This window comes from Caretta caretta, chromosome 7 (assembly GCF_965140235.1).
Source record: "Caretta caretta isolate rCarCar2 chromosome 7, rCarCar1.hap1, whole genome shotgun sequence".
NCBI classification, from domain to species: domain Eukaryota; kingdom Metazoa; phylum Chordata; order Testudines; family Cheloniidae; genus Caretta; species Caretta caretta.
The window spans coordinates 72,071,641-72,183,567 of record NC_134212.1 but is presented as its reverse complement, the minus strand read 5'-3'; the positions used below and the strand labels follow the sequence as shown (position 1 = coordinate 72,183,567).

Genomic DNA, 111,927 nt, shown 5'->3' with positions numbered 1-111,927 from the left:
ACAGATGTGGGGACCTGCATGAAAAACCTCCTAAGCTTATCTTTACCAGCTTAGGTCAAAACTTCCCCAAGGTACAAAATATTACACCCGTTATCCTTGGAATGGCCGCTACCACCACCAAACTAATACTGGTTACTGGGGAAGAGCTGTTTGGACGCGTCTTTCCCCCCAAAATACTTCCCAAAACCTTGCACCCCACTTCCTGGACAAGGTTTGGTAAAAAAGCCTCACCAATTTGCCTAGGTGACTACAGACCCAGACCCTTGGATCTTAAGAACAATGAACAATCCTCCCAACACTTGCACCCCCCCCTCTCCTGGGAAATGTTGGATAAAAAGCCTCACCAATTTGCATAGGTGACCACAGACCCAAACCCTTGGATCTGAGAACAATGAAAAAGCATTCAGTTTTTACAAGAAGACTTTTAATAAAAAATAGAAGTAAATAGAAATAAAGAAATCCCCCCTGTAAAATCAGGATGGTAGATATCTTACAGGGTAATTAGATTCAAAAACATAGAGAACCCCTCTAGGCAAAACCTTAAGTTACAAAAAAGATACACAGACAGAAATAGTTATTCTATTCAGCACAATTCTTTTCTCAGCCATTTAAAGAAATCATAATCTAACACATACCTAGCTAGATTACTTACTAAAAGTTCTAAGACTCCATTCCTGTTCTGTCTCTGGCAAGAGCAGCACACAGACAGACCCAAACCCTTTGTTTGTCTCCCTCCTCCCAGCTTTTGAAAGTATCTTGTCTCCTCATTGGTCATTTTGGTCAGGTGCCAGCGAGGTTACCTTTAGCTTCTTAACCCTTTACAGGTGAGAGGAGCTTTCCCCTGGCCAGGAGGGATTTCAAAGGGGTTTACCCTTCCCTTTATATTTATGACAGTTCTTGAGTATGCTGCCTCCATGTTGTCTTCACAGCTTCATGTTGACTTGAAATGCAATTGTAGCGGCCATTGTGTTTTCAAGTAAGATGCTTAATCTTAATGAACCTAAACATGTGAATATACATCCCATTCTCTGGCAAAACCAGCTCTTTACACCTTGATACAAACTATTAAGGATGCATTTTCAGGAGATATACATGCCTTTTTAAATGTACTCAGTACATACGATATAGTCACAATAATGTTAATGGCCAGCATGATCCTGGCTTTCATTTAAGATCTCATGCAACATCCTTTATAGATAAATACTATGACAGCACTGTGTTAGGTAGCGTGAATTTGTCAGGCCTGATAGGAGCTGCTGTTATAAAGTGAACCGTTTGCCAGTTAGTTTTGAGGGGTTCTTACTTCATTCCCCTTGTACAATGATGCAGTAGAGTTAGCCACTGGCTGTTGGTTCATAACCCTCTTGTCTGGCGAAGGCATCTGCTACTACATTCTCTTCCCTTAACGTACAGAATTTCCATGTCCTATTCATGGAGAGTGATGCTCCAGTGTAACAGTGTGAAATTGGTACCACTGATTCCATGGAGAATGGTCTGTCCGGACCCTAAATTTTCTCTTAACTACATAGGCCCTTAATTGATTGACTGCCCACACCATAGCATAACAGTCTTTTTCTATGACTGTCTAATTCTGTTCAGTGGATGTCTGTTTCTTACTCAAGAGAGCAATGGGCTGCTCTTTGTTATTGCCCGCTGACTGCATTAGTACAGCCCCCAACCAATGTCTGAGGCATCAGTACACAGTTCAAACATTTTGTCAAAATTTGGCCTCGCTAGAACAGGTTTTCTGACAGGCTTTTTTTTACCTTATCAAAACCCTCCTGACACACCTTTGTCCATACTATTTAATTTGGCTTCATTTCTTTGCACAAGTCTGTGTTAGCAATGTCACTAAAACCAGGTACAAATTGGTGGTAATATTCACCAAACCTATGAAAGACTGTTTAACAATAGGTTCCATCTTCAAGGGAGCAGGAGAAATTTGACCACCCCCCGTACCAATGTCCTAAGTAAGGAACTTTGGCAGCTCCTATTTTACATTTTGATACCCTTACAGTAAGACCTGCATCTTTGAGTATTGGTAGCACAATTCCCAAGTGTTTTTTATGATCTGACCAATCATTGCAAAATATTGCAATATATATATATATACTATATAAGCCTGTGCAATTTTCATTGTTATGCATTTAACACTTGATCGAGAGGTGGCCCCTGCATTAATTAACCCAAAAGGTAAGAACTCAAAGTCCCTATCAGTAATGAACAAGGATTTTCTCGGTGCTTCTCTGTCTGAAGGTATTTGCCAATAGTCTTTAATCAAGGTCACAGTACTTGAGGTATTTTTGCATTGCCTAAAGCATCTAACATGTCAACAATTCTGGGCCTGGGATAGGTGTCAAGTACTGTGACAGCGTAAAGTTTTATATACTCAACACAAAACCTTATAGTCCTGTCTCTCTTCAGAACCATAAGAAGTGGTGAGATCCATGAACTGACAGACCCTTTAATTATCCCAATTTCCAGTATGTTACATATTTCTTTACAAATTCGCTGCTGTACTTGGTCAGCTGTTCGCTAAACCCTGCTAAGGGCAGGCTCTGGTCCCACAGTGTCAATCTTATGAGTGAAACCTGGCATGCTAGAGAAAAGCTGCTTGTGGCAATGCAGCACTGCCAAAATTTCTGCCCTTTTCATCAGTTAACTCTTTGGATGGTAGCCTCTCAGTGCCAACAGACTCTCTGTTGTTATGCTACTGTGGGAAATGTAGGTGATATTAGTGCTATATTAGTGTAGGAAGTTACAGGAAATAATACAGGTACAGAGGGATATATATAGAAGATACATACGACAGACCACTTCTAAACCATTTATCATGTTCCACTTTGAGACAGGTGAAATAGTAATAAACACTGAGTAAAGTCCTGTAACTCATGCCTACGTCATTAAAAAAGAATAATTTAAAAAAATCCATCTTTTTAATAAATAAACCAGTTTTGTGAAACTGGACTTCCACACCCACCTATCATCACAAGTACATAGGCAGTGGGGTTGCAAATATAATTACATAATAGTAGTAATTTCATTTCTGTATCAAAATTTGCTCAGTTTCTGCATAAAGAGCTGTTTTTTTTTCTAGCTGCCAGGTCTGCCTTTTAGAATTCAGCTAGCTTTTCAAAGCCCTTTGCCCTCCTATTTATCACCCGCAGAAAAGGTTCTGCAACATGAAGCTTAACCTGCAAATTTGGCTGTTGTCAGGAAGCAGAAGAGAACCACTTTCCTATGAATGGTGCTGCAGAATTAACCCTTTCCTCCCCCAACTTCATTTTTGTCATCAAAGAAAACTGTCTGACTTGCAGATGCACAAAGGACAACCACCATGTTGCCTTTTTGTAGTTTCCTAAAACTTAAGCTAAAAGCAGCAAAAAATACGAAAGATGCCACTGCCAAGAGAAACAGAAAACACTGATGCCATAATCATTGGGTACCTTTTATGGATTTTATTGATAAAAACATCTGGAATACAGTGTAACTGGTAAGAAGACCTGTATTCATTGGAAAAAAAAGTCTTACAATATATAATAAAACATCTTTTTCTCCTTAAATGTTTCTTTAAGACTATTATCTTATAATTCCTGTTAAGTCTCATTTAATTAAATGGTCCTTACAGGGCTTCATCATATTAGAATGAACAATAAATACTGCCATAAATACATCTTCATGAAGATAGGGGTCCAGACAATAGTTATAAGTTTTTGGTACTTTATGAAATGTTGTATAAACAGATGCAGAAATATAACAAATGAAATGTACAGATCATTACTTCAAGTCATCACAGACATTTGTGCACCAATACAGAGTACTCCTCCCTGTGCGGTTATGAAGTTACCTCACTATTCCTGGGGGGTAGGGCCTGGACTCTACAGTAGACCCGTGCAAACGCTGTTCACTGTTGTTTAGTAAATGGTGCCCCAAAGAAGGTGAACATTTAGGCAAAAATTGAAGAAGTGTGTGGAGATGTTAGGGTTGCAATCGGCCAGAACATGGAGCCAGATCCTCAGCTAGTATAACTGTCCTTGCTCCTCTTAACCTAGGCTGTTTTACACCAGCTGATGAACTGGGCCTTCAAGTGTAGCCAGAACCCAAAGAACAAGAGCAAACAATACACTGTTGTGCGTTATGCCAGATAACAAAGATGAGGAAATGAAAGAACCAGGGGAAAAGTTGCCATCAGCAACAGCGGCAATAGTAACCAGGCCTGAATAGAAAAAAATATATATATATATCAAAAATAGGCTTGCCACCTGAGAGAGAATTTTGCCTGTAGTGTTTTGTGCTATGAGTCTCAGTCAGCACCACTATTTCTTTTAAAATATGCCTCATTTCTATAAATTTGCCTATTGGGGAATAGCAAAAGCCCAATTAAACTCTGTTTTAAGTAAGTGTTTCAAAGTTACATTTTTCCCTATTCAACCATTCTTTGCACAGTTCTACTGCACAGCAAATGCTTCTTAATTGTTTTGCATAATAAAACATCCACACTGGTGTTAGGATATAAATATTCAGGCCTGTCTGTAAAGGCCTAACTCTAAGAATTTAGGTGTATTCTTATCACTTAGCTAGTTCTAGAGGTATAAAAGAGAGAATCAAAATCACTGTCTGACTGTATAAGGCCTTTTCTCACTATGGCAGTCTGAGGCCCTGTTCTTAGGGTAAGGCCTTTGGCTAAGCAGCAGAGGCAGCCATGAGCTGGGAAGCGAACGGTCACAGTCTCACATTCCAAACTAGTCACATTGAAAGAAGGTGCTATTGGGCTGTTAGGAATACAATCCTGTCCTGATAATGCCTATCGCCTCCAGAGAAAGGGAAGTGCCTAGAAAATGTAAAAGGAAACTTAATTTGATAGCATCCTGCCTGGCAAGAACTCACTTATCAATAGACACAGCTGGGAAACCCTTATGTCTTTATAGATGTAGTTGTGAAATCCTCATTTCTGTGTTGTTCTATCATTGTAGTCCCCATTTCCCTATTGTTTGTCTGTATAATCTCTGTCTGGTTCTGTGATTGTTTCTGTCTGCTGTATAATTAATTTTGCTGGGTGTAAACTGATTAAGGTGGTGGGATATAACTGGTTAAATAATCATGTTACAATACGTTAGGATTGGTTAGTGAAATTTCAGTAAAATGATTGGTTAAGGTATAGCTAAGCAGAACTCAAGTTTTACTATATAGTCTGCAGTCAATCAGGAAGTAAGGGGGGAATGGGAACAGGAAATGGGGGTGGGGAATTGGAATCATGTTTTGCTAACGGGGGGAATGGGAACAGGGAATGGGGGTGGGGAAATTGGAATCATGTTTTGCTAAGGAGGGGAATGGGAACAGGGACACAGGTAAGGCTCTGTGGTGTCAAAGCTGGGAAGGAGGACACTAAGGAAGGAAACTGGACTAATGCTTGCTGGAAGTTCACCCCAATAAACATTGAATTGTTTGCACCTTTGGACTTCAGGTATTGTTGCTCTCTGTTCATGCGAGAAGGACCAGGTGAAGGAATAAGCCCCCTAACAACTGGTATCACTTCATACTCCATAATCCTCATTTCTAGACTTCAATGAAGCAATCTCCCCACACTCTTCAATGTAAGAATTCAAAAAGAAATAGCTCCAGTAATTAGTACACTGGTGGCTGTAAACAATTGCTTTTCAGGTAGATAGGCAGAAATCCTAGCTTTTGTTGCTATTTTAGGTATCCGAGTGGTAGCCATGTTAGTCTGTATCAGCAAAAACAACGAGGAGTCCTTGTGGCATGATTAGGGGACTGGAACACATGACTTATGAGGAGAGGCTGAGGGAACTGGGATTGTTTAGTCTGCAGAAGAGAAGAATGAGGGGGGATTTGATAGCTGCTTTCAACTACCTGAAAGGGGGCTCCAAAGAGGATAGATCTAGACTGTTCTCAGTAGTAGCAGATGACAGAATGAGGAGTAATGGTCTCAAGTTGCGGTGGGGGAGGTTTAGGTTGGATATTAGGAAAAACTTTTTCACTAGGAGGGTGGTGAAGCACTGGAATGCATTACCTAGGGAGGTGATGGAATCTCCTTCCTTAGAAGTTTTTAAGGTCAGGCTTGACAAAGCCCTGGCTGGTATGATTTAGTCGGGGTTTGGTCCTGCTTTGTGCAGAGGATTGGACTAGATGACCTCCTGAGGTCCCTTCCAACCCTGATATTCTATGATTCTATGATTAATTGAATTGGCCTCTTTAGGCCTCCCCCCCCCCACTTGGTAAGGCAACTCCCATCTTTTCACGTGATGTAATATTTATACTGCTCACTGTATTTTTCACTCCATGCATCTGATGAAGTGGATTTTAGCCCACAAAAGTTTATGCCCAAATACATTTGTTAGTCTCTACGGTGTCACAAGGACTCCTCATTGTTTTTATATAAGATATGACTCTCCAGCCTCTTACACCAGTTTTAGATCAGCATCGCTCTAGGGATATAATGGAATAGAGATTCAGGCCCATTGTCCTAAACTACTATGTACGTCATTGTGCAATTTCTCACAGTATATTGTATACCTATCTCTAGCCCTTTGGAAATACCACTTGCCTCAACTCAAAAAGTGAAATATAAAATATTCCCTCCTTTTATGAGAAATGTATCCAGAAATTAGTAGAAGTAGTAATAGTTTGGAGCCTTCATAATGTGGATGGAACTGCTTCTCTGCCTGCCAGTCTAAACCAGGCATTAGCCAATGGAATCACACTGGTGTAAATCGGTGGAAATCACAGCCAAGATTTATCATGTATTTGCAAGGGAATTGGTTAAACTGGCTCTAAGTGCATTTCAAAAGGGTTTTCTGTGCCACTGCTTTCTTTGGTTATCGTGCACATCTACGACCGTGAGCTTCAGCCAAAGCATCTGACATAGTATGTATCTTTTCTAGCATGGAGCCAGATCGACCCAAAGGGAATAGTTTGAAAGCGAAGCTAAGTCTCATTGTACTTGCTTGCACCAAACCGTCAAACCTACAACTCAGTGACTTCAAATGGCTATTTCACAAAGATCTGACGCTTAGTGCGACAGGCCTCATTGTGCTGCTGCAAAGAATACGTGGCTTTAAACAGGGCCTAAAAGCAGGCAGCAAAATGTGGTTATAGGAATAGCCTACTGAAGATTACACATTCACTTATAATTCTTGGTACTGCTGCCAAGAACCAATACATGATTGTGGGCCACGATTTTTTACAATTATTTGAGGCTCTAGTTTAGGAAACTCATTCCAATCCTTTTAGGGACTGTGGGAGTTCAGATGCAGGCTGCAAGCCATGCTGTTTTTGAGCTGATGCTGTGGGAGAGATGTGGGCAGACAGGAGGAAACATATAGCGAACCACAGTGCTCTATGACACCATCTGTTGAGTCATTTCAGGAGTGGCATAGACATTACCCTAGGGCAGATGGCTCAGCTCACCTTCCCTGATGGAGAAAATGTGATGCAATAGGCAGTCATACAGGGATGACAGATGTAGAGAAAAGAGACTATCTGATGGTTTAGGGATAAAGGAGTTAAGGAGGGATCCATGGATCCAGGAACTAGGTCAGACTAATAGATCCAGCAGGTCTATAGGTCAGTAGCAGATGCAATATAATCCAACAAAATAGTAGGCTAGAAGAGAGATGGTTATTCAGAATACTTCACCTTCTTCTGGCTTGGGGTTGCCACCCTCCTGATTTTCATTGCATAGCCCTGTATGCTTCAATGACACCAAGAGGAGCCTGAAATATCTCTGGGCCAATGTAACGTAGAATCATAGAATATCAGGGTTGGAAGGGACCTCAGGAGGTCATCTAGTCCAACCCCCTGCTCAAAGCAGGACCAATCCCCAACTAAATCATCCCAGCCAGGACTTTGTCAAGCCTGACCTTAGAGACCTTTAAGGAAGGAGATTCCACCACCTCACTGTGCTGTTTGTGTCATAGCATTAGCACACTGTGGTACAATCTCCCACATAATGACTGTGTCCGGGAGGGCAAAGTTTTAAAAGTGTCACCTTTGGCCTCATCCCTGGAGTGGGAAACAAGGTGCTACACTCAGTAGTACTGGCCAGCTGCTTTTGACAAACAGGTGAGGCAAAGGCACTGTTAACCTGCCTTAACCATCGAGTTAAACTGCAGTTACAGCTGCTTTGCTGGATTGATACAAAGCAGGCAGACTGTACTTCAATGTCAGTTCAGGAATACAGAAAAACAGCTTTACCTGCTCCCTTCTGTATTGTTAATTTCACCCATTCAGAAATGAGTAAAGAGCTTTCCTTTAACAATACTAATGAATGAGGGTAACCCTAGGTAGACCCTTTATTGCTACACTACAAACTGCAGGAAAAAACTAGGTGCTTCAGATGCAAATGAGAGTAGCCTTTTAACTGCAGCATAATTAGGACAGTAATGTTTTGGGCCAAAATGGAAACGGTCACCTGACACCCCCCTACATTAGTCCATGATATACGATGAAACATGTCACACCACGCCAACATTCTATGCTAGAAAGACTTTCCCAAGATCTAGGTAAAGGATTTTTTTTTTTTTAAAGACACGTTCCTGACTGATGGACCCAACTTCCAGGAGGCTGCTTTCACTTTTCCCGCCTATTTTCTTGCTCAGTTTTTACATTTCAGTCTTCCTGCTTTAATCACCTCTTTCTTCTCCCTTATTCTCCACCATTGTGGGGTGCCCTACCTGCAGGGAGCAGCACTGAATTAGCACTAACCCCACCTCTTGCAGGTGCTACAGTTTCCATATTTGGACCTATTACCAACTGTTTTTGGAAAGAATGAGTGGGACTTTCCTTTTCTTTTTGGCAGGGATGTTTGGCTGGGAAATGGAGGAAAGCATTATGTCAAAGCTGCTCTGGCAAAATCCAGTGTAAGCTGCATGAAAACGAAAAACTTCTCAAAGCCTGTCTGTTCATATCTAGGATCAAGGATACTTAAGTCCTAAGCGCATCACTTCACAAGCTGTTGCAAAATGTGGAGTATACCTAAGAGTGTTAGTATCCATTTATAATTTATTTACTCAGAGACTAACAGCTTGCCTAAATTAAAAAAAATGACCTCCTATACTGATATGCTGCTGTTTCTACAAGAAGGTCAACATTTTCAAGTGTGGTGTGATTTTAAATGCCCAGTTTTAGGCACCGTGGCGGCTATCTTCCAGCCCTGATAAGGATTGACATCAACGGGAGTTAGGGGTGCATAGCTCCTCTGACAAGCATGTCTCTTGAAAGAGTCTCAAGTTGGACACCCCTGCAATCACTGGCCCCTCCTGAAAATTATGGCCTACATCAGGACAATTAGCACCTTGGTCAAACAGTGCAGGGAGGAAACTAGTTTTTAGAAATGATCTGAATACAATTCTAGCAACTGACACCAATATTATATGTGAACTAATTCCATTGCAAAATATATTAGCATGTAATACTTGTGAAAAGTAACAGGTGACTGTAGCAGTGGGGAACTGCTTTTAGTTCCTTTTGTATTGAAAGAAATGGAAAAGATCAATCACACCATGCACCTCTCTCCATATACTGCATGGCTATGTGATCTCCATGAGTGGCTGCTACAGATGCACTAGATATGAGGGTTGTTACTGGCTATGTTCCTCTTTTCAAACTTCTGTTTGAGCTCTGAGACCAGGGCATTATGGGTGCTGCTGGGGCCCTTTTTCTTCCCCTGCTTGTTTATAAACTTGGGGTTTAGGGAGCCTGACACTGTGGTCACTCTCCACTCAGTGGTATTTATCTTGGGTGCTAAAACTGGGGAAGGGGGCAGGGCTGGGGCAGTAGGTGGCAGAGAGGGCACCTGGACATTATTGTTGCTGTTCTCATTCTGCAGACTCTTTGTGTCATCCTCAATGGCAAACTTCTCGGCAGGATTGCTGGACAACTTGAATTTCAGCCACTCCATCCTGACCGTCCTGGGTTGATGGATCTGTCTCTTTTTTATGATCCGTCTCACCGGCATGATTTTGTTGGATCTCTTATTGCGCCAGAACATGGCAGTAGAGATCATGATTGTGATCACCACCATTACGCCCATGACACCAGCTAGCACTCCTAAGGCTTTCATGGGGTTATCTTTAGTGTGCATCAAAAAGGCGGCCATTGGCCCTTTGTGAAGAGTCTGTAAAAGAGTACAAAGAGAACATGTGACTTACTCTATGGGACAGACAGAGATTCTATAATTTCATTTGTCCAAAATATGTAACAATGAGGGTGGACCAAGATAAGTTGTCTTTTTGTAAAAAAATAAATAAATAACCAATTTGATTATTTTACATTTGAATTTGGGTCATTTAGATTTGATACCAAACTGGAGAAAAAGAAATCCCTATAGTATTGTACTGTAACAGCCAAACACTGACGCTTACAGTGGTGTTACTGCAATGATTTGGATCAATCCTGTGTGATAGTGGAGTATTTAAGAGAAGAATTAGTTCTGCAACAGACAGCTGAACTGTTATGCTGTATTTTAGAATTAATTTCAAGGAAGGAACAATACTGTTGAATTCCAATAGAAATGTACAAGTGGGACATAATCTTTTGAGAAGAGCTGCACATGGTACAGTTTACGGGACTGTGACTGAATATGGCATTAAAGATATTTTGAGGCAACCACATTTTTTTTATTGCAATGCACACAATAAGTCTCTAGCAGATCTGTGTTGCATTTTGTTTTCTAGTACTCTTTTACAGACATAACAAAACGGTTTGAGGTAATGGACCTGAGTAGAACAAGATGTTTGTTTTAAAAAAACTAAATAAGAGCTAATGTGCACTATATATGGCATATTAAGGACAAATGAATGAACAGTTCATTTCACAGCTTAGCACACTGAGTGCTTTGGAGGTCCCCGTATAATTTTTCGGATTTTGCCCTGAGGATGAAGTCGGGATCTTTTCACACTTTTCCAGTATGTGATGGTGGAGATCACCATTGTTACAGAAATGGTGGAAAGGACGCCACTCATGCAAATTCCAAATATTGTCCATGGACGCTTCTTGAGGCCTAAAATATAGGATTTTACCCTTGACTTGATCTGGAAATGTCAAAAATAAGAGAACTTATCAACCTGTGCGCCATTATATTCCAAAGAAACTGGCAATTTGTAAATATGGGCATAGCACTCTGGAGACACATGATGCCTAATTTTAGGTAACCATGTTTGATGTAAATCTTTATCCTACATACAAGCTAAAATAAAAATTGCCAACTGTGTGAACTAATCCTACATTTTGCCCATCCCTCACCAGCTCCACAGCCATGAGAACTGTAGTAGATGATGAACACAAAAGATTCTTATTCACTGTCTTAGAGCAGTCAGATTATTTCCCACACCTCCATTGTTCATGTTTTCCCCTAGCATTGGCACATGTTCATGGGAGAGCGTCATGCAATTGGTGATTCATGTGATTTGAATGATCCCCAGCGCCTTGACAACACTTACATCTGCGTAGAGTGAGGGCTTACTGAGTGTCCTCACAGGCCTATCAAAGTAAGAGCACTGCTCCTTGGAATGAAGGTCTGAGTTGCCCATAGACATACAAGCATCTACATCATATACAAACTCATGGAACAAAAACAGACTAGGCTCTCCTTCATATCATTCTACACAAGCTAGAAAGCTTCACATCGGTGCACACACAAAATGAAATTCCCTTTAGATGACCAGGAGTGGTGGATGTGTGAGGCAAAGTATCACATATGGAAAAACATCAAGAAAATTAGCTTTAGCATGCAAGTGGCCATATTAATCTGATATGGCATGCTCATGTTCTTTTAATTAAAGCCTTACCCAGCTATGGGAAAGGACAGGAATAAAAAGCCTGGTACATCACAGTAATATATCTTCACCATACACACTGTTCAAATATGAAACTTAAGAGACTACTAATAACACCTTTTTGCAGTGTAGTTGTAACTGGGTTAGTCTCAAGACATTGGAGAGACGAAGTGGGTGAGGTAATATCTTTTACTGGATCAACTTCAGTGACCTGAAGAAGAGCTCTGTGTAAGCTCAGAAGCTTGTCTCTTTCCCCAACACAAGTTGGTCCCATGGAAGATATCACCTCACCCACTATGTCTCCCTGTTAATACTACTTACCATTTGAGACTTGTGAAGGTGACTCAAGCCGAAACTGTCATTGGCAGACATATAGGCAATGCCACTATTTCTAAAACACTAAGGCAGTGCAAGCATCATCAGCACAACAGGTAGTAGGCAAAGGTAGGTAATAATTAAAGAATAGAAGTGGGTCTTAACAGCTTATTTATTCTTTTCAACGTAAACCTTGTTCCAGGCTTGGGCTTTCCATTCTTCAAAATTATTATAAACCTCTTAGCAACCTCGAAACTTTTGCCATGTTTCATCAGCCCTATAATTATTCACAGCTCCTCACTGGCTAGTTTTCTCATTGTAACTGTGAAAATCACAGCAGTAGACATCAAAGAATCTTCTCCTGTTAAAATTGGTGTTTTAATTCCTTTGATGTGCTGTGAAATGATTGTTAAGGGCTAGCTTCCTTCCTACTTAAACTAGAGAAGACTGGGCTATTTAAACATGCAAAACAATTCACGTTTGTGAAAATACTACCGAAGCTTTTGGGACTAGCATTATTTAATTTCTGTGTATGAATATATTTAATGTGTATAAGCTGAATTGAAGATCTCAAACATACAGCACCATATTATTGCTTAATATTCATAACTGAAGAAATTACAGAGAAGTAATATTTTTCATATCCATTCCTATGTGCTGATCTACAAAGTATTAAAAAGCTGGCCAGTTTTCATTGGCCAATTCATTTCATTTCCAGTATAATAACTTGGGGATGTTTCATGTTTAATAATCCTATCTGAGCTGGATAGGTCTGAGGCCAAAATGTTCAAACTCCAGGGCTTAAATGCTTCCTGACCTTCCCCTTGGGGTTATGTATTTCCATACCACTCCCAAGGTTGGCCTGTATGTTAATCACACAAAGTGGGCCAGAGTGCTTATGCAAATCAGGCACCCGCAACTGATTATATAAGTGGTTAAACCCCCAACTATTACAGTCATGCCATTTTGATTTGGCTGAGAATTCCATGTCAGTATATTTTTACATGTTGTTTTATACACGTATCCTGTAAATGTCCTGATATTGGCAAAATGTGTATGTTCCATATGAGAGTGGCAAAATGCATAATATTTTCAATATGAAATTAGAAAAATCCATCTTCTCATATGTACTTTAAATCATGCAGATTATGAAGAATATAACAAATACATCGGAAAGAAACTCTTTTCAATATAGGCTGAATCTGATTAAACCAGTGATGTTTTAGTTTTGGCATAAAGCAAGCTATTATAAATATAAATGCTCTGAACAGGCCCCAAATTCAGTGAGATGGGAAGACAGTTCAAGGGAGCTGAATTCTGAATCTTCTAACATGAACGGTTGTGTATTTGAATTTAATAATGGTTTGAGATTGTCAAATAGGCTCAAATAGAATTATTTAATCAAAGATTATTAATCAAAGATTAATACTGCACTATACAGAATACAGAAAGAAGACATAGATGGTGAAGGGAGGGTAGTGTGGTCCCTTTTGCTGACAGGGTTCAGTCTCAACCTAACTCCCCAAACCTCTGTCCTTTCATAGGCTGTGAGACAAAGAAACTCCTTTTTGGAGGGAAAATACTTTCCCATTATTAATTTTTATCATGTGTTCTGTTTTCCTAATTAGTGATGGAATTTCTTTTATAAACCTCAGTTTATCTGACTGATGAGTAAAAAAGGAATCTCTAACCCACTCATTATTACCAACTGCTGTGAAATCAACAGTTCTTAATGAGTTAAAAGCAACTTTCTGTGGGTTACTGGTTCAACCATTTCAGAACTCTTCTGTAAAAAAAATATTCCATATTCATCACCCAGTCCCTTACAGAAAACATCTGCCGTAACAAATATCCCTTATCAATCACCCAGTTTTATTGATAACATACTTTTCTGTAGATACTTTTATTAGTTTGAGGGGGGTCTCTTCCCTGGACACCAATATTCCACAGACTTGGAGATGCTGAGGATAATTAGATACAGCCCAGCACTCAATCAGATAAAAATTCCTGAGTACAGGTCACTGACAAGTTAAGAGCTAATGCTCTGGGCCTGAAAATTTAAACACACTCTTAGCTAATATAAAGATTCTAGGATAATAGTTAATATGCAAATTAATTTAACATACAAGAAAAAGTGGTCTAAAAAGGTTAATATTTACTAACAGAACTCAAGGCTATATTGCCATGCAGACAGAATCTAATCAATTTCATCTTTAAGCTGTATCCCTCTGGAACAGCTCTGTTCTGCTAACATGGATAGTGCTGGCTGATCCCATTTATTCATGACTTTCAGATAATACAGAGATGAGCCCAAGCAGCAAAATTTACATCTGGATCCAAACTTCCCCATGGTAAAACACTATCAGAAAGGTGGAAGTGCATCAGGGATCAACATTGAGTGCTTTCTTGTTTAGCCTCATGCTGGGTACACACACAAGGTGCATACCTTAGTGCATGCTGTTCACAGATGATAGAATTCAATGCAGTGAGGAGAAAGATAGTCTAGCAGAGGATTCTTAATAAATGTAGATATGTGTTGGACAAACACGGGCTCAAACTAAGCAGAGGAAGAACAGAGTATATGGTATGTTATTTTAATATTGTGAACACTGAAGAATTATCCATGAAACTAGCTGGGCAGACAATATCAAAACCACAAAGTTTTCAAGTATCTAGAAGTATGGGTTCCAGAATCTGGGGAAAATAGAGGACCAACTTAGAGCTAGGATAATAAATGCCTGGCTCAAATGGAGACAGATAAGTGGTGTAGTATGGAACAGTAGGATACGGGTAAGATTCAAAGGGAAAGTCTTTAAAATGGTGGTTCATACTTTTTTAATGCATGGCACTGAATGTTGGGAAACCAAGAAGAAACAAGAGCAAATGATCTATTCCATAGAAATGCAATATTGAGATGGATGTGTGGTTTAAGAAAGATCATGTAAGGAATGTGTACGTTTGAGACATGCTCAAAAGAACATCCAGAAAGGAAAAAATGAGGGAATGTGTCATTTCAGATGGTTTGGTCAAGTCAAGTGGAGTCCTGACAACTATGTGGGCAAGAGAGTCCAACCGATCAAGACTGAGGGGAAAAGATAGAGGCCAAGCCCAGAAGAAGTGGTGGGATGTCATAAACAAAAATATATTAGCATTAGGAATGACAGAAGACATGGCATTGAACGAGCACTTCAGCGGGAGTGGACTTATGGAGTGGACCCCATTTGATGGGATTAACGTGCGAAGGAAGAATAAATAGCAACCTCTTCAGTATATATAATTTTTCTCCCTTTGTTGTTCCTATACTATGCAACCTTCAGTGTCATGCTACAGAATAGATTTTGACAAACACTCACAATTAATGGAACTCATTTCAGGTCATGTACTTCTCAGCAGGGTTTATCTGACACTTAATTCATCAGGCTTTCATATACAGTTAAGTAACTCAGGGGTAGAATTTTTTCATGTGTGTGGAATTAAATGCACAGTGATACAGCGATGAATCTGAACAACAAAATTTACATCTGGATCCGAACTTCCCCAAAATTGTGGGGAGATCATATCTTGGGTTCTAGTTCAGACCCATCTCTATTTTAATAATGGGAACATTGCATCTACTGTCTTGCTCATCATGATGAAAACTCATAGGTGGATGAGGCATCACTGAGCTTCAATACTATTCCTTTGCCAATTTCCCCAGGCAATAGGATACATTCAAGATGTGGTAACTAGTCTTGTATAAAGGTGCCTAGCGTGTGTTATAAAGCACAAAGTAATAAAAGATAATGTGCCTTATGACAAATGAGTTGTTCAAGAGCAATCTCTCTACATGCCACTTTATAATAACCACTCGTCATTAAGCTATTTCCAAAGGACAATCTTATATAAGTGGCCTTTCCCAAAGGTAAGGGATCAATCCAGGTGAGAGAAATTCTGTCATATCACTGGGCACTCATTGATTGCTAGCCTCACCTTACATTTGTGGAAACTGATTTTAAGAACTTCTATATGAATACTAATGCTATAAATACATACCTCTTGTGGTAGGTTCTCTCTTTCCCTGATCATCCTGGTGTTAAAAAAAAACTTTCTTAATTCCTATATAAAAATGTTTCTATTTTAAATTTCTACCTTATTACACCCTGTCTTGTCTCTCATGCCTAATGTGTATGCTTATCTCCTGTACTTTTTCATATTATCCATTATATATTTGTTCTGTCATCATCATCTATATTTCAGAAGTCTAAATAAATGCCCAAGCTGCTGAATGCCCAAATATACCACTGGTTTTAGGAGTCTAAATATGGACTTATGCCCAGTCCTGCAAAGAGCTGTGTCCAAATAGCCCCATAAACCTGCAGAGTCCCAGTGAAGTCAATGGGGTTCTGTGTGTATGCAGGGATCTATCCATGTGGAACACCCTAGAGAACTGGAGCGTTAGGTGCTTAGCTTTAGTCACTCACATTTGAAAATATTGGCCCTAGAGAATAAATTTTAAGCAGGACATAATGGAAAAAAAAGGAAAACAGTTGCTTCTTCAGCATATGTTTCTTATTCTGTCGAGCAAGGATAGGAGATAAAGAAAAGCATTGGGCACCAATCAACACCAATTTCCACCAAACCAGACTCAGTTAAATTAAACAGCTTCTGGATTTTTTTTATTGTTGTATTATTCCAAGAGCAAAAGGCCTTTTTGATGTGCTCTACTGATGCACTTAGCCTCAAGGCATCTATCACAAAGGGCACAGCCCTGCACTAATTGCAATGGTAAATGTTAATCAGAAAAATATGCCTGTTTAATTACTCAGTGTGATTAACACTGTGAGAAACCTCTAGTTATGCTGTTAGAAAAGCTCTGCATCCAGAAGGGAGTAGTTAAAAAAAAATCACTCAACATACAGCACTGTAACCCACAGAGATGGTGCATGCACAGAGAAGAGAGAAAAGACACATTCACCTATAGCCAGTGTGTGGTTGGTGCATGATCCTAACAAAAGACTGTTTCTTCCACACGGTTAAGATTGTGTTGTCCAGACTAGATTTTGGATGCTATACGGACTCTTTTCCAGCACTTATGACCTCAGACAAAAGAGAGACAACCCAGATGAACTCTTCAGTATGCTAACAGGACAGAAACTTAGCAGAGGTGGTCATAAAAAAAAGAAGGAGAACCCATTCACAGCAGATTTTTGTATTTGGAAATTGAATCTCCCCCACAGGCTGAATCTGAGAGTATTTTTTGCAAGTAACTCTGGTCACCACTGAAAAACTACAAGTGATATAAGAAGTGATCAAGCACTGTGCAAAGATTTTGTAGCTTCTGCCTACGTGGGCTAATTATGAAGGTTGTTATAAAAGGTTGTCACAAGGAGGAGGGAGAAAAAGTGTTCTTCTTAACCTCTGAGGATAGGACAAGAAGCAATGGGCTTAAATTGCAGCAAGGGCAGTTTAGTTTGGACATTAGGAAAAACTTCTTAACTGTCAGAGTGGTTAAGCACTGGAATAAATTGCCTAGGGAGGTTCTGGAATCTCCATCACTGGGGATTTTTAAGAGCAGGTTGGACAAACATCTGTCGGGGATGGTCTAGGTAATACTTAGGGTATGTCTATACTGCCTGCCGGTTCAGCGGGCAGCGATAGATCCAGCAAGGATTGATTTATCATGTCTAGTCTAGACATGATGAATCAACCCCCGAGCTCTCTCCTGTTGATTTCTGTACTACAGTTCCGTGAGAGGCGCAGGCGGAGTCGACAGGGGAGGGGCAGCAGTTGACTCACCGTGGTGAAGACACCACGGTAAGTCTATCTAAGTACGTTGACTTCAGCTTCGTTATTCATGTAGTTGAAGTTGCGTAACTTAGATCGATTTCCACCCCCCCTCCCCCGAGTGTAGACCAGGGCTAAGTCCTGCCATGAGTGGAGGGGATTGGACTAAATGACCTCTCGAGGCGCCTTCCAGTTCCATGATACCTTATTGGAATATAGGGGACTGAAGTCCATAAATGCAATGCTAGGGGGATGGAACACTGAAAATCATTCTATCTGAAGTTGGACTGAATGGAGGATACACAGTATCAGCAGGTTGCTAGTAAGAAGACATTAATGTAGAAAAAATAGGAGGAAGGATTGCTCCTCATTTCTGGTGATTGTGTAATCATGGTTGGGGAAGTGGAGGTGTATTAACTTTTTGATGAGCTGGTGCATGGGAAAGAGAATGGGGAGAAAGGAATAAATGTATCTGAAAAGCTTGCACGTCCCAGAGCAGGCCCAAAGTGCTTGAGCACATTCAGGATGTAGAACATCCCTTGGTTTCCCAGCTACTTTCCCCACCTCTGTTCACCAACACTCCCCACTAGGGAATTCCAGGAGGGGAGAGGACACTCCCAGGACTGTTCTGTTGCCTCTGCATTTTGCCCAGGGAAGAAAAAGCTGGTGGCAGGTCTGCCTTTTCTCCGGGAGGGGCAGGGGAACTGGAAGTGGCAGGAGCTCTCTCTGTCCCTCTCTGCACCTTGAGAGGGGAGGTGAAACTTGCTGAGGGATGGATATTTTCTGCAGGAGGCAGGCAGGGGACTCCCAAATGGACACATTCTCTTATTAAGAGCCAAAGCTGCTTCACCCACTGGCAGGGATTCTTGGAACCTTTAGATAACCAGCCAATCAACAGCTTCTCCTGCCACTCCGTCCTCAGCTTCTCTCAGCTGAGGAGACCTCCTTTCGCCAGCCAGTGACCAGAGAGAAGAACTGGGAGGTCTGGGGAGCTGACCTCCCCAAGTTCAAGAGAGGGAGATGGAAAGAGAACATGGGGGAGCTCAGCTCCCCCATCCACAGAAGATAGAAGGAGGGAACTTTCCCACTGCTTTTAGCAGAGCAGGAGGAATTATTTTTTAAGATCAAGAGAATATTTTAGTCATAAGAAATCCACACAGATATTCCTTAGATTGATCTCTATGTATCTTAATATATATTATTTACAAAACTTAAATTTGGTATCTAGAAGTTCTTAGGAATAGTCCTTCAGCAGTGGCTAAGTGTGAAACTCCTTGGAGGAGCTGGGAGAACGTTCTAGGAGTTCTCTGCCTCCTCAAGTACCTTCTTTGCATTCACCTCTTTCTTTTACCCACACTGAGATTATGGAGGTTACTACACCCAGAGGGCCATGCTGCTGTCACAGGGTAGAGAAATGGATTACAGTTAGTCTTTGATTCGATTGCCCCCAGAGTCCTAGTTCTGATCACCTGCTTTCCAAGCTGTAGGGCAACTTCTGGTCCAGTTCCCTTTCATCTCTCTTGACCGACAGCTCAGAAATGTAGTAGTCCGACTGAAGTTTGGTCTCAGGAGCACATAGGTTCTTAACTGTCTGACATCAGATGAAAAGAACTAATCTCCCAGACAGATTCTAACCCCCCCGTCCCAGCCCTTTCCCCTCTCCTCCAGTCAGGATTTTCTTAGGCCTCTGATTCCACAGAACTTGGTTGGGTCTCAGGGCTCTGGAAAGGCATTAAACTGTGGAGCTACCAAAAATCTGTTGGGAAAACTCTGATGGCTGGCATTTTATTTTATTTTTTGGCTATTATTAACTCTTGAAATATTAAACAGTGCTCTTTAGAAATGGTGTGAGTGGAAACTCCTCTTTGGTTCCACCCAAACATCTCCCAAGGCTGGTCACTTCTTTTCAATATCTGCTTACCTCTTCTGTGATATCAATCTTCAGCACTGCCGTCGTGCTAAATGAAGGGGAGCCCCGGTCCTTGGCTTGAACTACCACAGACCATATGCAGTCTTTGTCCTTGGTGATATTGTGAATGATATCCAGGGACCTGATATAGGACTTCAGCTTTATTTCCCCAGTGCTTTGATCTATATCAAATACATTGGCTGGATCTGCTTGCATAATGGAATAGTCTACAATGTTGTTGGGTTCTTCTGCATCTTGATCTATAGCCTGTTCAGGAGAAATGTTGAAAAGAGACATGCATTGATGATGAATTTGGGTGAAGGGAGAATGTAAAAGTTCCTGGGCATGTATTTGCACACTTTAGGAATAGTCAAAAATCTGCTGTGAGATTACTGAGATATTAATGTGTGACCTTAGATGACAAAATTAGCAGTCCTTTCCATGTGAACAATTTTATTTTAGATTAAAGTAAACAAGAAAGTCAGTCCAAATATTATATATCCATGGATGTGATGGTTATAAATGATTCACTTTATAATAGCAGGCATCTTGTACTAAGTTAGTGGGTATTTCCCAGCAGCCAGACTAGAAGGAACACTTTACACTTACAGGTGAAGTTGATAGAAAACAATTTGACAGCGAGCTAGCTTCACACCACCAAACTATATTTGTTTTTGTTATTATACTTCAATATTTACTTTTGCAACCATATGCATATTCTTGTCATCAGACTTGATCATATATGTTTTCTAATATATATTTTAGGCAGATTATCATTTAACTGTAGATGACATCTGCATTTTTTTTCATATTCCACACCAGACCATTACATACACTACTTGGAAACTGAAGTCCTCTCATTACAGAACCAATGTAACTACACGGACAGATGCAAGTATCCCCACACAATGGACCTGATTTCTGTTTTGAATGGTAGCCTGGTTTCAAGCTCCATGCACATTTACCCACTCCTTGGCATCTGTGCCAATGGTGATGCTGATGGACTTATTTTAAATCTAGCACTATACAGCCCACTATGTGCAAACTGATAATTTAAATGATATAACTTGAGTTTATTATTTTTTTACAGAATGACATTTCTTTTGATGCACTTACCCTTTTGAACAGTATGTAAAATATTATCAGTCCATGTTTTAGATCTCTGTTCTACACTGCCACACCCAACAGGCAAACTAAAACATACTAGAGGGTAACAAATGTGTTTGTTCACATGTATGCACACTTAGGGGCAGGATATTCAAAGCACTTGGTGTTGTGCTAACTCTGTGTCTTCTGAAGTCTCAGACATCATTTCATTCCTCACCTCTATTTTCACTGGTGATCCAATGATCATAGTCTTTTCCTGGATGTTCTCACTGAACTCCGGAGAGTGGTCATTGACATCTAGCACAGTGATAAATACCTCAGCCAAGCTATACTTCCCCTCTGTGTCTTCTGCCTTCACATAGAAATTGTACTTTGCAGTGACTTCAGCATCTAATGTGGCCCATGGCTGAGTATAAATAATTCCTGTTGATGGATGGATTAGAAATCTGGAGGAGATGCATGAAAAACAAGCATTTTGAGTGGTCACATTGTGGATGCTCACATCCTAGTCTAGATTATTGAACTGCTGAGGTTAGATACTGGTACCCAAAACAGATGCAAGCTCAAGTTAATTTACATCTTGTCTTGTTGTCTCTGCATAGGCTCAGTGGTGTCACACGGCTTACACCAAAGGCTAAACAGTCAATTGACAAACACATAGGCCCCCTAAAGAAGCAGTTGCGGTTTTCCTCTGACATTGGGAAACCTTATGTGGCACAAAGATAGCATAGCTTGTTCTATGCCACCCATTTCACTGCCTCACAATGCAGGGTGGTGCATCTGGGATGGGCAGGGCTTTGTTGGGGGTGGGGGTTCACACCAGACACAGAAAAGATGCAGTACATGACACTTCACCAGATCTTTGGTCACTGCTCTAAGTTATATTGGATGCCTCTGCCCAGAACTGAGGTAGTGGAAACGTGGACTAGAGACAGCTTTCCTCCACCTTCTTCTCAGCTGCACTGAGTGTGAACTCTAGCTGACAACTGAGCCTATTGTACAGTACCGTTCAGTTATGGTCTAATGCAAATGAGTATTTAAAGATGTGAGCAGTGGTATAATGCTGGAATTTATGCAGCCAGGAGCCTTATACAAGGTCTCTCCTGTTCTGAAAACAGACCTAAAACCTGACAGATCCCAAATCACTGGCCCTACATATTTTTGCTTGTCCTTTTTGTTTTGAAAAACAGAGAATTATTATTATGTGGTGTTGTTTTATTCTTTATGTGTTAGCCCTTTCAGTTGCATTTCATAGAAGCTTTTGTACTTGTGCAATGCTCAGTGTGATGGCTTTTTCCCAAATGTGATCTCTTTGTGTAGAAACATTAGAGAACTGCATATTTATTCAGGTTATAAGTACAATGTATTAGATCATGTCCTGAATAAAATAAGATTGATTGATTAAAGAGCTGGCCTGGGCTCAGCCACCACCACCTGGCCACACCTACAAGAGAGGCACAGACTGGAGGAGGAGCTTTAAAATGGGGGCAGAACCAGGGAAAAGAACAGATCTTCAACCCTCAGCTCCCAAGGAAAGTGCTGAATGAAGGCAGGAGCTTCTCAGACAACCACTGCCTGATGATCCCTGCCTGAGGGAAGGGACGGCCAGATCTGGATACATGCTGAGATGGAGTCACTCCTCTCTATCCTTCACTAACTCTGTTTATTTGCATTAATTCCCCTGGTTTTGTGTTCACCAACTATCCTAGAAAGGGAGAGACTTTGAAGTGACCTGGCCAGAGGGCCAAGTCACAGGAAGAGGCAGGCCACCGCAGAGCAGCCATTGGCAGGAGACCCCAGTGGACAGAGTGCTGCTATGCCACACACCCCGCCATGAGGAGGTGCCAGTGGTGAGTCGACCCTTTCACATACGGACATTGCTATTCCTATTTGGGAGGGGGAATATTCCAATATAATGCACCTTTATACCAGTACAACTACATCCATGCTAGGAGTTGTACCAATTTAACTGTTTTGGCAGAAACATCACAGCCCTAACTGAAACAGTTAAATTGGTACAAGAATTGCATGTAGCACAAACCTAAGTGATGTGCCCAAGCTCACGCTGGAAGTCTGTGGCCGAGCTGGAAATTCAACCCAGATTTCCTGAGTCTCAATCCAGTGCCTTAACCAAAAAAGTTCCATGTTTAGGAAAACAAACAAAAAGCTCACGGCAACCTCATTTCCCTGGTTAAATTCTATTTTAGCTTTAGGAGTGTGAGAATCAGAATAAATTTGCACACACTTTTTTCCCCCCACAACATCTTTTTTTCCCCCCAAGCCTTCAGAAGTTTTTTGGCACCAGCTGTTACATTTTAAACTTAATAGGTCTGAGTGCATTGGCTGGCCTTTGCTTGCTTGCTTCTACCCAATTAACAGCTTGCTTGAGGATTTAGTGAGAAGCTCAAAATAAGCTGTGATTTAGAAGCTCCTGTATGTGCACCCTTGTTTGGATATTTCCCAATAAACCCCTGAAATTCCGGATTTTGACTTGATTTGACCATAATTAGCATCCTACTCAAAGTGGGGAACAAAGCTTTAAAACCAGGTGGGGAATTTATAGAAGAAATAAAATTTTGCAGGAAAGGGAGATGAGCGTCTGGACAACATACACATTTGCAAGTTCTTCTCTCCAACCACTTAAGTCATAAGGGTCAGGGGTTCAGCAAAACCATGAGAGATGGCCGGCCATATTTAGGATGGCTAGGAGCCCCAGCGAATTATTACATATGCAATAATGGGGTGGGGTTGGAGAGCTGATCAAATTGGTGCTCATTTTCATCTATCCTACAACAGGAAGCAGGAGCTAGGTATCTATTAGAGACCTGGTGAACATCCTGTTCCCTTCCTCCATGCCCTGCTGCGACTAGTGTTTCATGCAAGCAACAGTTCTAATACCCTGTGTTACCAGCCACCGATGCTAGAAGTGCTTACAATGTCGGACATCAGAGAACGTTGTGGGAATTTGTTGATATGGTTCCCATGAATTTTTGGTCTTTTCTGTACATTGGGTTGAGTGTTGAAATGGCACCGTTTTTGCAGCTAAATGGGGGTGTGTGTGTGTATGCAGGTGGGGTGTTGTCCACAGAACTTTAATAATAACCAGCACAAAAACCCCTTCCTCCTGTGAAAAGTATTTTTTAAAAATGATAGTTTGAACAGATTCTATGCATTGTCACTTAGCTGCTCTATGTTTTTTGGGGGGCATGTGGGTAAAACACCATAGACTCATACAACAAGTGTTTGACAGTTTTTTGCAGGAGAAAATATTTTAACAGAAACAACTCAGGAAAAAGACACAGGGTAAGTGCCTCCCGGCCCCCTAGATAATCTCAATATGCATTAGTCTGAGATGCCAGCCGCTGTCTTAACCCTCTTATTTTGTCAGTAGTGATCTCTCTTTTTGATGTATTCAAAGGTTAACTTTTTTACTTACAGATCAGCTCCTGTTCCATATATGGAGTATTTGACTTCTCCCCAGAGTCCTGAATCTGGGTCTGTGGCCTTAAGAAAAGAATTCAAAAGAGTCCTGATTTATTAACCTGTAGTAAAGTGTATTTTCCTATTGTACCTAATAATAGCACACTGAATGCCAAACAGATTTTTCCCCTTTTAAAATATTTTGTCAGTATATTTATGGAACTTTCATTAACAATTTGCATTTGGAAGTTTGCAAAATCTTATAAAATCAAATGGTAATGAGTGATACAGCAAAGCTTTTTCATACAACCACCTCCTAAGCATTCTACATGAACATAAGCAGTATAAACTATAATATATATATATGTATAATCTATAATACTTATCAGGTGACTCCATTCTTAGGCATTTGACATTATCTTATAACATCCTTTCTTTCATAGGAGTAAGGAGTGCATTAGTGCACTGACCAAACAAACAACTCCTTCTCAAACTTTACTAGAGATCAGGTAAATATGAGTGCAGTGTCCTTGGCCAAAACTGTCTTTTAAATAACACAGAGATTTTTTTAAAAGTGTCTCTGCTGTGGTATATTTAGTTGATATTTGTACATAACATTATTTCAATTTGGCTGGTGTTTTGATCATTCTTGTGCATGTGGGCCCAGGTTGCGTTGCAGGTATCTCTTCAGATGTTGCAACTTTGTTCTGCATTCTTATTAGTTTCTCCATGGGCTCAGGGTTGGGAGAAGCAGTTGACTTGATAGAGGGAGCTATTTATGTTTTCTTTGGTACCTATGAGGAATTTTTTGTTACATCAGTATGTCCGTCCATCTACCTCTAAATGCAGAGATACTTGATGTAGGAAGGTGTGCTGTTGAGTGTATAACTGGCTCCCTCAGTTGCTTGTTTAAACATTTCTTGCTTGTTTTGCAGTCTTTAGCAATGTCTTTGATTTCTAAACTCATGCAAGGCCGGTGTAACTCATCTGTGGCCTTGTGGGGAGTGGGGACATGCATCTGGTTCCTCATAACTACCATGGATTCTTGTCAACTTCTCAGGTCTCATAACTTTGGGTTCTTTTTACTGGAATCCATTTTGCATGCTATTTTTTCCTGGGAAGTCCAGTATTCTCTAATACATCTTTCATATCTACCCATCCTGCTAGAGCAGTACTTTCCAAGCCCGCAGTATCTCAGCTTGCTGGGTGTATCTCTGAATCTGACACTAATCTGGTGCCTACATGATGTTTAGTATTGAATATGAACTGTTAAGATTCATTGTCCTCTTTGCCTTTGACCAGAAGGACCTTATTTTGCTGCTTTTGCAAAATGTTTTTTTTTTTAAACATTTTCTGCAGACCACCTCAGTGTTGGACACTGTTCTTCTTCTTCTGACTACTACAATAAGGAACATCATAATCTCTATGCTGTGCTGCCTTGATGCCAGTGTGTCCTATGGTGAGCCTCTTCTTTCTTGTTTTGATGTTCTTCCCTACATAGAGTTTAGTGTTTTCACCTCCAGGATCTGCAGTTAGTACTTTCAGGAGCATTTGTGTCATTTCACTACTTCTGCAGCACATGGTAGGACTTAGTTTGGGCTCCCTTAGCATCCTGCCTCAGGCATCTATGTCTCTGGTGCCCAGCACTATGTGATCTTGTATCACTCTCAGATTAACACGTGGCTTTCGACTGCCTCAGCTTTGTGTGACATACTGAACTATGGGTTCTCGCTCTGACTCTAGTGGTTGTATTAAACAGATGTATAACATTCCTTTTGGGCTGGAAACGTTTCTTCAGTGCTCACAGGGTCTCTGTAACATTTTGCTTTCCTTCCTCTGGCAGTGTGAGATATTGGTAAATGTATAAGCAATCTCTTCCCATTTCTGAACACATGAAAGCAATTCTTACATTGGGGTCATTCTTTTCCAATTCTGGTGCATTTTTATAGTCTTGCTCGTGAGCACCATAATTATGCATGTAGCAATCATGTCACCTTTGCAATCTATGGACGATGGGTCTAGAAATTCACTAGCAGCCATTTTCCTTTTCTTTTTGTTCACCCTCAATCCAATCCAAGTCTTTCTTACAACAATGCCAGCCTCACTCAGCTATCACATCTTTCAGCTGAAGTGTGTGACATTTTTATGGCTTAAAAAAACAAATAACATAAAATAAAAATGGCACTTCAGACACATTGTTTGAAAATGCTTTGCTGAAACAACAGCTACCTTGCTGAGCATTGTGTGCTAACATAATGGCAGACACTGAGTGGCTCTACACATTAGAGCTTAATATACCTGCTACTCTGGGTATGGTGATAGTTGTGAGTCCATATTGCCATTATCCCAAATGCACTTAGTTATGAGACTGCAGGAGCAGGTATTCTTTTACTCATTGATTGAAAGATGTTTCAGCAGGTGAGCAGCCAGCAAACACAGGAATGACTCCCACCCATGTTGAGGTCAATGACAAAACTCCCATTGACTTCAACATGGGAGTAGAAGAGAGCACATAAAGAATAAGAAGTTATTAGGAGGACAGAGCCACTGACATGCTTTGGCAGTTTCCATAGACAGATAGTTAGATCAGATATATCTCTGGAAGACTGAATAAAGCTTACTGTTACAGCCACTACATTGGACCCTCCTGGGGAATTCTCTGGAATCCTGGAAATGTAATAATCAGATGAGAACTTTGGGACATTGTCATTGGTGTCCAAGAGACGTATCACTATATCCGCCGTTGAGCTAAACTTCTCAGGAGTGTTCACCTCTATGGCAAGAAGCTAAGAAGATAAAATAATGAATTCTACTATTATTATTGCAAGTATTTGGGAGGCATCTATCACTATGCCTAGGTGCATTTTATCCCAATTAGAATGGAAACCAACACCACAAGAAGGGAAGCACGGGTTGTGTAACTGGGCATATCATGCAAAAATCAAACTAATTTTTTAAATTGATAAATATTTTAAAATAAACTTCAGCCATGTCCATGCCCACTTTGTGTTTGCTTTCCTTGAAAGTCTGAGCAATCCATTTGAATTTTTGTGGGAGGGAAATTTCAAATTTGTCTCTGCAAGTATGTGCAGAAACCAAATTTTAAATCTGTATGTGTCATTATTTACAGAAGAAGTGCTTGCCTGACTGTCTGACTAATCACAGTTACCAGTATCACTCAGAGAGTGTGTATTGAAAATCAAATATCTGCAGAGAACTGTTCCAGATTTTAAAAAATGTCTCAAATACATTGATTAGCTTGAACAATGAATAAAATGATGGAATCACGATCTGCTGATGAACATTTTGCAGGCAGAAGCTAAATCATCAGATTATTTGCACCACTCCAGTGTTCTGCAGCTATTCACAGAAGGTGACTCAACTTGCTTGGATGGACTCAGGATGGGAGACAGCAGCTAGTAGACAAAATATTAGGGTCTGCAGAACCTGGTGTCACTGAAAAGCCTAGAACAAGAAATGTTTCAGAGTAACAGCCGTGTTAGTCTGTATTCACAAAAAGAAAAGGAGTACTTGTGGCACCTTAGAGACTAACCAATTTATTTGAGCATAAGCTTTCGTGAGCTACAGCTCATTTCATCGGATGCATACTGTGGAAAGTGTAGAAGATCTTTTTATACACACAAAGCATGAAAAAAATACCTCCCTGCACCCCACTCTCCTGCTGGTAATAGCTTATCTAAAGTGATCACTCTCCTTACAATGTGTATGATAATCAAGTTGGGCCATTTCCAGCACAAATTCAGGTTTTCTCCCACTCCCCCCCTGAATTTGTGCTGGAAATGGCCCAACTTGATTATCATACACATTGTAAGGAGAGTGAACACTTTAGATAAGCTATTACCAGCAGGAGAGTGGGGTGGGGGGAGGCATTTTTTCATGCTTTGTGTGTATAAAAAGATCTTCTACACTTTCCACAGTATGCATCCGATGAAGTGAGCTGTAGCTCACGAAAGCTTATGCTCAAATAAATTGGTTAGTCTCTAAGGTGCCACAAGTACTCCTTTTCTTAGAACAAGAAATGTATTTTACATCTCGCCATAAACACAGCCAGGCTGGGACTCATGTATTTAAAGTAGGATCAAATTCCAGAGGTTCCACTAATGAGAACTCCCAGCCCAAATTCCCTTGAGCTTCAACCTATCTGGAGTCATACCTTCTGAGTGTAGGTGTCCTGGTGAAGCTTAGCGGAAGAGACTGCCTTTGTGCTGGGCCTGAGCAATTAGGACTTTATTAGATAGTGACCAGCACCTTGAATTCCATGTTGAAATGAACTACTGCACCAGGGCAGCTAGACAGAGCACTAGTCAGTGCGGGTTTCAGAGTAGCAGCCATGTTAGTCTGTATTCGCAAAAAGAAAAGGAGTACTTGTGGCACCTTAGAGACTAACCAATTGTGCGATATGTTCTCATTCTGCCCCTCTGAAAAGGCAAGCAGATGCATGCTGCACCTGATCGAGCTGCTAAGTGGCCTTCTAGATTAGCCCACTGTAAATTTAGATTGTAACAATCCAGTTTGGAGGTGACCCCCAAGCATGCCCAAATAAATGTGTTAGTCTCTACGGTGCTACAAGGACTCCTTGTTGTTTTTGAGTTACAATAGGCTCCAGGCCTAGAGGAGTGGGCTCATTTGTGTCGTCAGTTGAAGACAAAAGATGTTTCTGGCCACTGTGCTGCTAACTGGGCGTCCAGGAGAACTGAGGAATCTAGCAAATGCCCACGAGGGTGAATCACTGTGCTAACTGGAGGGCAGAAGCTCTCCACTGAGCCATTGTCTGGTCAATTTCTCTAGATCACTCCCTGGGTGTCCTGCTTTCTACCTACATCCTGAAGAATGGACCTGGCATGCTGCTCTATACACTAAGGGCAGACTAATGTGTGATTGATTTCTATGGTATGCTAATAGGCAACTGTAAATTAGCAGGAAAGGAGTTAATCACTGATTAGGGAAGGTATAACAGTTTTGATGGACTGTTGGGGATAGGCATTAGAATAGAAACCAGCCCAAATCTTGTCCAAAATGTTAACTGAAAGAACTTACTCTGGCAGTGGGGGTAGCAAGTGGCTTGAACTTGTCAAGTATATAAGACAGCTAGTGGGTTGTTTGAAAAAAAATAATTGCCATATTTCAAACCTGGATATCTGATTTTCCCACCACCCTCCTTTCCCAGTAGGAATTTAGAAACAGGCGTTGCATTTTTAGCAAAATCTGTGCAGTTCAACTTTAAACTCTTGTGAAAATCATTTTATCCAAACAAAATGAGAGATCTCATAGGGGAAAAAAATCCTCTTCACTTGTAATTACTACTTTTGGTATTCATTGCAGTAGCATTCGCCTGAATTCTCTCAGTGTTCATGAGCTGGTTGGTTCAATATAGAATTCAAGGTATTCATGAGCTGTGTAATTTTTTTAGTGGTCTTTTAGTAACTTACCATGAATAAATCTGCACTACTTTTAACTGATTTGGGCAGTGCTTCATAATCGGCCAAGAAGCTTCCATCTGAATACAATAATAATATGTTGTATTTCTATAGCACTTTGAATATAAGGAGTACCAGGTGCTTTACAAACATGACAAATGGTGGAACTGAGACACAGCAGTGAAGTGATTTGCTGAGGTCACATGGCAAATCCTTGGCAAAGCTGGACACAGAACACAGGAAATCTGACTCCCACAACGCTCCCTCTAATCATTACAGAAACTGCCTCTTTGTATACAAAACATGCAGAGCCCATTAGCACCTAACTATAACTTGGATAAAATATTTTACGATTAACAAGGCGCTGAAGGCAATGAGCTACAAAAGAAAACTAATTACTCATTAGCTGGGGTCTTCCACCAGTTCCAGCAATAACATACTGTAAAGCAAGACCATGTGCCACATGGCCTAAGACTGAGTAGGTGAAATCCTGGATTCACTAAAATCAGTGGGGCCAGGATTGCATCTAATGAACTTATTGGCATAAGTGAAATAGTCACCCTGATGTGCATAGTCTACAGTGCTTCAGAAACATCACAAAATGAAATTTCTATACAAATGTAACAGATAGAACTCCTTGCATTTACTGGGCCAAAGATAGCCCACAGTCTTCAGTTACACTCATTAAACACTACAGCAGTCAATGACCTGAGGGAAGAATTTGGCTTGGTGAGCTTCATTTACAAGGCCATAACATCATTAGCATTCAGTCAGACAGCCCCAGTTGATACCAGAAGTCAAAACCCATCACGTATATGATTGGAGCGGGCAAGGAACGTACTATACCTTAAAGGTTAACAACTGGAACTTCTCATAATCTATGGCAGCAGAGTTCTCCACTATTATGGTAACCTGAGCCTCATTCAGGACGGTTTGGGGAACAACTCGGAAAATGCCACCGGGTCCAACTAGCCGGAGGTTGAATTTAGCATTGGCCCCCTGGGAACAAAGCATAGGTATGAAAGTAAAAGCAGTACAAAGTGATGTTGCTTGGCTTTCAACAGCAGAGCTACATTTACTGATGCATGGCATAGGCTCCATTTTTATTCAGTACGTGTATAATTAGAATGTGTGTCTGACTGCTTAGAACCTTCTGTTCCCCATCTCCTGGGTAAGAGAGTGCTAAGAGGCTTACTAAAGTAATCACTGCAGCTCTGGTCACAGGGCACACATGGCTTTTTTAAAAAAAATAGATTAATTATTCCTCCAATTACAATGGAAAAACACTGACTAGGGCTGGCTAAGTGGGCAATTCATGTGAGAAAGAGGCGTTGAGTAAGCTTCAAGGCTTGTGTCCCCTGAACTGGTTGTGTTCCAAGGAACCAGGAGCACATAGATTGGTGATTCTAATAATGTTTATTCCTTCCATCTTCCTGACCAGGATTTTATAACAACCAAAGAAGCAAGGGTCTCCAGAGAATCCATCCTGTGCTTTGTAGTGTGATCGATGCATTGCTGGACAGGACTTAGTGAGTTTAGTCAGTACTATAGGTATGTGTATATAGAGCAATTAAGCTTTTTATGTGCTGCACTGCTTTGTCTCTTTTTTTCTTTTTGATTTAGGAAGCTCCCTCTAACTTGCAGAGAACAGGTGACTGGAGGTAAAGGATGACCCAGTGGTGGAACAGTGGAAAACAAGTGAAATCACTGAACAATATATATAAAAGGCATCAACATAGGACATTCTGCCACGCACTGATAAAGGATCAAGCTATTGTACACCAGAACAATTCTGTCAAGTTTTATCTGAACATGGCAGGGGAATGGCAAAAAAAAGGAAGGTTCATACAGATAGCCGTTTTAGCCATTAATCTGGCAGACATTTATGCTTTCCTATGGAGGATGGGGCAAGATGAGCTGAATGTGATTTATCAACTAACAGCAGGTACCAATCTCTCAACAGCTGTGATTCCCAACTGTCGCCACCAGCCAGGATCACTGATTGGCTGATGCTATGATGTCCCTCCAGAATGCCGTACTTCTAGTAGTGGTGATGTAGAAACAGGACAGCCCCCACTTGCTGATGTACACATAGGTGGACTAAGCCTGGGTAGTCACTACTTCAATACTTGCCCATCTCAAAGGGAAAAAAGCCAATGTTAATCCCCAAAGCAAATCTGAGTATTTTCAGGTTCAAGCTCAGTGTCTTGTGTTGCGCTGGAATCCAAACTCCCACAATTAAAGGATAGCCCATTGGCTCCTTTTTGCCTGCAGTGGAGAGCGGAGCGACACATACAAATACCAGCTGGATGTGACTGATGTGCATGGAATGAGTAAGAGCAGTGGCAATGCAGAATGCTATCTTCCCACCCAGGCCAAGATCCCCTATGCATGGGACTCCACAGGTTTTGAGGGGGACTATGCTGTGTTGGAGGTGGCTGCTCTGCATAGTTTGCTTCCTTCCAAAACTGAGTGACTTTCTGTCAAGAAATTTTGCAGACCCCACCTCTGGTCAGAGCAACCCATGTTCCATGAGCCCAGCTGGACAATCTCAGAGCAGGGGAATGTCAGGAGAGCCTGTGGAAGCATGGCTGCTGTCTTTCCTTATAGTGAGAAGAGGTGTGGAGCGTAGAGCAGATGGGTTTCGCTCCATACTCCTCAGGCTTTGCAGAAATTAGAGGCTGTACCTCCTGCTCCATCCCACGCCACTGCTTACCCATTCCACCAGTAAGCAAAGTGAGCCAAAGACTCGGTATGTAAAGTATGAAACATTGCTTTCTTTACATTTTGCCTTGAATGAGTGTGTGTGCAGAAGGGGAATAATTTGGCTTTAGGCCTTTAAAAGAAAACAAAACATTGTGTGACACTGAGCAGCAGAAAACATGTTCAGAAATGTATTTGATATAGGTACAAATGCTTTCTGTATATTTTATAATCTGGTTGTAACCTACGTGACTTTTTTTTTTTTTTTTTTTAACTCTAAGTAGAGAAAAAGCCAGCATAGAAGTTTTTCAGTTTGCTTCCTTCTGCTGCTGCAGCAGCAGCAATAATGGCAGGGCTGAGTGGGCACTCATGCGTAAGTAGTTGTTTATCTGCTTGCTGCAGAGCAGCAGGGGGAAGCCATTGGGTTTGATAGCAGTACAATAGTAACAGCACAATACTGAGTACAGTGACATAAGAACATTGCTGTTAACAGAATATGGTTCTGGGATGTTGTCACTCCGTAACCTCAGGCTAACTCAAATGGAGGCCAGCGGTACAGTAGCTATCTTAGGGTTTCCTATAGCAATATTGCCATAGTATTTAGGTGCTTCTTAGGTCAGTTAGAACTACAAGGTGAGGTCCCAAGTGGGCCTCATGAAGTCTTTGTTCTTTTCCCTTGTCTGGCTATAGGACGCTCTTCTTGGGGTATAGGCTTTATCAAGGCATGCCCTGCAACTCATGTTAAAGGATAAAGGCCAGAAGAATGATAAGTTGTAGGTTTTACTAACAGAAGCAATGAAAGGGGCAAGGACTGTATTGTCTCCATAAGGCTGTGGGAGACAGCAGTAATAAAGCTACTATTTGTAAAGCATTTTGAAGTTGTAAAATGCTAAGTAGTCCTCCCATTACCTCTAGAAATTATGCAAGAATGTATTATCCTCATTTTACATATGGAGAAACTAAGTGAGAGAGGTGAAGGGTCAGATGCTGATTCCATGTCATTGTAAATCATGCGTAACTCCACCAAACTCAATGGAGTTATATTAGTGGTAAAACTAGTTTGAGATTGTAAATAGGGCCTAAAATGTCTAAGGGCTTGTCTACACTTACCGGGGGATTGACGAGTGGCGATTGATACATCTGTGGTCGATTTAGCAGGCCTAGTGAAGACCCGCTATATCGACCTCAGATCGCTCTCCCATCAACTCCTGTACTCCATCAGAATGAGAAGAGTAAGGGGAGTTGACAGGAGAGTGTCTCCCATCAACATAGCATAGTGTGGACCCCGCAGTAAGTAGGTCTAGCTGTGTTGACTTGAATTACACTACTAACGTAATTCAAATTGTGTGGCTTAGATTGGCTTTCCCACGTAGTGTAGACAAGACCTTAGGCCCCAGCAGGAGTCAGTGTCTGAGCTGGGGTTAGAACTCATAGGGTTCAAGCCAATAGACCGTACCTCTCTTTTAAGCATTCACAGCACTGTTAATGGGCAATCGTATTATAATACTAATAACCTAACCTTGCTCCTCTCCAAAATTTAGGTGCCCAGATATTACAGGGAAAAGTGCTGGAGAAAATCTTTAGACAGCCAGACTAGATAGATACTCTTCACAAACTCACCTGATCTGAATCGTTGACTGTAATTTTCAGGCCCCTCAGGATCTCACCCTCAGGTGGGTGCTCATACATTGTCAGTTCAAATCGATTCTGGGGCCCATTTTCTCCATAGAAAGTTGGTGGGTGGTTGTTGAGGTCGACGACCCTTATAGTCACGATGGCAAAAGCATATGCTGTCACATCACCATCTAGACTTATTTCTGATGCCTGTGATAGGTAAAAGAAACAAATTGTAGGGCTTTCGTTGTGGAGAACTATCAGTTCAATTAAAATGTTTCTTTTCTCAGGCCCTCAGAGGGCCTTAATCTGTGTGAACAAATCACATTGATATTAAGGGGAACTTTTTACATGAGTTGAGTATGTCTGATGCCTTTACATTTGTCTATATCTTTAAATTCATGTTAGAAGGGAGCATAACCTTGGTATGAAGCTTAGGGGTGGAATCTTGACTCTATTGAAGTCAAACCGCACTGACTTTCAGTGAGGTCAGGATTTAATTCTAGAGCTCTACAAACTTGCAGAAAGTCGTATTTGTCCTCAGCCATCCAAAAGCTTAAAAAAAACCAATGGTCCTGCATTGGCCACGAGGCCGTGTCTTCAGAAAAGAGCTCCACTCTTCACTCAGCTTCACTCTTCACTTCTTCTCCACTCTGTCCTAGAATGAAAACTGCTCTCTAGGGACGAATTATCCAATTGACATAAAATAAGATGATCTGAACTTCTGCCCAGAATGAAGATGCAAGGTGAATAGGAACCCAAAACTCTTTGAAGTTCCAAAAAGCTTGGACTTTTCCTCCAGGTTATTTTTCAGGTACCCATGCTCTTCTTGGTTCTGGCAGAGGGCATGAGTGCTGAAGCACGGAGAGAAGAACTGTGCTTTTGCAGTATTTGGGAGGCATATGGGAAGAAGAAAGTACTAGAAATTTCCTTCTAGAGAGACTGTTCTCAGATTTATAGCCCTGCTTTGCTGACCCCATGGATAGGCAACCAAACTGAACTGAACTGAACCACCAGAGGTGTTGAGGTTCACCCAGTCATTACTCTCTCATTGACTGTGCCTTTGATGTTTCTTCCACTACAAAGGAAACTCTGGCTGCTGCTTTGTGTAAGAAATTAGTTACCAGTAACTGAGGAATCAAACCCATTTCAGTCAAAGAGTGTTCAAACCAACGCCAATTATGGCCCAATATTTCAACCTTTGTTCCACTTGCATCAACTGACTTGATGGTACAGCATGATGCAACATGATTTTAACATGAATTTCTCTAGAGGATTTTATGTCTTAAATCTCTGAGCATGCAGAGCCAGATTCTCATCTTGAAGTCAATAGCATCCCACCAGTTTACACAAGCTAAGAATCTGACCCTTCACTATTGTTTTTAGTATAAAATAATACAGCATTCATTTATTTATCTTTGGGCTAAGTCACAAGGCTAAGGCCCTTCTAAAGACTTAATCCAGTTCTTATTCAGGAAAATTGCCATTGTTTTCAATGCATGTTTGTGTGAGGAAAAATTGACAAGGGCCTAATGATGTGGCCCTGTGCCATTAAAATATTGATCGTTAGAATCCTGTGTAAATTTAGGCAGCATGTCACATTCATATTCTGTCTCTTTCAAATTCTGTCTCTTTTCAATTCTAACCTTGGACATGTGTGTCAAACTTTTGTGTTAGAGACCCAGTCAAGTGGATATGGATTTAATAGCTAAGCTCCACTATTCAACAACATTTATCCTAACCCTCTCAATGATTATAGATTTAATAGTAATCCACTCCAGCAGATATGGATTTAATAATTCATTAATTTCCATACTCGGTAATAAAAATCGAAAACAGAGAGTTAGCAGACAGTCACCTAAGGGAAAGAAGACTGTAGAGCTGGGAATTAATTTGTGACTATTAGATTTTATTTCCAAGAAGAAACTGGGGGCACTTTGAATATCTGGGCAAACAACAGGAAATTATGCTGATTTACATGAGGTGATGATCTGACCCTTGAGCATACAAATACAACATGTAGCACTTAAGACTTGGTTCATGTTACCTGTTTTTAAACACAGATTGACATTCATGGCTAGTAGATCATGGGCACAGGGGAACTATGGAACATACCTGAATTTTTAGTTCATACACTTCTTTCTTTAATTTACTTGGGTTTTTTGTAACAGAAATAGCTCCAGTCGTATTATTTATTTCAAAAGATCCTTCACTTCCTGTCACAAGAGAGAGGGACATTTGATTATGCTGATCACATTTTCCAACTTCCTGAAAAAGAAGAGTTCTAAAAAAACACGAGCAGTAAAATGTACAGTGTTTTGTCCAAAAAATAAGTTGTAGTTCCGGTCTAGCCACTAGGTGACAAGGGACTGTGAGGTAGGGCACCTAACACAGCCTCTGCAAGGAGTAGTAATTTACTGGCCTGAACTCACTTTGGATACTAAGAGATAGAAATGTCATTGCTACCACATTTTAGGCATATAGCTGGTGGTCATCAACGGGGTGGATGTAGATGCTTGAAGTGGTGCAGTTTTTCTGTATCATGTAATGTTTAAATATTGTGGGGCAAAAAAATCACACAAAGGGCCATAACTCATAGAAACAATTTAATTTTTAACCAAAATTAGCAGAAAGCTTCTAAATACAATTGATAATGCAACTATAGACTCAAAATACGACTGCCTTAGAAAGTTTGGGAAATATTTTGCCCCAGGTGATATTTTATGCATTTTCCCATACTTTTTTTTTTGCCTTGGATTAAAGCACAACAGTATAAGCTCATCACACGACAGTCACATGACAGTCAGAGCTCATTTGTACCATGTAATACATCAAAATATTTGTCATTATTTGTGCAGTGGATTGAGTTGTGAAGTTTTGCAGATAATAAGATTTTCTACTCTCTAATTATAAAACATGTATTTCTGATGTCATCTTTATGCCCAGAGACATAAGTCTAAAGCACGCACGATACAACTGTAATCATCTTCTTATGATCACTGAACACAAGGATAAACTATTTATATAACAGTAATGACTCTTGGTAAGAGGGCCGTAGAATGTCTTGTATGAATATATCATGTGAATAATAAAGTATAATAATGTACTCTTATTATCCCTGCATAACACTATGAGCTCCTGAAAGTCTAATGAAACACCCCCTTGGGCTTTATCAAACTCTGGAGCACTCCATGTAGCTCGAAAGCTTTTCTCTTTCACCAAGAGAAGCTGGTCCAATACCAGAAATTACCTCACCCACCTTGTCCCTCTAATACCTTGGGAACAACATGGCTACAACAACACTGCAAAAAACTTAAATGTGCAGTCAGGTAATATTTGCTCAGAGCTTTTTCTTTTGTGCAGAGATGCTGATGCTTTCCACAGTGCTTGTTGAGTGATTGCTTGATGCCCACGTCATACCATACACCACTAAAGAGTCTGGCAGTCTGGTATACTGCTCCCCCACTATCAATTAGGGCATAATATATATCTGGCTTCTCCTCCTCCAGAAGTCTGGCTTCAGCTACATTTACGTAACCCTATCTAGCATAATTCACATGACCATACTGGAAGTCAAGTGGAATAATCTCTACCAATATCTCAAGCTACATGGACTTGTTATCTTCTCTCTCTTTGCTCTCTGCTATGTAATCTATCAGTAGTTGGGAGAAATCCATTAAATAGTTTTCCCAGAAGAGAAATGTATCTGAACAGTTTTTTCCTTGGGTAATGTAAGTATCCATGAGCTGGAGAAGTGATTGGATGCTGTTCATGATGTCTGCCTGCCAGAGCATTCTGTGTTTTTTCTGTGTGCCTTCTCTACATCCTCAAATGCTTCAATCCATGTTGGAGCTTTCTCCAAGAAACATCTCTTCTCATCTTCTGAGAGAACATCATTGTTCATGGAATCACTAGCTGTCATCCATTTCAAACCATTCATTGCCTTATTCATAAGTTTGTGAATTCTAATGCCACCATTATATACGTTCACTCTTAGAGCATGGCTGATGACTGAAACACGATAGATTTGCTTCCATAAGGATGTCACTTGCGTGCATCAGACTGCCTGTATCACCCTTTAAATTCATTGCACGATGCATGCCTCCTATCTCAAGGTGGTCATTATCAAATTCATGTTAATTCCTCCATTTAATCAACTGAGTGTTACAGTAGATTGCTTCATGATACACGCCATAAGTCCAGTTTTGGATCAGAGAGGGAAACGTACCCTAAAACTATTTCATCATAGTGTATACCATATTAACATCAGTTGCTGGTGCAGGAATCATTGGACAGTAGCCAATAGTCATAAAACATAAAATAGCAGACAGGAAAAACTTCTCAAATCAGTCTATTCTACAAATATTGACAAATATTTCAATGTGTCATGTGGTACAAATAAGCTCATGCTGTCCTGTGTCTACAGACCTTTGCTTTAACCAAAGGCAAAAATGTAGAGGAAAATGCATAAAATATATCACCTGGGTCTAAATATTTCCCAACGTCTCCAAAACTGTGCCATCTGTTTTCAAGGGGATGTGGAATTCCTAATAGTTAGTTAGCAAAAGAAAGATCAGAGAGATATGTACAATATACAGAAGGGATTCTACATCAGGGTGGAGAATGGAGTAAGGTCGACAACATTTCTCCTTCTATATAACGCTGTCCTCCAGTCGCACAATAAACTCAACAAGGCAGTAGTTCTGTGTTAGGAAGAAGGGATAAAATGGGAATGGGATTCACTGGACACATTTTTCAGCAGTGATTGGTGCTTCGGATACTGTTGATTTTGGGTTCCCTGCTTGCAATGCTTTAAAAAGGCCTGATTTTCATGAAGTGCTGAAATTCAGTTTCCATTAAGGTGCTGAAGTTGGAAACTCAAAATTACCAGTCACTTTTGTACGTATTGATTTCATGTGCAGACAGAAATATAAATGAGCCTTCTCAGTTTAATTGGCAAATACTTAATAATGCCTCTGCAAAAACAAGAACCGCTCTCGTTAATATCAGCTAAAGTGAGAAGTCTGACAATCTCACCAGAAAACAGTCATTCCTTCTGCAGCATATATCTCTAGGGGCCTTAGATGTCTGGGCATTCAAATCTCAACCTCCTAAAAGATGATATTCTGTAAAAAGGCCTTCTGTTTTTATAGGGTCAAATTCTGACCTTAACACCAACTGAGGCTCACAGGCAGAATCTGGCTGATGGAGCTGGTAGGGCTGTGTACTGATTTCAGCAAACCCACTCTTCCATGTGTCTGGGCAGAGCATCAGTTGCACCATTTGTACTATGTTCCCTTTCTGACCTGGCTAATTCGTGGACCAAAGCAGAAGGCAGCTTCTGGAAATATAATAATTGCTTGGGGACTTGCTGCCCACACCTTTGCCCCACCTCCTCTGATAAAGGTAGCCTGCTGCATGAAGAAAGTGGGTAGGAAATGAAGGCTCAGGAAAAGAGCCTGGCTGCAAATGCTTCATTAGTCTGAAAGAGAGACTTATGCTGGATATTTCTCTTCCGGCCCTGCAGCATGTATGGAAATCTGGCCATTCATTGTGTTTTGAGGCAGAGCCCATGCACTCATGGACAGGTCCATTGCTGCTGCAAGGAAATCAAGCTGAAAAGAAAAACTCAAACCTGGAAGAGTTGCCTCTTCGGAAATAAAGGCTGATTACAGGAAAGCCCAGTCATTCTTGTCTCTCTCTAAATTGACTTTAATGCTCATTTTTAAACTGTCCAATAATGCCTTGTTTTGCTAATATCTGCAACTTCATTAAAGTTCATTAGACACCACATTGAATGATACAGACGTATGTGGCAGTAAATCATTAAGATTCATAAGCCTGAAAAGTAAAGCCTGACTGAGAAGAAGTTGAAGTCAATAGTTTTTCAAGCAACGATACATCATGATATTGCCCAATTACCATAGGGAAACTGGTAACTCAGAGTGTGCCATTATGTACATTCTGTAAAACAGCATATTTTGAAGCTTAGGGTTTCCTTTTTAAAACAAAAAAGTGATTTTAAACAAAAAAATGTAATAATAATTACTATTCATAAATAATTAACAATAGCATTTTATGGTTTCCTTGCATTTTGACAGCACAAATTCAAGGTGTAGAATAGGGGCCTCCCTTGATTGAGGCCAGTATTTGCATGGGGTGGGGGGAAGTAAGGCAGTGTTTTTCCTCCCATACCTATTCCCCCATCTCCAGGGCTTTGAGTGGCCAGAATATTCCCCATCTCTTCCCATTCCAGAACCATGATTGGTTCCCTTCTCTCCTTGCTGCTCCCACACTTCTTGCTAGTGAAACCTCACTACAATGTAAATGGAAACAAGAATAAAATCTGCTGGCCTTGAAGTTGCATGGGTCTCCTAGTGTGTTCTTCTATTGGCTACCAGTTTAGATGGGAAAGTCCCTCAGCGCAGGGATAATTTCTTCCTTTATGCCTAGTAAAGTGCCTGGCACAATGCTGGTGCTTAACAGACAATAAATAAGTGAAATAAATGATTCCAAGATGAGCAATGTAGCTCCATGAAGCAAACACTAAAACTCAGTGAATAATCTCTGGGCTGCTCCCAGCTAGACAAGAGCCAGGAATAGTTTCAGGTGTCTGACCCTATTTCATGAGAGGGATCTTCAGCTTCACTAGACTCTAGCATGCTACATTCTAATTTATTGTCATGTCTACCTTTGACATCCCTTAGGATTTCATGCCAACTGTGTCTACTCACCAGTCACAAGACCGTAATGAATATTATTAGGCTTTCCTCGGTCACCATCAAGAGCAATGACTGTTAGTACCTCAGAGTCCTAGGGAGAAATAGGAATTACAGCTTAGGTAGTGAAAGCAAAGAGCAGTGAAATTGCTAGTGAATATTAATAAAATCCACTCCAGCCAGTTCCTCCCTTATAACCAGGTGTTAGGTGCTCTTGCTGTGGCTGCATTAGGACAACAGCAAGGGCCCATGCTCCTGCCAGAAAATAAGTCACAGCTTGACTTTGTGTCAGGCCATTTGACTGGTTGATCTACAGGCCCTGAGTGTGCTCAGGATTAGCTTTTGGGGTGGGCACCTCCCCCTATTAAGGGATCTGGGGCTCTTTTGCCTCTACTCTTCTACCAGTAAAACTCCCACCTGCCCATCCATGTGCTGCAGCAGAGGGACTGGTCGTTCCAGGTACTGCTTGTAGATGCTTTCCTGTCCAGCACTGGGAGTTGATACGGCAGTCAGGTAAACTCTCAGTGTGAAATGCTGAGTGCTGACAGGTCAGTTCATGTGTGACTCAAGTGGCGATTAAAATAGGGGAAGTCCAAGCCATTGAATTTGGTGAACGGGAGATGGGAATGTCACAGGACTGCAAGCGCTTGACCTGGGACTATTCATTACCAAGATGGAATGTTTTCTGGCTTATGGGCTATGCTAGCTGGCCAGGCAATATAGCTGACCAAGACCAAGTTAGCCAAGGGATCGACTGAAGGAGACCTAGGGGACCTCCTAATTATTAGGTGGAACAAGGGATGGCCTGTGCTCAGGAAATCAGCTGCAACTAGCCCTTGCTGCAAGGCCTATTTTAGGTTTTCCTTGTGATGATGATTATGATTATATTCAGTGCCGTCTGTGCCATTCTTTGAGAGTGGGAGCATCCCCACTGCAGTATCCTGAGCCCAGATAATGCCAGTCATTTTAGTGTCAGTAAAAGGTAAGGATCCACAGGAAAGGCAGAAGTAACTTTTCTGGTTTGTGGGTCACACAGTTGTTGCAAGGTGTAACTCTGGCTCACAACTGTTACTCCTTTCTGTTGCCAAAATACTTGCTGACTTGTCCTTTTTCCACCTGCCCTTCTACCTTTTCCGACACAGCCTTTTGTGAGCAGCTACGGAATCAAAGAGACTGCTGCTCTGCTCCCCTGTGGAATGGCTCCTAAACCCATGTGCGCATTTCATGGCAATGTACATTAGCCCGAACTGAGGCAGTGAATTCTATTCTGCAATGGTTTTAAGCCCTGTTGCTCTTTAATTCCCAGGGAACAGATCACCATGGTAAGTGTAAGTGGACAGAGCTTGGTAAAAAAAAACCCAGAGATGGGCACAAGCCATACATTTGGATGAAAGTTTCTAAGTCACAGTTTGGGAGTGTTCACCCTCTAGGTTTTAGTTAGACTCATGACATTGCAAAGACTGGAGCCACTTACAAAATTCAGGTGTGGATTGGAATTCCCTGGCCATCCAAAAGTTTGAGAGAACTCAGTTTTAAGGTTTTTGGTACATGTCCACCTCCGATTTTAAGCAGAGGAAGTCAGCTCTATTTCTTCTGTCCTCTCCTCATACAGACACTATATTCATTTAATGAGGGCACCTTTGTTTCCTAAAACTCCTCACTTAGGACTTGTCTTGCAAAGTCCTCTCTCACTTCCTAATGATATCAAAGGAGTTGAAATGCCCCCAACACCTTGCAGGCTCAAGTCCTCTGATTTGATCCTGGAAATGCCACTCAACTGTTGTAGACCTCAAAATGTATGTACTGGTAACTACTCCATGGGTTTTCAATGCTTGGAATTGCAACATCTGATTGCCACGTAATTCACCAAGCAGCAGATAGTCATGTCTGTTCTCTCCAATAAAATCAAGATAGACAGCAGAAGCAATCAACGGATCCCAAGGCAATGTGATTGGTAAGTTGGTATGAAACAACAAGGAATTTGTGGCTGTCTTTAAAATCTTTACAGTCTTTCATTTTGCCTAATTAACATTGCTGTGGGCTAGATGGTCACCAATATCAATAAGTTTTGCACAATTTCCTCACACAGGTAGGCCAATTGACTGAACCGGGACTGCTCCCCCAGTAAAAATACTCAACACAATGAGCCAGACTGGCACATTATAGGCCCCTTTGTAAATTTCAGTCTACATCAACATAGAGCAAGGGAACCCTGAGATAATGTTAAATTGTTGCAAATAATGATTGGAAATATTTCCATGACAACCACTGTATACTTCAAAAACAATGGCAAGGTTCTGTCAGAGCAACAGCAATAACACAGTTTACCGTATGTGCTGGCAAAACCCTTCATCAAAGAGTTACTTAACTTCTTTACCATGTTGATGAACAAGATATTCACAGAGAAAAAGATGGACGAAGAGCCACGGAAAAGGTCAGTGTTCTATTTCTAACTTTTTATGCTGGAAGATGGATTTAAAGAATGGCTATTGGAAGAACTCCAGTGCAGTCCCTTGGATAGAGATAGAGCACTTTGTCACGGGTTAAAAATGTTAAATCCAAGAACAGCACCACCCAGGGGAAAAAAAGGAGCAGCTTCATGGAACGAAAGCTGACTGCGTAAGGAAGAGAGAAAGCAGCAAGTGCATTTCTTGGTGTGAAGTTTGCTGTCATGGCTGAGGCCACGCTGGGAAGGACACTAGTATTTCCATCATTACATCATCATAATAGTGTAAATTGCAGGGCTCAGACTGGATGTAATTAATACTTACTATCCCATGGTTTTCACAGTAAATACCATGTACTGTGTGCACTTGATAGATATGGGCCTTTCAAGATCACTTGGTAACCACATAGGGTAGATGAGTATATATCCCATTTTTATAGCCTCTTTCAATCCAAAGGATTGTAAAGTGCCTTAAAAACTACCTACAATATGTACAGTAATCCCTTCCACCTCACTACCGAGCTGAAATGCAGCACTTTAGGCAAAGAACTTCAGCAACTATTTAACAGTATACAGCACTGCTAAATTATAATTTAGGACAGAAATTAAAGAAAACTGCATCTATTGAAACTGCAAGGGAAATTTAGGTAGACAGAATGTAGCCACACTGCCACTAGAGGTCAAAGAGTCTACAACTCAGTAACTTTATGACTAATAATACCATTTGCAGTCATATGTGCTAAGAGAGGATAAATCAAAATCTCATGCTTAAGAATGAAAGCAGATCTGCACTGGGTTTAGGGAGGAATTTCCACCTCCTGCATATATAACATTGTGCAATTGGCTAGAGATATTATGGTTTTGTTTCACTTTCCTTTGAAGCATCCAGTATAAGGCACAGCTGGAAGCAGGATAGTGGACTTGATGGACTATGGCTTGATGGAATAAGGCTATGGCTAATATCCTTTGGATTATATGCTACGGTTACATGTGGCTGAATCCTTTCTGTTTACATGTGGCTGAATCGTGACTCAGGATTCTTCCATATCATGGAGCACTCAGGAGCTCCACAGTCTGCCTGGGCTCTGTAGCCATGGAATAGAAATGAAACCTGATGGAGATATCCCCTCAGCGGCAGCCACATACTTGCTGTGTAGCCACTGACCTCCTGTCTCCACACATGAGTTATTTGACAGTTTGGTTTCGGAGCTGTCAGCTGACTCTGCAGGCTGTAAAGGCCGCTTGGCCCATTCCATCTCCAGAGCCGTCATTCAGCAGAGAAGATCCCACATTATTGGCATGTCAGGGGCAGCTCCTCCCTAGTGACTCCAAGGGAGACCATGCCTGGGATCTGATAGCTTATAGGGCAGTAGGGGAGCAGAGTCACAGAGATTTCTTTGGCCCATACCCTAGCTGATGGCTCCAAAATAGACCTCTGAGATGGTAAGAACAGGTTCATTTAGGTCAAAGATCTCCACTTGCAGCAAAAGTCAGAGGCCTCTGCAGGACCTCTGCAGGGCTGGTTGGGTTAATGGGGGTCACTCATTTGAGCTCTCAACCACTTTCAGAAGTGCTGCAAGTCCCTACCATGGAGTGGCTGTTAATCATGGTCTGATCCTACTCGTACAAGTAAAAAATCCCTTTGACTTCAAAGAGAGCTGGAGCAGGCTCTCTGTAATTTTGTGATGGACACAAATAAGTACCAGCATGAGATTTACTGACTCATTTCACTTAAGATTCAAGTCAGAGTTTGAATGTAGGTCTCCAGAATTGTAAGGCTGGTGCCATAAACCACTGTGGCACCTGGCCCCACTGGTTTGTCATGTTGAAAGTTTCTCCATTGCTTCTGGGTCTCCTGTAGGCGAAAGTGATACTCACTGCCAGGGTGTCCTCATAGACATAGCCATAGTAGGGAGTCCCAATGAACATGGGAGGGGTGTCCTGAACATCTTCCACATTGATAGTGACTGTGGTTGTGGCTGAAAACACCTTGTTGTCTCCCCTGAGCTTCCCACCACCGTCCTACAACAGAACGCATTGTCAAGTCATTATGCTGAAATTCACCCACTGGAACTCCTGACTGGAGATTTATCAGCTCACAGAACCACACACTCCTGATTAGTGCACTCCCAAGACTAATGCATCTCCTGCAATACATACAGGGCCAGAATCATCATAACAAGAATGTGTGGAGTTATTTATTCTAATCTTAGCAAGAAAATGGTCAATAACAGGTGGAAACAGCTCACCTAAACAGATAGCTTTAGAGCTAATCAGTGAATGCCAAGAGTTATAGAAAACTCTGCTCTGTCCTATTCCCTCTATTTTCGGTTCGTTTGGTTCCCTCTTTGATTAAGCAGACAGCCCTGAGTCTCCCTGGAGTCATTTTTAACATTAAAAGTGGTTGTGCTGGTACATGGAATCATGTGTGTTATTTTGCGTTTGAGCTCCTATTTATCAATGCCACCTAGGAAGAAAATTAGTCTTTGCAGGAAACAGGTGAGTCAGAAGAAGAGGCCAAATCTGGAGGAACATCTATAACTTTTCATGCTAAATGTAGGGCAGAACAAAAGACACTGCACTGCTGGGGAAAATTAAATTCTGCATATGATCAAAGTCTCCTACGGACTCTTGTGATACAGTCAAAGGTGTGGGACAGCATAAAGCTGGGAATTGTTAAGTGGCCATGGCGTAATCAACTCTGTTCGCGCGACTGACACGACAGAGCCAATTAGAGAAACACCTCAGTATATGAGAAGATTTTAACCCCTTAATAATTATGCTGGCTATTAAAGCAGTGAATGTTTTGCATCCCCATTTTTATGAAGGGATATGTCCACTCCCCCCGCCGCTCTGCACTATAACAAAGACAGGTGAATTTGGACCACATTTTGTGACAAACTCCTCCCTGGCTCAAGTCTGGCTCCAAAAAATTCAATGACGCCCAGGCCAAGCTCTTCTTACAAAACACAAGAGCACTTAGGAGGTCCTCGAAAATGTTCTTTGTGGCCTAGCAGAAGTCATGTCACCACATAGCACCTGCCCAAACATGTCTGTCAGAACTACAGGTCTCATATATTTCTGCAAGCCTCTGCGCCTCGGAATCAATAGTTTTGCAGCCTGTTATGAGTCTACAGCAGTGCCACAAGCACAGGTTCCATAGGATTTATAGTAGCGGGGAGAGGAGTGGAATGTGCAGCTGCCTCTAAAGGAGGTGAATAACTATGGTCCATTAGTCAGCCCGTAAGAGAGGGAAGAAAATATACTCTTTTTAGAGAAGAGATGTGTCACCTCTGTTCTGCAGCGTGACTATTCTCCACCTGCTGTACTGACAAAGAGCAGTGATGCACACAGACACTGACAGTACTGCAGTTAATTACTCTACTTTATGTGCTGATAACTCTGACTCCTAGATATTACTTCATGCCTTCATAATGGTGGGTTCCCTACTACAGCACACACACTGCTGATTACTGCACTAGCCAGAAGGAGGGTAGCTCTGAAGGCATACTTCTCTGGATCTAATTCTTCCCCATTCTTCTTTGGGCCATCCTCAGATGTGGCTTTCCACAGTTAAAGTCCTTCCCCTTCCTGCCTCTTCTTTCAGGAAAGAGCTTGATACCTTTGCTACCACGGTGACAAAATGAGTTCTTGATTTTTCATAGTCTAGAGTGATCCCTGTTTTGATGCGAAGAACACCACTGTGTCGGTCTATGGTAAACTTATTAGTACGGATGTTCTAGAAGAAAAGAAGAGGAGAAGTGGTGAAAGATTACTGGTATGGAAACAAGATTGGTATTTGGACTATCTTTCATTTAACTTGCTAAAGATATAGGCTAGAATAATAAACAGAGGTGGGTAAAAAGTCTGTAATGAATGATTCATGTGATTAATTTCACCTCTTTGTGTTCAGGAACAATTTATGAACAGATCACAATTTTCTCATTATTCAAAATAATGCAGCAACCTTAACTTAGACATTTCCCGGCCTTTAATATTTAACTATTTTGCCATAATATTTTGTTAACATCGTTTATTAGATGGAATTAGTTAGTGTTTTGGGATTTTTTTGTTTTAGAAAATAAAAAGATGAACCCCCCCCCCCCACACACAAAAGTTGTGTCCCTCTTCAGGGCTTCAAAATTCTACTGGCTTCCAAAAAACTGGCAATAGTTCATGTACACTCCATTATCTGGAACAGTGGGCAGGATTTTGAAAAGTAATTGCTGAATTTTGGGTGCCTAATCTGATGTATTTTAAAGGGGTCTGGTTTTCATAAGGTGCTTAGCAGTCATCCTCTGAAAAGCAGGACTTTTGAAAAAGAACAGGAGTACTTGTGGCACCTTAGAGACTAGCAAATTTATTTGAGCATAAGCTTTCGTTCGCTAAAACCCACTTCTTCGGATGCATGCAGTGGAAAATACAGTAGGAAGATATATATATATACACACAGAGAACATGAAAAAATGGGTGTTGCCATACCCACTATAACGAGAGTGATCAGTTATGATGAGCTATTATCAGCAGGAGAAAAAAAAACCTTTTGTAGCGATAATCAGGATGGCCCATTTCCAACAGTTGACAAGAAGGTGTGAGTAACAGTAGGGGGAAAAATAAGCATGGGGAAATAGTTTTACTTTGTGTAATGACCCATCTTTTTAAGGTGTCTCATGGTGGGCACCAAATATTGAAGCACCCAAATTCACTGGTTGTTTTTTAAAATCTTGACCTATTTGAGTAGACACCCCTACTGGAATGTTCTATCCCATATATTGTAAGAAGCCAACACGTGAGAGAGAGCATGCCCCTTTTATGTGATACGTGGGAGCTCTCAGGGAGTGAACCAATAGCTCTTGTGGAGCCTTTTGCTTCAATCAATGCACACTTTAAATGGACTTTTTGCTAGACTGATACGTTAGTCATATATACATGTTTGGCATGGCTTTCTTCGCTGCACATTTTGTGAGCTTAGTGAAAAACCCTATGCAAAATGAATTTCATATGAGATTTTTCAAAGGATCATAACTTGGCCATATCAAAAGCAAATTTCAACAGGGGACTCAAAGGCTTCTCTTAACGGTAAGGCTATGTTTGTACCAAATTTCAATTTTCTACATTCATCTAACCTGGCTGCATGTAGCACTGTTCACAAAAAGTTTGCAATCATTTTTTTTATAATGGGAAAATACATTTGTTCAGTGTCCTCATATTCAAACATGACTAAACCAATTTTTCCTCAAACTTTAAAAAAAATTTGCCTTCAGGAAGAGCACAAATCTAGAAAATTTCTGTCATAAAGGTGAAAGTTTTAGGAATTAATGAGCAACTCCTAACAAGGGGATAGGGCAGATAGAAATGTGCTGTCAAACAAAAGCACAGCCAGTGAAAACTGTCATGGTATTATAACAATGCTCTGTAAATAATGTGCCTCTTCAGTGACTGACTACAGGTGACATTAAACAATGCAACATATTGTCTGCTAGCTCTATCTCTTGATAAGGAGAAAATGAGGGTCATTAGCATCTCAAAAGTGGAATAGAGTGGCAAAACACAGAACAAAAATGACCATGAAAAAAAAGTAAGACACTCAATTTCTGTGAGAGAAATGGGTTTTCACATAGTGACCTGATCGGAGGGACTTGTCAGAATTGCAGAGTGGATTTGTAAGTGGCATTTAAAACGAGAGTTCGATTTCCTTTGCAGTAAGATCATTGTGTTTGGTTTTTGTGTCTTTTTTGGCTGATTACAGTACTTGGTTCAGGATGTTTTTTCTTTCAGTTATCTCATGTTAAGAGGATTAGCTTTATTCCTACATAAATATTTGCATTTTCTCAAGTAGACATTGATTCCTGCTCTCACTTTTGTCTAAGTAAATAGTGTAATGAATGAGTTAGTCTATGTGTACCACTTCCTCTTACTGGGGAGAATCAAAATTATTCAGCTGCAGGCTTAAGCTTTTAGCAACAGTAGCTCAGGTTGTAGCTACTTTCTTTACAGGATTGTCTTGATGAGGGAATGCAGTCAACTCTTTCAAACATGCCTATTACATATCTGTTATTAGTTCACCCAAGGCAGTGCCCTTGTTTGTACTTCTCTTCATTGAGATAGTGCAAAAGTGATAGTAGCTACTTGCCTAGGCTCCCTATAAACAAGAAAGAGAATAAGTGGGGAAGAGAAAAGGACGTAGGAAACATGGGAATGCCAATGATGTGGCAGGAGACAGATGTTCTGTTAGACCCTTAAAACACTGCATAAGTTAATCAGTGTTGTACGTATGAGCAGGAGGAGGGCAGCAAAAGTGAAAGGACGTGTGAATATATACGATGGAGGTAATAGAAAAATATTTAGCTGTATGTATTAGTTTTTTGGCAGATGAACCCTACTGCACCATCAGATCACAATGCAGACCCAGTCATATGAGAGCTCTTTCTCTGCTGACCTTCTCAGCTGTCTGACTCTTATCCAGAGTTAACAGGAGTGCAACAGAGGTTTTCTGACTCACCTGACAATTCAGCAGTGTTGTTTCCTCCTCCCACACTAAAGACTTACTTAGTATAAAAGTTGCACTGCATTAGTTATCCTGGCATAGTTAAAGCAGTACCTCCCCCCTACTGTGCACGCAGTTCCTTTGGTGTACACGTACTTATACTGGTATAACTTATTCCCATACAGGAAGGGAAATAATCTATGCGGGTCTAAGGCACCTCTTTCTGATCTAACTGCATCTACTCTAGAGGTTGTACCAGTAGAACTACTACAATAAAAACAAAACAAACAAACAAAAAACACACTCCCCTAAAACCAACTAACTATACTGCTATACAACGTGTGTGTAGACCACGCCTAACAGGTAGCCAGGAGAGACAACACTGACTTCACTGAGAAGCAGAAGGAATGTTGTAGCTGAAGCACTGCGGAGAACCATGTGTGGCTAGAAGCTGCTGAGAAAGGCTGAGGAGGGATCAGAGAAGGCAGGAGGAGGGCTGAAGATGACTGAATCCTGAAGTGAAGCTGAATGCTAACAGTTCCCAGTCCACAGTCAACCAGCTCCAGCCTTTTCCTAGGAGGTGCATATTAATTTAGAATCTATTTATCTCATGCATTGTCTGGGATCACTCCTACTGCTACGGTGACACTTCTAACAAGCAACATGGCCTTGTTTTTATCCTCCTGGGGCCTGAACACCTCAGTAAATGAGACTATTTTTAAACATACATGTGATGCCCATACCTGCAAGAAGTAGGTGATACTTCCCCCAGAACCCGTGTCTTTGTCCGCTGCCTCGATCTTAAAGATACTGCTCCCTGAGGGAGTGTTCTGTGAATCAAAACAGTTACTAGAATCAGGGGGACTGGCAGAGTAATGGGAGGTAAAAGATGAGAGAGGCAAGAAATGAGGAATGAATGATAGAGCAGCAAAGGAATGAGAAACCAAAAAAAGAAAAGCAGGTGGGAATGGGGGATTCAGAAGGTAGAAGGAAAAGCAACTGAAAGGGAGGGGAGAATGAAACCCAGAATGGGATGGAGAGTGAATGGGCACATGTATGAGTAGGGATGAAAGTGAGGGAAATCATGGGATGAAAGAGGAAGAAAATATATTAAAAATAAGGGAAAGTCTGGAGCAGAAACAGGAGGAGAGAAATGTCTGTTTAGGGGTCAAGGAGACAGAGAAATGATGTCTCCCATTGAAGTCAGTGGTAAAATCCTCATTGACTTCAATGGGAGGAGGAGCAGCAGGCTTCCTGTGGAAAATATTGTGCAAATAAACATCACAGGTTTCCCACAGCATGACTTCCTCATTAACTGTACGCTTTAGTGATACTCAAAACCTAACCAGCTAAACACTGAGCTAATCACATTAGTGATGGTATGTTACAGAAAACACATTCACTCCTTTTCCCTGCTCCCCGTTCAAATGTACTTGTAGCATTGAAAAAAAACCTCAACCAACCTCTGGGACTTGGACTATGTAAGGTGTGTTGATAAACTCTGGACTCTCGTCATTAGCATCTGTAACAAGGATTCGGACTTTTTCAGCAACCTGGAGTGGAATATGATGAACACTTATTGAAATAAACTAAATTACACCATACGCTTGTTCATTTGCATACTATGATCCCGACTGGCTAAGGAGTTCAATAGCAGTGAAAAACTGCTTTTTTATGGAATGTCCTCAAGCTACCATCATTCAGTAGGAAAATGGGAAGGGGGAACATCACGGGCTTCTTAAAGAATTCTCCCGCCCCGCCAAAAAAGAAAAAAAAAGAAAAGCAATGTAAAGCTTTCCCTGAGATTATTATTTATTGATGTATATAATGACTTTCAAAAGTCTCAGGGCACTCTCTGAACAACAGATTATGGGGCTGATTTTCAAAATTAGTTTCACACTTACTAGACTCTTCAAGAGCTTCAAACGTACCTGATGCATGCACACAAATGAGGTATCTCTGCATAGGCAAGGCTACCTAGGTGCCTAGCTGGCTATGATGTGCACAGATACCTCATTTGATGCCACTGGTGTTAGTGTGCATTAATTGGGTGTGTGCAAATGCATGCAGCCAACTTTGAAAATCTGGCCCCATTTATACCTAGAGAGATCACTCTGACATCCAATATAAAGGAGCCCCTTCTGGGATGGAATGCAGTAGCTAACATCAATTCCTAGCAAACCTGCACCATTTTTTGTGAAGTAAAGATGTATACTTCATCCAGATACTTTTATTTAAGGAGATTCCTATGGCACTGCTCATTATAGCTGAGCCTCCTAAACATTTATTCTCACTATACTTCTCCGAGTAAGGAAGCATTGCAGAGTATCATTATTCCAGTTTTACAGATGAGAAAATGAAAACAGAGATTAAGGCCCAGATCCTCAAAGTTATGTTGGTGCCTAACTTCCATTGAAATCAATGGGAGTTTGGTGCTGAAATACCTTTGAAGATCTGGGCCTATGTGACTTGTCCAAGTTCCTATGGATAGTTTTGTGGCACCTCCAGAAATAAAAGCCAAGTTTTCTGACCACCAGTCCTGTGCCTTAATAATAAAACCATCCTTCCTATCTTTAAAGCAAATAAAAACAACAGGGAAACGTATGGGTCTCATAGTGGAATTAGGTCAGGATATTGGTGCAGTCACTTCAATTACTCTTGTGAAAATGACATCAGGGCCTTAATAATCAGAAATGATCAGAGCTTCAACAAAAAAGAAAGAAAACAAAACAAAGAAACAAAAACAGCACCCCAAGCAACATGGAGCTTCTTAGTGCAATGCCATGCCATGTAAGTTCAGCAGTGACTCAGAGGGAGAAATGCCAGCTACGGACTCTCCAACACTAATTCCTGCAACACTGAATTTTTCATTATAGGTCTCCAAAAATTGACCAGGCCCTACTCTTCTTTGGGCTTGAGACCCACTGTGGTCTCAGCCTAAGGTGATACCTTGTATGAAAAGCCACTATGGTTTTACAGCCTACTTTGAGTCAGACTTTTGCCTTGGACCACAGAATCCAAAATCAGTTTGAAATGACTGCAAGGAGTTGGACTTAGGTCTGAGTTACTGTGATTTCATCAAAGAGCATAAGTAGCATAAGACCCTCATTGGACCATGTTTTCTTATATAACAAGATACTGTCTGAAAGGTGGCTAATGCAGATAGGTGAGTTTGACAAGCTTTGGCACATGTGAATACTCACTGTACTCAGGCCATCTGAAATACTGACTATAACTTCAATCTCATCTTCTTTCTGCAAACAAAGACAATTCATTTAAACAGAGGTTCAGTATTTAGCAAGATTATTCAAGGAGGGTTTGCGTATTAAAATGGATTGCAAGAATACCCAGAGTCTAACAGTTAACACTAACAGAAAGAGTATTGGAAAGGAAATAAAGCCTCATGTTTTGGGGCATAAACTGATCTCTAACTATTTGTGATTAGGATGAGTCTTCCATGGGGGCGGGGTGGGAGGTGGAGGAAATTAGCCCACATTGGCATTTTGTGGGATTTCTTGCATTTCCCTCTGAGGCATCCAATGTTGGTCATTGTTGAAGACAGGATGCTGGACTCTATGGACCATGCAATTTGATCTAGCAATTCCTATGTGTGAGCTGCTGGAAGCCAACCTTTGCATTTTTCAAGAAAATGCTAACTAAAAAGGTATTGTGTGAAACTTCTGCTCACCTGATGTACAGTAGTTTAAGGGATTTCATAAATATTGGGCAGTCTCACCTGAAAAGGATTTCCCCCCAAAACAGGTCAAATCAGGAGTTTAGAGCATCTGATCTTGAAACAAGGTTGCCTAATATGCCGTGTTTGGTGGGACTATCTGAGCTGAAAGGAAGGGCTTTCATTTAACTGGATACATGTTTCTTAACCCATTTTAGTGACTTTTATTTCTATTATTTGTAATCAGTCCCAAACGAAACATTTAAGGAAATTCAACAGCAGCAGTCTAGCACTTAATTGGGGATCCAACACCTAGGAAAACATGCTTGTGTGTATGTGGGAAAGAGCATATATGCAGAGCAATATTCATCTTTGGTACATAATCAATCTGTCCTTGAAAAGTAATTACAGAGAACCTGACTCATCCTACATCTGGGAGAATCCTAAAGAAATTCAGACTCCATTTCCAAGGATTAGAGAACCTTAGCTGCATCAGGAACTAGACAGAAAACAGAGTAGTAATAAATACTGAATTTTCTATTTGGCAAGAGTTTAACAGTTGGGTACTCCAAGATTCTGTAGTAGAAGCAGTGGAAAAGGAGGTGACAAGTGCAATAATATACTGTATTATGTTAATATGGATAGAATTAAACTGCAGAATAAGTTTACATGATTTGGAAGCCAAGCAGACTCAGACTTTATGGCCAGAAGGGACCATTGTGATCATCTAGTCTGACCTTCCGCACATTGCGGGCCACAGAACCTCACTCACCCTTGCCTGTAACAGACCCATAACCTCTGACTGAGTAACTCAAGTCCTCAAATCATGACTGAAAGATTTCAAGTTACCATTTACACTAGGGTATGAACTGACACTCTCCCTTAAAACTATTAATCAAATTAAGAACTTGAATCCATTATAGAAACATGCAGATGGGTACCATTTCATTATGCTTTACCTCTCTATCAAGGGCCTCAATCAAGGTGACATTTCCAAAGTTTGTGTCAATGGCAAAGTAACTTCTTGACCCAGCTTCATAAGTCATTCCGTAGGTCACAGGATCTCCTTCTGGGTCGGTTCCATTTAGAGTGTACACATGTGTACCTGAAAAAATAGATTTAGTCATTCCACAAGACTTCCCAATGGTAACTTCAACCAGGGTATGTTTTCAATGAACTATTTCTTATGCATTTAGCTCCTTTTTATGGTTAGTGAAGTTTTGTGAACCAGCTCCGATTTCTAGGAATGTATTCCTAGAGTCTCAGAGTTTAAGGTCAGAAACAAACCCACATCATACATATACAGTTCAATAGTTATAATTCATAATTTTCTGCCTATTGGTTAAACCCGGATAATCAGTGCGGGTAACTGGTCCTCCCTTCCAGACCCCTCAGCTGCAGAATACCACAAAGTTCAATCCTCTCCCCTCATATTGTTCATTTGGAAGAAGAGTAGCTGACTAACCCGGAACCCAAGCAAGGCTGTGGTGATGCTGGTAAGAAGAAGTAAGAGCTCTGAATAATTTGTATCCTCTGTAATATTCCCCATTATTGAGGGCAACTGTCCTCAGATTGTTAAGCTGGTCCACACCATTGGGGTCCTCAGTGCTATTCGATGCCCAGCCAGCCATGGGAGCATTAAAATGCCCACTTCCATCTGCAGCTGACAGGAAGACTGCTGCCCATCCTCACAGGACAGCTATGCCTCATTGGAACAATGGAACTGTCAGTCAGTATGGGGAGCTCTGTGAATGCTGAAGACAACTTCCACAAGAGCTGGACCTGGACTATGGAACTCTCCCCTGACAGAGATATCAGAATGACCAGTCTTACCCAGTCTCAGAACTAAATAAACGTCAGCGTCCTCTCTTTCACTTAGCTTTCCCTTCATTTAAATTCTTCACACAACGCACCCACCCACCCACTTACTCGCACACAAACGAATAAATCCTATAAACTAATCAGTCTAATTCGCCTACAAGATGGTCAAAAGAGATATTATTTCTATTTTTAAATACTTGAGAAGACGGTGCCAACTTGTGTGGTGAAGTGACTCCTTTTATCAATAGTGACATTTCCTGAGGGGCTGCATTTTCAAAACATTGTGGGGCATTTACTGGGCAACATCCTTGAAAGTTCATTATCCTACTTTGAATTTATATAGCACTCCCTTCATGCAAGGATCTTAAAATACTTTTCAAATGTCAATTAACTGGGCCTGGCAGGTGGTGTTATCCCCATTTTCCAGGTGGGTAAACCGAGGCACAAACATGTTATGTGAGTTGCCCAAGATCATACGACAAGTTAGTGCCAGAGACAGAAGTAAAACTCAGGAGTCCTGTGGTCCAGTCCAATGCACTGGGAAGATCATTCTTTCAAGTCAGAACCACATAAAAAAACCCGGCAAACAACTCTGAAAATTATGCTCAGAACTTTTCTCCCTTGAAATTCTGAGGCTTCAGTACATAAAACCACGCTTATGGAAACATATGTTTTATATTGTGGCAAAAGTATTGTAGCTGAGTAACTCTACCGGCTGGGTAAACAGTGAAATTTGCTTATACAACAGACAGCCCACAAAAAGTCATAGCTCCTTCTCCTAAAGGAAGGATCGTGGCTGAGGAAGTTCTTTGGCAAGGTGATTAGAAGGAAGATTTTTTTTCCTGGCTCTGTCAGTGGCAGCATGAATGATCTAAGCACAGCCCAAGAGGTGAACTGTACTCTCCTAAAAATAAACGTGGCAGAGGTGGGCTCCAGATTTAAGGATTCACACAAGGTTAGTGTGTATTGTCAGATGAAACCACCAAGTTTTGCCTGGTTCCTGGTTAAAACCATTCAGAAACACTGAGTTTTGCAAGATTTTCACCCTAAGTTATAAAGCAGCTTAAGATCATGCAGAGGTCCAATATCTTTTTGATATCTGCACTCGAGCACACGTGGTTATTTTAGCAGCAGAGACAGACAATGCTGCTGCAGGTTACTAGCTCCTTAACTACAGTTGATGTGCTGTGGATTGTGATGCTGTCAGTAGCAACTATGCACCATAAATGTTTTGTTGTATTTTCTCGGGTTTTGTAATAAAAGCTTTTCAAAGATCACTTGCTCACTCTTCAGATACAGAAATTAAACCTATCACAGGCACAACACAATGGAGCAAAAGGCTAAAGGGCTGTGGAACATCAGGCAACATGGCATCTGATGCTGACACTCAGCACATTTGGTTAGCCGCAAGGATAGAGGGATTATTTTGAGAGGCTAGTGGAAGATTCAGTCAGACTACACTGCATCAGGTCTCATTTGTATGGCAATCTCTGCTATTGGAAGTGCTAAAAAAGTGGTGTTTTCTTAAAGTAAAAGTTTAAATTTTGCAAAGAGTAACAGAGGGACCAAAGGAATGCTGATAATACACACTGCCAAGATTCAGCTTAACTCATCCCCAGGGAGTATGTAGAGTTTGGAAAACAGGCGCACAAAATTGCAAACCAAATGTTTTCCTGGGGCTTTTCCATTTAAAAATTCCCAGGAAAATTATAAATATAACTTTGTGATTCACCAAGTAACTAGGAAAAGGCACAGAAGAGTCAAGGAGTTATTTTTGCTTTACTGCAAAATAAAATAAAGGGGGAAAAAGAAAAACCTTGGTCTGAGATTTTTCTCAAAAAATGGGGTGTTACAGTGAGGTGTCTACATAAGGGAGCTGATTTGCAAAAGAGATGAACATCCAGCAGCTCCCATTGATTTCAAATGTTCCGGTTTTTGAAAATCTTTGTCTTGATGTTAAACACGTTTCAGGATAGATTCTGCTCTCATTTCTACAGGCATATATCTGGATTAACTCCATTGACTTCAGTGTCAATGCAGTCTTTTTCTCACTCTTTTTTCATGTCATTATAACTTTCCACTTTTTAATTGCCTCACTGTTATATTTCTCACTCTCTTGGTCTCTTCAACCTGATATATCTCTGTGCTGTCTATTTCCTCTCCAAATGCGTAACTGTTTTTCTGCCTTCCAGCTGATTTCTTCTGCCTCTCTGAGACATCCTGCTGTGAGTTTCTAGCACATTTGTCTGTCTGTGGCAGCTGTTCCAGTTGTATTATCTGTTTAAAAAGCTATATTGGGAGTTTCAGATGCCATGAACATTAGTGATAAAAATAGCACTTGACATTTGCAATACAGGATACCTTTCATCTATGGAAATCAAATAACTTTAATTAAGCCCAACAATACCACTGTGCAGCAAATAATATACCCATTGTACAGATGGGGAAACTGAGTTAAAGAGGCCCAAGATCTCACAGCAACCCACTGGCAACCTAGAAATCCTGGCTTCCAGTCTCATACACAAACTACTCTTTCAGGCAGGGATCTCCTTTTTATTGTGTTTGTATAGCACCTAACACAATGGGGCCCTGTTCCATCATCGGGACTCCTAGGAACTGCCCCAATACAAATAAATAACAATAATAATATCACTCCCAAGAAACACATGACCATCCAGTAGACAATGCAGCATAAGGGCTACAAAAGAAGACTTTTATGCAAGTGTGTGAGAATGTATTTCAACCTGAACTTGTGCAAATCCATCCCTTCCCACCGAAGTATCTGCAGGATGGAAACTGAGTGAACAAAAACCCAGTAAGGTTTTCATCCTTTGCACAGTTTTCATCCTTTGTGGGCGGGAAGTGGGGGGGGGAGGGCAGAGGGAAGAGGATCTGCATGGAGGGAACACCACTGTAAATCAAATATTAGCCATACAATCTGGCATCTTCTTTGCAAACCTATGCACTAATCATATCAAAATCTCTTATGGTAATTGAAGAATTTTACCTGCTGCAGTTTTTAGGGACTTTCTTATAAGGGCAGAAGGAAATTTCTACTGCTGAAGGTAATACGAAACATTGACATTCATGTCAAGTTTGCGATTGCTGAGGTCTCCCAATAGGAAACAATGGGGTTGATTGATCTTTATGCCCTACTGTTTCCTGAGCTGGTTTTTGGGTATAACTGATACACTTGTTTATGTGACTACTGGGTAGTTAATGTGCCACTGAAATTGAATTGTTTGATTGCAATTTCTCTTCCAGTTCAGTCTCAGCTCCTAATATTGGATGAGTTACATATGAATGCACAAGCTCTCCATATCATTAACACCCTGGGAACACTTCCCAGCACACTGTTAATGCCAATTAAAAATTTATCCTAGACACGCTGACTCCACTTGCTGAAAAAGAAATGAATTAAAAATCCAACCATAATCCTATCTGTGGGTTCAAGCAAACAGCCCCCTCCTGTCATAAACAGAAGCAAATAGAGTATTATTCATACAGGGACAGGGGAAAATACAAGAGTAACTGATAAAGCCACAATCTGGCCCTTTAGCCGCAACCTCGGTGAGGGCAGAAATCTTTGCTTAGTGTAGCACTCAGCACATAGGCAGCGCTCAAACGGCACATTAGCACTGAAGCAGCTGCCCCACATGGATCCTTCATTTGGGGGAGCCTTAGAATAATAAAATCATAGAAATGTAGGGCTGAAAGGGATATCAAGAGTTCTTCTAGTGCAGCCCCCATGTGCTGAGGCAGGACCAAGTATACCTAGACCATCCCTGACAGGTGTCCAACCTATTCTTAAAAACCTCCAGTGATGGGGAGTCCACAACCTCCTTTGGTAACTTGTTCAGGTGCTTATAGTATCAGTACAGTTAGAAGGTTTTTCCTAATATCCAACCTAAATCTCCCTTCCTGCAAACTAAGCCAATTACTTCTTGTCCTAGCCTCAGTGGACATGGAGAACAATTGATCACCGTCCTCTTCATAACAATCTTTTACATATTTGAAGATTGTTATCAGGTCCCCCCTCAGCCTTATCCTCTCTAAACTTCACATGCCCAGTTCTTTCAACCTTTCATCACAGGTCAGGTTTTCTAAACCTTTTACCTTTTTTGTAGTTTTCCTCTGGTCTCTCCACATCTTTCTTAAGGTGTGGTACCCCAAACTGGACACAGTACTCAGCTGAGGTCTTACCAGTGCCAAGAGATGGGAGCAATTACCTCCCGTGTCTGACTCTTAATACACCCCAGAATGATGTTTGCCTTTTTCACAACTGCATCACACTGTTGACTCACATTCAGCCTGAGATCCACTATCACCCCAGATGCTTGTCTGCAGGACTACCACCTTGCCCATTATCCCCCATTTTGTCATTGCGCATTTGATGTTTCCTTCCTAAGGGAAGTACTTTGACCGTGTCTTTACTGAATTTCATCTAATTGATTTCAGCCCAATTCTCCAATTTTTCAAGGTCATTTGAATTCTAATCCTGTCCTCCAAAGTGCTTGCAACTCCTTCCAGCTTGGTGTCATCCATAAAATATTTAATCATACTCTCAACTCCAACATTTAAGTTGATGGAAATATTGAATAGCTCTGGACCTAGGACAGTCCCCTGTGGGACCTCACTAGATATTTCCTTCCTGTTTGACAGTGAACCATTGAAATTACTCTGAGTTTTTTCAACCCATTACACATCTAGACTGTCTGTTAAATTAGTAACAGAAGCATGCATTGAATTGGCCTGCAGGTAAATTTGTTTTACTTTGATTTTATTTTCTCATTTTTCTTCATGGCACATCCAAGTTCTAAGCAAGACTGGAAAGGAACATACCAAAGTACTACCAGAAAAGGTATTTTCACACTACTTCTAGCCCACTCAGACAAGGAAATCTCAGACCAAAGAGGCTCGGAGAAGCACCTAAATGGCAGGGCCACCATCTCCTGGCTTCTGGACAGCAATCCTATGTCTCCTCTTATGAGAGCTGCCCGCATCTTCTTAAATTTCTGAGCCTAGCTAGTTGCCTATCAGAGAGGCACTTCTAGCTGGGACTCTGAGACCACCTGAGATCTAAGCCAAAAAAACAGCTCCCTCTCTTTTTCCTCTAACCTCCTATCAACTTGCAGCTTCTGCCTGGGGTTTAAGTGATTTGATTATTTTTGAGGGAGCCCTTAGCATCTGGGTGAATTTCACCCAGTCTGAAATGGCACGAGAGTCCCATTTTGCTTTATTGTACACTAATGGATTTTCAGTCCTCTTATAGGCTTGGTCTCTGTTGGGATCTTGCCTTGATTTCAGTAGTCACTGGTCAGCCACTGATGTAGCTTCCCCAGAACAAACCCCAAATGTAGACAAGAAAAGCTGGGATCTACCTGAGTGTCAGGGATAGTATCCACTGGTGCAAATCACAACTTTCCTGACTGCACTGGGGGTTTGCTTGGTGTGGGTACACTGGTGCTGGCCTTCGATCGCTGGAGTCAGAGCAAATTCCCACTGGCACGGCAGCTTCAGCCTGCTTATAGTGAAACTCAGGTTCACCATGGGCAGGCTCCAGCTGAGCTAATTCCATTGGAAAATGCATCACTTAACACTATAAGCCAGCAGTAGCCAACCGGAGCCTGAACAGGAGCCAGAATTTACCAATGTACATTTCCAAAGAGCCACAGTAATATATCAGCAGCACCTCTCCCCAGCCCCCAGAGCCTCCCACCCACTGGCAGCTCCACCAATCAGCGCCTCCCCCTCCTTCCCCGCACCTCCCAATCAGCTGTTTCGTAGCGTGCAGGAAACTCTGGGGGTGGGGGAGGAGCGAGGGCACGGCAGGCTCAGGGGAGGGAGTAGAAAGGGGTGGAGTGGGGGCAGGGCCTGTGGCAGAGCCAGGGGTTGAGCAGTGAGCACCCCCCGGCACGTTGGAAAGTTGGCACCTGAAGCTCCAACCCTGGAGTCGGTGCCTAGACAAGGAGCCACGTATTAACTTCTGAAGAGCCGCATGTGGCTCCGGAGCCACAGGTTGGCCACCCCTGCTATAAACTATGTGCTAAATGGTGCATTCCAAGGGGTTATCATTCCTTCCCCTCTTCTCTGGTTGATGTTGCCATTCTCCCATTGGTGGGAAGAGCTGAAGAAGAAACTCTGATCCCCCACGTCACAGAACCCATCAAAGAGTAAAGAAGACTCAGACCACATCTACACTATGGGGACTGTAGCAGCACAGCGATGGCACCATAGCTATGCAGCCATAACCTCTTAGTGTAGACATGGCCTACAGCGATGGAAAGGGTTTTTCCATCACTGTAGGATCATCACCTCCCCAAACGGTGGTAGCTAGGTCAATGGAAGCATTCTTCCATTGACCTACCTGCATCTACCCTGGGGGTTAAGCTGGCATGGCTACATCTCTCAGGGGTGTGGATTTTTCACACACCTGAGCAATGTAACTATGTCAACCTAAAATTTAAGTGTAGACCAGGCTGCTGTTGCTGTAGTCTTCCCCCACTGGGAGTGGCCCTTTGTCCTATAGCTGCAGGAACTGAAGAGAACCTACGCCATCATTCCCAAAAGGAAGAGAAGGATCATTTTTGCTGCATAGGTCCTTTCCTGTTAGCGTGAAATTCCACTGGCTATATTTTCACCACCACTGAAATGCAGGTGTGTCTGGAGTAGAAGCAACCAGTACATAGCACTCCAAACAAGAGGGGGATGGGGATACTTTTCCCACCTACACCATGACAAACACCTCCTGTTACAAAACATGTCAAAGAAACTTTAGGGTGAGATTTTCCAAAGCGTGGTGTTGCCTCACTGATGACAATGGGAGCAGAATTAGGCCAATGCTGAGCACTTTTAAAAATCTCACTCACTTTAATTCCAACCAGAACAGATAGGGCCTATCTTTTATGGGGCTCATTCAAAAGTTAGTAACTACAGCCAGACAAGAGTAAACACAAAACAGAGTCCCAGTGTTGCATATGGATGCATTGCTGTGCTATTTTTTTTTTAAAACCATAACATTTTTAAAGTAGAGCTGGTTGGGAAATAAAACCTCCAAAATTTTCAATACAAAAAGGACTTTTTCCCCCCAGTTAGTAAAAAAAAAATCACAAAAGTATTGTGACAGTAAATATTCAGCTATTTCTTCTTTAAACATAAAAAGGATAACCATTATTTGAAGAAAAACCTGGTGTGTGTTCTCTCTTATTTTCATTTCAGTGTACAGTTTGCGCTGTGGGCTTTCCTATGAGGAATATAAGCGGTCATTAATAATGATCAGCAACTCTGTTCTCTTCCCATAAACATCTGCCTGGCCAGACAAGAATGTCTCTTAATATCACAAATCATTTATGGCCTCACAACACTTGTGCTCAGATGCTCTGGGTGAATCAGGTGACCAATCGTGTGGGAGAGAAGAAGAATGATTTCAAAATGCAGTTTGCATTCAAACAAGTCATTTTAAATGAAGCGAGGTTCATGTGGAGAGAAAGAATAACATTTAAGTGCATCAAAGGCAAAGCTGCTAGAACATTTTGGGCATATGTAATGGACACCATAACAAAATAAATGGTATGCTTTCCCATTCCTTTGTAATGATCCAGGCGAAAAAGGACAGCAATTTTAGAATTTATTTGAACACATGTACAGTGATACTGACCAACAGGTATGTCTTCTGAAAGGCTGAGAAGTGCCATGTTCCCATTAGTGCTGCTGGCTCCATTATCAAAGAAGTAGGGGGCATAATTTGCCTGAGCTGCAATTAAAACAAAGCAGAACCCAAAGAAAAGCGTTTCATAAACTGCAGTAAATTAGATTTCCTATCCTGCCTCTCTCTCTGTACAAAGAATGATGAGCCCTTTGGGAAATAATGTGAGTTTGCATGTAACACATCCAATTACACTCATGAACTTTTTACCTTTTAAATTTATATATACATACATACATACATACACACACACACACCCCTCTACCCCGATATAACGCTACCCGATATAACACGAATTCGGATATATCGCGGTAAAGCAGCGCTCCGGGGGTGCGGGGCTGCGTGCTCCAGTGGATCAAAGCAAGTTCAATATAATGCGGTTTCACCTATAATGCGGTAAGATTTTTTGGCTTCCGAGGACAGTGGTATATCGGGGTAGAGGTGTATATATGTTAAATTGCTCCTCTGTGGTGGTGTACCAATAGTTCATATAAATACTGCACAGCAGCATTTAAAGAATATGAGTAAGGGGGAAAAAAACTAAACAGGATATGTTTAAAGAGCCTCAAACATTCAGCAACTGCGTCTTGCAAAGTAACCTTCACAACCCTTCACCATTTATGTATACAGCTCTCATACACTCTGTGTGTGTATGCCTGACACCTGGCCAATGGCTAAGTAATAACCTAATCAATATTCTAAACATATTTTCAAATTACACCTACTGAATGAGCAATAAGCCATAATTAAATAGTTACTTACTTGCTGCCAGACAACAAAGTTAAAGAAAAAAAAAGAAAGCAAATTAGTTGTCATTCTAATCACTCATAGTTAAAAATCAAAATAGCCCATTTGAAACGAAATTGCAAAAATGGAAACAGGAGGAGGGGGTAACCTGCACAGTGATCAGTCTCTCAGGAAACAATTTCAGGACCACATTATCCCATCAGTAAGGATTACTGCAGGATATGCCATGTCCTCCTAGTTGTTTATTAACAAAGAGAAAGCCGTACTCACCCAGGCAAACATGCACCAAATTGAGAAATAAAGATGGGGCGAAATGCCTGACATGCTTCATCCCACTGAAGGAAAGGCTAATTTTTTCTCTGTTTCAAAGGTGTTTTGGTTTGTTTCTTTTCGTCTAAAGGGTCAGGCAACGTCTCCTTCAGACCTGTGCGGTGGTGAAATGTGCAAGAGACAGTAACAGATGTTAAGATGTTAAGCGGATGACACGTCTTAGTTTCTGAGGAATTTAAAGAAGCTCCTTCCTACCACCTAATTAGACCAATTACTTTGCAAGGAGCTGTGGGACTCATTTCTGATACAAGGTTGGGAGGAATCAACATCACTCTCACAGGGTCGGTCGGTTGTTTGCACTGTGCTCAGGTTGCCTAATGAACCACTCTTCACTGCTTGAATATAGAAGCCAGGTAAAGTTGAATTTTTTAAAATGTGTCTTATTCTCTAACTTACGCCTCTGCTTTCCAGAACTAAGAGGGGGTTTTATTTATTTTAGATTTTGGCCTCATTGAGAAACGAGGGAGTACGAACTCAAAACAAATGCACGGCACAGTAACCAGCAATACTTTAATATCAATACTTTAAAGGAGGCCAGTCATCAATTACAACAGAAAATATCATAGACAGAAGCCAGCGATGGTTTTTTTATTCTTGAGATGGCCTAAAGATTTGTTTTTTTAAATGTTTGGATTTCAGTTAAGTTTTTGATGCATATTTATAGCTGGTATATAACTTATAATTAACATCCTGAAACTTTTAAAAAAGTACTCCAAAGACAATATTAATGAAATAGTTTTTTTCCCCCCACTTTGTTTTCTGTTTCAGACAGTTAAAAGCGTATTTCATGCTACGCAAATATATCTATCTATTCAGTAAATTCAGGGGGGAAAAAAACCCACACTGGAAAGTGCATATAAACAAAACATAAGAGGAACTTGGCAAATGGTAATAGTTCCCAAACGGAGATGTTTCAGTGTTCTAGCTGTCAGCTTGATGCAGAATTCTTTCCCTTTAAGAATGCTCTAATGTACTTTAATGATGTTTTTGAATTTACAGAACACACACACACACACAAAACAACCCCCTCAGAAGTTAGTAATAAATTAACACAAGTGCTTTTTATTTTTGTCCAAGATTTTTTTTTAAATAAACCGTGTTGCTACTCAGGTGTGATCAAAGTTACTTTTTCTTCTGGCAGACATGACCTATGTACATTGGGACTGAATGTGAATTGGAAGCGTTGGTGAGATCAGTCCCATTTCCAGTGGACAGGTAGCCATGTCACCATACCCGTTATCACAACTGCACTAGCTAGGCACTCTTGCTAGCAGCTGTCAATAAAGGCAGAGAATACCAACTGATCCTGGAGAATGAAATAATCTCTCTTCCTAAAGGTGGTTCCCTCTAAAGCATGCCTCGTTTTCTGGATCCAAAGCACAGCACGTATGCACATGCTTACCTTCACTAGGATTACTCACAAACTTCCATGCTTTGCTGGATTGAAGCCATTGTCGATGGGAGCAGGACTGATCCTTGGTGGGAATAATTTGCCCTGTGCTGTCCATGTCCTAGAGGGCGCAACCATGCAGCAGCTGCAGACTGGATTCCAGTGGATGTACTTCATTTGTCAGCACTTTCATGATCATTCCATTCATTTTATTATGATTAACTAAGAATTTGGAACAAGCCTTTCTGTTCTGTCCAGCTGCCTTAGACAGGCAAAACCCCGAATCCTTGGCTTCAGTGGGACCTTTGCCTGAGTAAGGAGTGCAGGATGTGGTCCCATGAGTGGGTGAAAAGCACATGCATTATTTCTGAAACATATGAGAGCCATGGGCTCGGCCCAGCTTATCGCCTGGAACTTCCAGGCTTGGTTTAATGAACAAAGGGTTAAATAGCTCCCCCCACCCCCATGTGTGGGGTTTGTTTTTTGTTTTTTGTTTTTTTTTGCAGAAGAAACAGGAAAATCTGCAAGTTGCTACTCACAGGGCCTGATCCAAAGCCCACTGAAGTCACTGGAAAGACTCCTATAGGATCAGACAGAGTTCCTTCCATATTGTTCTGTGGATAGAGGGTAGTAAGTGTTCCCCATCCCACTCAAGGAAGTAGCAAGGGATTTGGTCCACAAACACATAGATTTTGGGGGACCAGTCAGAAGTTATGGTCACCTCTACAGTGGTCTGAGCTGCTTCACAACCTCCTGACCCTCTCCCTTAAGCTTCTAGACAACTGGGAGCATGGATCCAGCTGGCAGCTGCTGCCCCTGATACCACCCTCAGGGGGAGTTTCAGAGTGCAGAGGGGAACAGTGAGGAAATGAATGCTGAGAGAGTCAGCACGGCCTTATTCTCGGATTTTCCATGGGGACAATTCCATGGACAAAACAGCTCCCTCTCTGCTCATGGAACCTGGTCAGTGGAACCTGCTCATGGAACTTGCAAAGTAGCCACTGGGGTATTCTGCTAGGTGGAAAGAAGGGGAGGATGGTGCTGAAGAGGCAGCCTGCCCCTCTTCCTGCTTGAATCCACCAGGTTTTCATCCTCTCTGACCACAGATGTGGAGGGGACAATCTAGCCCAATATACTTTATTTTATGCATTTTCCACAATACAAAGGGCACCACTAATTAGATACTGTTTTCTATACAGATAGCCACATGCAGTTCATCAGCCAGGGAAACAGAAGCCAGAGCAAAAACAGAGAACCCAGAAGAGAGACATCTTTGAACAAGATACACACTGTCCTCGAGCATTAAACCCCAACACAGGTTTCCTGGCCTGCAGGGAGAATCCCATTGGAACACATTGTGTTCCTGTACGGACACTCTTCCTGCAGGACAAGTGAACTGTAAGGCCTCAGCATGGTAAAAAGTACATTAAAATTAGTGGAGTATTATTAGCAAAGGCTCTGTGTAAATCTAGGATGCTGTTAACTTGTATCACTGATAGTAATTATCTTATTAACAATAACTATACTAAAACAACAGTGATAGTATAGCAACATATACAAAATGGCCTACGAGCGGGACCATGTGACTCCCAAGAGAGGAGAAGAAAGCCAGCCTGCCAGTCGCAGTGTGGTCTTCAGGCCTTTAAAATGCGAGACAAGGATCTCAAGGGAAGGACACAATGCCAGCATAAAGGAAAACATGCAGTGAGCTCTTTCTACAGGGTACATTAATAGCAAGAGTGGCAGGAGATTTTCCCTGCTGCTAGTGCCTGATTCTGCCTCACTGATGTCAGTGGGCGCATGAGCATTGATTTCAAGGGAACAGGATTAAGCCCTTAGTCTTTAGGGCTGGGATTTTCAAAGCAGCATGGCACCAAACTCCCACTCAATTTCAATAGATTTGTGCCCCTAACTCTCCTAGACTCATTTGGAAACCCTAGCCAATACCCTTTTTGTGGGTACACCTACATACTTACACCTGCCAGAACTGGCTGGAAAATGTGGAACGTTTTGAAATTTTGATGAAAAACCAGAAAAAAAGTCAAATATTTTTGCAAACTTTCTCCTCTCCCACCAATTATCCAACCATTTCTAATACCTACTGTATTCAGCTAACATTGCTGTGTGAGCACGTCCCATTCCAGGACCTCTGTGAACGCGGTCATGGCTAGTGCCCTGGAAGACAAATGAATAAAACAGAGGAAACAGGATGTAACATCGGTAACAGCTGCAGTCAACACTCCTGCAGTTGAACGAAAACCTCCACAAAGCCCCAGCCCATCTGAGCATAGTAAACACAAATGAAAACTCTTCTTATCAGGAGAGGCACAATAATACTCCCAAGAGTATCTCTGCAACAGCAGTTCCCATAATGGGGTCTAGGGAGACTCTTTCGGACAGTGGTCTGTTCCTAGAAGGGAGATGCACTAGAGTTCAGCGGGCAATGAACAAGTGCCCAGATTAGTCACCATCACCACAACAGGCACTAATTGCCACCTGCATTGGCAGTCTCAGCACAGAAGCCAAGGGCTGAATGGGTATGGAGATAAAGTATATTTTCAGCATCATATTATGGGTGGTCACTTCATGTCATAGCACATCACATTAGCCAGATGTTATGGAGAAGTCTGCCCATGCTGTACCTGTTCAGTAAGTAAATACAGGATTTTGCTTTCCTGGGTTGGCAATCTGGTCCCTTTCACATGCATTAAATTAACATATACATTTAAAAGAGAGACACAAACAATAAAAGAGAGTAGAGGGTATAGGCTTTCTGCTCTGCTTCACGTAAACTAGGTGTGGCCTTCAGTCTTCTGCAAGTTATTAATGTAGCCTTCACTTGGAGAAGGTTTAGACGTACACTTGCTCTAACCTCTGTGCCTTTTTATGAGTGAAAAGTTGTATATTCATATTAAATCATTCAAAATAAATAGCTTGAAACACCACCTTCTACATAAGCCTTCTCTTTCTGCACTGAATAAACATGACAGATCATCTCCTAGTGAAAACATCTAGAGGAAAAACTGCACCTTTTCTTCACTGTGTGTGTGTGCTAAAGTTAAATCAGCAGGTAAGTGCGCTCTGTGTTGTATTTAAAAATCTTAAGAATGAGTTGAGGCTCCACCCTGCATTTCCTGTCTGGGCCATGTGAAGGGGAGAAGAAGCTGTAATGGCCAAGCAGAGGTTCCTGGAGCCATTCTGCCTATGTGAGGCAGAATGGCACAGAGGAGCACAATCAGCAGTGCTGCATGCCAGTAGCTGGGAGGGAGGGGGATGGAACCTGACCTTTTCCTTGCGAAGCCACCAGGTTTATCAGGCATGCCCCTTCCTAGAGAATGAGAGGATAGCCATTTGGGAGATTCAAGGGGGGGGGGGGGGAGGGGCGGGGAAGTGAGGGGAGAACGGGTTGGGGGGGAGATGTGCCTCTCACATCCATGCAAGACAAGGCAGAATTATGCCCTATATGGCTCAGTTTGGTGTAGCTGCAAATGTATATCAAATGGTTCTTTGTTTTCAGAGGAATTGTGTATTGCATCTCACTAGCAACTCTCACAGAACTGCCTGAGTGTGAACTGTTCAAGCTGTTCTCCACATGTCACATCTGCAGCAGGAAGTGCTAAGGTACAGTAAGTGTGACAAATTTCACTTCAGTGGTTGCATGCAAGCTCCCATCTCACTACATGGCTAGACAATATTGCTTTTGATCTCAGTTGAACTGATTTAGCATACCCAGGGTTGATATGTAGTAAAAGCACAATCCACAAAAACAGCATAAAAAGTACTGGTCCCAAAAAACAACCAGCACCCAGTGTATCAATAGAGAGTTTTCAGAGTAGCAGCCGTGTTAGTCTGTATCCGCAAAAAGAAAAGGAGGACTTGTGGCACCTTAGAGACTAACCAATTTATTTGAGCATAAGCTTTCGTGAGCTACAGCTCACTTCATCCGATGCATTCTCTAAGGTGCCACTAGTACTCCTTTTCTTTTTGCGAATACAGACTAACACGGCTGCTACTCTGAAAACTTAGAGACTAACAAATGTATTTGAGCATAAGCTTTTGTGCATGCATCCGATGAAGTGAGCTGTAGCTCACGAAAGCTTATGCTCAAATAAATTTGTCAGTCTCTAAGGTGCCACAAGTACTCCTTTTCTAATAGAGAGTTTGATATCTGAGATAGAGCAATGTCACTCTGTCCCAAGATTCAAGGCTAGGGAGTAAAATGAGGGTGGTGCAAAACTAGGAGCATTTTTCAAGAATGTTTTGGGTGAACATTTTTATAATTTAACTGTGGGTGATTTTGCATCTGCTAAGTTTTGCATTTCTGCAACATTTTGCAAAATCTCCTTCCTCTCTTGAAACATGCAAAAATTGATTTTTGGACCAAAAGGAATTTCCAAATGTTGAAGTTTTTGCTCTAAAATAGGACCATTTTTAGGTGAACTTTTTAAAAAATTCTGTTTGCAAGGCAAAAATTCAGTCCAAAACTTGCATGTTTTTCACAAAACCTTACATTTTTGCAACATCACAAGAAAATAGAAACCCTTTAGAGGTAAAGATTTTACAATCTGATTATTTTCACTCAGCCCTAAGATAAACACAGAGGGGCCAATTGACCCCTGTGCTGCTACTTGAGCAGAAGCAGTTTGTGCCTTCCCTATTCTGAAGCTTTGGGGGTGAGTATGGCTGCAGACACAGGATAGAGAAGCTAAAAGGGATGCATTAAGTCATGCCGCTGCTGAGACACAGAATTGCTTGGGCAAGGGTGTGTCCCCAGCCACACACTGTCTTTCCCTTAGGGCTCTTGGATAAGAACATAAGAATGGCCATACTGGGTCAGGTTTCAGAGTAGCAGCCGTGTTTGTCTGTATCCACAAAAAGAACAGGAGTACTTGTGGCACTTTAGAGACTAACACATTTATTAGAGCATACTGGGTCAGACAAAGGTCCATTCAGCCTAGAACCTGTCTGCTGACGGTGGCCAATGCCGAGTGCCCCAGAGGGAGTGAACCTAACAGGTAACGATCAAGTGACCTCTCTCCTGCCATCCGTCTCCACCCTCTGACAAACAGAGGCTAGGGACACTATTCCTTATCCATCCTGGCTAATAGCTGTCATAAACATACAGCTAAGGGTATCATAAAATCCCTCCTTACCTGTAAAGGGTTAAGAAGCTCAGGTAACCTGGTTGGCACCTGACCAAAAGGACCAATAAGGGGAGAAGATACTTTCAAATCTGTGGGGGAAGGGTTTTGCGTTCTCTCTGGGTCAGGGAGGAATCGGGACAGGGAAAATACATCTCCCAAAGGCCTACTTGAACTAAGCATCTAGATTACAAAAATTGTAAGTAAAGCAAGGAAATGTGTTAGTTTATCTTTTGTTTTAGCTTGTGAATTTTCCCTGTGCTAGAGGGAGGTTTATCCCTGTTTTTTTGTAACGTTTAAGTTTTGCCAAAGAGGGAAAATCCTCTGTGTTTTGAATCTTATTGTCCTGTAAAATTACCTTCCATCCTGATTTTACAGAGGGGCTTCTTTTACTTTCTTTTCTTTATTATAAAGTTCTGTTTTTAAAGAATCTGATTGGGTTTTTAGTGTCCTACAAACCCAAGGGTCTGGTTTGTGCTCACCTTGTTTATTTTTCAAGCCTCCCCAGGAAAGGGGATGTAGGCTTGGGGGGATATTTTGTGGGAATAGGAACTCCAAGTGGTCCTTTCCCTGATTCTTTGTCTAAATCACTTGGTGGCAGCATACCTTGGTTCAAGGACAAATAGAGATTTGTGCCTTGGGGAAGTTTTTAACATAAGCTGGTAGAAATAAGCTTAGGGGGTCTTTCATGTGGGTCCCCACATCTCTACCCTAGAGTTCAGAGTGGGGAGGAAACCCTAACAATAGCCATTAATGGACTTAACCTCCATGAATTTATCTAGTTCTCTTTTAAACCCTGTTATAGCCCTAGCATTTTAGTTGCCCTTCTCTGAACTTTTTCTAATGCCAATATATCTTTTTTGAGATGAGGAGACCACATCTGTATGTAGTATTCAAGACGTGGGTGTACCATGGATATATATAAGGGCAATAAAATATTCTCGGTCTTATTCTCTATCCCTTTTTAAAGGATTCCTAACATCCTGTTTGCTTTTTTGACTGCCGCTGCACACTGTGTGGATGTCTTCAGAGGACTATCCACGATGACTCCAAGATCTCTTTCCTGATTAGTTGTAGCTAAATTAGCCCCCATCATATTGTATGTATAGTTGGGGTTATTTTTTCCAATGTGCTCTTACTTTACATTTATCCACATTATATACTAGCATTAGAAAAGGTTCAGAGAAGGGCAACTAAAATGATTAGGGGTTTAGAATGCGTTCCATACGAGGAGAGATTAAAGAGACTAGGACTTTTCAGCTTGGAAAAGAGGAGACTAAGGGGGGATATGATAGAGGTATATAAAATCATGAGTGGTGTGGAGAAAGTGAATAAGGAAAAGTTATTTACTTGTTCCCATAATATAAGAACCAGGGGCCACCAAATTAATTAATGGGCAGCAGGTTTAAAACAAATAAGAGGAAGTTCTTCTTCACACAGCGCACTGTCAACCTGTGGAACTCCTTGCCTGAGGAGGTTGTGAAGGCTAGGACTATAACAGGGTTTAAAAGAGAACTAGATAAATTCATGGAGGTTAAGTCCATTAATGACTATCAGCCAGGATGGGTAAAGAATGGTGTCCCTAGCCTCTGTTAGTCAGAGCGTGGAGATGGATGGCAGGAGAGAGATCACTTGATCATTACCTGTTAGGTTCACTCCCTCTGGGGCACCTGGCATTGGCTACTGTCAGTAGACAGGATACTGGGCTGGATGGACCTTTGGTCTGACCCAGTATGTCCTTTCTTATGTTCTTAAATTTCGTTTGCCATTTTGTTGCGCAATTACTTAGTTTTGTGAGATCTTTTTGAAGTTTTTCACAGTCTGCTTTGCTCTTAATTATCTTGAGCAGTTTAGTATCGTCTGCAAACTTTGCCACCTCACTGTTTACCCCTTTCTCCAGATCATTTATGAACAAGTTGAATAGGATTGGTCCTAGGACTTACCCTTGGGGAACACCACTAGTTACCCCTCTCCATTCTGAAAATTTACCATTTATTCCTACCCTTTGTTCCCTGTCTTTTAACCAGTTCTCAGTTCACGAAAGGATCTTCCCTTTTATCTCATAACAACTTAATTTACATAAGAGCCTTTGATGAGGGACCTTGTCAAAGGCTTTCTGGAAACCTAAGTATACTATATCCACTGGATCCCCCTTGTCCACATGTTTGTTGACCCCCTCAAAGAACTCTAATAGATTAGTAAGACATGATTTCCCTTTACAGAAACCATATTGGCTTTTGCCCAACAATTTATGTTCTTCTATGTGTCTGACAATCTTATTCTTTACTATTGTTTCAACTAATTTTCCTGGTACTGACGTTAGACTTACTGGTCTGTAATTGCTGGGATCACCTCTAGAGCCCTTTTTAAATATTGGTGTTAGATTAGCTATCTTCCAGTCACTGGGTACAGAAGCTGATTTAGGAGGACAGGTTACAAATCATAGTTAATAGTTCCGCAATTTCACATTTGAGTTCTTTCAGAACTCTTGGGTGAATGCCATCTGGTTCCAGGGACTTGTTACTGTTAAGTTTCTCAATTAATTCCAAAACCTCCTCTAGTGACACTTCAGTCTATGACAATTCCTCAGTTTTGTCACCTACAAAGGATGGCTCAGGTTTGAGAATCTCCCTAACATCCTCAGCCGTGAAGACTGAAGCAAATAATTCATTTAGTTTCTCCGTAATGACTTTGTTGTCTTTAAGTGCTCCTTTTGTATCTTGATGGTTCAGGGGCCTCACTGGATGCACCAGAGAGACAGAAAAATAAAAGTTACTTGACTGACAGACTAGAGATTTTGGATTCAGAGTAGCAGCTGTGTTAGTCTGTATCCCTAAAAAGATTTTGGGTGCCTCAGTTTTTGGGTGCCCAACTTAAGACACCTTAAAGGGGCCTGATTTTCAAAAAAACCCAACAACCCTGAGCCCAAAATTCAGGCCTCAACCATCTCAAGTAGGGCAACCAAAACTGAGGCTCCCAAATTGTTAGTTACTTTGGAAATTCTTGGCTTTTTTGCTTTAGACAAAACAGAAAAAAACATGTTTTTGTCATGTACTGAAACTGCTTCAGGAAGGATACAGTTGATTATCTTCATCTCCAGATTTAACTAATGAAAGGGTCAGTTTCCCTCAGTACATGTGAGTTTTGAAGAGTGGGGGGTTGCTACTTCTCAGTATGCAGAAGGCACTGCTTTTCTTTTTAATAATTTCTTACTTACTCTCAGTTTTGGACCATCTGTGATTTTTTTACTGGCTCAACATATTGCATTTTGATCCATCTCTTCACTAATAAACTGTGTATAGTTTGTAAATAAAGGCAGCCGTACTTTGAAAATTCGCGACTTGAGGTTATGTTTTGGGCTAGTCAAAACCTTCCTGACTCTTAGGGCTGGTCAAAATTTTTCCATCAGAACTGTGTTTTGACAGAAAAAATGGATTTTAAACTAATCAAAGATTTTGGTGAAAAGTATCTACTGCCTGTGGATAATTTCAATTGAAAATGATGCCACTGTATCTCATGGAAGTTGTACTTTGGGGGATTTAAGCTTCCATTCTCTTCTATGGGATGGACTCTCTTGCCAGACTACATCTCTCATGATGCACCATGGCCAGGGACTATTATGACACTCTCCCTTCCTTGCCCCAAGAAAGTGGAGCATTATGGGAGATGTAGTCTGGCTAAAATCCCTGGCCCATAGAAGAGAATAGGAGCATAAGACCTGAACTCCACTCCCATGAAGCATAGAGGTACCCATTTTGAATTGAATTTAACAGAAATATATATTTAACAGAAATGTCTAAATTTTCAATGCAAAATAAACAAAACTATTTTCTCTAAATTTTCTGAGAGGGAAAAACCCCTTCGTTTCTCCCCAGCTCTGCTGACTCTTTGACAGATCAGGCTCCCTGCTTTGGCCCCAGGAAGAGTGAGCAGTGCTGTTCAGACTGGCTTGGGAAGAGGAGTGGACTGGTCCTTGTTCAGCTGTCCCACAGTCCCAGCAGTGCTGGAAGGGGATGAGGAATAGGGGCAAATTGGCAGCTTTGGTGGGAACAAGGAAGAAAAGCAGAGAAACAAACTCCAAATCTCCTTCCAGCACTGTGCAAACCTCCCTTTCGCTCTGCACACATCCCTACAGCCTCATTGCATTGACACTATGTTCAATGGCAGAGCAAAGCTAATCTCTAGCGTTCCCTTTGGCTCACACCCTTTCCCATTCCACCAGCTGGAGAACCGTACCTCTTCCCTGCAAAAGGGCATCATGGCAATGAATGGTTCGTACACATCAAGGGAAGGGAGGTGAATGGGATAATAGGAAAGTCCTTTCTACATACTCTAGATACCCATTAATCTCATTTCATGCACTAGAGGCCGTGCTTTTTTGCTGCTGCCACAAGGGGGTGTGGCTACTTCCCCTAACTGCAGACATTAAGTGGAAAAAAATATTGTGGAGCCTGCTTTTTTATAGTGAGGTGGATTCCAACAGCATCCCTCAAAGGCATCTGCCACAACTGCAAGAAAAAGGAAAGTACATAGCTGACCTGGAGTACTGTGCCCCACACAACAACTATCCTGCTTGGGAGGAAAAGGCTGCCTATAGCCTGGTGGAGGGCCACATATAGGTCCTTCCCTGTCCCCCTTTTGTTTTAGAATAGTCCTTCCACAAGACAGGAGGTCGCTAGAAATTTGCAATGTGTGGATTTGATTTTAAACATGTTTTCCAGGTTACCATGTGTCCTGTATACGTTGCACGGATACAGCATAAAATAGACATGCCAGATATCCTCCCTTATTTAACAGTGACTAGCTAGGGTAACAGTCAATCAGTGCTTAATTTGTGCCAGGGTTTGCCAGGGCTGAGCCCCAGCACTTCTAAGCTTGGCAGTTCATAGCCCCAGTACCTCTCAGCTTGCTATATAAGTTATGTAAAAAAATTGCTGGATCCCGAGCACCTCTTTCATTACAAATTAAGCACTGCCGTCAATAGAAACAAATAAAATCCACAGTCCCTCTCCTCCCACCCCACAGAGGGGGGAGGGATAGCTCAGTGGTTTGAGCATTGGCCTGCTAAACCCAGGGTTGTGAGTTCAATCCTTGAGGGGGCCATTTAGGGATCTGGGGCAAAAATTGGGGATTGGTCCTGCTTTGAGCAGGGGGTTGGACTAGATGACCTCCTGAGGTCCCTTCCAACCCTGATGATTCTATGAACTGCCTTGTGTAGCTATTACCAAGTCTGGTGAGAAGAGATTTTGAACAGGAAAGAAAATTTGATTTCTACCTGGCAGTAAAATTGTTTATTTGCACTCAGTTAGACCAAGATGAAAGAGCAAAGAAAGGAGCCATATAACATGAGAGATATCATGTCAATTATATGGACAACCTTTTGTTGCTCCATGCTCAGAGCACAGTCATCTGCACGACTGATGTTCAGAGTCAGCACTCCTGGAAAGGAAATCTGCTTGCTCGTCAGAGAATGTGTTAAAAATAAACACGCTTTTCTCACCACCACATATAACTAAGTCAATAATGCATTGCAAAGGGGGGTACCAAGGTCAGGGACATGGGGTGAAATGTGTGTGGAGGACTGCCTTGAGGCCTAAGGATATTTATCAGATCTTAAGTGGGATTTAGGTGGTGAATAGCTGGTGTGATGGTTACAGAGTTAGCTGCACATCTGACCCTTCTCTGCTTTCTCTGGGTGCAACCGCACAGGTATCAGGCCTCATGCCTTCACCTCTCTCAGGGTGGAAGCCCTTGATTCTTCCACTCTTAGATCTGGTCCTGGGGTATAGCACTCTGTATTGACTGTGCTTACTCAACGGGTCCAGTTAGGTTCTGCATTTGTGGTTCTTCCCTTAAGGAGTCTAGCGATATACTGAGAACTCAGACAGCCTTCTTAAACCAAAGTATTGTTTAATCTTTACAGTAGGATCAAAGCATAACATAAGAGAAAAGGGTTTTAAGACAACAGAAGGGCTACAAACATGTCTGTCTTACCTGAGGCCCTAGACAGGCCTATCTTATCCCAGATCCCACAGGGTCTATTCTTCCAAACAGTTCCCAGCAACTATATAGCCTCTGGACAGAGACAGTCATCAACTGTTTCTAGTCCTTTTGATGTGTTGCTTCCCAGCATCAGCCAGACAAGCTCTGTAATTTAGCCGGAGCGCGGAAGGTAAGCTCTTCACAGTTAATAGCTCAGGCATTGTCTCTTAACTGCCCTGAAGTGTTTGCTTGGAGGTATCTTACCTCAAGTCATTATTTCATTTCCTGCTTGTTTTTCCAACAGCCATCTATTAAAGTAAGCCAATATAGTCATACAGTAAATATTCCAATAACCGGGTCAACATACAGTATTCATAGATTATTGAAGAATGCCCTTCCCTTGTCGTAACTGCAAGTTTCAGACCACGTGACAATTACACAGCAGGTCCAAACATAATTCCAGTTTAAAGGACAGAAATAACATACTCACAGTACCATACAGCAACTCTGACACTACAGTGTATCAACACTGCAGATTAATTATTAATACTGTAACTCACATATCAGTAAAGGTATTTCTGCCCTGGAATTGAAAAGATCCCTTGCACAAAGATAATGGTTGAGGATAACTAATACAAGATGACATTATTTTGTGTCATATCTTTCCTACAAACTGCATCCCAAAATGTTTCGCAAAATCAAATAAAATTATAAAGTTAAATTAAATTATACATAGTACGGGGAGAGAAATAGTAAAGGTACAGGCAAAGGGTCAAATGGGATCTGAAAATAGATGCAGAGACAATGAGGCTGTGAAATACAGGATGGCTGTTCCAGAGAACAGGAGCTGCACAGAAGAAAGTTCTTGCATCAACAGTGCTAAGAATGAAGGGATAGAGAGAAGGCTGGGGATAGTTTAATAGTTTATAAGGCCAGAAGGGACCATTGTGATCATCTAGTCTGATCTCCTGTCCAACACAAACCATAGAACGTCCCTGAATTAATTCCTATTTGAACTGCTGCATCTCTTTTAGAAAAGCATCCAGTCTTGATTTAAAAATGACCAGTGATGGCAAATCCACCACAACCCTTGGTAAATGGTTCGGTAATGGTTAATGACCATGACTATGTGCATGCCGTATTTCTACTCTGAATTTGTCTAGCTTCAACTTCTAGCTCTTGGCTCATTACACCTTTGTCTGCTAGACTGAAGAGCTCATTATCCAATTTTTGTTCCCCATGTGGGTACTTAAAAACTGGGATCAAGCCACCCCTCTTGAAATTCTTTTTGTCACGGTAAGCAGATTGGGGAAAGGAGCAGTGAGACAACAGTTCTGTGAGGTAGGGTGGACTAAGTCCAAAGAGAGAGTATCAGGTTTTAGTCACAACAATCCAGTTGACCTCCTTTTTCCAGATTCAAGGCAGGATTTTAAAAAACGCTCAGCATTGGCCAGACTCCGCCCTCACAGAAGTCAAAGAGAATTGATTTCAAAAATGGGTCAATGGGGCTACATGCTTCAAAGTTAAGCACATACATATGTGCTTTTGCTGGTAAGGCTTTCAGGTGAGGCTGTCATTCTGCTTATTGGTTTCTGTCTTCCATTTACTTAGCTAAAGATGTTTACTACTGGAATATGAAGGGTCAGTACAACTTTATCAGAGGCACAGTTAAACCCGGGTTTAGTGCTGACTTGCTTAACTTTGCTATGTTTAACAATAAGATGATGAGATCAATAATATACTCCATTACAGCCATTCTAAATCCATAGTTAGTGTCCTCTGGAGCAATAGAAAGTTAACCATTAAAAAAAGTTAGTACATTAAAAAATTTCACCCAGATACTGTTGCGGTAAACTTCATCCCATTTATGGGCTTTTGAATGGTCTCTTCCTTTCTCTTACTACTTTTCTTAATTAACAAAGATATTTGTATTATTAACACAGGCTTCTGCCTGCACATTTTCATCTCCTATGAGATCTTATAGTTATACTGACTTTACAACTTGGCAGCATTTCCATGGTGAAGGCTAAAAAACCAAATGATTAAGGGCTTGGCTACACTTGCAAGTTAGAACGCATTAAAGCAGCCCCGGGAGCCCTAACTCCCGATGCGTCAACACTGGCAAGGCACGTAGAGCGCCTGGACTCTGCAGCTGGAGCACTCCTGGTAATCCACCTCCATGAGAAGCATAAGGCTTGCTGTGCCCTGGCTGAAACGCCCGGGCGTCAGTGTGAACGAGGTGTTGCGTTACTGCGCTGTGATTGGCCTCTGGAAACGTCGCATAATCCCCTGAAGTCAAGTGGCCACTCTGGTCATTGTTTTGAAATTGCCTACAGGAATGCAGATATGCCCTTTCAAAGCTCCATTTCTGACAGCTGGCATGCTTATCTGCTCCGGGACAAAGCAAACCATTAGTGTGGAACGCTGCTGTTGTGAGCGTGTGTGAGGTGGGTCTGCTGCTGTCTGAACTTACAAGACAGCATGCTGACATGCTCTCAGCCCCCCAAAAACCCACTCTCTCTCCCCCCACATACACACAACACACTCCACCCCACCCATTTGAAAAGCACGTTGCAGCCACTTGCACACCGGGATAGCTACCACAATGCACTGCTCTTTGTGGCATTGCACGAGCTGCTAATGTGGCCACACCAGTGTGCTTGCAGCTGACGGTGTAAACACACAGCAGCATTTTCCCTGCTGTGGTCTCCGAAGGCTGGTTTAACTCCCAGCGCTCTACATCTGCAGGTGTAGCCATGCCCTGAGAGTCACTGCACTTATTCAGACAGGGATCTGCAACAGTAGTCAAGGGAATGGCTTAAGACAGCTTCTCAAGCTATCTGATGTGGGGGACCGGCAATTTTTTTTCCCCAATGTGCGCGCAGACCGGCAGCTGGCGGCTCGCGGACTGGCACCGGTCCACGGACCACCACTTTGAGTAGCACTGGCTTAAGTGTCTAAACAGAAAGGCCAAGATTTTCTAAAGCAATTATGCGTGCTTAACTGTATGCATATGAATAGCCTATTGACTTCACTGGGACTACCCACTTATGCAAAGTTAAGGACATGCATAAAACGTGGCTGGATCGGAATTTTATTTGACAGGTTTAAATGTTTCTAAAAATCTCAGTTTTCCAATTCAGTGATTGTTTTTTTCTTTCAGATTGAACAGTGCACAGGTATAAAATGAATTAATTCCAGGATGTCTATATCAGCTGCAGGTGCAACAGGGTCTGAACTAACTCCCTCTCTCACACATTCCTCCTCCTCTTTCACAGATATTCCCTTTGAAAAGGTTTGAGTTTAACTATAGTTGTGATGAACACAAAAACCAGTAGGGGGATGCCTGAACTGACTATGGCCTGTGCTCTGGGAGGGTTTAATGAGAGACAAGTTTTCTGTGTGCACAGATTTACTATTGCATTCAATCTTTTAATTAGTGTTTTGAATCTAGCTAACATTCAGAAGCAAAAACTGTGATAGAAACACCTTAAGGGGGATTCCAGCAAAGGTTACCCAGGAAGCCTTTACAGGTTTCACTACCAGGTAGTTTCTTGTCCTTTATATAAGAAGTTTATTGTCAAAGCCATCCATGCTTAGATGTTATTGTGATATCAGAGCAGGAGTATAAAACCACTTTAATAACCGTCAACTGCAGGAAATGTGATCAGAGAGGAGGAGGAGCTGCTGGTTAGTTAGAGCAGCAAAGGTTGGGTGGGAATGGAATCAAGAAGAATAGAACACCATGGGTTCTCTCTGCCATAGTTTCCTTCTGCTCTACCCACACCATCTCCTTGTGTGACTAAACCTTAAACTGAGATGTGTAGTAGTGCCCAATCAGTGGCACCTACAGATCCCCTGGGGAATAATGAAACCACAAAAAGAGCAATCACACGACTAAAGGGCAACAAAACCCAATCTATATATACTAGCATAAAGTAGCCAGAGAGTGGCTGAGAATCTGGGACAGACAGTAAGTGCGGAATCACATACATTTCTTCTTTCCCTCTAGGAAGAGATTGGTTCTTCCTGATCCGTACACAGTCATGCCATAGGATGGACAGACACACCACCCCACTGTTGAGCGGGTCAGACAGCCAAACTCCACTTCCCCAGTTTACTCTGCTTTGCTCCATATCCTGATCTGTCTCCTCATTGGCTGTGCTGTGCCACAGGCCAGCAGCTCAGATCACCTCCTCCAGGTAATGGTGTCAGATAAAGTGTTAAAAATAAATAATGACAAGATTCTGTAAAGGAAGCTAACATGGAGTGTAAGTTAATTTTTTTATTGGCGTTTCTGGCTTGCTCATCAGAACGGTATCTGGGCAGCTGTGTGATTTAATATTAAGGCAATGTGAGCTTAGCAAACATGTTACCAAAGCAAGACCCTCTCTCAATCCAGTTGAAGTTTCATGATATTTCCTCCTCTCCCTCCCTCTTCTTTAGAGCACCATTCGCCCTTGGCATCCCTTTGCCTCCTGCTCTTCACTCCCTTTGCCGAACACCTGCTGTCCCTGGTGCCTTACGTCCCTGCTGAAACAGGCCCTAGAGCTACCAAATTAATGTATACCTGGGTCTGTATCCTGGGAGCTATAAAACTCAGATGAACCCAGCCACACCCTTGTTAGGCACATTAAGCAATAAAGGCCAGACCATACAGTGTCAGGAAATGAGAGCATATAGTTGCTCTGTGCGAGTATATCCCAACTTTTCTCTTAGGGGATATATTTTCCTTTGGGATTTTGTTGAGCCTAACTGGTTCATCTGAGACACTGAGATGGTTAAATCGCCAGCACTTATCTGACCTAATGCTTTATTATGAAAATAGTTACATTCTACATATGAAAAGCCAAAGCTCTTAAATCTGACCTTCACATTTATACAGCATACATGATTTCTGGCGGGGACTTAGAGAAATGACTCTTTCAATAAAAAACTCACCAGAAATCAGCAGCACTCCTTTCCAGTTCCTTAACAGTGATTGTATTTCTTTCTTATTAAGATGAAAGGAAGCCTCCTCTTCCTGCTGCTATATAGGCAGGTTGCATGAGCAAGGTCTACAAGGAAAGACAAATAAACAAACCAAACAACCACCACCAGAACTTCCCAGTAGGCTCATCAAAGAGGCATAGTTACCTATTCAGCTGCTGTAATAAATCTACTGAGGAACGTGTGAATACAGGATACAATGAAATTGGAGGGAAATGTTAGGGTATACAGTACTTGTGGATTATTGATGAGGAGCATGTGGTGGGGGAAATGGAAGATAATTAATTATGGGGGAGATCTTCACCTTACAGATTAGGCCTTCTGCAAATATCACCCAGGAAGTCAGTTTAATACCAGAGCCTTTGGAGGAGGAATAAAAAGCAAAAATGAGGAGAACCTCCTGCCTGCCTAACTCAGAAAAGTACAACCAAAAATAAGCTCCGCTAGATTTTAATTGAGGGCCTTGGTTTCTAACGACCTTTAGATAGCCCCCTTTTCCAGAGAGTTAGGATAGCAAAATTTGCTGGATTGACATTGCTGAATACTGAACCCCTTTACTCACAGCAGACAGCCACCTTATGACTAGGGAGGGGGAAAATGGTTAGTATTTAGATAAAGGTAATATTTGTATTCAGGGAGCCTAGGGCTCAGGAAATATTTGTTCCCTTCAGCGTACTCAGTTACTTACCACAGTTGCACATGCAAATGGATAGTATAGCAGGCTATAATTGTCTGTTTCCATTCACAGCAGCCCATTTTGCATTTGTAATTACAGATACGTGTTGTGCATCTAGTTTTTGCATACAAACTAATTCCTTCTTCCTTTTCTGAAAGTTTGGTCTTGACTGTCTCTCCTCCATCATGAGTAGCTTTAACTCCCTCATGGACATCTGCTTTGTCTTTCTATAACAAATGCTAATCAGCTCTCAGGAACATGACTAGCAGGTTGTTTGACCCATCTTCAGAAATTGGACCCAGTATATTGCAATTCCAGAATATGTGTGTGAGGGATGATGGGAAAGCTTGTCTCTCTCACTAACAGAAATTGGTCCAATAAAAGATATTACCTCACCCACCTTGTCTCTGCAATATCCTGGGACCAACACGGCTACAACAACACTGCATACAGCAAGATGAGTATGTTTTCAGTTTGGCTGCTCTCAATGACAGTCTGTGACCCAATTTCTTGGTTTACACTTTTGTAGGCTGGACAGATGGTGTTACGACTATAAGATGATTATCCCACAGCAAATCCCGGGCCTTAGTCATTCTCCCACAGAAGGTGAGTCAAGTAGAAAGTGTGACATTAATCTTCCTTCACCTGAAGACACTTATAAGGAACTGCATGCAAGACAAAAATAAACATTGAGGGTTGGGCTATGACTCAGGAGCTCAAACTTCAACCCTATTCCCAAACCCATCTTTCTGCTTTTCTAGGTAGAAGAGAATGCTGTCACTCCTGCACTTACATGCTTGAGGGGATAGAATTCATACTTAGGGGATTCATGATGCATGAAGTGGAATCATAAAGAGAGCACTTAGGGCTGGATCCAGTGTCCATTGAAATCAATGGGAGTCTCTCCATTGATTTCACTGGGCTCTGGGTCAGGTTCTTAGTGAGAAGTAAGATGGCAGCACTCTTGTTCTGTGTCTGTACATTGGTGAACTGGATCAAGACTGTGGTGAGCTTACTGCCTGGAGCTTGTCCGTTCCTTGGTGGGCTCTTTATATTTCCTGGCACCAGCCCCATGTGTCCTGGCTGCCAATGTATTTTAAAATCAAAATTACTTTAAACTCAAACCTTGAAAGCAGCCAGTGTCTTCTGGGTGGAGTAGTTTCTCATTGCTCTCCCACCGCCTGGGATGAGAACTTCCAGGGGGTTGCCAGTTTACCAGCAGAGCAGTGTCTCCCTCCAGGAGCACTCCCTCACTGAGAGCAGGGCTCTTAAGTGCTGCTTTTCCCGCAGGGTTTTGTTTTGATTGGCTGGGGGATTAATTGGTTGATTGGGAGGGAGGGGAATCTTACCCTACCCTTCATTATAAGGCTCCTGGCCCTGGATCCCTAAAGAGACAGCTGTCTCTTCTCATTGAGACTCAGCCTTACCTTGGTACCACTTCCTCTCTCCTATGTCTGCTCCTGCTGTCACCAGGGTTTTTGTACAGTTGGTGTTATTTGGAATGGGGTAGCCTGGGCCTCATCTGACCCCTTGATTCTTCTGTACTTAAAGGGCTGTTGACCAAAAAGCAGTGTTTTTTTGTGTGTGCCCCTTCTGTCCTTGTATATTTCATGTACCTACTCATTGCTCTTAATTAGTATATGAACTATAACATGCTTATCCTTTGGTGGAGTAAGGGAGAAGAGAACGGATTTTGTTCCTTTACTCTGATGAGCATGCATAGCAATTAGAGGCAATGTTATCCATGTACAATATTGTTAATTCAGCAGACACAGCTGTAAATGCCACCATCTTGGCCAACAACAGGGATTGAACTGGAGACCACCAAAGCTAAAATCATGAGTCTACAACTTGAGCTAAAGAACCAAAAGCTCTCTAGCACTGAGGAGTAACAGACTTTCGTCCTCTATGGACTGAGTATAGCGAGGGGGACAAACAACACACCATGACCAGTAGCTACATAATAATCTTCTTTTCATTCCTTCAGGTATAAGAGAAACATGATTGCGTACCGTTTTATTTCTTCAAACAACTGCTTTTGAAAGAAGTTAGAACCCTTCTTCCTCCTTTTCAGATAAAGACTCTTGCCTGTGTCATGATGTTTACTTTCTAATATTGCTGCTTTTACTACCCTCTTTCAAATTTCCAGTTATTGGACTATCACATGGGTCACTCCATGAATCACAGAAGCTCAGAGTCCAACACTTATTCAGGCAAACACAGGGATCAGTCAAAAATATCTTTATTGTAACTTGTAGGGTACATGGTTGTTCTGTTTAAACGTATTTAACCTAATACATTAGCCAGATAAGCTAGGATAGATTTTGTATAATATATTTATTGGCCTATTTTAAATGCAGGAAGTAAAATACTTTTAGATCTAAGTAATGTCAAACATACATAATCCAAGAGAAAAGAAAGGGAAGGGAAGAACAGGTACTTGTAACTTATGTCATGTGCAGATTCTAGTTGCATGCTACAAGGTAGTAAAATACTTTAGTTTGTCCTTTCAAGGTTAGAGCCTGATGCTGAAAATATTCCTGTACTCAAGTAACTTTAGTCATGCAAGTAGTCCTCATCCTACTGAGTTCAGTTTGACTATAGATGTAAATAAAGTAACTCAGATGTGTAAGAGTTTGCAGAGAGTCAGGCCATTTCATGGGAAATATTCCACAGAATATATTTTTCCACTGTTGCTAATGTATTTTTGAACTTAAGTTTTTGTTATCCAGTTTCAAACTCTCTTTCTTCCCCTTCTCCCATCAACTGGGATTGGGTTATTGTGGAAGCATCCACCATCATCATCTGTCCCAGCTGGCATTAAGTTTCAATTACATTGTTTTAAAGGGCTAATTTTTTCAGAGAATCATGTCACTTGCTTAGAGATGAAAACGAATGGGGTTAAACATTAGAGTTACTGGTTATTACTATGAAAATAATTTCTTCAGACCCATAAATGTGCATTGTGATTTTTAAAAAGTAAGTCAACCTCCTTGCCCCAAACAGATCACAGTCCAAGATACATGTATTACATTTAATTGTATTAGACACATTCATTCAACAAACTACAAAACAATGACAAAACTGAAATTAACATATGTGCCAATGAACCAGAATATTCAAACAGCTGATTTACATTTCTGACCTCTGAGATTAATGACATTTGGCACCTGCCTATCTCTGTTGAAAGCCAATTCTGTAGTTCCTGAGCATGGAGATACAGAGCCTATATTACAATGAGAATATTAAAACACCAAGCAGAAATGTAAATGTAAGAAATGATGGAACCCATCTAATGTCTGAACTGGGGACCACAGTACTTATAGTTAACTGCAAACGAGCCCTGCCAGTCAGGTTTGAGTGCACTTTCTGTTGTCCTTATTTTTCAATCCCTTGGTATCATTCTATTCCACCCTTTCAAAATGTGCTTTTGTTTATGTGCCATGAAACACTAAATTCAAGAGTGCTTCAGAAAGGACAGGGTTAAATAATTAATGTTAAGGGGTTTTCTGAATATTGCTCATCAACCAAATAATGCCATTCTCCTAGAGATAAGGCATCTGCATTTTGGAACTTGATCCAAAGCCCAGTGAAGTCAGTGAAGAGCTTCCCGCTGGCTTTGTATCAGGCCCTTAATGAATACTTCAAATTGACCTGTTTGCCCCTGTGTTGTGGTTCTCAGCTCCTGCTCAAAAGGGGGAGCTCTCTCTCACATGGGAGAAATTCAGCTCTCTGGAAAGGACCAGCAGAAATTCTAAACACACCCATGTAAGACTTAAAGTGTTGCCTTGGTGGGCTTCATCCAGATCCTCTGCATAGAGGCAAATTTCAGCACCCAGACATCTGTCTAAAATTGTGATCCGTTTGCAGATCTAAAATAAATCATTTCCAGAAACGTGGATTTAGGGAAAAAAACTGAATGACTACACGGAAAAACAAACAGTCCCTCCCCAGCACAGGTTTTTGTGCCACAATGATGTCACACAGAGTGGTAGTGTGGAAGGCTTCTAGCCAGATCTGTTCGCTCTACCACTTGTTGGGAGAGATCCACTAATGGAATGGAGGGCTGACGTGTAACTGTGGAAATCTTGAAGACCAATGACAGTCCACTTCACAGAAAGGCTTTAGCACCCCAGCTGGAGAGTTTTAACCGTATGCAAAGGAGAGGTGAGAACTCTATGAATGGATGAACATTAGTGACTGAAAAGCAAATACACTCCTGATTCCCCCACAGAGGGCCCCAAACGAAGTAAAAACATTATGAGATGTGGCAGCAGCCAGACTGCCATGGACCACAGGCCTTTTACACGCTGCTGAAGCTGCTCACTTTAACTCTGAGGAAGCGGTCCTGTTTTCCGAGGCAGCATGGGTTTTTTTTTTAAGGGATTACATGGTCTGCAGTGGTGTCTCTTTAGTTGGCCAGCAATGTCTGTAAAACACAGATGGAAAGGACAGAGAGAAGGGAGGCAATGTTTAACTACAAGCATACAGAAATGTGTACATTTTTAGCAACAGAACACATTGAAGCCTTTACCTTGTCTCAGAAAATTCAGTCTTTGGATACCAACCTGCTTCATTAGAATGATTGACACCAGAGTCTGATCCACAGTCTGCTGAAGTCAGCTGAAAGTCTCCCATTGACTTGAACAGGCTTTGGATCAGGCCCTGACAGCCTACTATTAAGAACATCAGTGATCTGAAAATATCCCATTACTTTATATACACTAGACGCCAAAAGAAGAAGGATTGGCTATTTTAGGGGATTGATAATAGAATGCAAAGTCTTTCACCATTTGGCTGATGGAAGTGACTAATTCCCAATGGACAGATGTCCCATCATTGAAACTGCCATTGTATTTGTCACTGTTGTTGGCCGTCTCCGCAGAAAGGCAAAGGACTGGATGAGCATAGGGACAAAACTACCCTCTCACTCTAACCCATGACTCACAGCAAATGAACTGGTGCATGCTGGCTTACCCCCACCTCGCACTCTAGCCCACTTAGAATGAACTATCTGGTGGACAATATTGCATGTTCTGTACTTTCCATCATTTTTATTGCCTCAGTTTTGGTATTAGAACTATATTTAGGCAATCAGGATCTTTGTTAAAATTTAATCTGAAACTGGTTGCTTATTTTCCCCCTAAAGTCATACTTACTATTTGGATCCCCAGATCTGGTTGCCTGACGTTTCAGGCTATGTCTACACTAAGGCCATTGCAGACATAATCCCAGAGTAACTGTATAGATACAATGTACACTGCAATAGAAGAAGATTTTCTGCTAGGATAGAAACACTATTAGCTCCCTGAATGACACTAGCTATGCTGACAGGCGCACTCTTATGTCGGCATAGCTGTGTCTACGCTGGGGTTTTTGCTGGCATAGCTATGTCAGTCCAGGAGGTGGTTTATTTCACACCTCTAACTGACATAGCTATGCTGGTAGTTTTAAGCATAGACCAAACCTCAGATGAGTATGACTTGAGCTGGGGAAAAAGCAACAGGAGTCAATGAATGCTTAAGGAACAACTACCTTGTTTGTGTTCAAAATGTCTTTAAAAGTTTTAAAAAATCATTCGTACTTAAAGAGAAAGCAGCAGGTAAGCCTATGACACAAGATCTACCATTACGCCAGTATTCAATATCAACACAAAAGAGATGGGCCTGGGCTGGGAAGTTCAGATCCGGAATCATATTTGAATGCTGGTCTGACCAATTTTGACAAGACTGAGCACTAAAGTTTGTCTCTAGATCAGGATCAGAGTGGGTTCAGATCTGGTGGTTTTGTATAGGTGAACCTATAATTAAGAGGCACACTTTGAGCACTAGAGAAAGGGGAGCTACTGATAATTATTTATTAATTATTTGTACAACAGCAGCAGCAGGCGGCCCATTTTGCTGGGAATTGAGCAAAGCCATACTCTGAAGAGATTACAATCTGACTATGTAGCAAAAGACAACAGAAAGATACAGACAGACAGACAGACTGGGGAGCCACGAGGGAACAGTGAGAGTTAAACAATGCAAGAAGCAGAGGTCACAGCACACCAGCTGTCAGTCTAACCATCAATGAGTTTTTGTAGGCATCATGGCAGAGGAGGAATTTAAGGACAATGTGGTGGCTTTGTAGATTTTTATGAGGAGCTCTTTCCATGGACCTCTTTTTCCCAGCAGAGCCCTCTCCAGTGATCCATGAAACCTATGGGTATTTGCACATGGAAGAATTTGTAAAGGGGCACACTGAAAAGGCCCTCACCTGAGGGACATTCTACTCCATTAGCACCTCCAAAAACCAATCAGAAAAAGCAAATGACTGTTTTACAAATGGAGTTTGAAATACTTGTCAGATCTTCACACCCTAGAAGATTTCTCAGACATATTAACAAAGACTGGAGATTTCAGTTCAGTGCTCTGGAGACATAGTAGATTCAACCAGAATAAAGCATCCATTCCCGCCTATCCCAACCAGCAGCAAAGAATGAACTCTTCCTCTCTTTGACCTACATTGAAAAGGAGAATAACAATGCCAAGTGTGTTCAGGCTTGCCTAGGAACGCACTGGCAATGCTGCAGGGCGTAACTGCATCAGTATCCAGAAAAATCCTCTGGCTCTATTCCACACAATAATTAAACCATATTCTGAGAGAATCACATCTTCACGCTATGCAGATAAGATGGAACTGGCACAATCCCCAGTTTGCCAAGTCAATAAAAACAATCATATTCCTCTGGTCACAGGAATGATCCTGTCAGGTGCTTAGTGTTCTTGGCTTACATTGTACAATCTAGTGTACACAACCTCTCACTGGATCAAGCTCAAGCCACTATGTGAAATAAGCCTTCCATTTGAAAGTATCAGTCACATTCACTGATTAAAAGAAAACTCCAGAGGAATACAACATATGAGGACTTCTAGCTAGCTCATCTAAATACAAAGAAGAGTAAAAGTACTTAAAGAAAAAAATTAATATAAAAATGAAAATTAGCACACACAGAATGCAACTATAGTAATAAATTGATGATGATAGGACTGAAAGATCAGCCCCTCATAGGAAATTAAGAGAAATCAGATTATTGTAGGTAGGTCAAGTTCTATACTTAAACAAAAAAGGATTAATTTAACCAAAGTTAAACCTTAACAAAACCTTTAACAAAAGATTAAGCCTAAATAAACAAATTAACCTTAACAAAAGGTAAATTTAAGAAATTTAAACAAAAGGGTAATTTCAAAATTAATTTGAAAAAAAAATTAAAATTAAAAACTTTATTCTGCAATATTTACTCTAGCCCTTTATATATGTAATGATTTCTAAAGACTACAGAGACTGATCTGCAAAGACCTATGCATGTATTTCACCTATGTTAACGAGACCACTGACATGCAGAAAAGCAAGCAGGGAGTATTCTCAGGAGCAGGGTCTTATTTTGGGTCAACCACCACCATTCACCAACTAGTAAAATGGAGACAAGTGTTTTGAAAAGCAGCTTTGAAACTGTATTTCTTCTTTAGGAAATATTTCTTTAGCTGCCAAACGTATCGTTAACTAGAACTAGGAAAATACATCAATACACGCTTTGCGTGTTCGCATTTTGTGAACATCCCAACAAGTGAGCTGACTGGCAAGAATGGGCAGGTAATACAGGAAATTTTAAACAAATAAAAGAGAATGCACAAAGTGAATGCTTAGTTGCAGATGTGAATACTTACACTGAGATCCTAACTGAGGCTATGGCTACACCTGGAGCGGGGGGTGTGATTCCCAGCTCAAGTAGTCATAGTTGGGCAAGCTCTCATTGAGCAAGTGCACTAAACATTGCAGTGTCACCACAACAGCATGGCAGTAGTGAGTGGCAGCATGGGCTACCCACCCCATGTATACCCAACACCTGCTATCATGGCTTCTCTATTATTTTTAGCATGCCAGCTCTATGACAGCGAGTGCGTGGGACTTGTGTTTGCACTCAAGCTGGGAATCCCACCCCTAGCTCCAAAAGTAAGATGTAGCTTCTGACAATAAACACCAATACCCTCAAAAATACCATAGAGCTATGGTCAAGCTTTTAAAAAATGACTGGTGATTTTGGGTGCTCAACTAGAGACACCTTAAAGTAGCCTGATTCGCTGTGGGTGAGTGGCCAGTATTTTTCATTTTTGAAAATCTTGGTCTCTGCATCTTACTGACCAACACAGCTTAAATTGTGAATACTTTCATGTATTGCTCATGCTAAACAGTGTTCCTTTCCTGTTTCCCTATGAAGTGAGCTGTAGCTCACGAAAGCTCATGCTCAAATAAATTGGTTAGTCTCTAAGGTGCCACAAGTACTCCTTTTCTTTTTGCGAATACAGACTAACACGGCTGTTCCTCTGAAACGTGCTTCCAGTGTGTCACAGCAGGAAATGAATCTTATTAGAAACAGTTCAGTTCCATCTGAATATGAGCGCGCTCCTGCCCACACAATTCTTAAACTTTTCTGCTAAGGCTGAGTTGGATATTTGTGAGCTGCAGGGTGTGGGGCAAGCTGAACAGAAACAAAATAAAAGTTGTATTTGATTTACAGAGATGTGCTTTATTTAATCTATAATAAAATATGCCCTGAGAATGCCGTGGACATCTAAGGGGGACCTGAGCAGACAAAGGACAAGAGAAGGACCATGCAAACCACAGAATGACCTAATTGCTATTGTGCGTTCTCTTTTTTTCTTATTTATAAGAAACACCGATGTCAGAAAAATCTTACACCTGCCCTCAAAACAATAGCAACACTTTTTGCATAGCAGGTACTGATAGATGGTCATTACACATTAAAACAGGAGTGAATTAGCCTTCTCTGATTGTTTTATTCTGTGGCCTAAAGTGGTTTCACTTCTACTCACTCTTGTGCTGTGCAGACAGGTATAATAGCCAAATAGCACTGTGCAGCTTGGTGCTCAGATATCAGTGGGTAGGGGGCAATATATGAACCTCAGTGGAATAAAACAACAGTCATCTTCTCCTCAGCCTGCTCCTTTTTGGGGGGGGAAGGGATAGCTCAGTGGTTTGAGCATTGGCCTGCTAAACTGAGGATTGTGAGTTCAATCCTTAAGGGGACCATTTAGGGATCTGGGGCAAAAATTGGGGATTGGTCCTGCTTTGAGCAGGGGGTTGGACTAGATGATCTTCTGAGGTCCCTTCCAACCCTGATATTCTATGATTCCTCTCATATATATATATATATTTATTTCCTTTACACACCCACTCTTTTAAAACTTGTGCCCAAGCTCAAGACTCCAACATATTATGACAGGAGTTAGGAGGGAGATGGGGAGAAAAGGCTAAAAGCTTGATAAAGGACCATGTATGGAAGAAAGAAAGGTGAACTACTCATGGTGATATTGTGATGGATCCAAATTCCTGTAGAACACTGAAGGTTTGAGGATAGCTGATTATACTGAGAAGAGCACACACATCTCATACCAGTAATACTAAAGTTTTCTGTTGTTCCTCTTTCTATTGAACTAATACTAACACTTAAAACTTATCTAGCAATTAGCATCTTCAAGTGGAGGCAGTGTTATCCACTGGATATGGCACAGGACTGAAAATCAGAAGACATGGCTTTTATTCACAGCTCAGCCTCTGATTTATTGCATGCTACTGGCAAGTCACTTAACCTTTCTGTGCCACATTTTCCCTGTTTGTACAGCGAGGCTAATACTGCTTACTTGCCTTTGTGAAAGTGCTGTCAGATTTACAGATAAAAAACACTATGGTGCTAGATATTATGATTAATTTATAAATACCAAGAAATTAATCTACCTAAAACTCAGATATATTATTATTACCTTTGCGAATTTTTGGACTCCGTCTGCAGCAGTGTTTTCGACTGTACCGACCTAAGGGTGAAAAACAACATGTTGCCAAAGGATATAGAGAATATAATAAACGTGTGTATGTCTGAATATAATCTATAGATACTGATGTTATTTCATTTATAGAAAATCTGAGCAAAGATAGCTGGAGCTTTACTGCAAAGCAGAACACATAGTAAAAGGATCATCAAAAGCAATGCTTCAGTGTAGAACTTGATCACCAGCAGGAAATAGGAATGGAGTTTGCTGCTCACCCGTCATTGCTAGTTGATTCAATTGGTAAATCACAAAGATTTTCTCTCTCTCTCTCTCTCTGAAATGTCAGATGCTGGCAGTCAATACAGTCAATGCATGACAAACTGCTTTAGGCAAGTTTCAGAGTAGCAGCCGTGTTAGTCTGAAAAGGAGTACTTGTGGCACATTAGAGTCTTTGACTGGGAGTAGATGTGTCATTACACAAAGTAAAACTATTTCTCCATGTTTATTCCCCCCCCCCCCATACTGTTCCTCACATGTTCTTGTCAACTGCTGGAAATGGCCCACCATGATTATCACTACAAAAGGTTCCTCCCCTGCCCCCGCTCTCCTGCTGGTAATAGCTCACCTTACCTGATCACTCTCCTTACAGTGTGTATGGTAACACCCATTGTTTCATGTTCTCTGTGTATATAAAATCTCCCCACTGTATTTTCCACTGCATGTATCCGATGAAATGAGCTGTAGCTCACGAAAGCTTATGCTCAGATAAATTTGTTAGTCTCTAAGGTGCCACAAGTACTCCTTTTCTTTTTGCTTTAGGCAAAGAAATGATAGATTTGCAATGCACATTGGGGAGTAGGGAGAACTGCTTTGACGAGACCTAGCCATTTAAACCTTGGTTTTTCCTTGATCACTAGATCTGAACTGTGCATACTGAGCTCTTGTACAATAAGATTTGTTTTTAATACAGTATGCTTCATTTAAATCCATTACAGAGAGGCAGTCACAAGGTGCAAAGTGGATGACCTTGTAGGACAGGAAGTGAATCTGAGGACTGGAGGGTGAGAGAGGAGAGTTTGAGATAGGTGAAGCATCAGCAGGAGATGCCATGTCTACACACAATGTTATAACATTATAACATTTGCTCTTGCAGTAAAGTGGTCTTGGGCTAGAGGAGTTCTGTGACCACACTAATTATTGGGGAGGGCTTGCCCACTCTTGTGCAGTCCACAGTGTGAACTAATCAGAAAATATATGATTATAATAGTGTTCACATGAAAGTATTGCCAAATAGGTGTTTGTTCTCTGGGAAACACAACAATAGGTTACCTATCTGATGAAAGTTTTAAACTATCATACTAGACACTGTGCAACAGAGAGCAAGACAGATTAGCTCTGCAGTGCAGAGCTAACAGTATAAAACAAAATGGAAAGCTCTGGTGTAAGACCAAATTCTTCAGGTCTAACTCCTTCTCAAAGTTAATTGCTCATCTCAGAGTACCAGGTGTTGGTAGTTTTAGAGATTGTGAAATCAGCCTAAAAATAGCAAAATATGTACTTTAAGTTGAAAAATGAAAGACTAGGAAAAAATAAAAGCATCACGGATATGGTTAGTAGGAGGTTACTGTACCTTCTGTGGAGAAAACACTGAGGCACAGGATCAAGACAGACAGCAAGCCAAAGAGCGTGAAGAGCTTCATTCTTCCAGCTAGTCAGGCAGTTTCTTTGAAGGGAGACTGAAGCAATGTTTTTGGTCTGCTTTCAGATATAAACTGGTGCTTTTATAAGGTATACTAAAGGAAGAATGCTGTGTTCATAATGGGTGGAGATTTGGCCTTTGTATTTCCCTTCAGGCTACAGAAAGAACCAGCCCTTCCCAAGCTAAGAAATGACTGGCTGCCAAGAAGTCCCATTTGTATTAGAGATTGGCCCAATGTACAACACTGGGATTCTGGATTTTGAGCACAGAGCATTCAGGGGTGTTTGCATTCAGGGTTTCAGCTTTGGACCCTTCTTTTGTTGGGACTGTACCAGCTTTGTTGAACAACATTGCATAAGGTTTGATGTACGCTTTGAGAATTGTCTGGGTGAGCTATGGATGAAAGGTATCAAGAGGTGATTGGTACTGAAAAAACTTTAAAAAAAATCACCCCGGTGTTTACATCAAAATTATTGTCTATAGTGCTGTCAACTCAACAAAATAATAAGACTTCTGATCAAACAGCATATCTTTGGGTTTATTATTAACTTCTTGATTGTTATCATATCTGCAAATACACCTGAGATAAAGATATCCATCAAACTCCATACAGAATCAAGGTCCAGAAGGCATGTACCGAGAATGTCTTTTCTAGTTTTAAGTAGGGATGAGCTGTGGAGCCGCATTCAGCTTGAGATCAGGTGGGGATTCGGGTCCTATGGCAGCAAAATCTCAAACATTATCCTTGAAAATTTTATCCTTCAAATGGTAGACATTTCATGAGACTAGCTCTTCTTGTGAGGTTTCAGCTGCATTAGAATCTGAAGTAGAACATAGACTCCTTCAGGACTTGGATCTGCTTGCAAAGGAAACTAGAGTGGACAGTTCCAATCCAGGGACTCTGACGTCTCTTCCCATACACACATGTTGAAATTCAAAGGGTTCAGAATCCAAATTCTGGATTTGACCTATCTCCAGTGTTCAGGTGTAACAGTTTCAAATCTGACTACCTATTTATATGCATTTTACAGCTTGCTATTTGAACGAATGTGGAAGCATGTTGATTAGTGTATCTTGATATATCTAGAAAATCTGATGATTGACATTGCTTGATACTGAGATTTGCCAGAGCTGCCATCACCTCCAACAAAAATTTAAAAAATAACAGCACTTACTACACATAGCACTGTTATTTTCAAAGTGCATTACAAATATTCATGCCTCAACAATGGGGCAAATTAGACAGCCAAAACTCTACTGGTTCAGCCTGCTGCAAACTCTTCAGTTTGCATCACTGCTAAAGCCTTTCATGATGTAAGTCTTTCTACAGTTCAGTTAATGATGTTGAGAAAGAAGAACCGGACAGCAGAGGCTTGATGTTGCTTAACATTATATTCTCAGCCTGTCCACTGATAGCACAAGGGTACACATATAAACTTTGTTCCTGCACTGCTCTCTTTGGGAGTCTTGCTACCGATTTTAACAATCATAGGTTCATCCCTATAGTACTTAGATCATTGGATCATGGTGGAACAAGCAAAGTCCGTGGCTTTTTGCAGCTCATCTTTTACTTCATAGTTCACAATTCTCAGTTCTGGCTCTCTTCTCTAGGAATTCACTTCCTTTCAAAGGACAAACCCAAACCAAAAACCAACCCACTAACCCCATTAGTCAAATAGGTTTTTTTGTTTTCTTTAAAGTGCATTATAAATGACAAAAGCAATACTATTACATTTAAACCATCAGGCGGTACTGTAGGAGGTACTCTTGATTGGAAATGTCTTCACAGTTGGTTTCAGCTACACCAACAGAAATGTGGAATAACTCCATTGACTTCTGTGAGTTGTTCTGGATTAAAGCTAATCTGAGAGCAGAAGTTAGCTCATATTTTAGAAAACTGCATTAAATCAAATGGTTTAAGAGTTGAATCTCTTCAATTTAACTTTCCCAAAATAACCCTTTCAATCACATCAGCATATTTATGCTTTATCTGCCTGGTATAATGTAGTTCTGTTGACTTCAATTAATAAAAATTATACATTTTGAAAAATCCCAGCAATAACTTTAAACTTGCTCTGGCTAGCAGAGATTAAAAAGGATATTTTTGTTTGATGTCTCTTGGAAGGTATACATACCAGGGTGACCTTATAACAACTGATAGGGAGACTATTTTCTAATGGTCTTTCACTCTTAGAATCCATAACCTATATAGGAAAGAAAAAGAAATACTGAAGTGGTTTAATGCTGAAGGTCTTATCAGCACGAGTTTGGGGTGGCTGCATGACTTATGATTAGAGTTGGGTGAACTTTTTTGGCACATAGCAAATTCACCGAAAAGTGTGTGTTTGGGGGGCACTGAATCTATTCGTGAACATGAGTTGAATTCAAGCAAATAGTTTCAGTGGAAAAAACGAAAACAAAAATTTCAGAAATGTTCACGTGGTTTGTTTCAAAAATGTCAAAATGAACCTTTTCAATATTTTGTTGTGAATCAGCATTGTCTGATCAGATGAAATGCAGATTCAAAACAACATTTTCAAAATGAAACTCTGATTTGAATTGACATTCAAAACATTGTTTGACCTGAACAAAATTTTGGTTTTTCATTTAGGCAAAAAAACCCCACAAAAACAAACAAAGAAATTCAGTTTCAGCTTCAAACTGATTTGTGTGCGTGCACGCATTTGTTTGTTCAGATGCACTTCTGATCAGCAAAGTATTTCAAAAGAGTGTCCATTCAACCTTTATGCAGCACAGTCACTCAGGACCCAATTCAGGAAAGCACTTGCTTAACAACAGCATGGTTAACTGCTTTCCTGAAAAGGAATGTTTTTCTGAACCCAAAGTAAAAAAAGCTGAAGTTTTAGATTTTCTAGAAAGCAACATTGAGTAAGTGACATTGCCATCAATATTATGGGAATCCTTTCTTATTGCTAAATCCTCTCAGAATTAAAGAGTCAAGAAAGAAGAAAATTAAGGACCTTTAGATTCAATATGCAAATTTTCAAAAAATTTTCATTCCTTCTGGTGATCAAAGTGAGCTTTGTAATATTGATAATGAGGCAAAATATGTGCTTTTTTCTCCTTCAACAAAGGCATGATGATCATGGTGAGAAAGCAGGGACATTTGACGTCCCAACTATGTTAAAATCAAGCTCGGCATTCATCTCCTGCAATTAGCTCCCTGCGGGTCAAATTAAAACAAAACCAGAGGAAAGCAATAGGCAATTCTGCTGTAGTTGCAATGGAGCATGTTTGTCATAATCTGCAGCTTCTGGAGATCACGTATAAAGATCTCTCAATAAACTGGATACGCCAAAACGTTGTAGTGACAAAAGAGCAAATAGTCTTGGCTTTTTTCACCAGGAAAAAAATACCAAAGATATAAAAATCATAAAGATCAGGGAAATCACTGGGCATCTGATCCTATTTCTTCTGAGGTCAGCCAAAATTTTGATATTTACTTAAATGGGGACAGAATTAGGTACTGGGAAGAGAGGCGTATTTCTCTGTTGCATTCTATCAAACCAAGTTGAGATGATTTCCTGAAGCAGATATTTAATGAAGTAGGAAATATAGGGCATTTTTCATCTAATTCAAACTCTTATCTCCTCTTTTCTCTCTCCTGTGAAAATTACAGGCTAAGCTCATGAATAAATGTGGATTTTGCAAAACACTGGGAGACTTGGGATTTCCAAGCAGTAAAAAACAACATGGAGGAGGGAGTAATATTAGCAGCAATGGGTACTTTTAGGATGCCTATGATAGACAAGGAAATAGAAGATATACTCCTGGCCAGGAGGTCTCAGAATAGTCATTCTAGACTAGGATGATCCAAGGAATGGAAAACCTGTCTGCTGAAAGGAGACTCAAAGAGCTTGGTTTGTTTAGCCTAACCAAAAGAAGGCTGAGGAGAGATACGATTCCTTTCTATAAATATATCAGTGGGATAAATACCATGGATGGAGAAGAATTATTTAAGCTCAGTACCAATGTGGACACAAGAACAAATGGATATAAACTGGCCATCAAGAAGTTTAGACTTGAAGTTAGATGAATGTTTCTAATCATCAGAGGAGTGAAGTTCTGGAACAGCCTTCCAAGGGGAGCAGTGAGGGCAAAAGACATATCTGGCTTCAAGACTAAGCTTCATGACTAAGCTTCATAAGTTTATGGAAGGGATGACATGATGGGATAGCCTAATTTTGGCAATTAATTGATCTTCAATGATTAGCGGTTGATATGCCCAATGGCCTGTGATGGGATGTTAGATGGGGTGGGATCTGAGTTACCACAGAGAATTCTTTTCTGGGTGTCTGGCTGGTGAGTCTTGCCCACAGGCTCAGGCTGATCGCCATATTTAGGGTCGGGAAGGAATTTTCCTCCAGGGAAGATTGGCAGAGGTCCTGGGGTTTTTTCGCCTTCTCTGCAGCATGGGGCATGGGTCACTTGCTGGAGGATTCTCTGCACCTTGAAGTCTTTAAACCATGATTTGAGGACTGTAATAGCTCAGACATAGGTTAGAGGTTTGTTACAGGAGTGGGTGGGTGAGATTCTGTGGGCTGCGTTTTGCAGGAGGTCAGACTGGACGATCATAATGGTCCCTTCTGACCTTAAAGTCTATGATTCTTTCTATCCCTCTCCGCTCTCTTTCTCCCTCTTATCATCTGCCAATGGCTCTCTCCCTATTCCAGTTCACTCCCTTCTTGAAACTCCCTTGTTCCAAGAATGCTCCTACTCACCATCTCTGATTTCCCAACTCCTCCCTTTCTCATACTCTTGGGCTGTGCCTTGCCTTTGTTTGCCTTATTTTATATCTTCCAGGCAGGAAACATACGTGAAGTTTTACAAACAGTTGGGTAAGTTTATAGTGCTATAGATGTGTTTTTTAATTACGCATCATCCCAAATTTCTTATGAATTCCCCACCTTTCCAGTTAAGGGAATTTCACATTATAGTGTATGTGCCAAGGGCCATTAGAGTCTTGGCGTACATTTATGCTGTAATTAAATCAGTTTCTCATATAAATCTTTTCATCAGGATGGTGCAATATCCTCAAGATATTTCCAATGTTAGCCTATGTAATGCTCTCACAGAGTCAAATATGGGAATCAGAGTAACAGCCGTGTTAGTCTGTATTTGCAAAAAGAAAAGGAGTACTTGTGGCACCTTAGAGACTAACCAATTTATTTGAGCATAAGCTTTCGTGAGCTACAGCTGTAGCTCACTGCTGTAGCTCACAAAAGCTTATGCTCAAATAAATTGGTTAGTCTCTAAGGTGCCACAAATACTCCTTTTCTTTTTGCAAATATGGGAATGATATCTTTATCTATGGAACCAGCACAGCTCTCCACACTGCAGTTTACTCATCAAGGAAGGGTGGCCTCTTACACTGAAGTGCTCGGGGGGGGTGTTTTTTCACACCCCTGAATGAGAAAGTTGCAGCGCTGTAACGTGCCCGTGTAGATAAGCCCAAGTTCTTGTGATGGGAAAGTAGTTAACTTCTTATCTCAAAGAACAGTGAATGATATGTTGCCTAATTACATCTACGTATCTATCTTTTGGATCTGAAAAAAGTGATGCAAACAGGTGTGAACATGTTCTTTGAGAAAAAGAAAAAGATATTGGCTAACCATCTCACCTCTCAGTTTAGGTACTTTGAGCAAGAGCATTACTATGGAAGGGGTGATAGTTAGGGTTACTGGGACTGAAGATGCTACCTTGTCTGTTGTTTTTAGTTCTGGTTATAACACCGATCACTGTACTTTTGTTAACAAACACAATCGTGTTGCCACAAACAGGGATAGGATACAGAGGGACCTAGACAAATTGGAGGATTGGGCCAAAAGAAATCTGATGAGGTTCAACAAGGACAAGTGCAGAGTCCTGCACTTAGGACGGAAGAATCCAATGCACCGCTACAGACTAGGGACCGAATGGCTAGGCAGCAGTTCTGCAGAGAAGGACCTAGGGGTGACAGTGAACGAGAAGCTGGATATGAGTCAACAGTGTGCCCTTGTTGCCAAGAAGGCCAAGGAACTGGGATTGTTTAGTCTGCGGAAGAGCAGAATGAGGGGGGATTTGATAGCTGCTTTTAACTACCTGAAAGGTGGATCCAAAGAGGATGGATCTAGACTATTCTCAGTGATAGCAGATGACAGGACAAGGAGTAATGGTCTCAAGTTGCAGTGGGGGAGGTTTAGGTTGGATATTGGGAAAAACGTTTTCACTAGGAGGGTGGTGAAACACTGGAATGCGTTACCTAGGGAGGTGGTGGAATCCCCTTCCTTAGAAGTTTTTAAGGTCAGGCTTGACAAAGCCCTAGCTGGGATGATTTAGTTGGGATTGGTCCTGCTCTGGGCAGGGGGGTTGGACTAGATGACCTCCAGAGGTCCCTTCCAACTCTGTTATTCTATGAAACAGCTGTATTAATGTACCGAACAATTCTTTTGCCCCAGTGAGGTATATTCCCTATTTTAGCCATGCACAGAAGAGCTAAAAACTGAAAAGTCATTTTTCTTTTAATGGGCAATTTAGCAACGTGCCACGTGAGGCCATTCCTTTGCAATGATCAAGACACCAATTAAAATGAATGAATATTAATTTTAAATGCTTGAGCATGTTTCAAAGAAGTGCCATGACAGTGTTTGCTTCTTGAAAGTTATGAGTTTTGCTAAGCATGATCATATTAGCCATTGACGGTTTGACATCTAAAAGGAATCTACTACTAGAAAAAACTTGAGCTTGTGGACATCATATGTAACCAACACATAGATAAATGCTACATAACGGATCTGGAAACTGAAATCTTCCTTGAGTGTGAATGTAGCACTCATGAAAGAGGACAGACCAGCCTGAAACCTGAAGTCCTCCAGTCACCTACAAAAGTACAGTATGTACAGTAGAAGAACATACCTCTCACGTCGTCTTGTCAACGTGTTTCAATACTGGTTGCAAGACCCGGAGAAATCCCTGTTCACAATCCACAGGCCATTCATTCATTGTCCCCTCTGGTGAGGCTGCTAACAAGAGTGCCAATTCATTCTGATTAAGGTGATAGATTTTGCGCTGTGGATGCCTCTTCACTGAGAACTAGACTGAGACCACCCCTCTTGTTCCACAAGGGCAACTGAAGACATCAAATGAGATCAACTTTTGACCACTACAGACTGACCTGATCAAGCAGCGACCCAGAAGTAAAGGGTATATATATCATCAATCCCACTGAGTGGTCCAGCCCTACTTTTCTAAAATAAAAGAGCTTTATCCTTACAAAATAAATGTTTCAAAAGAATAAAATACACCAAAGGTGCTTGTTAAAGCAGTATTGCTCAACTATGGTTTTTTTTGAAGAACTTGTAAGAGCATGTGAGAATTTCATGAAACAGATGTACAAGTAAAATTTCAGCTACAAGGGAATAATAAAAGGGAATGGCCCTGAAGAAAAAAAAATCCCTTATTTATTTTCTGACCAGAAGGATAGATTTAGGCAAGGCTATGTTCCACACCTGTGCCCCCAATACATGCCTCAGTGGAATTTTACTAAATAAATATAATTTCCCCCCAACTTAAAAATCTTGCTCACGAACAAAGCCAACTGACCTGCAAAAGTTGTGTCAGCGATGGGACATTGCGTGGAGCGAGCCAATACTCTGAGGGGGCAATCAGAATTCTCTCTCAAGTGCTTGACTGGTGGATTTAAGTGAGTGCCACATGTGGGGTCTGGAAGGAAGGTCAGATTGGCAGGGCCAGCTTGGTTTTTTAGCATAGCTCTGCAGTCTGGGGGACTAGTCACTTGCAAGGATTGCCTGGGTCTCTCTAAATAAAATCAATTCCCTGCCCTTGCAGAGGCCTCAGACATTGGTGCACCTCAGTCCCTCCTATCCTTTGTTTGTGGCACATACTAGTTTAGTCATCTGTGAGCTGTATTGCTTTGGTTTAATTCTGGTTGCTAGGTTTCGTGTGTGGGTGCTGGGTGCTGTTTGTGACCTGTGATATACAAGAGGACAGATTAGATGATCTGATGGGTCCTTTCTGGCTTTAAACTCAACGATAATCATAAGTAGTCGTAAACACTTCTCTCTTCCCCACTCAGCACAAGGACTATCTGTTGTGTTAGTGTCACGTCTAGCACAATGGGGTCTTGGTCCATGACTGGGGCTCCTAGGTGCTACCTCAATACAAAAAATAAAACGGTAATAATAAATGGAGGATTAGAATGCTCCTTAGATTACCTCTCTTTATGGGGAAAGAAAACAAGCTGAAATTCATACAAAAATAGGAGCTGTGACAGCATTAGCCTCTCATCTCCGAGGGTCTAGCTTCAAATTCTGGATATCTGATCATAGGCAAAAAAGAGTGCATTACGGCACATTACCAAAACTGCCAAGCAATATGGGATCACTGGCCCTTTCATGGGTCTACACAGGATCAGCAGGTGTGTTGACCTAGCAGGATTAAGGTATACTGGCAGGCATGGGTGGTGAGAAGCTTCCCATACCAACCCTGCCTCAAACCATTGCTATCAGTCCCTCACTTTTCAAATTGATCTGAGTTTTTAAGAAATGATTTACATGAAGATTAGTCAGTCTTCCTCAAAGCCCTGAAGGGTGACAGCTGCACTGTGCTTTCTCTTCAGTGGGCTAGCTCTGGAAGTGCAGCAGTTTATGAATTTAGATAAATGGAAAACCCAATCTCTGACAAATTGGCAGAACGCCAGGCATGTGTCATTCTCTAATTACAAGATGTAATACTTCCTGGAACAGGTAATTTCACTTCAGATAAATGGCAAGCAGTGGCCAGTTGAATTATTCTTCAAGAAAGAGGCATTATAAAACCATTTAGTTTATGTCAGGAGTAAGGCCCTGCAGCTGTGCCTGCTCAGTACTCCTGCCACCTTAACGAGCCAGCTAGGCTGCCTGATGGAGCACCCTGCCCGACTGGCTGAGGAAGCCAGAAGGCCGATTCTTAAACTCAGCAGTTTCTTGCTGGTTATTCAAATGCCCATGGACTTTGCCTCCCTAAGCTTGTATTTCTTGCCAAGCTCTGCTCCTGTTCTGCCCCACCACAGAGCCTGCCCTCCTCCTGCAATCTTGGTAATCTCTCTTTGACACAGGCCTGGTTCCTGACTCTGACTCTGTCTTGACCCTTGACTGTGGCATTTGATTTCCGACTCTGGTTCTGATCTTTGGCTTTGCCTCAAACCCTACCTCTGGCATTTGGACTCTGACAACTAGGCTTGATAGCGTATTTCTTAGACACATATCTTCTTAAATTCAGCCCAAGGAGCTTTTGCATTCTCTTACCAACTTATTGAGAAAAAAAGGCAAGGAACAATACTAGATTTCTCAGAGAGTGATGGAATAAAGGATGACTGTTGTCTTTGTAACTATGGTTAATGAGAGGACAGGAAATTTTTTCACATTGAGGCTGCATGCATTTTCTTCACTTTACATACAAACTAACCCTAGGAGGAACATGGGTATAAGTGCCTGTATAACCAGATGATTACCAAGATATTTCTGATCATCCTGGCTACTACAGAAGGGTCAGTTCTTGTATTTATTTTTTATGAGAGTCCCAAGCAGATTGGATCACAAGAACTATTTATTAAATTTTACTAACCAGAATAATAGGTTTTGCTTTAAGCATGGGGTGCCAATGAATGAAACCAGCAAGCTTTGATTGTGCTTCTTTTAAACCCTTGTTTGCATTATTATAAGGCATAACGTATGAAATGAGCTCTTATTTAGCTCTCATGTTTTAAATACTATATCTTTCATTAACATGTTTGGATTGGGATTGAATGATATAGGCAAAAAGACTTTTGTTCACTGCTGTTCTTTAGAAGCCAGGTATGATAATAGCCCTGATCTTAGTTGGAATCTCTAGCTACTATTGTAATACAAATAATCTGTCTAGTTTAAATAAAGGGAAAATTGAAATTGCTTGTTTAAGAAAGTGAGTGAAACACTACTATCATTTCTCCCCTTCAGAGGTTGAAGGAGTAGTTAAAAAAAAAAAATCAGCGAAATTTTTTTGACAAAACCCTACTAGAGTGTGCAAAGCAGCTGGCAAATGTGACTTTGTGGGAGGGATAGTTTTGTTTATGTATCCAAACTAAGAGGGATCTGACTGTAGAGAGCAAAAACAGAACATAAGGAAGAGAGGAACTACAAGGTAACACATAGGCAATCAACTCTAAGATGTTTGAGCTCCAGAGAAGGCAAATCTACAAAGACAAATCAATGCTTTGAAGAAACTCAGAGAAAGGCAGAGGGAAACTTTGAGCAGTCAAGTACTCCAGGGGAGTAGTCCAAGTAATTCTTAACTTGCCATAAATGGTTATGAGAAAGTGCTGTTCTTGCATTTTCTTACACTGTTACCCTGACTCCAAAACTCTGCCTGTTACAACGTTCAACACTTTCATTAAGTCTTTTCCTCATAATGAAACTATATCTGAAATTTCCTCAAAATACAGCCTTTTTCAATGAAAATGAGCCAAATTAATCCCTGATGTACTTGTACCAATTCCACAGAATTACACTAGGACTGCATCAATAATGCATTTGTTGTGCAATTTCTTCAGCCTCTCTCGAACGCACTAGTTAACGTTTTATTTATTTCCAATTTTAACACTATCACTTAGTCCAGCTGTTTCATCTTCCTGGCACAAATAGCAGCCTCAGCCCTCCCAGCCTGTTTGGGAGCGTGCTCCCAGCTGAAGTACAGGTACATCTCAGGGTCACTAACTTTCACAATTTTATCACAAGCCTTGCAGCATTTGGTGTATTTCTTAAAGCCCCAGCTTCTGAGGTCATGTGGATACATAGCAATCTCAGCTGTCTTTCAAAAACAAAGTAAGTTTCTAGTCATCATGGTTAGAGAGAACTTGAAAATGTGACCTGAGCAACACCTAAAGGTTAAAAGAAGATAAAGAAGAATACATTTGGGGTTCTTGTTTAACAATCACATGATTTGGGAGGGTGGGTCTCACTCATTTCTGAGCTAGTATTGGGGTTGGCAATACTAGTTTCACACTCTAGACTAGGGAGAACTCTAGAACGCTTCCATCTTTTTTACTTAATCCTTGGTAGGTCTGGAACAGGCCCTGGAAAATGATAAAGACCCCAGCTCAACCCAGAAGCAAATCTCTACTGCTCTTTTGCCCAAACAAACTGTTCCCCAGCTGGCCATAATCCGTAAAACTTTCAAAGCACCTAAGTGACATAGGAGCCCATGTTTCAATAGGATTTAGCCTCCTAAATCAATTTGGTGCTTTTCAAAACATGTCCCTTGTCTCTATGCACATGCATACTCTCCCCAAATACACCTGCATTGACACAGTTTTGCTTCACTTTCTTATAGAAATTATTAAAGTTTAGATTTTGGATTGTGAGTTGGTGGGTTTTTTTGGTGTGTTTCTCTGGATCTGGGAGGATTTTGGAGATCGGAAACCTCATGTATTGCTTCCACTATTGCTTTTCTCCCAGCTGCATGGCTTGCTCAGAATTTATTTTTCCTGCATCCCCTCTTCTTCCATCTTGTTTCAGGTTGGCTTTACGATGGAGTTCCAAAGCTTCTTCAATCCCCTGAACTGCTGGTGCCAGTGGATTTTTATGTGGAAGGAAGACAGCTTCCTGTGTCTTACCATTGTAGGATTTTCTCAGCACTATTGAACAGTCTGGTCTCCAACAGTCATTTACTCACTAATAATCTTGCCTTCATACACAGCTATTTGTCAGGAGCATTTTCTCCACTTTCTCTCCCCCTCCTGCAGACTATGACATATAGCAGTCAGAGAGCAGAAGCCCTGTCCCCTTAATGACTATTCATAACACCTTTTCCTATTTACTCCACTCTCTCCACCTACTGGTCAAAACTGCAGACTGAAACCCTACACAGCACTCTTGAACCTCACATGTTCTAACTTCATGAAAACCAAAAATCCTTATGGTCTCATACTAAGACTATTACTTTTACAAAGTTATTGCTGAAGACACAGCACCTCCCACTAAATCATTGGGACTACTCTGGTGAGTAACATTACTCCCCATCTTGAATCTCTGCAGGACTGGGCTCTATGTTTGCACAGCAGAAGACAGATCAGAAGTTCTGTCACCAACCAGTATTTATAACAATGTTAGTCTGTTCAGCCAAGGGATTCCTCCTCCTCTTTAGTAAATCACAAAGGGACAAATCCTGACATCCTTAGTCAGATGAAACTTTTAATGAGCGCTTACCTGAGTCAGATTTGAATAATCACTCCAGTGCTCAGAAGAAGTGTGAATAATGGCTATAAGAATGAAGGTAGATGGCATAGATACATGGGGTCAAGGTTTAAGCACTGGAACTTTTTACAGTTAAACATATTGTATAACTTGGTATCAGAAATGAAAATACATTTATGTAGCTGTAAGAGCTCTTTGGGACATCTGAGATAGCTTGAATAACCAATATGTAACATTGGCTTGGCAGAATTCAATTTTTATTTTCTGATGAGTGGTAAAAGTTAAATTATTCCAGTACTCTGCATTTTACACAATACAATCTAGCTTTTCTTCAATTGTATCTGCTTTGATATTGTTGCTATTCATATGAGTTATACTTTCTGAAACATCCATGAGCAACAGCAAAATGCAGCTAAGATTGCTTCCTACTAAAAGTTTGGGTTGCATCAAATATTTACTAGAAATAATTGGACAAAGAAAAATGTCCTTTTTGCAGAAGATTGTGTTGAGTACTACTTATGTTCCAATGTCTCAATACTCCTTGTTGGTAAGGCCAAAAACGAAGGAACAATTGGTAACAAAATTTATGAACTAGCTTATCACATGGAATTGTGTACATAATCCAAGCAGTACATGAAGATTTATTTACTGATCAAAAACAGTGAGATACTTGTGTAAAGTACATACTAAAGAGGTCATGAAAACACGACCTGTGATTTCAGCATCACAACTTTCACTGCTATTGGAATGCACTATTGTGTAGCACAACAAAACAGAATAGGTACATCTGCTACTTTAAGGACAGCTAGGATAGCATAGCATCTGCATTGTCTCACTTTAAATTATTTAAGATATTCAAGATTAATCTTATAGTGAAATAGTTGTCATAATACATCAAATACAGATGCAGTTAATTTTTAGTCAGTCACTAATGCTGTCTATCTCAGTTTACCTGAGCAATGCAACTGGTATTTTGAGATGGGCAAAAGCATTTTTACCTCCCATACCAATTTTCTCAAGAGTTGCCTTACCCTTCTCTGCCCCCGCAGACATACTTGTTAGTGACTGAATATACCAATTCTAGTATTTTTGTTCTTAAGTACAGCATGTTTGTTTTCTTCATTTATGTACAGACTAGTTTTAGGAGTCCTTATCCAGGAGTGCAGGGTGAGAATCAACCAGAATAGAACAGCAAGCTCTCGAATTTTCTTTTGGCAAAGGCAGCTACCTGTTCTCATTCTTGTCCAATAAGTAGCATGTGTTGATGGAAGACCATCCTTTATCTTACTTTGGGACCTGGTGTTAGGCAAGGAGGTAAACCAATTAGAATTAGTTACCCGCATTTATTATATGAAGAGATGAAGTTTCTACACTGATTTGTCTTTTGCAAACCTATTATAGTCAATACATCCTGGAGAGTACTAGACTGTACTGATTACGGAATCAATTGTGGAGTCATCCCTCATATATGCACCACTACAATTCAACTGTAACCAAATATGTTCACAAGGGCTGCTATTAAAACATCTCTTCCAGTGGTGGAGAGGATAAGGGGGTGGGGAGATATTTACTGTTCTATCTCCCTCTCCTACCAAATTAAGGCTGAAAAAGTGGATCCTGCCATATTTTCCTTCTCTAGGTACAGGTTAAGAACTATGTACAAAGCCTCTAACTTCAAACTTTGCTAAAGAGATTGCCTCCCCTTGTGTTTAACTTTGTACAATAGGGAAGTGATATTGCCTGAATATACAATTGGCTGCCATTAGATCCAACAGTTCTTTCCTGTATTTTCCACAGTATGCATCCAATGAAGTGAGCTGTAGCTCACGAAAGCTTATGCTCAAATAAATTGGTTAGTCTCTAAGGTGCCACAAGTACTCCTTTTCTTTTTCCACAAAGATCATCCTTACACCAGTGAGATTTTTAAAAGCCTTGCCTATAACTGTCTTGGGACTGGACAGCCATTGATCTTTTCTCTTGGTTTTCAGTATCTTAGTTGCTTCTTTTGATGTCAGTGCTCCAGAGTTCACTAGAACAGTTAAAATTACTCCCAGTCTGTTTTAATTCCCTCCTTGGGTTGTAACAAAAATATCTTTAGTTTAAATAAAAGATTTCCTAATTAAAAAAAGGATTGTTATAGAGCAATATAAAAGCCAACTGAATACACCTGCACATAGCTCTATTGAATCAATGGAACGTAATAAAAGTTAAGATTTATGTGGTCACTGTATTTGAGATTAACAAAGACCCACCCACTAAATGGGCTACTGAATCTTCACCTGTGACAGTATGATCTGGAATCCATTAGTTTCCTCAATGAGGATCTAATTCAAAGCCCACTGAAGTCAGAAAAGTTATTAAATCTGTCCCATAACAATACGACAACATATGGCTGCAATGTGGATTAAGCACACACAGCAGTCATGTAGCAAAACTTACTAAGGGTATGTCTACACTACGAAGTTAAGTCGAATTTATAGAAGTCGGTTTTTTAGAAATCGGTTTTATATATTCGAGTGTGTGTCCCCCCACAGAAAATGCTCTAAAGTGCATTAAGTGCATTAACTCGGTGGAGCGTTTCCACAGTACCGAGGCAAGCGTCGACTTCCAGAGCGTTGCACTGTGGGTAGCTATCCCACAGTTCCCGCAGTCTCCGCTGCCCATTGGAATTCTGGGTTGAGATCCCAATGCCTGATGGGGCTAAAACATTGTCGCGGGTGGTTCTGGGTACATATCGTCAGCCCCCCGTTCCCTCCCTCCCCCCCCCCCGTGAAAGCAAGGGCAGACAATCATTTCGCGCCTTTTTTCCTGAGTTACCTGTGCAGACGCCATACCACGGCAAGCATGGAGCCCGCTCAGCTCACTTTGGCAATTAGGAGCACATTAACCACCACACGCATTATTCAGCAGTATATGCAGCACCAGAACATGGCAACGCGATACCGGGCGAGGAGGCGACGTCAGCGCGGTCCCGTGAGTGATCAGGACATGGACACAGATTTCTCTGAAAGCATGGGCCCTGACAATGCATGCATCATGGTGCTAATGGGGCAGGTTCATGCTGTGGAACGCCGATTCTGGGCTCGGGAAACAAGCACAGACTGGTGGGACCGCATAGTGTTGCAGGTCTGGGACGATTCCCAGTGGCTGCGAAACTTTCGCATGCGTAGGGGCACTTTCATGGAACTTTGTGACTTGCTTTCCCCTGCCCTGAAGCGCATGAATACCAAGATGAGAGCAGCCCTCACAGTTGAGAAGCGAGTGGCGATAGCCCTGTGGAAGCTTGCAACGCCAGACAGCTACCAGTCAGTTGGGAATCAATTTGGAGTGGGCAAATCTACTGTGGGGGCTGCTGTGATGCAAGTAGCCCACGCAATCAAAGATCTGCTGATATCAAGGGTAGTGACCCTGGGAAATGTGCAGGTCATAGTGGATGGCTTTGCTGCAATGGGATTCCCTAACTGTGGTGGGGCTATAGACGGAACCCATATCCCTATCTTGGCACCGGAGCACCAAGCCGCCGAGTACATAAACCGCAAGGGGTACTTTTCGATAGTGCTGCAAGCTCTGGTGGATCACAAGGGACGTTTCACCAACATCAACGTGGGATGGCCGGGAAAGGTGCATGATGCTCGCATCTTCAGGAACTCTGGTCTGTTTCAAAAGCTGCAGGAAGGGACTTTATTCCCAGACCAGAAAATAACTGTTGGGGATGTTGAAATGCCTATATGTATCCTTGGGGACCCAGCCTACCCCTTAATGCCATGGCTCATGAAGCCATACACAGGCAGCCTGGACAGTGGTCAGGAGCTGTTCAACTACAGGCTGAGCAAGTGCAGAATGGTGGTAGAATGTGCATTTGGACGTTTAAAGGCGCGCTGGCGCAGTTTACTGACTCGCTTAGACCTCAGCGAAACCAATATTCCCACTGTTATTACTGCTTGCTGTGTGCTCCACAATATCTGTGAGAGTAAGGGGGAGACGTTTATGGCGGGGTGGGAGGTTGAGGCAAATCGCCTAGCTGCTGGTTACGCGCAGCCAGACACCAGGGCGGTTAGAAGAGCACAGGAGGGCGCGGTACGCATCAGAGAAGCTTTGAAAACCAGTTTCATGACTGGCCAGGCTACGGTGTGAAAGTTCTGTTTGTTTCTCCTTGATGAACCCCCCCGCCCCTTGGTTCACTCTACTTCCCTGTAAGCTAACCACCCTCCCCTCCTCCCTTTAATCATTGCTTGCAGAGCCAATAAAGTCATTGCTGCTTCACAGTCATGCATTCGTTATTCATTCATCACACAAATAGGGGGATGACTACCAAGGTATCCCAGGAGGGGTGGTGGAGGAGGGAAGGAAAATGCCACACAGCACTTTAAGCACAGCACTTTAAAAGTTTACAACTTTAAAATTTATTGAATGACAGCCTTCTTTTTTTTGGGCAATCCTCTGTGGTGGAGTGGCTGGTTGGCCGGAGGCCCCCCCACCGCGTTCTTGGGCGTCTGGGTGTGGAGGCTATGGAACTTGGGGAGGAGGGCGGTTGGTTACAGAGGGGCTGCAGTGGCAGTCTGTGCTCCAGCTGCCTTTGCTGCAGCTCAACCATACACTGGAGCATACTGGTTTGGTCCTGCAGCAGCCTCAGCATTGAATCCTGCCTCCTCTCATCACGCTGCCGCCACCTTTGAGCTTCAGCCCTGTCTTCAGCCCGCCACTTACTCTCTTCAGCCCGCCACTTACTCTCTTCAGCCCGCCACCTCTCCTCCCGGTCATTTTGTGCTTTCCTGCACTCTGACATTATTTGCCTCCATGCATTCGTCTGTGCTCTGTCAGTGTGGGAGGACAGCATGAGCTCGGAGAACATTTCATCACGAGTGCGTTTTTTTTTTCTTTCTAAGCTTCACTAGCCTCTGGGAAGGAGAAGATCCTGTGATCATTGAAACACATGCAGCTGGTGGAGAAAAAAAAAGGGACAGCGGTATTTAAAAAGACACATTTTATAAAACAGTCGCTACACTCTTTCAGGGTAAACCTTGCTGTTAACATTACATACATAGCACATGTGCTTTCGTTACAAGGTCGCATTTTGCCTCCTCCCACCGCGTGAACGGATTTTGGTTGAATGCCAGCAAACATACACTGCAATGCTTTGTTCTACAGTGATTCCCGAGTACGTGTTGCTGGCCTGGAGCGGTAAAGTGTCCTACCATGAAGGACGAAATAAGGCTGCCCTCCCCAGAAACCTTTTGCAAAGGCAGAACCGCAAATGCCAGGGCAAAGTAATCCTTTCACATGCTTGCTTTTAAACCATGTATAGCATTTTAAAAGGTACACTCACCAGAGGTCCCTTCTCCGCCTGCTGAGTCCAGGAGGCAGCCTTGGGTGGGTTCGGGGGGTACTGGCTCCAGGTCTAGGGTGAGAAACAGTTCCTGGCTGTCGGGAAAACCGGTTTCTCCGCTTGCTTGCTGTGAGCTATCTTCTTCGTCCCCAAAACCTACTTCCGTATTGCCTCCATCTCCATTGAAGGAGTCAAACAACACAGCTGGGGTAGTGGTGGCTGAACCCCCTAAAATGGCATGCAGCTCATCATAGAAGCGGCATGTTTGGGGCTCTGACCCAGAGCGGCTGTTCGCCTCTCTGGTTTTCTGGTAGGCTTGCCTCAGCTCCTTCAGTTTCACGCGGCACTGCTTCGGGTCCCTGTTATGGCCTCTGTCCTTCATGCCCTGGGAGATTTTCAGAAAGGTTTTGGCATTTCGAAAACTGGAACGGAGTTCTGATAGCACGGATTCCTCTCCCCAAACAGCGATCAGATCCCGTACCTCCCGTTCGGTCCATGCTGGAGCTCTTTTGCGATTCTGGGACTCCATCATGGTCACCTGCAGCTTGCCACGCTGGCCAAACAGGAAATGAGATTCAAAAGTTCGCGGTTCTTTTCCTGTCTACCTGGCCAGTGCATCTGAGTTGAGAGTGCTGTCCAGAGCGGTCATAATGGAGCACTCTGGGATAGCTC

At 41.5% G+C, this 111,927-nt stretch overlaps 1 protein-coding gene and 1 long non-coding RNA gene across 4 annotated transcripts; one reads left to right on the top strand and one right to left on the bottom strand.

Annotated features, from left to right (window-relative positions):
• Positions 1-7,867: 7,867 nt before the first annotated feature.
• Positions 7,868-64,147, bottom strand: CDHR1 (cadherin related family member 1). The gene is made up of 17 exons (XM_048856894.2): positions 63,933-64,147; positions 62,868-62,963; positions 54,349-54,494; positions 52,920-52,970; positions 51,180-51,269; positions 50,460-50,546; positions 46,852-46,968; positions 45,108-45,251; positions 40,799-40,877; positions 36,180-36,280; positions 34,071-34,274; positions 30,594-30,746; positions 26,931-27,095; positions 24,326-24,393; positions 21,107-21,335; positions 19,795-20,049; positions 7,868-10,135 (listed from the first exon to the last, which is right to left on the bottom strand). The coding sequence occupies exons 1-17, from the start codon at positions 63,991-63,993 to the stop codon at positions 9,584-9,586; spliced, it is 2,598 nt and encodes an 865-aa protein (XP_048712851.2). The 5' UTR covers positions 63,994-64,147; the 3' UTR covers positions 7,868-9,583.
• Positions 64,139-84,837, top strand: LOC125639547 (uncharacterized). 3 transcript variants are annotated; one of them, XR_007357516.2, is made up of 6 exons: positions 64,139-64,345; positions 68,373-68,452; positions 68,900-69,003; positions 80,518-80,707; positions 82,700-82,776; positions 84,158-84,837. It is a non-coding gene; the product is annotated as an uncharacterized LOC125639547 (long non-coding RNA). The 3 variants fall into 3 exon arrangements; XR_007357515.2 differs by lacking the exon at positions 68,373-68,452 and having other exon boundaries at positions 64,199-64,345; XR_007357514.2 differs by lacking the exons at positions 64,139-64,345; positions 68,373-68,452 and having other exon boundaries at positions 68,794-69,003.
• The last annotated feature ends 27,090 nt before the right edge of the window (positions 84,838-111,927 follow it).

What these genes read in the sequence shown, in the direction of transcription:
- CDHR1 (XM_048856894.2), bottom strand. Translation starts at nt 63,993, where the DNA reads ATGAAGCATGTCAGGCATTTCGCCCCATCTTTATTTCTCAATTTGGTG. An exon ending in TTGAGGCCCTTGATAGAGAG is followed by an intron (nt 52,971 to 54,348) that starts GTAAAGCATAAT and finishes CTTTGTTTGCAG; the next exon opens with AAAGAAGATGAGATTGAAGT. An exon ending in TATGGAACAGGAGCTGATCT is followed by an intron (nt 21,336 to 24,325) that starts GTAAGTAAAAAA and finishes CATCTCCTCCAG; the next exon opens with ATTTCTAATCCATCCATCAA.